At 40.1% G+C, this 144,179-nt stretch overlaps 4 protein-coding genes and 1 non-coding gene across 9 annotated transcripts; 2 read left to right on the forward strand and 3 right to left on the reverse strand.

Moving 5' to 3' along the window:
- Nucleotides 1-26,284: 26,284 nt before the first annotated feature.
- On the reverse strand, nt 26,285-72,012 carry LOC105259271 (homeobox protein SIX3). 4 transcript variants are annotated; one of them, XM_011271122.3, is made up of 3 exons: nt 70,675-72,012; nt 27,821-28,216; nt 26,285-27,553 (listed from the first exon to the last, which is right to left on the reverse strand). In XM_011271122.3, exons 1-3 carry the CDS (start codon nt 71,301-71,303, stop codon nt 27,172-27,174), a joined length of 1,407 nt encoding a protein of 468 aa, XP_011269424.1. In that variant the 5' UTR covers nt 71,304-72,012; the 3' UTR covers nt 26,285-27,171. The 4 variants fall into 4 exon arrangements, with proteins under 4 accessions (XP_011269424.1, XP_025270613.1, XP_011269423.1 ...); XM_025414828.1 differs by having other exon boundaries at nt 26,285-27,586; XM_011271121.3 differs by having other exon boundaries at nt 27,821-28,219.
- A 13,154-nt stretch (nt 72,013-85,166) lies between these two features.
- On the reverse strand, nt 85,167-89,105 carry LOC105259270 (toll-like receptor 3). 2 transcript variants are annotated; one of them, XM_020030007.2, is made up of 5 exons: nt 88,859-89,105; nt 88,173-88,382; nt 87,425-87,781; nt 86,707-87,308; nt 85,167-86,273 (listed from the first exon to the last, which is right to left on the reverse strand). In XM_020030007.2, the coding sequence occupies exons 2-5, from the start codon at nt 88,233-88,235 to the stop codon at nt 85,982-85,984; spliced, it is 1,314 nt and encodes a 437-aa protein (XP_019885566.1). In that variant the 5' UTR covers nt 88,236-88,382; nt 88,859-89,105; the 3' UTR covers nt 85,167-85,981. The 2 variants fall into 2 exon arrangements, with proteins under 2 accessions (XP_019885566.1, XP_011269421.1); XM_011271119.3 differs by having other exon boundaries at nt 88,173-88,385.
- A 481-nt stretch (nt 89,106-89,586) lies between these two features.
- LOC105259269 (protein C12orf4 homolog) lies at nt 89,587-93,225 on the reverse strand. Its single transcript, XM_025414821.1, has 10 exons — nt 92,964-93,225; nt 91,752-92,260; nt 91,335-91,556; nt 91,011-91,214; nt 90,769-90,884; nt 90,531-90,667; nt 90,341-90,461; nt 90,141-90,259; nt 89,927-90,052; nt 89,587-89,853 (listed from the first exon to the last, which is right to left on the reverse strand). The coding sequence occupies exons 1-10, from the start codon at nt 92,988-92,990 to the stop codon at nt 89,740-89,742; spliced, it is 1,695 nt and encodes a 564-aa protein (XP_025270606.1). The 5' UTR covers nt 92,991-93,225; the 3' UTR covers nt 89,587-89,739.
- Nucleotides 93,226-93,521: 296 nt separating this feature from the next.
- Nucleotides 93,522-93,641, forward strand: LOC112639785. The gene has a single exon (XR_003123679.1). It is a non-coding gene; the product is annotated as a 5S ribosomal RNA (ribosomal RNA).
- A 208-nt stretch (nt 93,642-93,849) lies between these two features.
- Nucleotides 93,850-95,752, forward strand: LOC105259268 (SUMO-activating enzyme subunit 1). Its single transcript, XM_011271117.3, has 6 exons — nt 93,850-94,077; nt 94,340-94,511; nt 94,590-94,846; nt 94,983-95,164; nt 95,248-95,380; nt 95,474-95,752. Exons 1-6 carry the CDS (start codon nt 93,980-93,982, stop codon nt 95,634-95,636), a joined length of 1,005 nt encoding a protein of 334 aa, XP_011269419.1. The 5' UTR covers nt 93,850-93,979; the 3' UTR covers nt 95,637-95,752.
- Nucleotides 95,753-144,179: the final 48,427 nt, after the last annotated feature.

Consider the following 144,179-nt stretch of genomic DNA (forward strand, 5'->3'; position numbering starts at 1 on the left):
AATATAATTGATTAAAATACTATATTTATAAAATAATGCGTAGATGTTTTATTCTCTTAGTTGCACTTAAAAGGTGAATACATACTTAAAAATTTTTTCTCATCTCTTATTAACCGCTAAACTGTTTCGACTAGAAACTGCACTATTGTGTAGCCGCTAAGCACTCGGTAACATTTATAACGGGTTACTGAAAGCTGTAATAACAGCATGAATATTTCATCTCGTCACGAAACACTCGATGCTCTAGAACCCTTTTCAGTCGGCCCCCGGTGTGACCTTCTTGGGTCATCGGCGCCCGTTAATTGTCTTCAGAATCGTCTCGAATCGTCACGTCCTTGAAGCTGGTCCGTGCCACTTGAATTTCACTATTTCCGCAGCTTGCCGCAGCATCCGGTAATGAGACGTCCTTGAATCAGGTTCGGTGGACCAGTTTTGGTTTCGTGGGGAGCGAGATGTTTTCCTTTCTTTTTTTTTTCGATGGCACCACACTTTAGCGAACAGTAGACGGTCAGTGGATGTGGCGGTTAAGTAACTGGTTCGTTAGAATGTTTATTTGCTTATGGCTCTTTTGCTGGGTCCGCGACTAGTGTTATGACGACCTGTTATACCGTCTCCAGTTTCTCTGTATCGCATATGTTCCATGGACACGGGTGACGTCTTTCAACAGCTTTTGTATTCTTCTTTTTGACAATTTTATTTATTTCCTCAAAAGCGAGCCAAAGATTTACACAAGGGTTTATGGCAAACTAATTCGCGATGAATTGGCATTTATTGCTCGATATTATTTGATAAGCACTGTGAGAATTTGATCTCATGATTTTAATCAATTGCATTTATTTATATTTTTTATTTTCAAATTAATATGTCAAATTAATATATATATATATATATATATATATATATATTAATATATATTAAAATACATGTTGATTTGCGATTGCATCTAGGAAAAAAAAATTGTATCCCACGTTTTATATATAAATCAATTATTTATATTAATAAAGATCTTTTCATTGATTTAATCTCTATACATCTCTCATAATTATCGATACATACGTCAAGTCAAATTACACATTTCCTCCGGTTTTATCTTACCGATGATTCATCTTGAATTACTTCGACGCGCCGTAAGTGATTGCTCGATAGAATTTCACAGCTTTGATAAATCATAAAAATGCGCATATTCGCTCGCTCGCTCATACGTGACCATCAATGCCATTGGATTGTCGCGGGTTTTATTCAAAAAGTATCTTGTGATATCAGCCTTATGCGATTCAATAAGCGCGAGAATCATTAGTCAATTCGTGTCTAACGGGCGTATCGGGGAACGCGCTCGCATTAGAGGCAAGGATGAAGACGTTTTGGATGGTGCGATGGAAACTCCTTTCATCAATTATATCGTCGACGTGCGGGACAGTAGCCGTTCATTAAAAGCGTATATACGCGGCTGCTCGTGGTTGCACGAAGAAAAATACGCTAACGATACCGCTCGTGAACGTGTTCTGAATGACGCTCGCGTTCGCCGCGCTTCACCTTGTGTATTCGTAATCCCTCCCGACACTACGTCTGATTCCCGGGCGCTACGAATGCGTCCGTCCCAAGAATAATGCAAAGTGTAAAGTCACCCTGCGGATGGTAGTCACACACAGGTATCGTTTCTGCTTCTTATTTATATAAATGACCAGCGCATAACTCGGAGCACCCGGCGAAGAGGACTAACGCGCGCGCGCGCCTGTTCCACGACGAGTACGTATACACGTACATTCCGACACCGCGTGTTGACTCGATGATAAATTAATTGCGACGCAAGACCAATGTCACGGTTAACGGCCAGATTTCACTTCGCCGCCTTTCGCAACCGATTTCCACAGTCTCGCGGGGGATAAATTATCTCCGCGCTTCCCCTCGCGAGGAAGCCTTTTCTTTATTAGAAACATACCATATCGAGAGAGAGCGCGTCTTGCATCTCTATATTTTATCGAAGAAAGGTCTCTCATATAAATATATTATATTTTATCGAAGAAAGGTCTCTCACTAATACGACGTGGCTGTTATGATTTTGGGAGCAATGATTTTAAATCTGTCGTCTGTTTGGAATGTCGATGCACGGCACCGACGACCGTAAGTTTAAACGACGTAGCGGATGGATCGGTTATGGTGTTCATTGTTGACTCGTCACGGCTTTCAAGGGGTGCCTTCCTGCTTGAAAGGACCATAACTTGTCACGTTGAGCCCTTGGACTACCGTGATTCGAGGACTGCACCCATCTCTCCTGCTCGGCTAATTGAAGACTGCGAGTCTCCGATGCATGTTTTGTTATTAAATTAAAAAAGAAATAAATAAATTTCTTGCAATGGAAGAAAAATATTATTATATTTCGTGGTTTATACAATAGACTCTGTTCTGCGGAAGAAAATAATCTGCACAATTCGTCGAAAAATATTGAAAAATATTTTTTAATGATTTAACTTTGTATAGATTTTTAATTACATGTCTTTGATATCTTTGATATTCTAATATTGCTTTGTTATGAGATAAAGGACACATCTGCGATGTCTTTATTCTCCAGAATCTCCCTTTTCGTGGAGATGCTTGGAAGATTCGTTTCTTTATCGTACGTATCCACCCTCGAAATAATAGGCCGTTGAACCATCGAGCTTGGTTAACTCCATTTACTTTTCATTCACGAAGAAAACCCCGTGTTTCTTTTGTCGAAAACAATCGCGCCGTCCTAGCACATAAATGTATACCGTGGTTTGACAGGGATGGCAAATCAAGACAATCAGTGTTTCTCATTCATTTCGTGAAAAAAGAATATTCACATTAGTCTCATATATCATTTCATATTTGATTTCTAATATATTTTTTTAAATAAAAATAATAAAATGTCACGTATAATGGATTATAAATGCATTAGAGAAGCAGAAGAGATGTAGGATATTAAATTGGCATCGAAAAAGAGAGACAACAGTTACATGAAAAATCTCTTTCGAGAGAAGAATATTCAAAACTAGAATATAAATATTTTCTCTTGACCTTTCTATTCAAATTTCTTGACTTGGATGATAATTCTTCAGTATGTTCGCGATCTATTATCTTCGAAAAAGCTGGTACACCGTTTGCAGCCGCAATATCTGCCTTTTTTTCTACTTTATATCCAGACTCCGAGCGACTCATGATCGAGTCGATTGTAATCAGAGCCCATCGAAAATCATCCAGGATCTGGCTGGGTGTATGGCGGTAACCGATGAATATTAACCAGCAAACACAGTGGTGCGCGCCGACTGCCGCTCGAACGAAGCGCGGTCGTGTCAGGGGAGACAAGCGTGGGGGGATGGGACCGAGGGGGCGAGAGTGGACCGCGCTAGAGTAGCGAGTACCGGGAGTAGGAGGGTACATATTCATGACGTTAACGAGCCTCCGTCGAACGTTTAATTCCGCCAACCGCCTGAGTTGGGTTAGGGTAACTCGCTCGGCAAACACGAGCCCTAACTAACCGTGCATCTCTCGGTCCTGTGCTCCTGCCTTCTCTCTTCCTCTCTCCTCTCTATCTCTCTCTCTCTCTCTTTCTATCTGTCCGCGGCTGCGTTTCTTCGCGCGCTTCTGGCCTCTGTCCTCTGTTTGTCTTTCCACACCACGAAAGAATGACTCGCGCGACGATCGCGCGCGCTTGCTTGTCACGCTGATGAATGCAGGTATTCCGGAAGTTTGTGCGAACAGCATCGCTAGTCATCGTCTCTAATTATCAGCGAATTTGGATAATTAATTTTTGAAAGCATGTGTGTACGTTGTGGATACTTTGTTATCTAATTATACAAATTTGCGAATTAATCTTTATGTAGAATTAAAGATGAAATAACATAAACGATTTGTAATTTATTCCTATCGATCGGAACTTTATATTTTCGTGTAATTATTTTTTGCGAAACGAATATCGTAAAATTTGAATTATGAAATTTTCTTTTTAAACGTAATATAATCATTGATAAGCACGATACGGCTCATATAATATATCGTTATATATCAATTATTCTGTCATGTGTGTGTGTGTGTGTATGCATGTGTTAATGGTAACTAGAATCAGGTACGACGATCCGTGTACATTTAGCTCGAATCATAATCCGGTCTGATAAACCAGAACGAACGAAAGAGTCGAGGGAGTTAATACGTTTTGCATCGATCAGCCACGTCCTGCACTCGATACGGTGGAACACTAACACAAGTCGGCGCCGGGGATGGACCCGATGCAATAAGCGCGGGCGCACAGAAAGGGCGCCATCCTGCGTTACATTCCAGCGATCGGATATCTGGAGCCCACCTTCTCCCGAGACGTCTTACTTATAATACCGTGGGTCCAGCCTCGGGTTAACGTGTTACTGGAGTGACTTGCGACTTGGTAATTTCATCCCCGGTGTGGTGCTTCGCTTTCCGTTCATTTCTTTTTTTATTTCACGGTCCGCTACCTCTATCGCCATCATCATCATCATCATCATCATCATCATCATCATCATCATCATCATCATCATCATCATCATCATCATCGTCATCATCAATTATCATTATCATTATCGTCGTTGTCGTCGTCACCGTCATCGTCATCGTTGTTGTTGCTGTCGCCGTCATCGTCATCATCGTCGTATTCATTGTATTCGTTTCCCTAGTCGTTCTTCTCGTAGACAAGACGATGGAACATCTTCACGGACACGATCTCGACGATCACTGCCGTCTATCTGTAGAGAACCGGTGGTGGTGCCGTTGTTTGCCTACAAACAATTCTCTTCAACGTAACCTCGGTCTCTCATATGCATTTCCTCTTGCCATCTGCGTCTCTCGTGACGCAATCTATCCTTGTTCTCGAGATAGAGAACGACGTTAATCCAGCATAGTTGACGTCTAGGAACGCGTTTTCCCACGTAAGCGCATCCTCTCGCTGGCTCATTGTTCCGGCGATTGCCGAACGACCGGATTACGCCCGGTGCAATTGGACGAGGTGCTCGAGGCCTTCGTATTCTCACGAGATAACGAGGCTTTCCTCGGCTGTACGATCGCGAGACGAGAGGCTTTCTCGTCTATCAAGTTCTTCTCTCGGATTATGCGCGTTTCATTCTGGTAAGCGTAGGCGTAACAGCGACCTGACCCAGCTGTTTTAATACGGATCAAACGTTGAATTCGTGTGTCGATGGAGATGCGGTAGATATCTAGGATGCATTTTGACAGGTCGATCTTTTGTTTTACTCGGCGGGACGATGATAATGATGACCGTGAAGATTTCTTCAGGGTACACAGTTTCACCTCGCCGTCCATAATGCGGCATCCCTCGTTGGAATATAATATGAGGCGATCTAGTATACATCTCCCGTAGGTGGTGTTAGTGGCGCCAGAGATAATCCCAACGATAGCTTCCCCTCTTTCTTCTCTCACGTCAATCAGGATTGGATTCGGTTTAGAGCTCTCTATAGCTAAACCAGTCAGATCAGAGGTGCTCAAACGGAATCGAATAGCCGTGACACGGGGATAGCTTAGGATCCTACTTTCATTGTTTTAAAAATTTATCATGACATACATCAGATAAACGTTTCCATCTCTCCCTTGCTTGCGTCATGTATTTCTCGCCATCAGCAATCTGGCTGTTACCAATCGGAATACATGACGTTATATAGATATTATAAACCGTTATGTTTACGTTTCATTTCGAAGAAAAAAAATTTTTTTTATTCCATGATCATTTGAGCGCAATTTTCTCAATTTATTTTTTGACATTCGGTACAGGTAAATCGGAACACGGCATGATGTAGCACCTCTCTCTCTAACAGCTTCTCTTTTATACGTGGCTTTTATATATAGCAACGGGGGGACATCAATATTACATTTATAACGTACCGGTAATATAAATTATACATCTTTCTCGTTCTATATATTCGATATAATATAGACTTATAGACCAGATGTGTGCAATATATATATTTTGCAGCGCGTAGGATTAAATGGCGAACACAATCTAAATGCCATAATCCGAACGTCCTTCAGGCACATGGCATCCGGGCGCACCTCCGATTCGTTACGCTCGCGTCCTCCGTTCTTCTTGCGCGGAAAAGTCGCGAGCGCGAGCGCGCGCGCAGAGTACTTGAGAGGCAGAGCGTGTACTCGGTTCGGCCAGGGTTAGGTCTGGTGTGTGTGGCGGAGGGTACTTAATGGCTATTTAATTCCTAATCCAGCCGCGCGCCGCCGGCGCTACTTTCACGGTAATCTGTAGCCCGTTGCCATCTTCCTCGAAAACAGAAATACGGCAAAGACGGTCTAATCCACCGCATCTGGGATTCATGAATCCCTCTGGCTCCTCCGCCGCCGTCGCCGTCGCCACCGCCGCCGCCGCCTCGTTCTCCTTCTCCTCCTCTTTCTCCTACTTCCTCATCCGCGAGAGCGACAGCGAGAGAATTCCCTACCCGCCTATCCTGGTCTACCCAATCGGCCGGCGGCTCCCACTCTTCCACTTTGTAGAGAGCTACTTCCATATTTACATGGGAGGTAGTCGCAAAAGCGAAGTTAGCGCGGCTAAGCTGATTTAAGCATTCGTTATTATAATTCTTAGGGAAGCGCCGCGGAGCTAACCCCGGTGAGGAAAAGAAAGAGAGAGGAAGACAGAGAGAAGCGTACTCTCAACTTCTCTACCGCAGCGTTGTGCAACTCCCGGAGGATCTCGATTTGCAAAAGGTCACCCACAGTCGGTCCACAGCACGGTCCTTCGGCTCTGTTAATTCGCTATGCGAATTAGCTTGGACTTTTACTTCGTGACTCTTTATTTATGCCGTAGTTTATTTCTATTGTAATCGCGTATTATGCACGTTATCTTCGCGCTATGGATGATTTCATTAAATTTAATTCCGAGCCAACGATATAAAAATAATTCTATAATTTAAATTGTTTTATTATTTGTATAGAAAATAATTGAAATTCTCTGAAGATTTCTCGAGAGACTCTTTCACAAAATTGTTAATAGAATATCAATTTTTCTTTCATTTTCAACACGTGATTAGAAAATAGCGTTTCAATTGTCTCTAAATTCGAGCAAAATTCATATCTCGAGAGAAAAAGTATTTAGCAAATATTTTTCAATTAAAATAGCTGCGCAATCCCACATCTTTCGTTGCCGTTTGACAGCATTAGAATCGACGCTGGTGATGATTTTTTGATGAATCTCGTCATTAGATGCTTTCATAGTAATCAGCAGTCGGGCAATAGCCCCGCTGCCTTCTTTCCCATTTAAGTTCTGCACCTTGCGCGGCTCGAGAGTGCGATAATTAAGTTCGGTCCTCTTAGCACGCGCTCGCGCTTCTAGCCTAAAGGTATCCATGTCCCGGCGCGGTCGGTCATCGCAACCTCGAAATCCATCGTGCGCGATTAATTTCCCGTGGTCCCCTGGGCGAATTTCAGGCTCCACGATCGCCTTCGCCGCCTTGTCCGTCCGCACTCTTAATTAATAACCGAGGCAGCTGCCCTCGGACGCTGACGTCATTACTGATCTCTTTGCTCCCTTTCTCTTTCTCTCTTTCTTTCTCCGCGCATCTTTTTTCTTCGCCTACCATCCCTTCCCCCGTCTTTCCTGAGATATCGTCGTTATATATTATCAGCACCACCAACTTGGAAACTCTTAATGAAGCTGTGCACCAGCCGCGGTCATGTCAAGTCCACCTTCCAAGCCTGAGACGCGATGACGGGATGATCGTTGTCGTCGAGACGAATGCAGCTCGCACCGTGAAATTCGCAAAACAAATGCCGCTCGTTGATGCTTCTGCCGTATTCTCCGCTATCAGCTGCGGTAACCACATTTCTCTTTAGGGTAAAGGAACTCGCAAGGAGCCATGGCTCTCTCGAATGCGAGTCAGTGGATGCGCAGTAATGGCGATAATGATGATGGTGATAGAGGCTTTATGGGTCTTCAGAAAAACTGACGGCAGAGTGCGCGTGGAAAACGTATGAAGCGTGGTTAAGTTAAGCGAACCGATGTTGGATGCCCGGCTTGTTGCTAGGTTAAAACGATTGCTCGGTATCTAGCCGTGCGCGGCCGTAAATTGCCAAGTATCATTAAAAATTGGAAGGAAACATTTGTATCTTTCCCGGTAAAATCCACTCGCGCATTCGTAAGAAGTACACTAACTCATATTTTATGATAATTAAATTAGAGCAAACGATAAAATCATAGAGTGTAATGACAGAAGGGAGGAGGGGGGGGGGCAGAGATGCATGCGCGTTAATATAAAAATTGAAAGAGCAGATGCGTGCGCGCACGCATATGTAATCAAAGACCAAATCTCATCAGAACGCACCGTAAAAGGCATCCGCGAACTGAAGCGGATCGTGGCAGGGATATCCTGCCATCTTCGGTCGTGCGTTTTGTCGGTATCGCCGAGCCTCTCGACGTATAAGCTTAGGCACGCCGGGGCTCGATAACGGATGGCCGGTCGTTACGGTAAATGTCTCACTCGGGGCCCCGAACGGCCGATGGAGACCACTGGGATAATGATATTATTACGGCCATCTTGATTCTCTCTTGGGCCACACTATCATCATACGTCACCCGTTGCGCGCGCGGTCGCGCCGTGAATCCACGCTGTATTACAGGCATATATTTCCTGGCGTGTCCCGGCGCGGGGCAGTTGCTTTTTGCTGCGCGGTTACAAAGTATGATGATCCCGGCGCGGACGTGCCTGTTGATGAAATCGTCAGGACGCCGCACCTGATCGCGGCCCGACTTAATATCGACGAGAGAACCCGGTGCCAGAGAGCCAAATGCTCGACTTCTTCGCGCGAGATGAAGCAATTTGCGCGGCGCGGCACCGGCCGTTGCAACGGTCTTCTTTTCGTCGTCGGAAAGCGCTGCCGCGACCGTGTCCGATCGCTCGGAGGACGAGCGTAATTGATTAGCTACTTAATTCGGAGATGAATTTCTACGGTACTCGACTGCTCTACGTTTCATTATCCCAAGTAATAGTAAATAACATGCGTTTCATCAACCGAATGGACGTCGAGAAAAATGACAATTCAAAAATATGTATATTCGTGAAAAGCTTGCCATTTGATCAAAAATTGCAAGGATAATATTGAATAGAAATTATAATAAAGTTACGTTCTCCAATATATTAGCCACTCATTAATTAGTACTGGACATTGCAATTTAATATATATATATAGAACAATTGACATCGAGAGTGCAAGTATGAGAAGGATGCAATTTTTGATTGCTGATGGACACGAGAGACATACGTGTCTAAGGAAATAACCGCGTAAGAGCCTGTTTTAATCTTATTACGTATGTAGACGTGCTCTCGTTCACGCGATCGGGCAATTTAACACCCCGAAAAAACACGAGGGACTATTCTGTAGGTGTGCGTATATGTGGGTACGTGTAGTACGCGCGTGTAGTCTCAAATCCAGGATCAAAAGGCACGTGTCTTTCGCGCGCGTAATTATCCGCATGAAGTGCATGCGTCAAGGACTCGCCTATAACGCTCTTCACGTTTATACGCAAATGTAGGTCAGCCTGTTTATCAATCATTTCTTAATATAGCTTCATTTCTTTCCCCCTTCGTCCCCCCTTCCTCCCCTCCAATGATCCGCCTTCTATGCTCTACGCATCGAACCTTTATGCGAAGAGTCGCATTGATGAGCGCTTATTGTCGGTATTATTAAATTTATATATGAGTACCTCACGGTCATGCTAATAATACTACATTCAATACTTACATATCTATCTTGCACTATCACGATTGTAAAAGATGTTGTAGACGTTGTACGATTATCGAGTAACATAAATTAGACAGATAAAAATATTTGTCCTCCTATCACACTTTAAAACGTAATGAAAAGGAAATATTTTATTTTATTATAATTTATCCTATTATTTATTATTCAATTTATTATCCATGACTAAAGTGGGCGATATTAATGCAATTATAAAAATTATAAATTGCATTTTTGTAAAATACATTTTTTATTATATCTCGTTTTATTAATCTAAATAATAAAGATAAAGAAATAATAATAGCTTTCTCTATTGCATTGAAAAAGATAATATTTTTTTTATTTTATCACTTATATTTGATTCATATCTATATCTCTATATCTATAAATATATTTTTAACGTTTGTAACATTTCTTCGTAAGAAATATATATTTTTGTAACTATAGAAAATATACATTATATTTTATTATTTTGCATTTATTATGATTGATCTAAATAATAATAATAATAGTAATGAGCTAAAATTTGAAAGGTTATAATTTAATGAGTGATTAGCTATAATTATGCAATGCCGAAAAGGAGCGATTAAGAATCGATCTAATAATACTTTATTGAAATATATTTAACCAATTGACGTGTTAACGATGCGATTAATGTTGATCGATGTGATGAATTTTCATTGCGCGGTAATCGATACTGGTGTTTATTATTAACAATAATACATATTGACGCAAGTCTTTTTTTATCGTGTTGCGCATTTAACCGGCAGATGCTTTTAGCGCGTCTGGACAAAAGCCGAAGAAGCGACGAATTAACAAGCGGAGACTGCGGTTTGACCCCGTTGCCCGTCATAGAATCGAAATTCAAGAAGAACGTAACGCGCCGGACAGAGACGGGATAAGAGAAACGGATAGAGAGTTTCGAAGAAGAGAGAAGAGAGGCGGACGCGTAGCCGGCCGTCAGCCTCAGCATCCTCTCTGATGAATTATTCTCCCCTGATCAGTAGTTCTCATTCGTTCGTTCCTTCCAGACGATACACTTTTTTATATATCGGTCGAATGGTACTTCATCTCTATTGAGAATCTCTGTCTACCGTTGATGAGGATTACCGGAGCTTTCTAAGTATTGTATTCCTCGTAGCGATTTCTCTCTCAGATTGTAGTTGCTACATCTCGCGTATATATACCTTGTCTTTTTTACGGTGCAAAAATCTCTTAGACGTATCGATAATCAATACAGCGTGATACAAGAATTGATACAAGTAGAAAGATTAAACTTGATAAGTATAAAAAAGACAGTTTAATTCTTTATACATATAGTATTTAGAATCTCGTAAAATTTATACGTAAAATTTATAATAATATTTTTATCGATTATATAAAATATTATTATATTTTTTTTATTATCTAACGTTATTTAACGCAATTTGAGAGATGCATGCTCGAATGATCACTCGCGACTTCGCCTTCGCATGTCGCGGACGTTTCGATGGGTCGAAATGTACAACAGTCCGTTGAGAGAGCCACTGCAAATGCCCGATCAGGATCACCGGAGATGTCAGTCATCCTTTTGTTCTCCGATACGGTGTCTTTCCTATATCCTGTTTCAGGGTTCGCCGTGTAAACTCCCCGGTTCGCCATCGTCACCGTCGTCGACGAATGATGGCGTATAATAGGTCGCATAGCGACTATCCCGACTCGGTGTGCGCACATCGGGGAGGAACTTGCCGATTAACTCATCTACTATGGGCATTGTTGTCCTCAATGAGAGAGGACACCGGTCGCGCGTTTATTATGGGTGTCGTGTTATTATACTAACCTGGTCGCCTTTGTGTACGCGCGGCGATATAAGTTTTCCGGTAGCACAGACGGTATGGACATTTAGAGGTGATTTATACTAACGATCCGATTTGATTCGCGAGAATATTGGTCGCGAGAGATCAAATTCATCTATTAGCAAAATTGTTTAAATTAATATTTTAGAAATATTTTAGAAGTTATATTAATTTTTTCTACGTACTATTGTAGGCAAAGCTGATTTATATTACACCATAAGAATTTAATATACCGAGTAGTAAGATGACAGTGTGAGCTAAATTTCTTGGTATATTGTATCGCTTTTGCTGAAAATTATTTGACGGCTATATCGTTATTCAGCAACTGCTGTTATTCAGCATACGTAGCGATAACGAGTAATAAAATACGCAAAATTTAATGACGCACGTAAATGTTACATTATGTCGAAATTTGGATATATGTTTTGAATAGTGTAAATTAGAGAGATTAATCCGTGCTTTCTGGTGCAAATTGCAGATAATCGGCGCGATCAATCTACGATGGATATCGCGGAAGTCGAGGTGTCGTTAAGAAGATTTTAATCGTGCGCTATTAATGTCGCGTTAGGGATAAGGAATAAGGGAGTCAAGATGGATCAACGCGTAGAGCTCCTGAAGGAACACGGACGTTTCTTTGCGGTAAGTACTTTGCCAAAATGACTTTATTTGCACGACGTAACGCGCTCATAATTAATATACTGATGGCACGCGATGCAATTACTATACTGATGGCGAGAGTTTAACGCTTTGACCAAAGATCTATGAATAACAAAGAGCACTCGGGCGCTATTAACGGCGTGTCAGCGTAACACCATCGTTGAAATTTATGAATATTTGACATGGTGGTACACAAACCAACCATAAAATGACTCAGGACATAAATAATCTTAAAGTATCCGTTTACAATAATGTGTGGGTGGAATAAACATGCACGTTGCAGCAAGTTCTCTGAGCGGCTAAATTATAGATAAAATTTCACAACTTATTCATTGACGAACACTTTTTTTAATTACTCTTGCGCTGCTTGTCATTTTAATGTCACGTGGAGAATGTTTACCATGCAACTTCCCTGCCGAACCTCTCTCACAGCGATGATTCTACTTGAAGAATCTTGGCGCATTCGATCCGTGCAAACATCCTCCTCCGCCGACGCTGTACGAGAGCGAGATAGAGTTTGAGGTATATATACTCCTGCCGGATAAGTATCAAGTATACAGGTCGGGCAGAGATATAGTCGGCCAGTATCGACCGGGTAGCCAAGTTCAACAGCCAATCCCCGGCTGCGCATTAAAACCACGCCCTTTATTTCGCGGTTGCATTAGCCTCATCTCGCGAGCTGTATTTAAGTCAAGATGGAATACTTAGTTTCTTCCACTTTCATTCGCGAGGTTGGAGGGAGGGGGCGAATCGTGAGACGATGTTCCCCGGCCGTAGCGAGTTGAAAGCAGAGTGACGGCTTTTATATTATTTGCCACCGCAGTGTTCCATTGAATTAACGCGTTTCTTAAATTATTTCTACGGGCGCAACAACGCCGGTGATGATTGGCACATTCGAGAATCCGCAATATAAAAAAATGAATCGTTATTAATATTTGTATCGCTGCCTTTTGCGCTCTTACGAATTTAATATACGATAAAATAATCGTGATAAAATTAACACGTGCCCGAAATATTTGTTTTGTCCTTCTTTTTTAATTTATTACGTTTTGAAAATTTTGACGATTTTACATCACAAATCTCTTTGCGAAACAATCTGCGATTCGAAATTCCGTTGTTACACGAAATTTGGATAATCGCGGCGAGAGAAATTAGCGGTGTTGATTATTGTATAGACTACGAGCTGGTTATTCATGGGAATTTGATGAGAACGAGCCTCGCAGCGTAATATACAAACACCAGAGCGGCTCGCTGACGATTAATTGAATTCACTTGATCGTAACGAGGAGGAATAATTACCTCTGACGCACCCGTATACTAGTATTACAAATCACTTGAGAAAGTATCATTAAAAACAGCCGCAATCGTAGTAGCTTACCAATGTCTGCGACTTGATAGATGCTTTTATTAAAATTGATATTCAAGTAATATAATACAAAATTATCTTCAATTAGGTAAGAAATGGATCATATTTTCTTCTCAAGATATTTCATTGTGTGTACACATTCATCGTGTTAATTTTTATTTTACGTAATAAAATTTCGAATAATCAAATGCGACAAATCTTAATTGCGACAGTACGGAAAAATTAGCTATTTATATTGTGTAATCGATTTACAGCGTCTCGATTTTTTTTACATTATATATTTATAAATAAATGTGCTGCAACAATTCTTATTTTGAGATACATTTCAAGAATTTACCAAAAAGATGGTTTACAGCCATCAACAAATTCGTATTTGCATAAGTAAGGAATTTGGTTTGCTGTCGGTAGAAGCAGGGCAGGGGTAGTTCGAGTTTCAGAACCTCGTAAAGGATATCGGGTAGTGGATGGAAGGTGTACGTCGGATCGAAACGAAGGAACAGAAAGCTCTCGTTAATGAGCTTCCTCACCCTCAAAGCTTTGAGAAAGCCGGTTACACTCGTCTCACTCACCCCGGCGGAGCGAGAGAGCCGTTCAATTCAAAGCTTCCAGGAAATTATACGTCTGTTACCGTTCTATCGCGAGGAAAGGCTCAAACCCGGGGCCTAATAACGGCAATATCGTATTTTAATCTCGGCTCAAGGAAGTGCATTTGTCATTCCCTCGTCGCACAAAGGAACTCCTCGTTTTAGAAACTGCAATTATCCGACAAAATTATTCGCTGAATTCAGTCGCGCGCGATCACCTCTCGTATAGATTGAAATTTGCTGAATCAAAAACAGGTATAATTTCATGGATATTTATAAAAATCGTTTGACTTTATCTAGATTATTTTTACCTTTAAGCTAAGACTCTCTCTCTCTGTAATTTCTTTGCAGAACATTTCCGCATATGCTTAATCTGATCATGTGCAATATTATCGTAATCAATAATTATTGTAATCAATAATTTTTTCTCTTAGAATGATGAAATATTTGTTTACATGCGATATGATTCTTAAAAAAAATTAGATTAACGCATTAATTTTGCTACAATATTTTTTACAATTATTTTCGTGTATTTAATTGAATAATATATAAATATAAATTTATATTACTTAATTATATTTTATTACATGATAAATTTTTATTTTTGAACTTTGTTCCAAATTTATTCTATACAATTTAGTTTTGTATCAATTCTTGTCGACCTTCCGTTATATTAATACTAGTCACTTGAATAACGTGCCCGTTATAAACCACTTTCGACGAGTCCGCGAAGTTTCGCGACACTTTGGTGCCATCGCTCGTATCATGAAGCTTCGATTTTCTATCGCGGCCGCGTTGAAAACTCGTGGGCATTAGACGAGAGCCCATCTGGTTGAGGTGGCACTCGCGCAAAGTATTTTCCATTGGCGCGACGCGGAGTTTGTACTTTGTCGCAATGCCTGTGACGGCAATTTCTCCGGGGATGGTTACTTACAGTGTTGGCTTAAACAACATACTTAACCGGGCTACTTAGTACTCACGGGGGCGCAGACGTACCCCTTGCAATAATAACATTTCGCCCCCTTTAATCCGCGGCCTGCTGTTAGTCCTCGGCTAAGTATCTGTCCTCCTCGTTCCCGGCGTTCCCGCTCCATCGGGTAACTTTCCCTCCCTCCTCTCTTCTCTTCCCCTCATTCCCCTCTCGTCGCCTCTACGAAATCAAAACACGGAAAAGCCGATACAGTTTTGCGTAATACCCTCTTCGTCAGAAAGTTCCTCGCGATGTTTTCTAGCCACGTCGCTAAGAGCGGCCTTTTCTGGATGGCAAGAGGAACTGTTTTGTGTACAAATTGCACTAACAATGGCTTAAACGATTTTTATTCATTGCCGTTTGCGTATCGGCCAAAATTTGCTTGAGAGAAATAAAACGTCGATTAATTGAAAAAATAGCATGGCGCAGTTTGTAATAAATAATTTTTTAATTTCTCCTTCTTTTTAAAAATATAACATAAAATTTTTCATCATTTTTTTTTCTATGTACAGATTGTTAAATTAAAATTAAATTTTGCGCAATGATATTTATATTTCCTTAATATTTAATTAAACAAACTGAGATTGAAAACTTGAGATCATTGTATAATGATTCACTAGCATGCTTTCGAAAAATTTGAAAGCGATTCAGCGTTACACTTTATATCGATTCTATATGTTTTGCGATATATTATGATGTCAATTTAATTTCTTTCGCGATAATTGATCATTAGCTTTACTCGTTGACCAAAGCGTAAAACAGTCAATATTCTGCATGATACGTAAATGCAATTTCGTCGCAATCTAGAATATCAAGACTGTCGGAGATTCTGACATTTCGCCGGATTCTGGTGAATGTCGTGATGGAAGCATGGGTATGGATGGGGGATAAGATAATGCGCGGTAGGCGGGATGTGGACCCCTATATATATAAGTTCTATGGAGTTAGTAGATACCCCGTCGGGCACAACATAAACCCCATAGTGCTAAGCGGCTTAGTACCTCGTAAGGGCACTGACGCCTGACATATCCATGTATACCCTGCTCCGGATGTCTCGCGATTCAAACGTAGGTTTCCTTCATGGAGATACTCGTATGAGTCTTTGAGAACCTTCGCAAATTCAGCTGAGAATATTTGGCAACGATGAAATTTCAAGAATTTTTTAAATGCCAAAATATTTCGATTTATTTACATTTTGCAAAAAAACTATATGTACCATTTTTGGCGAAAATTAATTATAGCATTGGCGAATTTATAAAATTTGATTTTCTCTATTTATATATGTGTTTTTACATATAAAGTTATACAAATGACAATCAATTAATTAATTAATTAACGTGTATTTGTTTACAATTGTCAAATTTGATTACAAAATTCTTGACATTATTATTACCATTGAATCAATATGTATAAGTATCATATTGCGGATCGCATTGCTTTGCAAGCAACAATATATGACTCTCAGCTACTATAATATTTTGTTTTTCCCATGACGTTACTGCCTTCCCGTTATGGGGGCCGAAGGGCGACGTATGACACACCCCCATTGAAATCCTATGCACGGGATATACTTAAATTAAACGGACGCCGGTGTCGTATTATGGCACAGAATAGCAAGTTATATCTAACCTCTCATTAACCCCGTGTGAACCTGAATCGGAACCCTACATGAAAAGCGAGACGTCGATTTTCAAACTAAAAATCTACAGTGTTTTATTACTTTGTTAAGAACATTCACGGAATAAAAATTTATTATTCGTTAATATTAAACAAGCTTACATAATTGACCATAAATAGTTACGTATGTGTATCTGTAATTATATATAGAATTTATAATACTCACGATTTAGGCGGAATTGTAAAATGTTAATTTATAAAATATAAATATATTCAAATTATTTAAGCAATATCCGGAAAATAGAACAATTAATATTTTAATTTATAATTATTGTGCGCAATCTTTTACATACTCTTTAAACAGATTCTTGATAAAAAAAATAATTTTTTTTATTAGATATAAACTTTTATCAAATGATGAAAAAATAAAAATCTAATTTTTAAAAATAATCTAAATAGTTATAAATAAATAAGTTTTGTACTTACCTCACGATTGCTCCGCTGTCGTATGATAACTCTCTGGGCCTGTTTTTCTCCTTTTGTTCATCCTTTACTGCTCATTCATGGCACTCACTCGCGAAAACACGGTTAATTACGCACACACACTAATCACTATAATACGACGATCGCGTGATACTTTGCACGGCACTCCCGATGTTAATCACACGCGATGTATACTTTATTATATTGAAAATAATGCAAAAATTAGGATCTAAGTTCGGCATTCCAAAATCATACAATTTTATTCACGTGTCATTCTCTGTAAAGTGCTATCTTTGTCGTTAACAAATAGTAGCTCTCAGATTTTACCATCTCGCATTATATCATAAATGTATAAATGTGTACGAAAAGTTAAAATTAAAGATAAACATTCGCAGAATGCGATATTTGAAAATATGTCGCTTTATTAATTACTCGCGCGATAAATCTCAATCAAACAAATTATGTATATAAAATGCTTTAAAAAAATCACGCCAATAAGTCACCGCGATGTATAAATGCTAAATTTTTTATTATGCGATCGGTAAATATTTTTCAGTATGTTACCAGATACGACTATATTTAATTAAATGCGTTATAATGCTGCGCAATCTGTTCATTTTACGTTCACAATTTTTGTTAATAATCGTAAAACTCGGAAAATAAAAGCAGCAATTTTATTCAGATATCATACGAGATGCATTAATTTTATTAAGAGAATAATAATTAAATATGATACGTTACATTTTAAAAATTGTATGAAATATTCTCGTTTGGCATTGCTTAGTACTTGTCGCGACGGTAGTTCGAGAGATAATACGACACACGACCGCCAAACTTTGATGACGCGCTAGTGTTTACATACGTTGTTATTCGCGCAGCGAGACTCGAGCGGCAAGGTAATGGGAGGAGACGCTCCGATTACATATTTCTCGAACGACATCGCGTGGTACTTCGCATAGCACTTCTAATGTTAACCACACGTACTTTATTACATTGAGAATATAAAATGAAGTATTTGCATGCGATATCTTAAAATATGTTGTCGCTTTGCTGATTATTTATGTATATCGAACGAAAGAAATCACGTAAAATATACGTTTTAACAAATTATCGAGATATAAACCTCGAGTATTTACTGCAGTGTTAACAAGTATTAAAATATGAGATTGAAGCAGATTATTTAAATGAGTTACAATTTCGCGTAACTCGATTTCAATCTGTTCTAAACTCGCGATTTTTATCAATGATTGAAAAGTATGAAAATTAAATACATGTTTTATTCTGATGCCGCGATATCACACGAGTCGAGCTAATTATTAGTTAAGGTACGATAAAACCGCGGGAATTAATTAATCATATAGTAATTGCTAATTCTAATAATTTCATATCTTTTAGTACTTGTCACGATCGTCGTTCGAAAAATAATATGACGTCACTCGGAATGTCTCCCACCATTACCTTGACGCTCGAGTCTCGCTACGCGAATAACAAAGTATGTAAATACTAGCGCGTCATCAAAGTTTGGCGGTCGGGCGTCGTATTATCTCTCGAACTACGGTCGCGACAAGTACTAAGCAATGCCAAACGAGAATATTTCATACAATTTTTAAAATATAATCTGTTATATTTGATTATTATCTCTTAATAAAATTAATGCATCTCGTATGATATTCGAATAAAATTGCTGATTTTATTTTCCGAGTTTTACGATTAACAAAAATGATATTTCGTACGATTGATAGTGTGTATCATCATGATTAATTGATTACTATCTCTTAACAAAATGATATATATATATATAATATTTAACAATAAAAATTGAATGCTTATATATTGTGTATATATATATATATATATATATATATATATATATATATATTATAACTTATTAAACTATTTTACGTGGTCTTTTAAAATATGTATTTTTTTACATGAATTTCTTTTTACATTTTTTACTGTCCGATCAAGATCTATTGTACGAGTAATCAACAAAACAATTATAAATGTATTTTCGAAAATTGCATTCTGCGAATAATTAATCTTTAATTTTAATTAAAACATTTATTCTTTTATAATATAATGCGAGATAGTAAAATCTGAAAACACACTATTAACACCGAAATAAAAGATTTATTCATTAACAATAAAGCACTTGCGTGGCGAGTGAATAGAGTCGTGGACAATTTTGGAATGTCAAACGCATCATAATTTTTACATTGTTTTCAATATAATAAAGTATACGTCGCATGCGATTAGTATCGGGAGTGCCGTGCAAAGTATCACGCGATCGCTGTATTATAATGATAAGTGTGCGCGATCGTGATTACCTGTGTTTTCGCGAGTGAGTGCCATGAATGAGCAGTAAGGGACGAACAAGAAAAGAGGAATAAGCCCGGAGAAGTATCAGGCAAGCAATCATCATGAGGTGAGCAAAATTAATTTGTTATCTTTGTTAGTTGTAAAATTAAGTGCTTGTTTATTTGTTACTGATAATAATTTATTTTACATTAAAATAAATTATATCTGCGGAGAATTTTAGATTTTATTTCGAATTTTTAGAAATATTTATAATAAAATATTTCTAATAATAATTATATTATAATATTATATATTATAATAATAATTTTAATATTTTTATATAGATAGATATATGAATAAAACATTTCAAAATTTTTCAGAAATTGTATAATTTTTTAATTAAAGATTTGTTTAAAAAACGAATAGAAAACTCCATTACGCGCAATGATTTTTTTTTAAATATTAATTATTTTCAACATTTCTGTTATACATATGTACATATATAATTTATATATATTTTACGGATCGACACTGTGTTCTATATATTAAAACTCTAATGTTGCAACGTATCGATAAGTAATGAAATTTATATAAATGATTTCAAATAGTAATGTATATATGTATAATGTATATATGTATAATCATTTTTACAAGAGAAAGAGAAAGATAGTCTATTTAGTACTATAGTAATTTTAAGTTTTTGATCCAAAAACGCTTCAAAAATAAACTGTTTCATTACGGGTTATTGCAAAATGTAAACATTTTAAACGGATTCGTATTCATGGACATTTTGGAAACATATGCGTTTTTTAAGTTATTTATCAGTACTATTCTGAATTTTTATTATACGCAAAAATCAATCAAAATTATATATGGATTATAGAGAATAGTAATGATTAAATAGTAAATTGTAAAAGATCCGCGCTAAAACATTTTTTGTGGGAAAATAAAATATTAATCGGGAAATCACATGCAATATCATAGATGAAAATACTAACTATTATCGAGCCAAACCGCTCGTAAAAATGTTGAAAACAGATCCGCTTAATCAAATAAAGCCCACATCGGCTAACAATCGATTTTACAAATATTTGTTGACTTTTTTGTCACTAGTCGAGCGCGAGTAAACAAAATCAGAGGCCGATTTATCGGCGCGCGAGCAAACTCCATTCCGTGTTATTGTTGCGCCATTATTCCGCGACACGATAATTCTCACAATGTCCACCTTTTCGGGCCCATCGTTTCATGCTTTTCCGAGTCCTCTTCGGACCCTTAAGCAGCTAAGAGAGCCTATGATCCGTGATCGTTGTGACCGGAAGAGGAGATCGCGAGAGAGCGCACGGGCGTAGCGAAAGCCTGAAAAACTTCTTTACCGCAACAATGGCGTATGCCGGTTTTAAAAAGATCCAGCCAAGATTTATCCTCACTTTCACACCTCCCTGCGACGTCGGGCTGCCGCGGGTCGACCTTAAGACCTATAACAAATACCTGACGAGCGTAATCTGCAGGGGCTCTGCTCTACCGTAGCGGGAGGGCCCCTGCGCCAGCCCCATTATGATATTCGCGGTATTGTCGGGGTGTCGAATCTGTCTACAAATAACCACTAGAGAAATGGTTACTCAGTCGTTACTCTCTTTCGCTTCCTGGTCCTTCTTCGCGTTCCGTTCCCTTCGTCGCACGTTCCTTCATCTCGTTTGCTCGTTCGTTCATCGCCCTCCATCTCTCTCTCTCGCCATCGCTCTCATTCCGCGTCTGTACCATTCAGAGTGGACTACATTATTTCGTTGTAAGACCCCGACCACACCGCATTATCCTAAACATCTAAATCCGGACAGCTGGAGCCCAGTCAGCGGCTCCCAACTTAATCCTGAAAGCATTCCGTTTGCACGCCGATTATTTTTTTTATATATTTTTCGGGAAAAACGATTGTGAGATTAAGAGATTATGAGATTAAATATCATCGTATCATTGATTATTTTATATAAAAATACAGAATAAATAAAAATAAAATTGTCGTATGATCTTTTAGATAATTTAATAATATTACAATGAGAGACGATTTTTTGTGCTCTTGTAATAATATATTTTTATGACGACGTATGATTTTTGAGATTGTTTATTGTGTGTTCTCTTATAAATATCTAAAGAGTAACTCAAGAGATTGAATTTACTATATATTTGAACGTGTATTATTTAATATATCTCGGCAAGTTTTTAATGCAGTGTATTGTTATGCAAAGTTTTCATGTTAAAAAATAGAGACGAAATAGAGTGGAAAGTATATTTCGCGATTGTTTGCTTGAGAAATTTCTTTTCCATTTCGAAAGTTTTATATTGTAACTTTAACATATTGACGATGAGAACCACTTCCTAATGAATGCGCCAGAGGTGTCAGAGCAGCAACTGTCAAAACACGACCGGCAAGACGGCGACCGTGCCATCGAGTGCACGACAGAGATAAACGATAGCAGGGCGAGGGTAGACAAAGACAGAACGGACCTTTTCACGCCATATTGGATGTACCTCGGAAACGATGCACGCCACCGAAGCCTATCGATAATCGCAATATCCATCCCATTATTCCATCACGAGATTCCTACATTTGTTCGTTGCGCCCGTACACAACGAACTGTTCCGGGGTTCTTATGTAACGCTTTTCGATCTCCCTCCACCATCGTTTTTTTGTCGAATTATTGTCGATATGATCGACTATAATCAAATAAATCAACATTTTTTTGACAATTGAATCAGAATTTCACAACTGTAATTGGTCAGAGTTTCATAACTTTATTAACAGTTGTTTATAATCTCACATCTGCTTTTTTATTTTTTTTTTTCTAATTTGGTGTAGGTATACAATGATTATTGTGCAGCAAAATCATTTTTGTTTAAAATTTAATATGTAAACTCGATTATAGGTTGACAATGCCTCACGTATACAGATTCTTTGATCAATTTGAAATTTTGACCTTTTCATAGCCAACGGTCTTTTATGCACGATGTAATCTTAAATCTTATTAAATGAATGGCGCTCTTTGCATAAAAAAAAGCTCGCTTACGTAAACCTGTATTTTAAGAATTTTCTTTGAATTTTGCTCTCCAGTTGCTTTTAATGCATCTTATGACTGTTTCATTAAAAATCTCAGTCATTTTAAAATCTTCTCGCAATAATTACAAAAGAGGGGAAAGAATTGATTTAACATGTCGTAGAAATATACAGCGCCGTGATAGACACGAGTCTCATAATATCTCTTAAAAGTCACCGAGTTGAAAGCCACCGCGACGGAGTCGAGAGCATAACGTAAAAGTCCGCGTGTATCCATTCCCCGCATCCCTACGGCTCCATCTTCGTGTCTGGAAATCTACCCAGCTGCCAAGCACCTTCGACGTAGGGGAAAAACGTAGTCGACGTGTGACAGAAGAGGAGGAAAATGAGAGAGAAAGATGGAGATGGGAGAAAGAGAGAGAGGAAGTGGTTGCATGTGGAGCAGGGTGGAGTCGACATCGAGAGTGAGCTTAGGCGTGCGCCCTGGGCATATCGGCTTTTCGGGAGAGTCTTGGTCGATGCTCCCTGGTTCCTGGTTAACCCACGGGATCGGTTACAAGCCAACCCGGCCAGCCGATTGGTTCATTTTGTCAGCGACACCCGCCTACGCCTGTTATCGCGCAACTACTTTATCTGTCTGCCTCTCTCCCGTTATATCATTCTCTCTCTCTTTCCTATCTATCTGCCTCCTCTCCTCCTCCTCTCCTCCTCTGATTCCTCTCTCTTCTACCCATCGACCGTTTTATTCTGCGTGTTCTGTTCCTATTTCTCTCGTCGATAATCTATCCTTCCTTCGTCGCGCTCTTTCTAACTCGCGTTTGTTTCGTGCCTGAAACTCGGCTCTCCTCGCTTTTGACCTTCGACGAAAAAAGATCGTCTGGACACGACTCTAAGATCGTTAACGGCCGATGACTCCGCAATTTTTTGACGTTCCGGCGTGGAAGCGTGTGACGTGCGAACCTGTGGGAAGGACGGATGATTTCAGCAACGACGCGGTCTCGTGCTCTTTCTCGCGCGATATCGTTTTAATCGTAAAGCAACACGCGAACGTAATGGGAAATTGCTAATGAGAGATTTTAAATAATAATAATTAGCATTCGGCGATATACAGTTCGCGTACACAGCTTTCATTGTTAGAAATATATCACGCTTCGTACAACAACGTGGATTGTACTTGCGGTTTGTCGTTATCATTATCACGTGTCCAGCGTTGTAGAATCGCGCGGCGTAAATGTTAAGCTATTTTAATGCATCGATGCGTTTAACGCGTTCCATGGATTAAGCACGAAATTTGCCACTTCGTTTAACAGTCAGGACGGGACAGGACGTATAATAGATGCGAGGATGCGAACAAAATACTCATATGATGGTCCGTTGTAATGTCATAATAATCTGTTAATATATTTTCGCGCGAACGTATGTACAAGCGCAAATAATAATAATATTAATAATAATAATAATAATAATAATAATAATATTAATAATAATGTTTCATTTGCATTCTTCGTATATTTATATATATATAATTTCGTATCGATAGTCATCTTTAGGTAAATTACGTAAGTCTTTACCTATAGTACATGTATATATACTATATATATATATATATATATATATATATATATATGTATATTTTTTGTATGTATAGTTTACGTACTGTATAATATGTTCATATTTATAAGACGGATTATACAAGAATTTCGCTAGAGTCTATCTACAAAGACAAGGACGAAAGCGTGAGGGTCCTATTGTCTCGCGCTTAATAAGATCGATTGTGGCCATACCCGGCCTCGAAATTCTCTTTTTAATATTCTTCTTATTCCCGGAGTGACGCAAGTCTTTCCCAAAGAGCCAGGCGATTAATGAAATATACAAAGTCGCTAGTTACTATTTGATCTAACGGAGAGAGAATTGACGGAAAGAGGGGAGCGTAAAGTGGCTCGTTGGTTCTGCAGTGGTCGTTTCGCGCTTAGCATTTTTCTACGGAATAAATCGTGCTTTTTTTCTCGTTTATTGTTAGACCAGAGCTGTTCTTGTAGCTATATTTATATAAAGTACTAAATTTTCTCCACTTTTCATAATGAGAGATTATAATGTTATAATACAATAGAATACATGTACAGTTATATTAATAACGTAAATAACTGTGATATATAAACAATTACGCTACAAACATAACTGTGGTCCGAAAACGATATATATCAAGATATTGTAAATTCATATTTAAAACAATGGATCGTAAAAATTTAAAGTTTGAATGAGTGAATAATAATAATTTTGATACAAAATGTCAAAAGAAGCAGGAATGGAATGTATTGTTTCTATAAATGGAATTTAATTGACATTAAATTGTAAAGAAAGCTGCAATTTTTTTATAAAGAAGAAAGAAAATGCACATAATTATACTTAATCATATTTTGTGTAAAAACTCTAGTAATCTTTTTGCTAAAATATCTGATACTAAATGTTTTTTAATATAGAAAAAAATTTAGTTTAGAGGAAACAATTACTGAGGAGGAGATATAATTAAACGAATTATATTTATTGTGGGATTTTGTAGGTAATCCAGATAGCATCTCATAAGATTTTGTGCGTTTTTGTTTATTTTAAAATTAAAGAAAAGGAACAATGAACAAAGAAAGAGCGGCTTTCTAATATTAATTGAATATTTCGTCGCGACTATGATATTTTCCAAATTCTCGATATTAATATCACGTATCTGGCTAGATCTATCTCTTATATCTGCCGTGCAGTCTAAAAGTCTGATTGTGAGACCATTACCGTAGCGATTTCAGCAATTTCGCCTTTTTTTCTTGCGTTAATCTTGACGCCTTGTAGGTTTGCCACTATGGCGTTTCGATGTCGGCAAAATATAGGATTTCCACACAAGAAGTAAATACTTTCGGGGAATGATGAAAACAATTTAGAAGAAAGATCATATCTAATTCCATTGAATAAAAATTTTAATGTTAAGAATCTTATTATTTTTAAAGAAATTTTTTAACTGTAAGATTTATTTGTTTGAAACAATTTTTTAGACATGCTTTTTCATTGTTAAAAATGACAGAGACATTTTTTCAAAACCATATCATATATTTATATCTAGATATGTGATTTTTTTATTGTCTCTAGGAATAATGTTATCTTTTTAAAAGAGGATTGTTGTATTCTCACAAAATGTCTATGCATGCTTACAAAAAAATATATATTATTATATTATATAATAATATATATTATATATACATTATATAATTATATAATATATATATATATTATATATATATATATATATATAATATAATTATGTAATAATATATATAATTGATATATTATTATTTAATATAATTTTATATAGCATATCATAATATATATATTATATATACATATATATATATATTATATATATAATATATATTAATATATATAATATATATTATGTATATTATATATATACATATATATATAATATAATTTTATAATAATATATATAATTGATATATTATTATTTAATATAATTTTATATAGCATATCATATATTATATTATATATATATATATATATATATATATATATATAATATAAAATATAATACAAAATTATAAATAATATTCTATACGTTACATAATAAATAAATTTAAATATATAATAAATATAATAATAATATAATATATTTCCAAAAGCTTTTGCTTCTTTTGTGAATATCCTTGATGAATCGATTTCGAAAATTATTCACGATAGAGAGAGTATCAACTATAAAGCGGCACTATTTAAAAACTATGAGACTCACTGCATCTGGTTCTTGGGCTTCGACGAACGAACATGTCGGGAACATCTAACGGAAGTTATGTACACACCCTGACCGATTGACTTTTTTTTTTAATCCGAGAGATTGCACTTATTTAATGGATTCGCACTCACTTCTCGAAGCGTCTATTCTGTCCTCGCGTTTTATAAGAACGTTATGGGAAGTTATTTCCTCGAATGAATTGTATTGCCACGCATCATCAAATGGATTTCTCCCTAAAAGATTTACAACGTAATAGCTTTTCGACATTTTCAAGCAAAACTTTCGACAATGTATGTATCTACGTATTGATATCATTGATTCATCCTCGCATATACATGTCGATCGTTTCTAAGCTCCTTGGATCTGCTTTCCGGTGACGATGCTAATGGATGTTATCGCGAATGAAAGCCATCTTGCGTATCGATTCACATCTTACAGCTATCTTTGAATAATCTCGTGTGCGATAACTTTAGATATATTTATCAATTTTACTCCGTTTATCATGTTTAACTCTCGCAAAACTAATAACCTTCCTCCAGGAAATGGTGTCGCAATCGCATTCACATTTAATAATTTTTCTAGATGCAACGAAATCTTTTTCATATCTCGCGATTTGTTGCGATTCGTGAAGAACTTTTTCATAGTCATTATCATTCACAATCGATTAGCTTTCCCATGTTCACAACACCTCGAAGCGCTCGCTCGCGACGTTATCGCACCGATAGCTCTTTCTCGGTGTCAGACGGTCGTCCGTGCCGATGGCGTCTTCCAATTCGTCGTCCTTATCGTATCACGCGGGCGAGAACGGTCTGTGGATTTGCGGTCGCGGATTCGGCAGCGGCGGCGTGGCAACCCTTATCAGCCCCTGACCTTGGGACTGACCCTGAGGCGTCGGCTGACGAGGGGGTGGGCTACCTCGAGAAGAGGGGGTGTGCGGACTGGGTACAGCCACCCTCAACGGACCGGTGACCGATAGATTCGCCGCCATCAATGGAGGGCTGTGGGCCTCCGATAAACTGTCCGATAGACGAGACAACCCGCCGTCGGATAGTCGCGACGTTTCGGATATCCTGGATATCCCTTCGGATAGCTGGTGCTGGGAATGCGGGTGGTGTAACAATCCTTCATGCGGATGGAGTCTTGGTGGTGGTAGCCCTAGTGAATCTGGCAATCTGTAATAGAACAGAGAAAGAACTGCATTTTCTCTGGAGAAAATACAGTTGAGCAAAATCGCAATCTATTATATGCGACAACTTATTGCAATAATATGTGTATATATGTATATATATACACGTTCAATATCTCGATATATATTTATAAATAAATAATTTAGATCGATTAAGAAATTTTATTATATGGTAAAAAAAGAAAAGATAAACAACAGAATATTTCGAGAAAGAAAAATCTTGTAACGAAAAGAGTCAGCTATTCAAACTTACCTCGATGTTGGATCACCTCTAGGTCCTACCGCTTGAAAAGGGCTGGATTCCGCGAACCTAAAAATCCCTCCACCCGGCATATTTGGATGATTAGGCTGCGGGCTGTGCGGTCCAAATCGGAAGTTCGTTGGTGGGAATTTAAAAGCCGTCGTATGGCTAAATCGAAAATGCGGCTGCGTAGGATCAAAACGGAAATTCAAGGAAGGAGGTGGTAGAGGTCCGAGAGATCCGAGGGGGACCGGGGATGGTTGATGATTCGGTGGCGGCGAGGAACTCGGCGACGGCGGTGAAGTTCCTCCGAGGGAAATGTCGGAATCCTCGCTGCTGCTACCACCGGGCCCTGGACTCAAAGTACGTCGCGCATTTCCGTTTCCTTGGCCTGATTGTTGCTGCATTCTGCTGCAAATAATCCGTAATTATTGCAATTATCAACTGATATTATCGGTGTATTGAACAAGAATTAAAAAATCGTAAAACACGCTTGTCATGAATAAGATTACATCTGATACCTCGTAACGAATGAAAAAAAGTAATAGAGGAAAATATAGTTAGTAACGTGAGAACCAGCTATAAAAGAAAAGTAGTAGTAATAATTCAGTAGCGATAATTTATTTGTGATAACGTAGGAGAGGTCTGAGGCCGTACATAGAAAATTTAGTAGTAGATTCAAGTCAAATAAAAAGATAATAAGAAAAATGAGCGTTGAGATACTAGAAAAAAATAAAATTAATATATTTAAAAAATTAAAAAAATTAAAAATTAAAATTAAAGAGATGAAGATAAAAATAATAAAGAAAAATACCGAAAAATAAACTTGAGAATTGAATAATATCATTTTTAAATTTCTCGTCTCTTTTGATTATATTTTATAGAAAAATTATAATAAACTAGTGATAATCTAATTTTTAAAATATCAAAAGCCGCGATATACAAATATAATCACGATTGCTGCTCATATAAAAATGTAAATTACAAAAAAATTTTCGCATTAATTCCGTCATCTTGTTACGAAAGAAGTTCTTGAAAAAAAAAACAGGAAAAAGAGGAATTTGCTATTCGAACTTTAAACTGGTTAGCTTCTCGATGCGAAAAGACGCACATAAATGTGCGCGTGTGATCGCGGTGGGAATTTGAATTCATTCTCGCTTGGAGGTAGCTCATTGTAGGGGTGGATGGATGTACATACGTAATGTACACGTGGATGTGTGCACGGGGCGCGCTGAAAACACTTTGTTTCTCCAGTCATCGCCGCGGAGAGCGCGGCCGTAATTAATGAGCGCGTTCATCCTTCCCAGGTGAAGAGGCCGAGGATTCACGGGAGAGTAACGACGATTCCCGACGACGGTTCTCGCATAAAGGAGGGATCCACCTCATTACTCGGCAGATCACGATAGATACGGAAAAACACGGTAAACTTCACACGCGCGCCGCGTATACGCGCAGAAATGACGAATGATCGTGTGTAACGTAACCGTTCGTTCGTCGACGGGAAGATACATATTATACCGATGTTACACACTACATGGTGTTAAAAAGCATCCTCTCAGAGGGGCAATTAAAGAATTCAGATTGCCCTACGATATCGAATCAGAATTATCTCGTTGTAGAAAAAAAAACTCACGATCTGGGGAATCAAGCTTATAGAACCGTTATCAATCAGCTGATCGAGTTCCGTAGTAAGGCGGATGTTAAGATTATCGCGCGGAAAATATCGTCGAGGACGTCCGTTATTTTGGCAGCGAATGCGATTGTGTTTATTGTCTATCGATTCGGAGGGAATAAAGAATCGTTGGGGGGGTTCACGGGGATGAAGAGCGCGCTTGAGAATCATTCGCCATTTTGCTAAAGACAATGAGACGTCGCGGTCGTCTTAAAAGCCTCTCGGCCGCAGATCGATCCTAGTAACGGGGCTTCCGAGATCCTCTCGTATTTTCTTTGCTAATCGAGTCTCGAGTCGGGCCCGTACTGTTACCACGGTAACGCCTCCTCGAGAGGCGGAAACGTCGAATTGTTCGTTCTCTCTCGTGATCGGGGAAAAAACCCGATTGCGACGAATGGTAAGTTCGAGGCGAATCACTCGCCTTCCTCCCCGAGAACGCGCCGAGATGCAGATCGATCTTGTCCGCGGTATATGTATCGGTAGTCTTTAAGATAACGTTATTCAATAATATTCCTATTATCGTAATAAATTTTTTTTGCGCTACGTTTGGCTTGTGTACTTATTGTGTGCATAAAATAAAACAAATTTAAAGTGGATGACGTCTTTCACGAGCCTTGCCGCTCTTGAAATGCGCCTTTGCTCAAGATTATTTAATTAACACCATGAGAATGTATTTTGCATTTTATGATTCTACGTGAATATTCATCTAAGCTTCCTTTTCATTGCGTCTGATGGCACACCCGGATAGATTAATACGACACGTCGGCGCGCGGAAGCCGGTGAACCGGGTTCTTCCGACGGTGACGTTGAAATAATCTCCGATCGTACGTAACACAGAACACAGGCATACGTAGTACGCACGCTGAAGAGCTAAAAAGGTACGCGATGTGTGTTAATCAGATGAAATAGCGTCAAGCTCTTGTCAACGCAATCGGGACTTGATCGTCGTGGCTGAATTATACTCGTGAATAATGAAATAATCGACCGTGAATACGCATCGATTTTGATTTTGCACCGAGTGTAATTATGATACAAAAGATGAGAGCAGTTGTTACACGTAATTCAAGAACTCCGCTTTCATATGGAAATTCAATTATTTAATTTTCGTTTTATTACTTATAGTTAATCTTCAACTCATTTATCTTTCGCTTATTATCTAATAACTGTTCTGTATTATACATGTGTTTGCGCATGAATTTTTTTCCACTTGTCTTTTTTTATTTTTTTTATTTTTTTTTTGACTAGAGCTAAGCTTGTAGTTATATAATACGTCGTATTTTTCTAAACGCACTTTTAAATTTCTTCGATCGTTTGCTACTTGATTGACGTGGTGGTACGAGTTTTGCATTTTTTTGCTTTCTTTTCGCTTCCCTTTTTTTATTCTTTCACCCACACGTCTTCGCCTTTCTCTTATGTTTTCACCTCCATATGCGAGACATTCGACGCGTTTTAATTATGCCCCGGGACCATTGGCCTTTATATTCGTCCTTTCACAAGATACCTGCACGAGGCTACGATACGACTTATTATGTGCCAGAGGCCTCATCCCACTCGGTATTCCACTGCGATCGTCTCCATTGAGATCGTCTTAATGTCGTGGCATTAAAACGCGGAGACTCGGGTGTCAATTTTTCGGCATGCATAAAAGGAGCATTAATACTCTACGGTGAAAATTGTTATTAATCGTGATCTGCGCTAATTGCATTCTGACGAGTGATAAATTGAAAGATTTTCGATACTTGTAGCAACATTGTCCTGCGTGTGTTGCTGCGTTTTCTTTATTTTAATGATTTTTTTATATCAAATCAATGTCAATTCAGCTACTCAAAATGATATCTTGAGTTATAATAAAAATAAATATGAAATAAAATATTAAATATTTTTTGGAGTTACTTGAAATGCGATTAAAGGATAATACTTTTGCAAATCTGAAATTCGAAATATTTATCATGGAAACTCAGAATATCATGTTTGAAGAAGGTGCTTGATTCCTACTTTCCATTGTATTATAGTTGCAGGTAGCAATTAATCATTTCTTAGTCTGACCACCTACATCAACTCATTAAATTAATATTTGTGATTCTTATTTGACAGAGATTAAAAATTTATACATGTATATACATTTTGAGTTTGTAATATATTTTAAATATTTCTCCTACGCTAATATACAGAATATATAAAAGCGGATTAAGAACGAATGTTTGGAAGGAAGGCAGTTATAGAATAATTTACGATCGAATTATGTGCGCTGGTTTCCTATCCTCGGCATTAAATTTTCCGCCCATCAATGTTCGGAAAAAGATTAATGAAGCGTGTGCCGTTATAATTAATACTCCAACCACAATACACTTTTTGTAAACTGTCTTAGCGTTGATAATCTCGTTCACGAGACAATATAGGAGCTAATACAGCTTTGATAGACCAGAAAATGTGTCTGTTTATCGTTGTATAGACGTAAGTTCGAGGTGAGATGATTTTACGACCACGTTTCATTCCTTCACATTTATTGTACATTTATTCTTGCATCTACTAAATCATGGAAATAAAAAAAGATGGTTACAATCTGGCAGAAATTTTTGCTAAAAAAACATTTGTACGAATTGACGGATAAAGACGCGAGGCAAACTCGATTCTTCGTCTCAATTCGCGTTCGCTCTTCCGCTTGCACTAAAAACGATTTCGCACGCACTTCGTTATGCATTTACACGTCGCTCTCGCGCGCGCGGATTCGCGTGGCGAATCGCATCGTGCCGAAAAGAACCGGCGCGATAGCAAAGGCCAACAGGTGACGTTGTACTTTCGGCGCGAGACGCGGCGGTGATTAAAAAAGAAATTCATCAGCGCGGCCGGGGGAAAGTATCAGGTGCAGCGAGATAGAGAAGGAGGAGGAGGAGGAGGAGGAGGAGGAGGAGGAGGAGAAGGAGGTGAAGGAGGAGAAGGAGGACGGTGCGCTGCCGCCGTTAAAGTATTTATGCCGCATGACGAGTCACTTTTGAAATCCCGCCGTATATTATAAAGTATTATGCACGGGGACGATGACCAGGGCTCAAACCGTGACGGAAGCTACTGTAATTACGCGCAAGATGGTGTTGTGCCCGACGTTGGTAGCTCTCCATTGATCCCCGATCGAGGAACACGCGGTGAAAGGTGCGCGGCTTTTGTCCCCGGGGAAGACAAGTGTCCCGGCTTTATTCGAATTACTCGGAATTACGCTGAGAAATTGCGTCGCCGTCGTACCGTCCTCTGATTCTCGCGACAAATTACGTGCCCGCATGTGGTGTACTGATGAGTGTTCTTGCGAGATTGACGTTGAAGAATTAGCATGCAAAATAGTACGACACATGACATTACGAATGTACCGTTTCTTATCATCTAATATTAATTATCGATCGCGCGAATCAACACGCACGTGGTATTACTTGTTGACCTTTGATTTATTTAAAAAAACAGAACAGCCAGCACGATTAAAACTCGCTGAATCAGGAGGATATTATTCGCTCCGCTCGACCTTTTTCGAGCTGAAATCGTGATACTGCAGAGTAGCAAATATCCGACCCAATCCTTCATCTCACGAATGAATTTCTATGATTTCTATTTTTTATTTTTTATTTTTTTTTTTCATTTTTTACAACATAAAACGAGCGATCGATTTCAGTCCGATATCGTGAGCGGATCTATCTTAAGAGTCGCGAGAGACTGACGAGGGATATCATTTTAACAGAATCTACCCCCCGTGTCAGGGGATACCGTGGATTTCGTGCGCGGTACGAAACCACCTCCCCGCCTTCGCCCCCCCTCTTTCGATCCCTCATTCGGACCAACCCTGTACCAATGCTAAATATCCGTTGCACACAATGGAGTACATATCGTTCGAGAATCTGAGCCATGCGAAGTCCTCCACAAAAGGTAACTGGATACCGGTACGAGGAAGAGACGGCATGTGAACAGAGGTCTCGCGATTCCAAGGGAGGTTACTACGCGGACCCCTCGTGTCTCCTTCTCTCTCTTTCTCTTCCGTGCCTTCCCGCTCTCACCGTGTTTCGCCCTCGTTTCTCAACTTCTTTTTTTCGACGCTAGCTCATTTTTAATAGCCGCTAATAGAGACGTTAAAACGATACGGGGCCCTCTTGCTCGACTCGGAACTCGATGCTCAATTCTTTTCTCACTATCGCAACCCTTTCTTTGCTTTCTTTCTCTCTTTCTCTCTCTCTTAATCTTTCGTTCGCGTCATGCTTCCCTCGCCTATGTCTCTGAAGAAAAATGTGTTCCATTCATATGAATCCACCGAAATTATTTGAAAATTGTGAAATAAAATATTTAAAATAATTATAAAATAATTGAGTTTCGAGAATATGTGATATATGAAGAATACTCGGATGTTTGCTCTTTATTTACAAATTTTTTATCTTGACTTTTGCAAAAAAAAAAAAGGTTTTGTAATAATAAAAAAATAATATCTGACTTATGCGAAGTAATTATCTCCTATCGTTATCTCACGAAAGAAAGGTGCGTATAAAAACGTATTCGTGCATCTTATCGCGCCAGCTTTTTGCATCTCAAGGTTAACGTTAGGCGGATAACGCACGTTCGAGACAAAGGGGTCTGGTTCGCGCATTACGCCAGAGATGTTTCAAGTGGCAGCGCGACGAGCGAGGCGGCGCATCAGCGGGACAGGTAGCCCATGATTTGCAACATTTTTATCCGGGCCAACATCGGGAGACGCGTCTCTTTGCCGCGGACGACGACGGGCGCGTTGTACCGACGAGAGGAGTGAGTGCGGTTTGCATTTTCTTTGGCCGGGCCCCCGGGGTTGACAGGCCAGATTCTTTCCGGCTTTCTGTCGCCCTTTCAGTCTCGGGAGCTCTGAGAAACCGGGCAAATGTTTGCCCGCGAACAAAGAGTATCCACTGACGTGGCGACCTCACTTGTTCCACCGTCGCGTAGCCAGCCCCCGCGGGCTCGATATATGTTTGTGAAGATTTTTAAGTCGGCGCGATGCACACCGACTGAAAACCGATACCCATCGACAGTTGTCTCTCTCGGCTCCAAACGCGATCGGGGGAATAGGAACGGTGTTTTTTTCTTTTTTTTTTTTTTTTAAGCGAATTTCTCGTTTGTTTGGGACGGGAAACGTTTCACGATCCATTTTGTAGGAAATGAAAACTTATCTTGTAGATTTGTAGATCGATATTTGCTCGACTGTTATCCATGATTTTCCTTCATCTTTTTTATGCGTGCTGTATCTTTTTCGAGCCACTCATGTTATTTAGCTGTATGTTAACAAAACGTTCGTATATATTTGCATGAGAATTACACGCGTAGCTATGTTGATTGATGTTACCTTGACTTATTTATGTTGAACTTAATTATCTAGTAAATCGAGCAGTATAATTTGCGATACGTTATCGTTTGATATGTAATTAATAACCGAGACGCAGCTAGTAACAAGTTGCTCGAGTTACATCATTGATTCGTATATATAAATTTAATATTATTCAAATTATAGCTTAACGATGAGGCATGATAGCTATCGCATTAATTTTGCAATTCATTAATCTGTAAATTATAGTTAGTAATACTGAAGGCTTGGTTTCTCGATATAAATATTCCAGATGACATAAACAGTTCATTTCGTAGCGATCTGAGCAAAATATGAACATAATAAATATAAAACTTTAATTAAACAGATTTAGAATTAAAGCAAATATATTAAAAATATAAAAAATATATTTTGCAAATTCCATTTATATACGAAGCATTATACGTTTCAATGTGGATTTAAATTTTGTTGCGATTTTAAAATTCGCCATTACGATCTCACGACAATAGTCCTGTCGCATTAGCGAACCGCGCGACTCTGTCCCTCTCGAAAGATGCGCTCGTTGACTAGAGACGACGACAAACATTTTCCTACAGGAGCGTAGACATGTTGAGTGTTTGCCCAGGCTTTTGTACGAGGTACCCGGTTTCCTGGGCATTCTTCGTGGGAAAAATCTCCGAAAATTAAATCCCGACCCTAATATTTCACGAGAATACGTGGCCAGCACTAATCCCGTTGTCTCTCTCAGCCCGTGTGTATATGTCCATCTTTGGCGGAAATTACCCTCGGTCCCATTCTCCGAAAAATTATCTGTACAACGAGAAAATGTTGCCCGCACTGGAGCGAGAGAAACGATAATAAAACTTGAGAATGCGTTTTTCTTCGCGAATTTTAAATGCCCGCCTGCGTGTCTTGTCCGAGCGATCGTAAAATCGACAGGTTAATGATTCGAAGGTCCGTAATTGGCTACCTAGAGTGCTTTTAAAATTGGAAGGGCACGTTTTGCACGGCTTTACGCTGATTGCGGATCTTGTTTTTGTCCGCTTCCGTGAATCTTACACGACGCACCGATGCACACACTGTGGATAGTCATTTTTTCAAGTATTTCACAGTTGATTAAAAAGAGCGCGGATAAAGATACTTAATGAAGTGTAGTGATTGAGTAAACTAATTATAGAAGATGTTATATTAATATACAGCGCTTTTTATCATAAATAATTGAATTATTTTTCTTCCCAGAAGAAGATGGTAACTTGACACGTTGAAATTTAATAAAAATTAGTATAATTTTATTCGATTTTTATATTTTCAGAAAATCTCTATGATTGAATAATGATGTACATCTTTAACAATAAAATAAGGAAACACGTATATCGATTTAAAGGTACAGATTATTTTCTCGGCACATCTCGCATAGATTATATTTCGTTTTAGTTTGCCGTTAGAATTAGAGTATTTCGCGCGTGAATATTCACGGGGACACGTTGCGCCGCGGAATTTGGCGTTTCATTTAATTTAATGACCCGTTCCGGAGGAGACGGTCGGTGCGTACATCAGAAATCGCTCGGTAAATAATTAATATGTAATCAGACTCCGTTTGTGTGCGCGAGAGCGGTAGGGACACGAATGCCTCGTCTCATGAGGTAGCAGGGGCGCCATCGAGGCAACGCCAGAACGAAGGGTGTTTGCCGGCAAACACCGTGAAGGGCCTCTTAACGTATCCTAAACTTGTACGTAGGGTTCTTTTTGTCAGACGAGGTGACGCGGTAGATGGAATCAGAGAGAGAGAAAGAACGAGAGAGAGAGAGGGAAACGGGGGATGGGGAGACTTAGAAGAACTTACGATGTTCATCTACTCGCTTTTCACGTTGGATTGACATGGAAATGGAAAATACTTAAAGAAATTGCCGAGAGAAACAATGAAGACGAATATATTTTCCTAAAGTATTCTCTCCTTTTTACTCTTTCTCTTGACAAAGTGTCTTGTTCTGTACGTGATTTTTAAATCTATTAGAAAAAAGAATCCTCGATGTACATTTCGGATGCATGGGTAATTTACTATTCGATACGGTTATTCGCGCAATCTATATCCGTTTATAGTTTCCAAGCAAAGTCACAGTTACTATACCAGCCGGGAGTGTATTTCGGAGGAGCTACTTTGTAGGTGGTCGCTGGCGGAACGAATTCCAACTGTTCGCGAAACTCGGGGAAACAGGACGAGATCGAAAGAGCCGCTACACAATCGATGCCTCTCAATTATCGCATGACGAGAGGAGAGGAGAGAAACCTCAATGGCATCCGATTGAGGCACGCGCCGTCGCTTAGAGGCTCTCCGAGGTTCGAGGGCCCTCGAATCGATTCAAGTCCCGTGGCACACTTCGGGGCAAATTAAGTTTTGCTCCTGAAATATGCTCTTTCTCTCTCTCTCTTCTCTCTTTCTTTCTATAGATCTCGTCCGCCGCGTTCGCCCTGTACTCTGTCTCCGTCGACGATCTTGTTTGGCGGCGTTGCGAATTACTGCGAGACGTTTATTTCGTTCAGCGGAATGGAGACGCGATCAATGAAAATTCTCTATAGGCCGGATGAATAGTCTGTTTCCTCGCGCGATAAAAAGAGGATAAGAAACTGGTGGTTTAGGGCTCTCCGTTTGGGATTATAAGAATACTTACTTAGAAAAGAGAGGGAGAAAAGGAAAATATAAATATTTTTATTCATTCAAACAGCCGAGATCTTGCAATATTTCATCCTTGTATTCATTTAAAAAATATAATTAATAGCTATATAACGTTATAAATGTATTTAGTTATAAAAAATCACACAGAGATGTCTTAAAATGAAAATGTCTAAACACCAGTGTCTAAACAGTATATTTATTATCTCGAGAATAATAAGAAAAAAAAGAATAGAAATAAAAATAAGTAAGAAAGTTAGTAACCTAGTTAAAAAAAAAATATATAGATGCTTTCATGTATATCGCTGAATAGAGGAACGACGGGGAAGAAGATCCGCAGGTGCAAAAAGAGGAGACAACCTTCGGTAACTTTTCGCTCGCACCGCGACGCACGCTCAATTAACTATATTCAGGGAAAAAATTCGCCGTCCAAATTCTGCGCGACAGCCCGTGAAAACCGCGGCTCGTGTTCACCGCGATCGAGAGTCGGGAGGGCGAGTCGTGATCGCGACGTGAGAGAACGGACGAAGGGGAGGAGAGGAGAGGAAACACGGAGGATACACTATCGTTTTTTCAAAGAGCTTCTTCTCCCCTTCCCCGTTCCGTCCGTTCGTTTTCTTCCCTTCTAGTCGCATCGCGACTCATTTCTTCCCCTCGCGTCGTCTATCTCTTCCGCCCGTGTCTTTTTGTTTCCTTCGGTACGAAGAATATTGTATATACGCCGCGGTTGTGGTATAAGATTTCACGTGTATACGCAGGATGGATCAGATTGGCCTGGCCTTAAGCCGTCGCAAATTACCCCGTAAGCCTTTTAGTCGTCGTGTGTGTTTAGCTGGCTGCGCCCTAGACTCCGCCGCCCTCCCCCTCCACCTTTGGCCCTCCATCCGTCCCTTCTGTTGTCCGCCCTCCCCCTCCCCTCGTCTCTGCGCGCGTTATTATTTTGTTGCTCCGTAATATTCTCGAGACCCCCGTGGGGCTCTCTTGCCGAGCCACTCTAAAGGGAATCTAACCCGAGCTCGTGCCTCGGGGTACGTTCCAGAAATGATTATAAACGACGAATTGTCATACAGTTTAGATTTTCCCAAATTTAAATACGTGAAATGTTTTTCTTGATATTCTTCTCGGCACAAACGTATGATTGTATTTATACGATAATAAAAAATATCAAATTTTTGCAAAAGTATTTAACGATCTTTCTATTCTAAAATTTGATAAATTCCTACCGAATCATTATAAAATACATGTAATTACCAAATTTATTCGTATTCAAAATCTACGTAATTTATATTTACGTATCATGTGGAGTTGAAAAGTCTCTCTTCTTGATGTTTCTCTTGGATACATCTTCTTTAGCGAGTCGCCAAGGTTCAAAAGACCAAGATGCGAAGCCCTAGGGGGGCGCAGGAGTAAAAATTTAAATTTAACGCAATTCTGGGTGATTACCGCGGCCCGTTCTCTGATACACCCCTTATGTACCCACCCCTTGATTGGCTTACATTGTCGATGCTTAACTGTTTCATGCACCAGTGACCGAGTAGGGGGATATCATTGCGCGCGATAGGGGTAACGCTTTCATGGCCCGAGGCGGATATCGTCATTGTCAAAATTCAAATGTAAAAATTGTAACGCGAACACGCCGTATTTTGCGTATTTCGTGGACGAGTTGCGAACGAAATCATTTTTCGAATTTTATCCGCGCGAACGAACTCTTTCGCCAGACAGTCGGCAAAAAGTTGGAAGCTCATTTAATGTAAAAATTTATTATATATTACACAATGTTTTGGGGAGACGGGATTATCTGTATCGTACAACTTTAAAATGAGAGACTGATAACTCGCGCATTTTTAAACACTGGCTAAGAAAGAAGAGAGAAAGAGAGAAATAGGGAGAAAAAGAATAGATATTGTAAATAATTTATTTTTAAGAAATAGAATATTTAAAATGGAATATTTTTCGCTAACGCGAAATAAATGTGCTTATCAAAAAATTTTTTAATCCAAAGATTTAAAAAAATTGAAAATTTTGTACTTTTCTTGCTTGATCTTTTCACAGATAATCCATATTCAAGTTACGTATTTGGTTACATCTAAATCATGTACATGATCATTTTGCAAAAAAAGAGTATTAGAACGCGTCGAATACATCATCGCGCATTATTGCAAAAGTAAAGCATACCCGGGATATCATCCGATACTCGGTCCAACTATAATACGCGCATCATACATGCGTGCAATACACTGCGGGCAGGTATAAGCGCATCGAATGTACGCATCGTGTGCAGGACTACAGAGATATACCATCTCATTCAAGGATTGGGATCAGGAGGACCCGCGGTGTTGCATTACATCACCGGTTACGGTTATCCCTTAATATATACCGGGTGTTCCCTTAACGAGACCACAAACGAGCGTCGTGTTACTGGAAGAATCGATCTTAGCGTACGTCGAACAAAAGTAAAGCTAAAGTTGTCTCTCTTTCTCTCTTTCTCTCTTTGTATCGCGAGTAATCGCTGACTCGTATCATCCATGATTAGGTCGTTTTTCGATTGCACGTACGTATTGAGAGCATATGAAACATGACGTGAAAAGCGTAAAACGTGTAAACCATATCTGTCAAAATATCAATATCACATAATTGCTCAGCGCATTTATTACGCAAATATCAATGGATATTCGAGAATATATCATTTCATTTGGAATCGTGACAGATTATTTGCGACAGTACGTCATTTTTGGCGATTGGGATTAAAAAGAAGCCAGATGCCTGAACACAACTGTTTGGAAAATTATAAAAGTTTTGACATTTTTTAATAACACGATTGAGAAAAAAATACAGAAATAAAAGATACCGAAAGAAAAAAAAGAGCCTCCATGTATTGTATCGCGCGCCGTAAATGTCTGTGTGTCGCAAGATTTACTACGTCTGATTAAGCAATTAAGCCGCGCCGTAGCACTTCGCGGTGTTTTTGCCAAGAAGCGATTCGCTTCCTCGTTATACACTCTACCAGTTTTCGATACGGAGGCCTGTCAGGAGCCCCCCTACATTCATCCGGTTCTGCCGTCGTCTCTTTCCCTGCCTCCTTCCCTTTCGCCCCTTATCCCGCGATCGGACGCGAGGGGGGCACGACGAGGGGGAAGAATATGTCAGAAATCTCGTCACGGTGTACCCCGCGCTAATTGTCGCTATAATCTACGTGGCGAGACCGAAATTCCAGGTTGTTAGAGACTAACGATTGCGCAGACGACGTGAGGAGGTGAGGGGTGAGGGGAGGAAGACGGGAGAACGCGGGAGGTGGGACGTTAATTATCGCGGCTAATAACGCGACTACGCGCCGTATAGCTGCGAGTCGATCCCCGACTTCCCGACTTATCGTCTCTCTCGGCTATCCGTCTCTCGATTGCGATGTCTATCTTTCAAATATTACGCGAGAGATTTTACGGGAATTATATTTATATAGTCGCCAGAGATGTGTGAACTGAGAATTATGATTCGTGATTTTGAAAAATGTAAAGATAAAATTGACTCTGTAAGCCTGTAAATAAAAGAAGCCGAAGTGATTATTTTTTTATTCTACAATGTACATTTTTTTTTAAAGATATCTGCGGCGGAATATAAGAGAAATTTTTTTATCTAAGGAAATAATAATAAAGATACAAAATAAAAACGAAAACGACATTCGTTAAGCGAGAGAAATGTTTAAGGAGGAAAGGTATTTCCGCGCAACCGCGTAGATGCGAAAAGATTCGATAATCCTACCGGCACTTTTTGCGCGTGGAAATCTTGAATTATGAAGACTTAAGCGCTGTCTCAACGCGAAATTAGATTCATCAGGACGAGAGGCGTAGGATCGAGCCGTGGAAATCGAGCGGCCTCGCAAGGCAAGAATCCGTTTAGCTAATTCTTAGCCCGACGTCGCTATGCGCGCCCTACGGCGCCGGTTTGTTGATTCATTTTATTAATTTTTCTCATTCTTCGTGGGGATAACTCGATCGGAGCGAGCAGGAAGACGCGTTTTTTACGGCGAGTTAAAAACATTATCAGTAGCCACCCCAAAAATTCTGCCATTTCAGCGAGTTCCTTCATTTTCTTCCAAGCCGCGAGGAAGGAGAAGCAGACAATCGCTTTCTTTATAAAAATTAAAGATGTTTTTTTATTTATTATGTTTATGAATAATAATAGAAAATGGTAACACGACTAAAGAAAGAGCCAATGTATATAAATAAATCTTGTAACAAAAAATATAAATGCACATCTTTGTTAAAAAAAAAATTTATTCCAAATTAATCAAATTATCACGGATAAAAAGAAAGATGAATAAAGGAGAAAATAGTTTGCATTTGCATAAAGTAAATGATAAAAGAGAGATGATAGATAGATGATATGAGAGATAGAGATGTAGCGCACGGGAGAGACTAAATCGTGGAAAATTCTAAAAAAACGTATCGGCAAAGAATATTTTTCCCGTGACAGCGTACGAGTCGTTGACCGGCCCGTTGGGAATAAACGCAGCCGGGAAGAAAAATTAAACGCATTCGGAGCCTCGTAATGTGGACGAGACGGAGGGGAGGCGAATCAATTTCTGATGTGCCGCTCGTACGCGTGTAAACCAATTTCAGGCAATTTCGCATCAAGAATAGCCTCTTCAATCATGAATTGACCCACGCGAGGACCTTTCCAATTTTAACCGATCTCGAGAATGCTTCTTCGAGAGTGCCCTGGCCGCCGTCTTCGGTCCGGAAACTCCTTTTATATCCCACCGTTAAACGATCATGGAACCACGTCGAATTAGATTCGCCTGAATTTCCCTGACCGAGACGAGAGAATTCTCGCCTTCGATTTTATTTTCCGCAGAAATCTGCTCCCAGAAATCTGCCCCTTTCGTATCGTAATATTGCTATTTATATTTCGAGAAACATTATGGACATTTTTGCAAAAATTTGAAGAAAAAATCACGAGAGATGACAGAAAATATAATTTCGATAATGTTATATAATTTCTACATGCTGTAACAAGAACGTATTCTAGATTATTTTTAATTTTCAATTATAATGCGTCATGCAAATCATTTACTATTGCTGATATATCGTGTTTCGAGGAAATTAGAAGAGATTTGTCGATTGCATCTCTTGGGAATTAACGACGCTTCGGCAATTCTGTGGCGCGAACGTTCGCGCCGGCACTCGTATGCGTGTGTGTCCGGAGCGAAATTAACGAATCCCCATTCCCCGGAGGCTGAACGGAATATCCCGCATCCGCGAGAGTGGTTGCTTCGACGGCGTAATGCCGGATATATATTCCGCCTGATATTGCCAGTCCCTTTTCAATGTTCCGAGTTCTTGAAGTGTCAAATTTAATAAGCCACTACGCTCCCTTCCGTCCAAGATGTGTCTCGAAAAGGGGACTCGAAATTTTCTTTATCATAACGTTTGAATTTCGCGAACAATAACTTTTTTCTTTCTTGAAAACGACGAGATTCGAAACAAGGAAGCAGACGACAATCCTACATGATTAATGTATGTAATAAGAATTATAGAAAAAAAATGCGACATTCTTCAAGTTTATTGTGTTAATGTCGATCAACACAAAATTTGCTTAGACGCATATTATTAAGCCATCCCACGTCAGTTTTTCTCTTTTCTTTTTGAAGAAAATTCAACTATTATTTCGTCGACACCTGGATCCTTTATTGGCGATTTTTTTCTCTTTTTTTTTTAAATTATTTTTATATTTCACACAGTTCTAGATTCATAGCACCTGCAGTCCTTTGGCGTTGCGCTGTAATAGTGTCTACTAGAGCTGCGTACAAAACAGCGCGCAGCTCGTCTATCGATTCTCGGCATGTAGCGGTGTCTAGGCAAGAGCAGGGTGAAAGGAGGAGGCAAGAAGCTGCGATATTGCGTTTAAGGCGAACATGGCGCAAACGACGGGCAACTAATTACAGCTTTGATAATGACCAAGCCCTTGTTAAGGCAACGAGCCGACACTGTTACGCGCGCGCGATATCGTTAACTTCTCGGTGAGATCCGCTCAGGGGAGTAGCAACGACGTTAACATCGTCGTCAAGTATCTTCATATCGTTCGCGGAATAAAGCATGTAAAAATGCTTATCGTTAAAGCAGCAACTTAAACAACTTATAATTATATAATTAAGAATACCCATCCGCATATAATTACGATATAATTTAATTACGAACGAATTTGATTCGTCCGCGATTATTTATATATTCTTATATACGTATATCTGTTCGCGTACATCTGCCATTTTGCGAGCAGGTGAAGGTATTTTTGTCTTCTTTATGTTCGTGAATTCTCTGAAAAACTGTAAAATTTGGAGACTCGTATCCCGGAAACCGCTCTTAATGACTGCGAACAAAAAAATCCGCGTCCGAGAGAATCAAATGATATCGCGAACAGATGAATAGGAGGTTTCGAAATTAATCTTCACGTCCCATCGATCCCCGGATACCTGCCTGCGAAACGCGGTAGCGGCGGGATTACATGCAGATTTCACGTGCCGCGACGACATAGCCAGTCGTTCGAGTTTTTGCGCGCGTTTTCGGTAGGTGGACGAACGCACACGGATGTGCACGCATGTCCGACAAACGGGGCAACGCTCGTGCTCGCGCAGATGATATCTCGAACGTGACGCGTACATGAAAGAGAGGAGCCAGGAGTCGCAAAGAGAGACGGGTTTTACGTACGTCGGTACGTAATTAACCCGTTATCTCCGGCATCCGGTCGCGATTAATTTCACGTCTCATCGTGCAGCGCGCGATATTCTTCACGCGCGTCCGCGACATCGAGCGACATCGATTAATCGACTGGCGTCGACTTTCCGCGAGCTTAACACGCGTGTCCGTATTTTTATATCGACATAATGAAGGCGGATTGTAGGTTTTAATGAGGCAACGGAGAGATTTTCTCACCGTTAGAGTTTGACTTTTTTTTCCTTCTTGTACACCAAGATGCGTTGGATTATTATTGTTCCATGGAGGAATCGATCGCGCGTTTTCTCCAAGTATTTATTATCGCCATTCTTAACGATCGGTTAGCGTTTTATAAGTCCGTAATGTAGCCGGTAATATAACCGGTTTTCTTGCTTAGAAAGCGATCTCTTTTTTTCATCGTGTTGCCCTATCGCATATCGATTCGTTGGACGATAAATGCCGGCAGTGTTGTAAACGGCAAAATAATCGTCCGGGAAACGGTGACCGCTAATGCGTTTAATACTCGCCTCGACGATAAAAAAAGGGGGAGACTCTATCAAGAGCATCGGCTTTCAAGAATCGATGACATCTTGACCGTGGAAACCGTACAAGTGCACGTGGGATCGATGCTCCGAATATGCGAATCGAGAATGAGATTTCATTTCAAGGTGACACGCGTTCCGATTCCGCAGCTATCTCTGTCGTCGATGATGCGAAATGACGATCGCGTGAGATCAGACGTAAGCTTGATACAAGAAGACGTAGAAATTTCGAAATTTCCTGTCTCGGACAGATTATTTTTTACTCTCTGCAAGATCCTAACGATACGTACAGAATCGTGGCAACATTGTTGCATTCTCACAATTATATTCACGTAACGTTTCAATGCATCGAGCGTAATAATTCGCGGAGCGCTAATTAACGGTGGTTGCGACAGCAAACGTCGGCTCGAATTTTTGTGCAGCCACGTGAGAAAGGATTCGAAGGCGATTAATTTCAAGGGTAGAGAGCCGCGTAATGGCGGGATGATGACATCATCGCAGGATTCCTGTGCATTCCTACGCAACAAATATCGCTCGCTCTCTCGGTCATTTGCGTCGATCATTACGTAATCGATCGTGCGCGCGATTCTTTGTACAACGACGAGACAGGACGGTTCGATATCGTTGGAACATTTGTTATTTTTCCATTTCCGGTGTAATTAGAACAGTCGCCATGCGTGTGCGGCGGACACGCGTGTCTAACGCACCTACGCGTCCCCCCTCCAAATGCACGCAAAATTAACCGCGCGACTTTCGCGTAAGGCCAGAATAAAATTATGAAATATGTTGTCTGAGCGCTGTCTTTATTCCTTTCCCTTCCGCCGACGATGAGATAAATTTCTTCCAGTAGAGCGCAAGCGCCGAGGTCCATATAAAGCAATTATACTTGATTTTTATCGAGTCGAGATTAAGAGAGTCATTTTTCTATTTATGTGTAAAGAATTTTTTTTATTTTCAATTGAATATTAAAAGTGCACACATAATTAATAATTTAAAAATTCCGCTAGAGATATATTAACCGCATTTTTGAGTTTTACAACTTAAAATTTGGCTTGGAATTTTTATTTCAACGATAAAGTAGATGTTTTGAAAAATTCTCCTTCTCTATCTTTAAAATCAAAATAAAATAATCGATTTATTTTCCCCATATATGCCATTCACTGTCGTTCAAGTCTTACAACTTGGAGCCGAACACACTTGGTCGTGCCGAATCTGTTGATCTACAAAGTCTGACGGCGACGATGACGGTCAGGTGTGGCGAGCATTTCTATTTAGGCGCTCTCGGCTTTGTAGGAAAATGTCGATTCGACAAAACTACGGGGAACCGGTTTCGAACGATCCTGTTGATCGATTAATGGAGACTTTTTCTTCCCGCCAGACACGGCCGGCATCGAGCGATTTATTACGCGCGCTCGTGTTGCTGGTAGTCTTGAAGCCGTCGCGTTACCGGACACCTTTGCTAAAGCGCCGATATTCTTTTGCACGTTAGGTTGAGCGCGGCGAATCGCGACGCACAATTCGCGATTAAGGTGCGCAAGGGATTACGCCACGCGAAATTTGATAACGACGAGTTTTTGCAATAGCGTACTTCGAGAACGAAAGATAAGCGCTAAAGCTGTCAAAAACTTTCATCAATAATTTTTATTCCGCTCTCATATATATATTTATATTTACAAACACGTGAATACTCATATGCATATTATATCCGATATATAATAATATATAGATGTGCACTTTGTGTAATCGTGTTTATCGCATTTTATTACGCTTTATTATACAGAGTCTCTCTATTGATGTTACGTCGCGAAATGCGAACACGTCAACGTAACGACGCGGAAAGACGGAAACTTCCACGGTGAGCGCGGATCGTGCAAGCGAGGCTTACCGTGACACGGTGAGGTAAATCCTGTGAAAAGTATACCGTATGTAATGAGGTTTCCAACGGTAATACGTGCACTCGTGCGATTCTCTAATTTGTCATACGGAGACTTGGAGAATTAAACGATAATATATGACGGTATGTTTAAGTATATTATCGACAGAGAACAGTTAGCTTCTGATTGAATGAATATCGATATTTAATGAAACACAACTTATAATGGAATTAACGTAATTGCGATGTCATTATGGAACGTAAAAGGTTGAAAAGTTTGTGGCATTTTTGAATCATGTAATAAAAAATTGATTGCTATTAAGTGCAAAATTGGAATTTTTCTTTCACATTTTAAGGTACAAATTAAAGGTACAAGTAACATTAAATTCTTAAAAATGGAGTGTTTTCTCTCTTTTTTTTTTCTCTTTATAATTTATAAAAAATATTCAACGAGTGATCGAATAATTATTTAGAACATCAAGAGACAAGTTTGAATAGCGGAGAAAAATATCAAATCTTATTATAATCTTTTTCAATTGTCTGTCACTTGGTTTAATATATTATTGTTCCGGGTCTTCCAATTACGTCGAATAACGACCTGCGAGAGGGAGTAAAGACAAAGTACAAACGCGAGCACGATGCAATTTTCGATGGTGTAGCACGAGCTACTGTATTTTTGTTCCGCGACCAAGCGCGAGAGGTACACAAGGGGGCTTATATCGCGATCTCGGATCTTTGCCGGTAAAAAGCTCGCTTTTCTCCGCAAATTAAAGGCTCGCGGCTATTTTCGGTGGCGGATGTGACGTTGCAGCCTTCGGAAGTGGCCCTTTTTGTCGAAGCCGCAGTCCGGACTCGCCGGTCGGCCACTTAATGGCCAGTATGCTGTCCCTTGTCCTCGTGTGCTTAAAGGGATGGACGCTATTCAAGAATATGTGAAACGTGCATCGAAGAATGTACGAAACTACTTTGGCGCGCCGTTTTTTCTAGAGCATTGTTCAAGATGACAAATATATCATAAATATTGTTTTATAAAGAGAGAAAATATTTTATATTATATATTATTTTATTAATAAAATATATATACATATGAATTAATTTACATAAATTTACATATTAATTGTTTTTTTGAATTGCCAGTTATAACATTTATTGAATATTTATTGAATATTTATTAAATATGACAGATGAATTCCTTTCTTTGATTAAAAACGTTAAAGTTCCAGTTAAATGGAGGTTTGCGCATTTGGAGAGATTAATTCTACATTCATCGGAAGGGTCAGTGATAAAAAAGTTATCCGTATAATGACCTTCTCTTTGCACGATAATGATCCCTCAATAATTCGGGGCACATGTGAGAAGAAGCGCCCCGTTTGGAAGAGTTATAATGATCGTGTAACGAAACGTGGGTCCCAAGAGAAGCGTGTTTCTCGCCCGTTCTCCTTTCCATCGTTCGTTCCATGCGCACCTTGAAAGAGAATGAATGAGATGGCGGTTTCTTCGGTGGTTTCGAATCTTAACAGGCGTGCAGCCCCATTCGCGAAAACGACAGGGCGACGGTAACGGTGATTGTTGGGTCCTCGTTAAATGTCAAACGTATGATGTAAAAAAATCATCGCGGCGCAAAAGTTGGATAGTTAAAAATTTGCATATAATCGCAAATTATAAATATTTTACATGGATTCGGCATGTGAGCCATTTTTTACACACGTGAGATACATCGAGTCTTTTATTCGATTTAAATGCGAGTTTTGAGCCGAAGATGATTTTTAACAGTCTCTCGTAAAAGAATACGCTCTCTTCTCACGGAACTTGCATACACGGAACGGAGTATTTCCTTGTGAAACTGATTTTAGCTCGATCCTTGGAGGGCTGTCATCGTTCGGCGGATTTCACCGCCAAGAAAACACGTCGTTGTCCGGCGATCTCTCGCGATGAGAAGCAGGAAATACTCAGCTGAAGTCAACTGTCATTTGCCGCTGGTTACATCGCGTAACTTTTCGCTTTGATGTCGCGTATCATTCGCAATTCCGCGCGGAATTCCGCGTATATTCTGGCCTCGCGTAATCGAAAAGAAGTATCGAGACGTTTAATACGTGGAACGATGAGGAAATGTCTGCAACCGTGTAATTTATCACGTTGCCTGGTAGTGTCGATTATGTACGATCGTTCGAGCTGGACGCGCGGCGTATGTAATATTTGTATTTAGAGAACAAGCTCCGTGCCAGAATTGATGAAATATAAAAATGAGATAAATGAGTGCGATAAGAAAGATAGACATATACATATAATATTATCGATCAATCTCGTCGCGCTCTCCAGTTCCCGTTATGATATTGTCCGCTGACACATCCGGTAACAGATACGCCTAACAGCGTGGCATTATGCTCCCACAGTCGGCCAGTTCGTTCTTCCTTTAGAGGTCCTTCCGACGCGTTGCGTTCCCGGATATACCATTACAGCCAATCGCAATCTCACGCTGCCATCGAGCAGTACCTTGTCTTCCTCGGTATTCGATACAGTGCTTTATTAAATTTGATTACAGTCATCATCGCCGTCTTATAGCTGGGCCATTAGCGGTCGAGGCATGTCGCCTAATATGCCACCTCCGGATAGCGCGAAGATTTATATGCGTCATCCGCGGTGCGACGTATATAATAATTAGGATTCGCGAAGGATTGTGTGCGAGAGCAATTGGCCGTTCTCTTACGCGCGTTTTCCTGTCCGCGATGGAAAGGTGGCAACGTGGGTCGACTCTCTCGCGGCCATGCGGTTAATTATGCTTTACTAACCAGCCGGAGGTCAGGTTCCCCCCCCGTCCTCTGCTTCCTCCGCATTTCACCTGGGTCCTGGGGGCAGAGGCCCCAAAGGCAACTACGAGCACGATGGCACGACGATAATCGCAAATTGGATTATAATTTGCTGGAGATAAGTCACGCTCGTCACCTCGGCTGCGAAATGGCCGAGGGTGGCGAAGGAGGAGGGAGGTCCGTAGAAAGAAACCGCCGGTCTCTTCTCCGAGAATCGCAGCGGCCCCTTCCCCCTCTCGCCCCTCGCCTCCCCGATGTTTGCCACCCTCTTCGTCAATTATTTAGTAATTGAATGCGAAGAAGCCGAGAGTCATCGTTTAAATTATCATTCCTGGCGAGCCACCGGCGGGCTTATTGTTTATCGCCGTAGCGGGGACGTTGGAATGAGGAAAGAAGGGGACCGAGAGAGATCATCCTCCGCCCTTCCCCTCCCTGTCTCCCTGTCTCGTTTGTCAACTGTCCACCGGGACAGTGTGTTCCAATTGTTTTTTTTTTTTTTTTTTTTTTTTCACGAGGGTTGGTGTTTTGCGGAAGACCCCGGACGCTCTGCGATATCCCGACCGGAAATTCTGACGAAGTAGATGGAATTATGATTTCATCAGCATCGCATTACGTGAAATGCGTCACTGTACCGTTGATAATGTAAGTTATCGAAAGCGATGAAAATATATATATCGAGATAAAAACGATGAATTCGCATTAAAGCGATTTGCCGATTATAAAGTTTTAACACGTGTATAGTTACTTTCGACGACGGTTAAGGCAGGTCGGGAGTGAATTCTATTTCGACGCCGCGCAGGCTAATTTATACGCGTTCTCGATCGCGTATCGTTATTGAAGGTATCGGGATATATTGCTCGAGAACCAGGGGTGGTAAACCTCCGCCGTCTCACCTTGACGGCGGAAGAATCACGTCGTCACTACGAATCGAAATCGAAGAGCACGATTCGCCGCGCGGCCGATTCTTATCCGGTTAATAAATAGCTCGGGACGTGACTACAATGTTTCGTGACAACTTAATCACGTGGCGTAGGACCAATCCTCCCCCTCCCCCCAGCCCTTCCTTCGCGATGGATGAATCTACAGAAACCGCACATATTTATGTAAATGCGCGCGAGTCGCACGGTGTCTGCATCTAACACTCTTTGTTTTACAAATATGGCACTCGACGCCACGTCGTCGGCCATCTTTGTTTGATGAGTTGGCACTAATGCACCGGCAACCGCGTCGATCATCGGCCCCCTGATTGGCATACGATTAACATTAATCATGTGGGCCGAGCCCCGATTCGATACGGAATAACTTTCAGCCGGTGTTACCGTTAATATATTTAAAGTGCACTGGATTACAATATCTCTCGGCAATTAGCACTCACGTAAGTTAATCTGCATCTCACCGGCAAGCGAGGGGTTGCTGAGAATGCATGCGCATTATTATAAGATATATACCATCGATGCAGAGAAAACAAGTTTTCAGATCACGTATTTAAGATTGCGATATTTTCATGATGATTGTGTAAAATATTCAGTTGGGATTAGTTTCTAATTTCTAGCGGCAGAGAGGGAGGGGAAGATGACATTTCCTCGAGCGGTCTTTCGAAAATCATGTACGTTAAATCCAAACATATTTCGTCTACATATTTACACTCTATTCGCCAACATCTCTGTTTATATACTTGTCTCCGCGTGTGTTTAGCAATTAACGTTGCCCTCGCCAACAAACGTTTTTTACTAGTCCGAGTCGCGCGAACGCGACGAGTTCTCCCCTTCGGGGCGCTTAAAGCTTACAACTATCCTCTTACTCGATCGCATGGGTCTTACCCCCGCCCTCTAGATTTTCAGTTATATTTGTATTCGTTGATGCTTCAGCCGCGGCGCGAGGCTGGATTAGTGCAAATGGTAATCCCGTAGGCAAAGCGCGCGGCATTACACGCGGTAGCGACGTTGTTTTTACAACGGGGACACGCCCCGCGACACTTGCTTCGTGTTTGCTCGCTCGTTTGATCTTTAAACGCGCTTCATTTGACGCTTATTTGCCTTGCGAGCGCGCGGCGCGTGTGCCCCATCTCGTCGCGTCTACGTCCAAGAGAGTCGCGACACCCCGGGCCTGAGATTTCTCGGCTCGTCTGTGATTCGGTTTGTTTGCGAAGGAGAGCGCGTCTCTCGCGAACGAGGATGAAAAGTCCGGAGAAATCAATTTCGATTATTACCCGATCGTCGAGCCTTTCGTTTGATAAATAAATAAATACGCGGCAGAGTGACTCGCGCGACTTAACGTTTTTATCCGTACTATACATAATTGAAAATTGATATTAAACGAAAGTGTGGAGAGTTTGAGAAAGTGTCCGTAGAGTTACAACTCCTCTTGGGAGACTCGCGAACAACGTATTCGTCATGGCACATTTGCGACGTTTCATGCGTCCCGACCTCGCGTCAACATATGGCCCCGCTGAATAAGCTCTCTTTAATTTGATGAAGTGCTAAGATGTTCAACACGCATTTCTCATGCGCGTCTCTCGTCGATCTAGCTATCGAGAGATTACCGTATTTCCGGTTTCGCGCCACGTAATGCGCCTCGAGTGCGCCATCCAATTTTTAGCGAGACACCTGGTGTCGCGAAGGAAACCTGACGCCACCGTGCACACGCGCGCGTATGTGTGCGTGCGCGTGCGCGCGCGTGTGCGTGTGCGTATGAAAGAGAATGCGCGAGTAACGATTAATTCTTCCGTAACTCGCCGCCGTCAGGACGGCGCGGATGTGAAAAATTTCGGACGGCCAGTAATGAGGCACGTTCACAAAAGGACCGCGCGTTCACGTCGGACGGCCACTGTCATTTGTTCTTGGATCCACGGTCATTTATTTGAACGCGGGCCCTGGGCTCTCGGCTTTTGTTGCGCACCGTCAAAACAGCATCGCGCGGCATTAACGACGCGCGCCACCCTCTATATGGACAGGGTAACTCGGCATCATCGCGCGTCGACCTTTAATGACGTGTTCTTTTGACAAATTTCGAGTCGATAGACAGTAGCCCGTTGCGTGATTCTCTCCCGGTTGATCGATCTCCCTCCCTCTCGTTTATCGAAATTACCTCAGAAATTACGCGCGATGGATTATCGGTGTATCGATTTTATCCTTCGACTGCTTATACGTGGAAAATATAATACATGTTTGCTATAATCGTCGGTCGACTAGCATTTCGATACGAATGTGATCAGTGCGCGCGTTAAATCGCAAGATATCAGAAAAAGATTAGTTCGTAAGGCTATTAATAAGTTAATACGTGATATTACATAATCTGTCAAGTATATATATTGCACATTTAGCGACACGTTATCGATGACATTGCTGTATGTCGTTAAAAATTTATAACCGACTATTATTAAAAATTTATAACCGACTATTATTAAAAATTTAGAACCGACACGTAAATTATACACGTTTGGAGTGTCGCTGCGGGTCTGGAATTAACAGTTTGTGAAAACGGAAATATATTAATCGCGCTTATTTATTCACGAAATCTGGTATTACGCGAAATTATGTCGACTATCATCATAATTCATTCCGCGAAAAATTCGGAATAATTCGTGTGATATCTAATATATGATAATTATCAAGTGCGGTTCTTTTGCGCAATAAAAAGCGCACGCACGCTTCCACAGTTAATAATCTAGAATCGTTAGAAATTCAGATTAAGTATCGCAATTTCTGATTGCCGTTTAAAGGTATCCATGACAGTCAGAGAACATTAATCAAACTATTTTTCTAATAAAAGAGAGCAGGATATGCCACTACTCAGCTCGATGTTATACTTCCCGATCTTTCGAACAGGTTACAGCTTATTACTATCGCGTGTGTGCGTAACTAGATTTTAAACCAGTTTGCCATTAGTAACGATTATCCGTCTCGTAATAGCCTTGAATATACATATTTCTGAGTATTTATAAGGCGCTGAAGCAACGATAAATTCTCAATTATAAAGTGCTCTAAGTGATCCAAATATTTTATTTTATTGCACGGCAATATTCAATTGAATACTACATTTATATATTTAATATTTTCATAATTTTATCCATACATATAAAACAGAACAAACATTTTTTCCGAAAATTATTTAATTATTTTATTAAACATCTTTTTGAAAGACACAAGCAGTAATGTTCAATAAATGTAATAATTATAAACTTGAATTATTTCGTGTATTGCCATCTGTGAAAATGTGTTCAAATATAGAATATTAGAAAAGAAGTAAAAAATTATAACAACATTTCAGAGAGATTAAAATAAATCAAGACGGATTAGCGCTAAAATTTTATGTTGAAATATATATCTTTCTATTTTTGCCAAAATACAACGCGAGATTTGGCATTATTGAACAATACGTTAGTTGAAATTAAAAAGAAACTTACGAATCAACAATAAATAAATATATATTTTCACGAAATAGAAATTGTATTTTCTAGTAAGACGTTTAAAAATATTAAACAAAAGTATAAATTTTCAAGCGATACCGCTGGATCAATTCGTAAATAAGCAAAGAATTCTGCCCCTCCTAACATAAGGCGCGGAGATATCCGATGCTATCGGTTGACAATCAGTGGCACCACCCACCGAGATGCCGCAGGTATTATTAGCATCTCGAGACAATTGACCGCCGCGGGTCACGACAGTACGAGAAACCCGCTGAATTTATCGTAATTTTATGTATGGCACAATCAGTGGGCTCGGTGGCGGATAAAAAGGAAGGCGAAAGCGGATGATTTACTGCCTTTTAAGAACGCTACCATAGAGGCGATGCCGGGACCACAGCGGTAGAAGTTACGCGTTTCCGACGCGATGCATTGAAAGCGATACCCCTCGGGATGCGATGTGTTCTTAAAACAGACATCATTTAGAGCGACAGAACGCCTTACACAGAACCGGTTTCGTACTTAGTCTCGCGATGTATTTTTGATGGATTCGTATTAATTCGTAATTTATAACAGATTGACTTTATTGTGGACTGGAGATGCATTCATGAATTTATCGCGCGGATAGAATTTAAACTCTCTCTCTAGAAAAAATACGAAACGCATTCTTCAATTTCCAATTGACGATGCGATTGTGATTGCAACCTGTTCTAATCGCAAGCCAAACTTACGAGTGGTGACATTGTGAATGACGCACGAGAATGATTAACCGTTGTTGTCCGCGTGAGATGTGTACTTTGGAGAGAATGAAAACTCGACGGGTGTTATTAAGACATTGATCGTCCGGATGATTATAGCTACCTAACTTTCACACGTTACTCTCGACAGCCCGCGGCGAACGAGCGAGCGCGACGTCGCGATGAGCGAATTAGGTGTCTTAAAGAGCAGCTGATTGCTTCACTTCAGATCGATGCTGGATTTTCCAAGACCATTACTGCAGCCACGGTGTACATCACGGCGCGGCGTCGGCCGCTTTGTTTTTGTAGAGGCAAGCAAGATGAATGACGAGAGGATTAATCGCCTCGACGGCGAGGTGGGACGGGACGGGACGGGACGGGACGCTGCCGCGGCTCTAAAACTGTATAAAGCGTTGCCTCCTCGCGAGCATGTAACCGGTAATCGGGTACGCACGTAGTTAAGTAATTTATGCGTCATGCAATCACTGCTACGGATTGAGGTAGCCGGTGGTGGAAAAAAGAGGAGCTTGATCTACGAGATTTACTGCCTCCTGTGCTCGGGCCGGTGAGAGCTCCGAGGAGATGAAAGCTCTCTCTAGCGAACAGAGGTGGAATGTTCGCGCCACGAGCGCTTTGCTCTCGCGTCAAAAATTCCTTTCCTATTATTATACATGTAGAGTTAACGTAAATATCGCGTCGCCCATTTCGATCGCATTAAGACAGATTGAATAAAGACTTTCGACTTATTTGAAGGGGTCGGGTGAAAAAATGTTTCTAAATTAATTTTTTTCAATATTTTGGAGCATCTCGAGAATTATAAATTGTCGAGAGTAAGGATTCAAAGACGTAGACGCGAGTCGAAAAGACTTTTAAATATATATCCGTCCCTGTACGGGGATCAGCTGGTGGCTTTGCCTAACGATCGGAAACGATCTCTTATGGCTCGGCTCGAGGCTGGCCGGTGTGCATGGTGCAAAGACCCGGCATACTTTGTAACCTCATATACCGTGGCTAATTGACACGCGAGGCGTAGGGTATCGCAGACGACGATAATCTGGGAAACACCACCACTCACAGACCCCGCATTATACTTTATAATAGTACCGGTGGTCGAGCGAAAAAGGAAGGGAAAAAAAATCGAATGAGGAATCGACGCCGACATTCAATTTTCTTGCTGGATTGATAGCGCGGTCGACGAGGGGGTGGGATAGCGCGGCAGGAGGCGGGGGAGGGGGGGGGGGAAAGACGCCGTCGACCGACGGAAAAAGTCGTCCTGGTTGTAACCACCTCCTCTCGGAACTCTTTTATGCACGCGAGCTGAACGATCGGCTCTTAATGAAGACGTATTATGTTGTTGTCGAGGACGTATCATTTAATGCACGAGCTGTTAATTCACTATTTCGTAACTCGTGCTCGTTTCGCTATACGCCCGATATATTTATTCTCGGATAACACGCATGCTGGGGTAAATTAATTTCCATTCGCAGAAATGTAGTTACAACAATGCCAATGTTAATATGCGTATAATTGTATGCTTGAGAGAGAGAAGAAAAGAATCGCATTATGCGAAACAACACGCTGTGTCATTACTACCGCATTACCGGAGTATTACCAGAGTAATTTCTTTCTCGCCGTGATAGAGAAAACGCAGTCCCGAATTTATCTTTGGAAGTTTCTTCGAGCGTTATCCGTCTCGCGGAGATGCACGTTCTCGCGGAAATTCTTAAATCGCGTTCGGGGAACAAGTGCAACGAGTTACGTCACGTCGAGTGCCGGCAGGTTCGGAGTTGATACGTCATTTTTGGCGCACATCCGACCGGGAGGGACACCCAAGGCGGAACGAGGGCGAGATACGTAGTAGACGGGAAAAAACAAAGCGCTCTCTCTTCGAGGACCACCGTGGAATCGAGTGTTACTCTCGTCTTGGCCCCCGCATCGAGCATCCCCGCGGGCGCACTTACAGTTTGCCGGCCGAGGGGGTCGGTGAAACGGTCAAATCGATATAGTGTTTTGTTTTAAGTGACGCTAAAAGGGTCTGACGAGACAAAACATCGGGGACACCCTTCGGTCGCGTTGCCGGTGAAATTTTCGCCATCTTCGTTTGCTATCTTTACGGAATGCTTACGCTTGTTTGACAAATTGCTCCGAATTCTCGTTTCAGATGACGAAAGCAAATACATATCTCTAGATGTTATGACGTAAATTTAAAAACTATTTATTATCTTTAGATTTTCAAGAGAGATCTGTTGCATCAAATTATTCCAAGTTATTTAGAGATTTTACGTGCGGGAGTCGTAACAGGCGATATATATAGGAGCAACAATTAAAATCAACAATTGCCACGAAGGAGAAAAAAAGTAGTAACTACGCTTCAGTGTCGTACAATATTTTCCAAACGAGCGGTCGTCATTTGGAAAACACAAAGTACCAACAGCGGAGGGGAGTCTCTCTCACGCTCTCTCTCTCTCTCTCTCTCTCTCTGTTAATAAATATGCGCGGTTTTGTACGAAGCGTTCGCCACGAACCGTTACGGCGCGCTGCGTTTCCTCCCCGGGCAGCCGAGCGGACGCATTACATCGTTGATAAGTTTTTTCAATTCGCGAACGTTAAAAAACAAACGCGTTGCCTTCGGTGCCGCGCGCGCGTTCGATCAAAGCGCCGGCATTGTGACGAGAAACACGAATTCCTGGTCTGGAAACGAGTGTTTTAACAACGCCAGCTCCCCCTCCGTCTCCCCCCATCCCTCTTCCGCGACGCTTCCCCTCGTCCTTCCGCCCCCCTCGCTCCCGGAGCCCGGGCACGGCTCTCAAAATCTATTTTCATCGGCGGACAGATGTAACTTCGCTCTCTCGTGGCAGCGACGCGTGCATCGATCGTCAGATGTCTCTCGCCCACCTCTTCTCCCGCCCCTCCCCCCCCTGCCGAGGGCGTACGCTCTCTCTTCAATCTGCAGTCAATTGTTTCCAGCTAAACTGTTTGCCTTTCAGTCGGCACCCTTTTGCCGCGCAGCGCCGTCTATTTGCCCCGTTAAATGCGGCGCGCGCTTTCGAGACACGCCGAATTTTCGACGCATGTCGTCGGCCGAGGGAGAGGGGGGGGGGGATCCTGCAAAGGAGCCTTCTCCCCATTTTTGTGACGACTCGCGATTAGATATCGATGACGCCCACTCCTAATTCGCGCGTATCTATTTTTTTGTATGTAAATATTATCTTTTTCCGCAGCTAATATTATAAGCAGATTATACATGTATATAATGTAGAAGTGAACAAAGCGACGCGTTGGCTCCAGTATTAAGAAACCGGTCATTTTTTTGGTCGTCGCTAAGAGATGATTAGGCTGTCATACGGGATTCGATTACGACCGGATCGTTCTGGCGAGTTTTAATTTATTTTTAAACCGAGTTCAGGTCTCTCTCTCTCTCTCTCTCTCTTTCTCTCTCGTCAGAATCACGAGCACGACTTTGCACGGATACGATGAAATTAAGACGCCACCGCGTCTTATAGGTTTTCAATTCGAAAACAATTAATCACCACTGTCTCCCGCGCGCCTTGCCTGGTATAACGGCTTAATTATAAAACAATCATACTGGTCGGGGTACCGGTACATGTAAAAGACGATCGAGCGCTCTCCGTGGAATATGTGCTAAATCATCTGGTGGTCGTTTGTTAGCAGGTATATATCGGAGCCTTTTTCCTGGTATAACTACCCGCCGTGAGCGCACGAAACGAGAGACGATATCTTCGATACACCGTCGTTCGGGGTAAGTATACTCTCGTTTCTCCTCCGATCCACTTGGATGAATCTATAAAGTCATCGGACGTGTCTTCTAAGTGAATAGATCGCGACTCACCGACAGTTTTATCGATCTCTCGTAGTACTCGTCGAATGTTCTGTAATTGCGAGACGTTTTATTTTTCGCATCAAGTGGCTAAAGTTGCGAGAAAACTTGCGACATAGTAAAAAAAAAAGACTCTGACTCTGGGTAATATATTGTAATTTAAATTTACAGTAATTAATTACGATTGATTGTACATTATAATTAAATTAATCGCAATTAGAAATCGTTCGTATAACGTTGAAATATTTCTATTGAAATTCATCAGCCGGAGTTTATCGGTCGAAAATTTGAAGCATGCCTCATGTTGATGGACGCCAAATTATCTCGTGCCTTTGCCCTCCTCTCTAAAAGTACTTTCGTGAAAGCGATCCATTTGATGTGGCTCATACAATGACTCTTTCAATCGGCTTAAAAAGTGGCGATCCTATACGAAGACGGACGCACGTCCCGGTTCCCAATCCACAGTTTGTCGGAGAACATCGAAAAATATCGGTCGTCGATCCGATGATGCGTTCTTCCCAAAGGTGGCCCGACGATCAGGACGATCGATATCTCCTGTCAATCTCCTTTTTTCTTTCGTTTCTTCTACCCCAAAAACCGCCTCCCTCCCGCCCCCCCTCCCCCCCGCACTGTTCGTCGCGCTCGTCTTGTCGTGGCTTCATTCATGCTCGAGGAATTCCTTCTGTTTACGAGTTCTCGAAGATCGCGGGGCCTCCCTGGCCGCTAACCGTCTCGTGGTCAGATTGTCAGTCGCTTAATTAACCGTGAAACGAGCGTAGGGTAGCCGGACACCGTAGACGGGACCGCAGGATGGTAGGACATTCGATACACCCTCCGAACTCTCGCGCAAGAGCAACCTCGTTGGAAGAACCGGCAGTTCGGTGGAGAGAAAGCGAGATAAAGATAGAGCTCTTTCCACCGCGTGGAAAGAGTGAGAAGCGAGGTTCTCCGCGAGTACGAGATAGTCCTTGGAAGGCATCGTAGGTAGATACGTACCTGGTTCTAACTAGGTAATCGGACACCCTGATCACGGGTCGGTGGAATTCTATATCGCACAGGTGGTAGTAGTCACGCATGAGAGTGCCTCCAGTGACAGAACGAATGTTCCTTATCTTATAGAACGCTAGAACGCAGATGAACATGGGAACGTGTGACACACTTGCTCCGAAACGATTGCTCAACGATTTATTAATATTTCTCAAACCATAGGAAATTCACATCTTCCTGCTCCGAGAATGAAAAGATTCGATTTATGTTTGCAATTTAAGAAATTCTATTCACTCGCATTAATAATATATCAGTATTTTATTCAGTTAAAATATCATTACGCTCGGCGTAGTGAATAAAGCGATCAATCAGTGTCAATTATCGGTCACGTTTAATCCGTGCAATTATTTTCTTCGACCTCACGAGAGATATCTCTTAAAATTACGACCGGCATATTCACGAGCGAGCGTTGAAAGTCCGCACAGTGCGAGATTACACCGGTTACATCAACGACGCTAATTGATCTGTAATTCCATCCGGCGCGTATCGATTCGCGCATTCGATTTGCACGTTTTATACGCGCACTCGTCGTAACGTTATCGTGCTCTCGCGTGCATTTATTAGATTATTAAGGCTCTAACAGGTGACGCCGGAAGAGGAGACGAGCGCGAATCAACCTCGCGGAGATCAATCTTCGACATGGACTAAAAGTCCGCGCGGGTGATAAATTTCGATGCGATAAAGGTCGATACGCGCGCGCGTATCTCGATATCGTTAATTATCCGTCAGGTTTGCGTTGTTACGGAACGAGTGTAATGAGCGGTGTCAGATGATCGAGGCTCGTTTGAGCGTATCGGTTGGCGCCGAGGTCACGTCAACTCTTCGCGCACCTTCCTGGGAACGCGCATCGCGTTGTAATCACTGCGATATGATGTATCACGCTACATTATAGACGTCCGTCGACGTGAGACTGGGACTCTTATTCTCGGTTTCGCGCCGCGATCGCTTGAAATATCCTAGATCGACAGTAAAATATGCGACGACTGACATTTTTTCACCGGTGACAGACTCAATTTCATCTTTTGCGTAGATTGCGCTCTCTTGCGAATCGCGTCATTTATATATTCTCGACATATTTTCAACGTTTCGAGATGTAAACGTTTAACGCAAGCTTGATCCTGGCGCGACAATTATAATAGGAGCGTGTAAATTTCAACAACGCGAGCAGAGCTCGTAATGTTTAACATCTGCGTGAGCGTAACTTCACACGTCGGGAGAGACACGCAATCGCGCATTAACCGCGAGAGGGAAAGGATCGCGCTCACGATGGCATCTCGTCGCTATATTTCATTGCCCGGGCCCGGGAACAAAGCGTTGCGAGAGGGATATCGGTTACCTCATGAGCCCCTTCACATACGATCGTCGAGTACTCCTTTCAACGCCTTCAATGGTCCCTCCCTCCTGACGGAAACCGCGCTTTCTCTCTTTTTTCTCTCTCTCTCTCTCTCTCTTTCCTTTTCGCGCTTCTTCGACTACGCCACTTTCATCTTCTCGCCTCTCCCCCTTTCCTCGCGAGTTCTTCGCCTCGGCGCGATCCTTCTTTTCAGCGCGCATAATACGCTCCTTTAGCCCCCTAATGAGCGGCAATTACTGTGTCTCTACGGCTAACGATCAGTGACGATCGATGATCGCCTCTCTCTCGCGCGCGGAGGGCCCCCGCGTGCACGCCCTCCGTGAACCGGCAACCATTTGTTCGAGAGCGAAACAAAGCTGGACCGGCGGCCGGAGCGCGCGATAACACTTGGCCGGTGGGGATCGATGAAGTTGCAGCGCGGCATCTCTTTCTATCCTTCTCTCTCTCTCTCTCTCTCTCTCTCTCTCTCTCTCTCTCTCTCTCTCTCTCTCTCTCTCTGTCCATGCGCGCGTTCCATACGTGGAAAACTCGTTCCCGAAGGAGCGAGCGTTGAAGAGGCGCTCCGAGTCAGCGGAATATTAATGAAATGACGATTGGTGCCAGCTAACCTCCGCGTGTCTGCAATTACTCGTTAAATAGAAGGATGATTATTAGTAGGTGAGTCTCGAGGTGTCGGACACTTAACGGCTGTTTTCATCGGTACTTGGGACGTATGGACAATATACTGGCTTTGATTAAACGTTGTATGAGTGTACTATCAAGTTTTATAAATACGGTAATATTCATCTGCCTATATTATTTAAACAGTTTCATGCATGCGTATGAAGCGACTCGTCGACTTTCACATTTTTTATTCGTGCGTTTGTCGCATGATGTAAGATGTATTTCGCGGTGTTTATTCAATTTTCTTAAGCGATGATATTTCACGCTTTCTCGTATTATTACAGGGCATATTGCCCGATCGTAATTATGGCGAATTTATTTCACCAGCCAAAATATGAATGAGCACTCTCGATGAATGATGTCGCGAGTTACACGTTCAAGGCTGATCGAATTGTACTAACGAGAGACAATGGCCGGTTCCGATTCACCTGAATGCAAATAACAATGTTTCGTTTGAATTCGAAATTCGCTTTCGTTCGTACTATTTGCTATATAGCTGCGCGATCATCCATGGGAGCGTGTGAAATTTCGATCAGTCGTCAAGAATTACAGCGCCCGCGTATTCGATCGATCGCCCGTTCGCGTTCGGGTTAACGGCGTACAGAATGGAGCAACAAATATTTCATGGGAAACAAAATTTTTCATCGGAGACCTCCGGGCCATCGCGAATCCGACGATTCTATTCGCGTAATGTTATTTTCGTGTTTCTGTCGAATTATCGTATTCCTCAAATATAGATCCACGTCACGTGAGTGGGCGTGATGAGATCTCGCTCGTAAATGTCACGTGCGTGTGTGTGTGTGTGTGTGTGTGTGTGTGTGTCGCTGGTGCCAATCTCCCTCTTCGAGAGAAGGACAAAGGATCGAGCGCCGAGACGCGGGGTCTGATCGTACAGACGCACGAAATTGTCGATATAGGTGCGACGTAGGACGACGCGTAGGACGGGAGAGAGATTGCCGGATGCACGTCACCGGACGATTCCGTGGACGAATCGATATCATCGTACGAATTAGTAGCTTGCGGTCCAATATCTCGCCCTAATATTTCGCCGCTGACTCCCCGTCGGGCCGCACACACGTTTCCGTGGCACGTAGGTGCTCCTCTCTCCCAACGCGCGTTTGGGGGAACCCCCACGGTGATGGCGTGAAAACAGGCACCCGCGCGCTTGCTTGCCAGGTCCGCACCACACTCGTGAAACAAAAAGTGATCCCGGCGGAAACAAGTGACAGCTGGCCCGCGCACGTCAATTACCTATTTGTACCTTTTGCCCCATTGCCATTTCATCTTCTTTCTAGGAGACGCGTCTCGCGAACGCGTCTAATTATTTGTCGATGGACCGCTTCCTTTGAGAATTCATCAGACTCGGACGGAAACGTCCGTCGCAGACGGACTTTATTAGCGAAATACGGGCGTCGTCGCGGCTGTTGCGGCAAATTGCTAGCAACTTAATTAATTGGATCAGTAGTCGTTTTAAACTAGAACACGTGTTTCATGAAAAATAACGTTAAAAGTTCGCAAATCTTTGCATATAGATATCTTGTTCTTTGAATTAATTACATCGTCGCGAGTCTTGCACTTACTTCGCTTCATGCACGACGGGGTATACCCCGCGATTTTCCCCCGAGCACTTAATTACACACCGACACATTCCGTGTTCTTATTAAATCCCGTTTTTCGCGCGCTCTCGTTTTCTGCATCGCGATATATACTCTACATCACCGCGCGCGCTGCCTGCCAGCCGCTATCAATCACGTTACCTCTTGACAACCCTTGACAAAAAGCTGCCACGCGAATTGCGCGGCCACCCCAAGCGAGTGGCAGTAATACCCGAGTTCTTTTTCATTGCTTCCTGAATATCGCTCAGAATGTCGAAATACGGAATCATTAGTAACCGCCGCGCGCGATCCCGGCCGCGACTCGCTCGCTCGCTCGCTCGCTCCTCGCCTCGGCCGCTGCCCTGGCAATCTATCACGAAGGGCTCGTGCGAGCAGGTGTCATGGCAGTCTGGCCGTTAATGATCCTGGACATCCAACGTGGAATTAATCATTGCCTTTGTCTCTACTGCTTTTTGCCTGCTATGCGGCTTTTTGGCGGGGTTTTCTCTCTCTTTCTTCCCCGGCGAATCGCATATACACTGTTCTTTGGTCATTATCGTCGTTAACTCGCCGACCAATGCTCTCATCCGGTCTCGATGGTGAACGCTTTTGGCCGGGGATCGTCATCGATCCGATCGTAACGTAACCATGACGCCGATTTCATTGTATACGAGATAATTTTTTTCATATTAGCAACTTCGTAATACAATTTGCGCAGTGACGCGAGTTAATTCTTTAATACATTTCGCATCAAATCACGATGCTATTCAATTTGAGCCGACAACAATCTAATAGACAGACTTGGCGATCTTAATGCTCCCCGTTGGAAATCCAAAGGTTAAATCGATTTGTAAAAGCAATCTCTAATGCAGAGGCGACGTCGTATTCGGCTACGATAAATTGAACAGTCTCGAAACGGCTGTGCTCGATGTTACCTTTCGCCAATGTGTGAGAGGATTATGATTTTTCTTTCCCGTAAAAAAAAAAAATTCTCTCTGTGTTGCAATTTTCTCACGCTGGCGCTTCCCGAAACGGGAATTCCGTCGGACATCTGTCGTCCATCTGCGGGTGGACATTCCCGAAGACTCGCGGCCGCAGGACATTTTTCGCGGTGGCAGATTGCGCAACGCGATGACATATCCGCGTCTCTTCTTCCATATTCCTTTCTCGTTTAAGGTCATCAAGATAACGGCGATGCTGCACTTGAGTGACACTTGACCGTGACTTGAAGAAGAGAAGGTACCGGAAGGCATGTAATAATGATTCGAAAGGACGCGCATCTCGCATACGGGGAGACTTCACGTGACCATAAATCCTGTCGTCGTCTTTTCATTGTGATTTAGGTTTTATGCAAAAATATATCCGCGCTTCCTCCAGGTGCTTACATAATTTCTCGAGGCGACGTGTTTAACTAAACGCATACTCTTGGCGAATGAATGAATGATTTTTATATTTTCTCAGAATGAACGAATAAATCTTATCTCTTCTCTTTCGAGAAAAAATTTATAAACTTGATACACTTACACATACGATTTTCTATAACGTTCTTAATAAAAAATATTTTCAACAAGATATTTTTAGAAAGAGCGAATAGTGCAAATTGACAGTATAACAATAAATAAAAACGTGCGATTCGCGACATTGCTATAAAACAATATACATATCATCAAAACAAAAGAGCGAATATGGCGCGAGTAAGCATTCTTTTCACCGCTTATAGTCACTCGAGTGAAAAAAAGGAAAAGAGCGCAATCGGGGTCTCGAGTCGTTCACAAAGGAAGGAAGTAACCGGCATCGCGCGAATCCTGATGGAAGAGAACAAGTCCGGACGGGGAGGAGGAAGGGGTGTAGCGACGAGAGGAGGCAACGCAGACGAGATCTGCGTGGAAACGCAAACAGCGCGGGGCCTGTAATACACCGGAGACTTTATCAAAATCTGATAACTTCAGAGGCGAAGGCACGAACGCCGAAAGAGGAAAGAGGGAGAGAAGAAGAGAAAGAGAGAGAGAGAGAGAGAGAGAGAGAGTCGGAACACGCTCGAGCTAAGCCACCCCCGAAAAGCCGGCAACGCAGAGGGTTGGATGTGGTTATATATCCCCCTCGATCACCCGTGCCTGGCCGTAGACGACCCCCCCTTTAGGAAGCCTCGATTCTCACACAGGCTACGGCTCCGAGTTCCCTTGGACGTTTATATTTGCGCAAGGATTTCTGCGCGTATATATATCTGGTTGTACGCGTTTACGCGTTAAACTCTCGCGCGTTTTGTATAATTAATAGCAACGCACGCTCCTATGAACGTGTAACGAGATTTGCCACGTGAAATTAATAAGCGATAACAATTGGAAAGAATTGAAATAATATTTGGTGAGATAACACTCTTGAGAGAATACGTCATTTAAATAGAGTTTATCTTTTCGATTCATTTCCTCGACGTATCAATTTTATAATTGATTATATGTCCTCTGCGACTTCCACCTCCGTTATCCGTGTTCTGCCGCAAAACGTGACAGAATGCACCCATCGCCGGGCGGAGCACCGGCGGGAAAACCTACCCGTTCCACTCTCGTCTTCGTAATATGTAACTCTTACGTACATCGACACACGCACACCTGGATACTTTCGCACACGTAATGGCGACCGGGGATCCACACAGACGCGCGAGTAGCTACGTGCGAGCGCGGAGATTGCTCCGGGGCTTTCGGGGTTGAGCATATTGAATAACTCGCTCGCTGGACCGCGAAAATATACCGCGAGGCTGGCAGAGAGTATGCGGATCGACGTTTCTGAAAGGACTCGGGGATCCAGGATTCTCGGGGCGGGCACCGTATCCTGTCTACGTGTCTATCTAACTCAACCTCGGGTCAGGACGACGACGACGACGACGACGACGACAACTACGCGGCGAAGTAGACTCGCTTTGGCTTTACTACCTCTCTCCCCCCCCCCCCCCCGTCCCCGTCTGTCAGAACTGAAAATGCACCGCGAAGGGAATTTTGTTATGACGGGAGCTGCGACGTTCTTCGCGGGCGCCGACACGTGACGAAAATGAAACATTTGGGACGCGCATCTCGAGGATGCCTTTGCATCTCGATCATTCTCCACGAGACGCGGCACAAACGATGGCTTAGATGATAATAATCTCAGACGCGTGCCTAAATTACCGATTATATTGACGTAAATCGGTTCAGAGATAACGTTGGAATGATTGGGAATATTATTTATCAATTTTTCAATGATAATAACATATGAGTAATAAAAGAGAATATGGAAATCACGTGAAATTTTTAGTATGGAATGTACTTATTTGCCAGAATTTTACAGTCTGATCGTTGGCGGATTTTATCAATTGGGAATTAAGCTCTTTACAATGCGCGGTGGGTGCCTTTCTCGTCGATGTTGTTCAGAATTCATAATTCGCGAATAAAAAGGGAATTGCCTAAAAGAGTGGAAAGTACGGCTGATAGATGGAAAAATGATGGAAAAAAGCCGCTATTTTTTTGTGGATTACATTATTCAGCGTTTCGGAACTAACAACGATTGTAACAAACTGCGTTATCCAGTGATGCAAAATATCTCTTATGAATTTTTTAATGGTGTGCTTTTTTCCACGTCGTGGCTAATGAACGCTACCTGTATACTCGGTGACCGAGTTATTAAATATTGGAAGCACGTAACAAAAAGCGCAAAAAGCCATTTCGATATAAATAGGAATTGCAGAGAAAAATTACAGAGAAAAGTCCATATAATACCGAATATAATTGAGAGAATAAAGTGTATAAAAATTTATCCAAAAATTACCTAAAATAAGAATTATATCATAGTGTATTTAGTTTTCATAATATTATAATTTCACATAATAGAAATCTTGTAAATAAATAATTGTGCTCTATTTGTATAATTATTTATTTATATTTCTATATGATATGATAGTGTTAGTAATTAGAAATTGGGCAAATACAATGTGGTCAATAATATCATACAAACAAAGAATATCATGCGAGGAGTTTGGAATAAAGTGATATGTTAACGTATAATTGGAATAATTTCAAATAACTATAAAACAACGACATATTCCTATCAAGTTTCATACGTTAGTTGATTTTTCTGAAAGGATCTGCAAGATCCTCGGGAGGCTTTTTATCTCTATCTAAATGTAGGATGTACAAGCAAGGATTTCGTCCTGGGATTCGGAGGATTACGTGGAGGAAAATGTGGCTCGGGGCCAGACACGAAATGTCATTACGTCGGGTAACGATAGGTACATCGCAGCCATTGATGGATAGCTTTACATGAATATACAGAACCGTAGGGAGGAGGGAATTGTGACTAAAACCTAAGCGATCCTTTTTTCATTATTTTACATTTTTTTAAATAATGACGATAAAATAGTGCAACATAATTTTATGCTGTTCAAATTTTGGCTTTACAGAATAAAATATTTTTTGCTTTTAACAACTCTTTATACGTAGTTATAATAATTTTCTAATTATTAAATTATTTTTTTTTTTTTATTCAAATGATATTTTCAAAAAAAAATCGCCATTTCATTTATTTCGTATATATTTAATGTACACATTTGAATGCATTGGTAAAATAATATTTCATAAAATTCCAATAATAATATTTTTCTCTACTTACAATACATGTACGAAATGTACCTATTTAATACAATTCATCATTACACGAAAGAAATTGTAACGTAATTTTCGTTTGATCTTATCGCATTGCATAATTCTTTCGAATTATACAATATTATGTTGCGTTTAATAAATCTTGTGTTACGCATATTTCATCGCGACGGAAAGACACGACAACCAAACATACGACAAACGATCCATTTTATCGTCAATGACGCAACGAGCAGTTTTATATTTACGACCACTATGTGGCAACTTATATAAACATTTTCCTGCATTTTTAACGAATGCGTGGTTTAGAGACAGTGCTTGAACATGTAATCTTTATTCGCTGCACGAAGCTCATCAAGATCAATTAGAGCAGTATGGTCGAGCCATAGTCGACCGTTAACGATATATCAATTACAGTATTAGACGTAGGTAATGACTATTAATGACTTCATTCAGAGCGCAATAATTACACGATACGTCTACGAGCATTGGGGACAGATCTAGGTCGGCGCGACTTTCCACGGCAGTTTATCGTGTGCAGGTTATCGAAGCATTCATCTTGATTTACGATTGAAATAACGCACCAATACGGAATGAATTAACATTTTAATCTGCCAGAATGTTGCGTGTCGTTCCCCGACATGAGAGACTCGATGTACATTTGACAAGTTTCAAACACTGTGAGACAAATTGATTTTTGCAACGCGAAAAAATAAATGTTATCTTTAATTATTTTTAATTGTGAACATAAATTAATATGAATATATTTGATTGTGTGTTATAAATCATTTAATTCATTGAGTATCAGACGTTTCTTAAATATTTTTTAGATACTTGGCTTTGAATTTTATATAACTGTTAGATACATACATGCGCTTTATATCTTTGACTTAAAAGTCATCCAATTAATTTTCGCAATCATTTAGACGGGCATTAAATAAATATTTTTCCCCAAACTCAATCAAAGTAATATCACGCATGCAAGATCGCGTGTTCGCAGTGTGAACTTTCGGAATTCTCGGAGAAGCAATAGCGAAAATGTTCGGGTAGGTCTTTCGAGAACTCATAAATCACACCGGGAAGAACATCCGGTTCTCGCAGACTGCTCGAGTTTTCCCAACGAGAAAAAAAGGAAGCATTTTCTGCCATGAACCAAACCCTCAAGTTTTCCCTTTATACGCAAATAATGGCGGTTTCGTCTGGCGATAAATAGCCGAACAATGCGATCAGCAGATTGTTACCTGGTTACGAGGCTTCGTCGAGTTGCCTGGAGATGATAGATACAAATTCCTAACAAAGATACTTCCGTTTTTTTTACTATTTGCATCTCGTTGATGATCCCCTAAATGTCAAGTTGTAATTAATCAGCAGACTTTTTCTTTTTTTCCACTCGTGTCTTATTTCTTTATTCTTTCTAAGGTCGACAATCTCCTCAGGTCTTACATCTGTATTTCTACACCAATAAGTGTCTAAATAATCTTGAGGAGCATATTTTGAAAAAGTTTATTTCGCCCAAGCTCTCTTGTACTAGGAATATAATTAACGAAGAAATGCAAAATTCGAGGCACGAAAAAGGCGAAAAATATTTCGGCATGAGATTTCTTTCATCTTTCTGCATAAAGACGGAGAAAGCAGAGATTTGAGACTGATTGAAATGCTATTTTAAAGCTATCCTGGAACTTTGGCGCTCGGGTGTATCGCCAGATAGAGAGCAAAAGAGAGAAAGAGAGAAGGCGACGTCAAAACACAATTTGAAAGACGTAATTCGAAAATCGTCGTTCGCCCGACGGCAGCGACCCTCCGTCGGATGTCAAAATGAAATTACGCGACCCTCCACGCGGGGACCTTGGGGCAAGCACAAAGGCTCGTTTGCCGAGGACACAGTACAACAATCTGTCTAAAGGGACCTAAACCACTAATCGTTTCGCGATTAACTTCCATTAAACGCTACTTAATGAACAAAACTTTCCTTCTACCTTATAGCCGACGATTTCTAAGACGTATGTGAATCGGCCTCTTCGATTTATCATGGTAGATTCTTCGCGTGACATTTCATATAAAACGATGTTGATTATCTTGATGAGTGGAATTACGATAATCGATCAATTTTCTTACAGTTTTTGTCGTAACTTTTGTAATTAATCTATTGGTATTGGGAATTTTAACGCGGCGACTAGCACTTGCGAAACAAGTAGTACTGTGCAGAATGCAAAAGATTTTCCATCGTAAATTTTACATCGTAGAAATATGTCTTCCATATGGGTTCATTGTTTAGCCATGTGCTACCGGTGAAATATGGAGAAGATGTATTTCTTTTGTGTAAAAGATAAGAAAGAAAAGGCTCAAGCTTTAACGGTACTGGCTACTTTCGTTTAAGATATGCATTCTACTTAGATGTAAGATATACGCGCATATTTTTACAACAGAATTATTTAGCACTTTCTATATATTGCAGATTTAATAATTTAATTATTACTTAGTAATAATTTTTATTATTATTATTATTATTATATATATGTATGTATTTGATGCGACATATATTATTTTAATTTACGCAAACTTTTAATTTAGCGACTGCTTATAAACGTGCATATGTTTATAAATTTATGCTCGTTAACTTATTTATGGTGTGTGTGTGTTTCATGACATTGAAGATTTAAATGCATGAATACCAAAAGAGAGCAACGTATAAAAAATATTTTGCTCTTTCTTATTCCCCAAAAATATATATATATATTTTTATATTAGTATACTTTATAGAGATAAATTCTATCAACTCCATTTTTTATGGAGATTTAATTACATTTATATGAAATTTGGATTGTGTTATAAAGTTAGATTATAAGAATGATAAGAATTTTGCAAAAAAAAGGATATCGCAATTTAAATGAGTTTAAAAATTCGAAATTGTTTGACAGGATCACGGAAACGTGATTTTCATCGTTTCGGTGATTAGTCTTCTTAGAATAATCTTTCCGGGAAGAATAGGATTAGATTTATGACACACCTGTTTTTCGCCGCAGCAGCGCGATCCCTCTGCCTCCTATTTTTGAACCAATTTCCAACCTGCGTCGGCGTGAGTCCCGTCGCAGCGGCTAGCTCTCGTTTCTTTCCCGGATTCGGATAAGGATCCTGAAGATACCATTCTCTGAGCAGCGACCTGGTTCTCTCTTTGAAGCAGTGCGTCTTCTGCTCGCCGTCCCAGATCGTTCTCGGCAACGGAAATTTCTTCCGAACGCGATACTTGTCAACGGGACCCAGCGGTCGGCCGCGAAGTTTCTCGGCTTCCTGGTAGTGCGCTTCCAGCCACATGGCCTGCAGCTTACCGTGGGAGTCCTTGGTAAATTTGTGCCTCTCTAGGATGGCGTAGAGCTCGCGATAATGTCCCGAGTGGAACGCGACGATGGCCCGCGCTCTGAGGACGGCCTCGCTCTGATTCAGTTCCTGAATGTTGGGATGAGCGACCGGAAGACTCCATAGAAACCTAGCCAGCCTTTCGATGTCGCCGCTTTCCTCCAAGGTCTCGCAGACCGTGGCCACTTGGCTGACGGAAAAGGATAACGTTGGCAAAGCGAATATCGGAGCAGGTACGAGCGGACCGTTCGCGTTCGACGGCGTGGTCCCAGCGGCGGACATCTTCCTGGAACGGCGATCTTCTCACGATCCACCAATTCTGCCAGGTCCAGTCTGCTTCGGAGTCGATGTCACCCGGTCGCGGTTCAAGAAACACGCGGCTCCGATTTATGTTTGCTCTTGGATTTTTTCATGATTCGTCGAAATCACCCGCGATACGTTCTCTCATATTACAAACAGACGTAACGTCACTGGAGGATTATCCACTTCACCATTGACACTGTACAATTTTTAAGTACGGGAGTACAAAAGGCAGGTGTTACGACATTTAGAGAGAGAGAGAGATGCAACGAGTTTTTTAAATCTCTTATAATAGAAGAAAGAGACTAAACTATTGTTAAAATTAACTGTTTCCGCAAGTACTAAATTCTGGCAACTTGGTAATTTCCTCTTCCTCGCGTCGCACGACACGTCACCGATTAAATTTGAAACATTTCTTGAAATGACACGTGGCAATGTCGTGAATTGATACAGCAGGAGCCCGTCGTAGGATCTCCGATGCCCATCGTAAGTCCCTGTCAGATCGGTTCGCGCGAGGTTCGTTCTCCAGGTCGCTCAGGGTAACACCCACTAGGCCCAGGCACGCTGACGTTCTTCCACGTCGTGGGGATATCACGCGAGGCCGCTGTTGCCTGGATCGTATCGGATAGCAAACTGGTTTCGTTTACAAGCCGGCATCTCGGCACCGGCCCTACCCAGCATGATACGTTTGTACGCGCCCGTTGCAACCAGGCTGTCTCGCTGGCGCTCTAGACGTACCTCTACCTCTGTCTCGCTACCTCCACCACCTTTCGACTTTGCGGAGGGGTACGGGTGAGAAAAAGAGATAGAGATAGAAGGTATCGGGGTGCCAATGTACAGACCACGCCTACGAGGCACACCGGGATTGGCCGGATCCTATCCACGTAGCCATGGTAACCTTTCTTCGTCCTTCCGTTAGGCAGTGTAGGGAGCTACGCTTGTGTCGGTTTAATTATCCCTACCATGCGCGCTAACCGGAGCCGGTATGCGAACCCCACCGTGAATGCTCTTCCACCACCATTGATGCTGGCGGCACCTCTCACGCACCCTCTCTCTGACAGGCGGAAAGGAAGCGAGACGAGGAGAGAGAGAGCGATCGATGCACTCGGCAGAATGTGGAACGGAGAAGTTGGTAGCTTGTACGCGATCGTAGAGGGGAGGCGAGACATGATCTCGCGAGCTGCTGCTGTTCCTGCTGCCGTGACGCCACTGCTGCTGTTGCTTCTGTTGCCGTGATCTCGCGACGAACTGTTCTCGACGTTAGTACCCGGTGATAGCTAGATAAGATTGATAGGCTGCCAACCAGCGCTCTCAGACGTATTTTGCTAGTTTTACTTCATTTTTTTCAATCTTTGGCCAAATTTTTACCTTTTTTCCATTCGAATTTATCCCACTTGGTCTATTATTTATCACCGAATTGATGTAAAAATATTTTTTCCAACATTATTATTATTTGATAATATAATATTTTACGTGAAAAATATTTTATTATCAGGAAACTAATGAAATTTGTAAAGAGTATACTATTTATAAGAAACAATTTATTCATTTTTTTTATTAGATATCTGTATTTCTTCATGAGAAAATATTTTCTCTCGTGATAAAGAAAAAATGCTCAAATTCTCCGTCAAAAAGCTCGGTTTGTCAAAATAGCGCTGACATTATTGCTGAGATATAGTTTTGAATTTTTATATAAAGAAAACCCCTATATTAAATCTCATGTATCTTAGATAGAAGCGAGCATATTGAAGAACCATGGACGCGCGACGGCGCCGAAGGCGTCTCCGTTTTATCGAACGCGCAGCCACCGCGAAAGCTCCAGTTCCGCGATGGATATTCTGATTTTATTCCACTTTGGTGGCGCGTCTCGACGTAGTCCAGCAAATCTCATTTTAACCTTGGAATACCCGTAGACGATTTCAACGAAATTTGTTACATATACGGACTTGCGCATAAAAAGAGAGATCCAACTGTCGAAAATGAGATTGTCATAACGTAGTTTAAAAGTCTACCTGGAGAAGCATTTCTAGGGAGATTAAATTTTAGAAATATAATCAATAATTCTGTCTACACACACACATCACAAATATACAAAATTTATTCGTGCTCGATGCAGATGTAAGATATATTATTTTCGTGTCGCTTGTATTTTTAAAATTCATCGGCGTATAAATTTTCTTTAATTTACGGCATTTAAATTTTGTCGATTAAATCGTCAACATTTAATACCCATTGATAACTTATGTTTCGGCGCGAATAATAATCGCTCAGACTTTAACGTATTAAACGAGGGCGACCGTTAAATCTCTCTCGATCGATTCGGGTAATGAAAAAGTAAACGTGGTTTCACCGTGGCGGATGATTCCTTCCGATTGCTCTCGTTTACGTTCGTTCGACGGTCGTTCCGTTACACGACCGGCAACCGGCAGCGGCCGCGATTGGCCAGGGTTAAATCGGATTACGGGGCGAGCGGGATTACCTCGAGTTTTTCGAAAGACACCATCATCCCCGTAGTATGGTCCCGTAACTCTCGGAGCTTCATGTTTTCTGCCGTCACAATCCGCTATCCATCCGTTTACATCACGTCTATGTCATGGTATATACCGCCTATACCTGATAGTGCACCTACAAAAGGGGTTGCAATATCTTCACATTGTGTTAACATTCGACCGTTGTAATCTATCTCTCCTATACAGTAAAATTTTATTAGGTTCGTACAATACCGATTTTATGTACCTATCATCGATGCTTTTTCATCGATGGTCGATGGATCGATCATCGATGGTTTTATGCTTCCAAAGGCTTAGTGATTTATGACCATTTTGTGCGTAATGATTTCTGGTACATAGTTCGTTTATCGACTAATCACAATGTCTTTTCAATAATATTTCTCCTGAAATTTATGAATATTATTTATTATCACGAAATTAATTAGTTACAATTTAAATTTATATATATATATATATATATATATATATATTTTTTTTACTTTATATAGCAGGTTTATACATTTTTAAAATATTATATTGAATTAATTTTTTTTCTCCCTAAATGAAGTGTCTTAGTCTTTGAATATGATGTGAAACTTTTATTATTATAAAAAGTGTATATTGACGGAATATAAAACTTTTATTATTTTAAAAGGTATATATTGACAAAATTACAATTTTAGTTTTTCTATTTTAAAATATGCATTACATATTTTAATTATTTACATTTTACAATTTATTTCTCGTTAGTTTTATATTTCTTTTATCTTATTTTTGCCAGTTGCACATCCATTTTGCAAAAAAATATTTCTTGTCTATCGCGTAAATTAAAATTTTGTCAAATAGATGAACCGCGTTATTTTCTCTACTTCAACATTCGTCCATTGTAAATAAATGTGACTAGATATGAATGTGAATATTGCATATATATGCGTAAACGCGTGTGAATATTATGCAATTTTTTTCTAAAACAACGTGCTGCTTATTTTATATTTGGAGTGTATAGTTTATTGAATCGTAACTGCATATTGGTGGATCTGTATCGGATCAAGTCATCGCGTTTTAGTAGAGATTTATGGACGATATATATTCTGAGTGTCAAAAATTGAAACGCTGTGGAAGATTAAAAATGACATTTTGTCAGCTTAACCCAAAACGGATATATCGGTCGTTTCGGCCATGTAGGTGGCCTTGTGGGTCTAAAAAGTAAAAAAATATTTGGTCAGATTATTACCTAGGAATAGGTACAAAAATATAAAAGATGCACGTCAACAATGTTTATGACGACAAATGACCATCCTGCTCAAATAGGACGCGATGGATAGTTGTAGAATGTGCAATTATTCGCAGTGGTTTCATTCTACCTGCGGATTGACGCTTGAATTTTTCTCCATTTACCTCTCGCAATCCTTTATACATCTTTATACATCTTCACTTTACGATATATTATTTTATATCTATAATTTATTTGTGTAATATAAATAACGCGTCGGAGAAAAACGAGATTTGAAAAAAAAATCCTTGTAAAAATCCGAGTAATCGCCAGATGTCAAGGACCATGGGATACAACCATGAAAGTGCTGCAGCAGGAACAGCGGCAACAGAGACGACTTCGAACGTTTTAATGATGTCACAGCGTCGAGTCTTTAACGATATCTCGAGCGCGTTCGCCCGGCGCGATTAATAAACGCGTAGACAATGGACAAATATCGAAGGTCGCATACACACACATCGGCGAACGCGCCGATAATGGATTACGGTCGTGCAGGATATATAATAGAATATCGGACGCGGAATAGCTCACAGATAAATGTCGCGATAACGACAGGTAGGCCGCGGGTATTATACCGCTCCATCATCTCACCCTCGATTACGCGGATCGATCTATCGCGTGCGGCGTCGTTTGTTTGCCGACCCGGAGGCTTCCCAGAACAAATGATTCCGTCGCATGGCAGCCATTTTACTTTCTCTCGCCGCGCTATTCTTTCCTCCTCCGTCGCATCCGCCGTTTTTCTCTTAGCCGCGTCGATTTTCAAGGGTTCGCCACTCTAAGCGAAAACATTTGTCGACACGAGGAGAGCGTATCTCGTGGGTGGGTATTGTGGTGCGAGACCAGGCGAGGCTGCCTCGCCATTGAATTCCTCATCTCGCGGCGGCTATTACTTTCCGCGATGAGAACTGTCAAGAAGGAATCGTTACACGGGGTAGATTAATCGCCGCCAGGAAACCGAGGAGAGGCGTAAACCGCATCCGTGTTTTGTATGCATGTGTGTGTGTGTGCATGTTCAAATAAGTATATGTTCTACGTACTTCATCTACTATCGTCGCTACACGACGCACCTAGTCGATTACGCCGCATGATAGAATGTAACCGCGCGTTCTCGTGGCTCTCTCGGCGGATTAGAACTATGCGCGATTCACCACGTAGAAGCAATTAAATGTTTCTAAATATGCAACCAATTCGCGAGTCGCGATTGCGACCTTATATAACACGTTGCGCGGTAATTACGCGCCAAACTCGTCAACTGAGTTTGAAAAAAGGAAGCGTACAATTGTCTGTCGTGAAACACGTGTTTTACGAATAAACAGGATAAAGAGAAAAAGAGTAGAGACTTTATAATTCATGAATTTATTAAGCTCGAAACGAAAAAAATGCATACGTCCAATTGTCGAAATTTTTCATATGAGAAGAACAAAGATAAAAATATAACAAATTTGTCATATTTATATATCGATCTTGTTTGTGAAGCAAATTAATTTGTATATTGCCAGTTTTTGTCACACGTTAAATAATTTAGACAGTTGCCCTTCTCTTAACACACTCCGACAGATTTATGTATTATACCATCGTTTTTGTCATAAGCTCGTAGACTTAGGGGCATATTATTCTCGAGCACTTGACATACAATCGGACATACGATCTCAACCTATCTGTGACGTTCCGATTTCATGTACGTCGTCGATTATCATCGATATTGCGATCGCGCGACAAACACGTAGGTCGCGACGGAATTATTTGTCAATTTCCGCGGATAAAACGGCTTACGATTCTAAAAATTGCCGGCCCGCAAATCGGTATAAGCAGACCGATTTTATTGGACGTAAGCTCGCACTATTGTACGTACGTAGCAACCTTTTATTCGTGCTACCCGAGTTTGCAGCGTTCGTTGCAGCGGGAGACGCTACTGACAGGAAGGGGAAGAACGAGACGTATCGTTGTGGGATAATCCTTCTCTGCTCGATGCGTACTATGGGGTATCCTCGCCTAATATGGCGGCTTTATTATTTAACGTCCGTCTAATGGGGAGTTCCTGGTACCGCATTAGTCTCGTTGCGACGTATCGCGTTGTATTGTACGGGCTCGTGTAGCCGCAGTTGGACGAGACCGAGCCGGCTCTTTATATTCCGTCGCGTTTTTTTTCTCACCTTATTCGAGTCGACAGGTTCTCTTTTGCAGCACAAAGTCGTACATACCTACATCTATGATACATTTCCGCGTTAAATTTTGATTATTGAAAAAAAAATTCTCACGATACGTTTGTAAATAAAATTGCTCCAAAAGTCTATCCCATATGTTTTAATAACTTTGTATCTCGCGTCAATATTACGCGGTTATAAAAATGTTGTAGATTGAGAAGAAACTATCGGAAATTTATTAAAAGAATTTTGAAATAAATTCTAATTCTAAAAGTTAATGAATTTGTAATTTATATATTCGTGATATATTTTTATCGTTACAAATTTCTATATCGTAGAAATGTACGTTAAAAGTCATCGAATCACTAATTGGAGTTAGAATTAATTTAAGTTTAACGCGTGCTTGAAGTTTAACACACATATATTGATGTCGCGCTTCGTTCTCTCGAAAAGCACACAAACACCACAATACGGAACAGCCGTCCCATTATTTTTCCGATGGTCCTCCGCACACATTGCTTCTTATCGTTGGCAGCGATCTGCCAACGGAAAGTACGGGAAGTCGCCGTAGATCCGGCAGTCGAAGTTCGCCAGTCGAAAAGTCAATTTCGAAAAACCGCAGATCTTCAACCTCACACACAGTGGCGCCGGCGGCGATTCGTCCCACTTCGGGATGTGTGTTTATAGAGGATCCACTCCGGAGGATGAAATTTAAGGTTCGAAAGGAGGAGGAAGGAAGATTGCAGGGGTCTTGAGGGGGGAGGGTGGGATTAAGAAAAACCTGACCGAAAGGTCGACGGGATGGCGGGGGTCCCGCTGGATGACGGGACTCATCTGCGCGATGGCGCCATGGCCATTTGTTTGTTTTACTTTTCTGGGCCAGACTCGGGGCTTCGCTAACCCGACCCTCCTCCTATGGACGTAATCACGGGTTAATGAGGTCGTTAACAAGGGTCCCACTAATTCCGCTATCCTTAGTCGGAGGCTGCGGGCCGCGTCTCTTTCCCTCCTGCGAGATAATATCTCATTGCGGCCGCTGGTGATTTCGGAGCACTTTATAGGCACCTCGTGAATATTGAGACAATAGTGAAAATTTTGCCGACTGTGATTATTTTGTATGTGTGTGTATACGTGTGTATATATTCAATTATTATTTATATCTCATAATTAGTGAGATATATATATATATATATATATATATATATATATGTATGTATATAAAATATATACTGACATTAGAGGTAATCTACGTTAGTAAAGTGAATTGTTCATAACATATTGCGCTTGTGCGAAATCGAGCGACTAATTTCGTCGGAACTGTTTTTACGTGTTGAGCTTTTTAATGAGATTAATTTCTTTCGATTCGCGGAGATAAAAGAGCGCCACAGAGATTACATCGTCAACCTTCATTGCGCCCTTAAAAAATTCGATTGCGCGTCGATCCGCTACGGAAAAATCTTTCATCGCGCGTGCTCGTCAGAACGTTAAACGAGCTGACAGAGAAAATATAGTTCCCATAAAGCGAATTTGTTAAAAAATTTCTCCGCCGCGCGAAGGCCTGTCCGTACATTCATCTACTACGCACTTTTTTCCCGCGGCGGGAAAAATCTCATCGCCCACTTTATATTCAAAATAGAAGAGATTCGCGTCGACAGGCTTTTCCAATGCCTCTTTTTCAGGTAGATATTTCTCGGGAGAGATTGTTCTACACGTCGATTAAACGTTTCGCAAATTTTCCATTCTTCTCTCCCTCTCTCCTTTGCTTTTTCCTTCTGCTCCTCCGTTTCTCATACCCTCGCTTCGTCTGTTTCTTTCTCTCTCTCTCTCTCTCTCTCTCTCTCTCTCTCTGTCTGTCTTTCTCTCTTTCTGCCACGTTGATCCGCCTGTATCTCATTTTGACGCGTACATTTTTTTCTCTCCGTTTCCTCTTCGTCGTTTCTGTCTACTGTGTACACTCTCGATCTCTGTTGCTTGTCGTTTTACTCTCCCTCTTTCAGCTTCCCGTCACTCTCCTTCCGTTCTACCGTTCGCCCTCCAGTCCTCTCCTCTCTTGTTCTCTCCGCGGACATCTCATTATTATTTTTCGCACGGTTTCCCACGCATGCCGTCGTTCGGCTGGCCGATAAAATTTTCCGGGATATTGTGTTTGGCATTATCGCAATCATAAACGCGCGAGCGCCGCCCTCTCGCACATCAGCCCCATGCGCTTCCGGGGGTGCGCGCACTATTCCGAATTTATATCGTGCTTTTAACAGAACCGACGGCTCCGTCGTAATTTTCGCGTGTTCGCGCGCAAAACCGGTCGACCAAAACACCGCAGCAACGAGTCGCTTTTGCCGGCCGCGACATTTGTAATGTTGAATTTCGTTCAAAATACGCGAGAAGAATGCACTCTGATGCGGCGATAATTCCGGGAATCGTTGGCGATTTTGTAAAACCCGCGGGAAATTTGCAGTCGGCAACTCGCTCGTGCGTAAGATACGTAATCACGAACCAAATAGCCGTGAGATGTATCGGCAATTTTAATAGAATTCAATGAATTTATTGTCACTAATCCTTTCGGACTTGTATGGAAAAAAATACCATAATCGACGAGAGAGAAAAATTGTTACATACCTTTAAATTCACATCAATAAGATGTTGGAAATTTAATTTTTTCACGTGTAAATTATATAATTTTTGAAAATGAGCAATTATTAATTTGACATTTACGAGACATGTAAACTGCATGTAATTATAAGAATCTTTACATTTACCATAAATGAAGTCTATTGTCGCGCGTGTATTTTCGTATGCTATCTGCGGGATGGCGTAAAAAAAAGTCACACTCGCGACTAAATGCACTCCATTCTATTCCTGCTGTCTTCGGGGGTGGCGCTCGTCAATCTGTAGGATGTCAAGTCGCCGACTGCATCGGCGCCACGAAGAAGAAAACGATGAAGAAGCGCAGGAAGTGCCCGGGAACTCGATATTGCCCCAAGCAAATACGTTTCCTCGGGCTGTTTGTTATGTTACATCTTAGCCCGGCGAATGGGTGGCCTTTTAAAACGCCTCGTTGTCACTTTGAGCACTGCAGAATGCTTTTTTTTTCTTTCGAAAGCGGGAAAGACCGATCTTAGGAAGATTTGCATACGCCTTTACGTGATGTTTTTTTTCGTTTCCAAACTGCAAATTGATTTTCTTCGGATCTACTCTGCATGTATGTATGTGCATGCGTGTAACGTATAATACACATAAAATATATAATAAATACATAATAAAATATGTAATATAATATATAATGTATAATACATGAAATTTATTTTTTATATTGTTCATAAATATATTTAAATTTTTAATGAAGTTTTCCTCTAAAAGAAAATAATTGAATAATTTTGAATACATAATTGCAAATTTAGCAATTTTGATTGATATTTCATCTTTTTATTTATAAGAAAAAAAGAAATGAATATCATTAAATTATTATATTTTATTTTCTATCGGACTTATGGATTTAATTTCCAAAGTTCAGTTATGCCTTCCAATGTATATATAATAGCTACCTGTCGTAGGTATACATACAAGAGGGCAGGTTGCAGTTGGATTAAATTTCAAGTCTTTGTGTATTTTATTTTATATTGAGAGTTATTAAGAAGGAATTGATATTTGTTAAAGGCAGGTTAGGTTTCTAAAGATGATCTAAAAATAATTATTCGGTATTGTTCAGATATTCCTTTAAGAAGGAAATAAAAACGTACGTGACTATCCTCGACATTTCAGTATTAGTCTCGGTTTTATAGAATATATATTCAAAAATAAAACTAAAAGTACAAGTGACCATGCCATTCTATTGTATTCCTCGTTTAAAAAGAGACAATTTTTGGCTTTTGTGTAATTAATCGCTCAAAATATAATGCAAAAGATTGTTCATTCAATTCACTTATTTACACATTCATTTTCTTATTGCTGCGTTGTTGTTAAAATTTCAATTGTTAAATAATAGTTTCCAATATTATTTTCCAGGTAGTTTCCATTGTTGAGAAGAAAATTCGAAAAATTTCTCATTTATAAGTAATATTTTTCTGTTTTTTTTGCAAAGATTTACTAGATTTATAGGATAAGAAATGAGCAGAATTTAAAATAACAAAGAGTAGGTGTTCTGGTCATATTCAATGGAAAGAAATAACATGTGTACAAATAATAACATATATAAATTATATAAATTATATAAATAATTATATAAATTATATAAATTATATAAAATATATAAAATCCTGTATATGAAGTTTTTCCCGAACTTTTATGGAGACTTACATGTAAGGCTTTGATCAACTCTAAGTCGACGAGTAGCCGATGAGTATTTAAAAAACACATTTTTCATCCATTCACCATTATACCTGGACACTCTCACGGCTGGACGCGACGAGATCGAAAGATCGAGGTATTGATCGTAAGCGGCTTGGGCCATGGGGCCTTTCCTTTGTCCTCACGATCACCTATTGGCCGTAAATTCACACCTCGACATAATCGACGTGTTCCAACGAACAGCCGATACATTTGGCAACTATTGCGGTTGGTGACACTTATACCCCATAAGCTTGCAGTCTTTCTTTTTTCCCAAAAGATGACTATTCAAAAGTACCTATACGTGCTAATCGCCACATAATCGTGAATGAACACCGAACTATGAATAGTATAAGGATTGTCATATTTCGTCTTATTTTGCATTGTTTGCTACCTATTTTCCTTCATATTGTTAATCTGTTGAAATAACGACCTAAAACAATAATGTTATTATTTTTAATATTAGTAATCGTCATAAATACTGAGACTTACACAGAATAAAACCACAGAATAAAAGGAAGCTCTATTGCATAGAATGTTTAAAAAAAATTGCATTCTGCAAATTTTACATTTGCACAAAACATGGTTGCAAATATCTCTTCTCGTAATAATAATTCACTACGTTATGCGTAAGGGTGTAAAGTATTTTCGAGTCTTCCCCGATTTCCCATTTAAATGCTTATCCCGATGCGAGAAACTTGGCGAACTCTTACGCGCGAAAAAGCCGCTCACTTTCCTTTTGCGGTCTCGCGCGCACACGCACTCACGCACGCACGCGCGCGCGCGCGCGCGTTACACGCATGTTGGCGCAACACATACATACACGGAGGGTTCCATAATATAAGTTCATCGCGGGCGCGCTGATGCGTACGTAATCCCGTGGTGCTTACCGATAGCATCACCAGGGTTTTATTTTCATTATTCATTTGTTCGGCCTCTCTCCCCATAGACGGGCTCGGAAAGCTTACACGTATAACCCCATGTTTCTACGTCGGTTTAATCAGATAAAACCCCGCCAGCGAAAATCGCTCCGCGGCATGCGGCTGTTTTCGGTCGATGCAAAACGCGCGTTTGGATGCACGTCTGTAAGTGCAGTACGGTTTAACGTGTAACGAGGACAGATGTCTGTCAGCGTATGTACAATGTAATATCGTAAGATCCTGTCGTGCAATATTTTAAGTCACTTATGCATGTTAAAGCCGCCGAAAAGGCTCGCAATTAGTTCGCGATAATGTCGTTGCGAATGATGCGTTTTATGAATGAAGCAATACTCTCATTAAAATATAATGTTATCAAAGTTATCTCGCGTGTGTTTGCCACACATCGTAATATCTGTTATTATTAAACGTGCGAAATATGCTTCTCTCTTTCTCTCTCCCTCTTCCTCGTGACTGAAAATTATTCGTTGATTACATTAATTGAATCGGTGTGATATTTGAGCGGTGACTTGAAAGCAACAATATTGTATATCATGCTGTATAACGCGTGCGAAAATTACCTATTTGCAGATGCGTGTTTTTCCGCGTGTATACGTCCGCGGGATTTCATCAAATTCTTTAATTACCAAGTGAAGGATGATGCAGGAAGCGTGAGAAGCGTCGCCGCTGGAAGAGCGGGAGAGGAGAAGCGAGAAGAAATAAGAGGAACGTAATTAAGGGATTAGCTTAGTTAATGCAGTCGCTGGCTTAACGAATCGTAATGTAGAGGGCTGTTATAAAAATATGTTTCGCCGAGCGCTAAGTCAGCTGTGCGCTTGATTAACAAAGTGCGTGCCTCGGGAAATTTTTCTATTATTCGTAAAAAAACGTATATACACGTTCACGCACGCCCCTATAAAAACGCCTTTGAAAAAATTTAACGCGTATACACAATCTAGTGTCTTTAATTAATTGTGATCAAGAACCAAGTACTGCAAGTTTTTAGAATATTTCATTAGCGTATTATACTTTTTGCCCGGTGTCTATTATAATTGAGTATCAAAAATTTATCGCGTTAATTCATCATCTACTCAAGATCCCTCGAGGATATTGACTGTCCTAGGGTATCGATATATATCGTCTTGTTAGGCTAAATACTTGGGGGCAAGTATCTCGACCGTCACCGGGTACGGGCAATATCGCCCACGCTGTTTTTCCAACAAAATGCCAGCGCGAGACATTTTGGGGTTCCTGTATAGGATCTTCTCTTCACGGTCCGAAACACGATATTCCACGACAGGGTCCGCCCACGTGTTTCGCCGTTTGACCGTTAAAATTCGCCTCCGCACGCTCTCGCGATATCTCGTGCTGGTAGGCGGTGTATTATTTTTCCACCGGCTCTCGTCAAATTGGCTCGCATGGAATCTCGAATTACGGATACTCGACACCACCGCGCGAGGAGGGTAGAACCTCTATCGCTCACCCCCTCCTCCTCTCTCTCTTTTCCTCTTGCCGCCAAAACCTCCCCTTCAACCCCTATGCTCGCTCACCGGCATGATGAAAAAATATTCCGCAATGTTCAGCCGCTTTATCTGTACTCGGGATGGGAAGCTTGCGGAGTTCTCGTTGATTCAAATTGATATTTCATGTAAGAGATATGCGATACGCGAATGCGTTTTCATTGTTAATTGGACTAAATTCGAATCAAGTACGATTTTCCAGATAAATTAAACTAAGAATAATGTGTAGGGTGTATAAAGGTGTATAAGGCACATGTATAAATAAAAATGAGATAAAAGTAAAAGATTTTCAGATGAAAATTTTGACATAACGTGAAGAAATTTTACATTGCATTCTTTACAAAATAATGAAAAGTTGCCTCTATTATAATATGATAAGTTGAATCTTCATGGAGTACTTTTATAAAAATACTTTAAAAAAATATGAATGTATTTAATCACAGATAAATTAACTAGAAGTGAAATGGTCTCGGAGGTGGATAAATTTATCGCATTCTAATGCTGTGCTTTTCTGACGGAAAAAAAGCATGTAAAGTTAAAGATGACAATTGCATATTTTGTCGGGCATATCCTCACAGGCAGGGAATTATTGTAATCACGAGCTTCCGTTCTCGACACCACGCAGCATATCTTTCTCCAAGATTTTTTGCGCTCCTCTCTTCTGCATGTTGTGACTCCCCGAGCATCCTTGCCCATGGGGGCCTCTCTTTCTGCTCGGGCGTAACCCAATATAGGCCTCCCATAGGAAGATCATACCTCGATACAATGGCTGATCGCTACATCGCACGCGATCACGGTGCACGTCACGTAAACTGACGATCTTCATAGCACCATTTGCTGGCTCATCGTATAACACGCCAATATATTGCGCCCCTTCCTAGAACGAAGCGCGTAACGTCCTGCACGTCCTTAACGTTTCATCAACGATCGAAGTGTCGTGCATACCAAGATCTGATTGGATCGTTCGCACAATCGTGTTTATTGAGATGTAAATCTCCAAAAATAAATGCAATATAAAAGTGTAGACGAAAAAGGAATTATAAATATAAAAATTTTTTTTAGTAATTTTCCAATAAATTATAACAAGTAACTCTAACGAGCTTACAAAGGATAATTTTCTTTTCATATTTCGCAGCAAGCCCTTAGAAAACTTTTGATCCGGTCATTAATAATTTCTTCTTCAAAGCAAAAGTATCTTTTATTCTATTCTAAAATATAGACAGTGTCTTAGAATAAAGCATAGGGGTTGATTTCGATTCTAAAGACTGCATCGAGAGCTCCTTTCGCTCCATCATTCGAAAGAGGTTCAACCGGAGACTAAACTCTTTGCGGCGGAATCTCGTAGAGCTTCAATTAGTTATGCGTTCTCAAGATGCCACGCACGATAATTCGTGCGTTGAGCTACGCGTTGCCGCGTCGTTACGCGGAAGAGGATCTTGCCGTCATTCAGGGCAAATGAGCCATTGCGTTCTTTGTATCCGCTTTTCTTTTGTGCCAGGCAACGGACGCGCCGCGTGGAACAAAGGTAAAGGGGTTTTTAAAACACGCCGATTCTTACCAACAGAAAAAAAATAATGCAGACGTTTTATTCGACCGCAAGAGTTTTATTATCGAACACTGGGAACGTCCTACTCGAATCTGCAACACTTGGTCTTTCGAATTTACAGAGCGTCGCATGAGTGACTTTCCTCGATGTTTACTACAGTATCTATTTGATTATGTAATAATTTGTTATCTAAAGACATAATTCTGGAAATAATCTTATCATTGGACGCAAAAAATTTAATATCTTACAAATAGTAATTTTTAGATTGTTTTATATACATCAATGTCATCTCCTGACATTTTGCGTTGTATATCATTATATTACATTATATTATTTAAATATTGCGACAAAATTTTTCCAAAAAATTCAGTTAAATATCTATGCTTAAGTCCAATGATTGTTCGTATACTCTTGTGTATTTTTTCTTTTTTCTTATCGTAATTTAGCTTTACTGTTCATTGTTTTCGTGCGTTTCAGATACCGCCAGTATTCGGATCAGATCATTGTTCGATTCGACGACGTTCTTGTACGAGACAGTATTCGCATTTCTTTTCTTAAAGACCCATTGATTTATCGGTCGTTTGAGGAAAAATAAAATCACGACGATGATTAGGGAAACAAGCAGCGAGAGGCATGTCCACAAGATTGGATAAAGAATTGAAGATTCGTACTCGCATTGCAGCTCGTAGTTTGGTATTTCAGCGAGCAGCTTGTCATGATGTTGATCCGGTGCATAGCATCTATTGAACAAATATAACGAATATCTATATTTTCATCGCCAATCATTCTTAATGATTTAATATACTAGAAAATAAAGTTAGACAGTGTTATAATGTCTATATCTAAATATAAAATTTTAATCAAGCTCATTATTTTAACAAAATATTCTTCATTTGATGAAAACAAATTTTAAATCGGAAATCTCGAGACATCTAAAGGCAAGGAGGTGAAGCTTGATGTGACAAACACGAATGCTGTTATCACCCTATTTCGCAACATATTATTCCAGATAGAGATTATTTGTGTGTAATAGATATGAAAAATATTTTAAATAATCCAGATGAAAGCGAGACATAAAGTGTGTGTGTGATAGCACAATAAAAACTTTATGTTTTATTCTACTTTTAATCAATATTATATCAACTGAGAGTAATATCATCTTCTATTTCTTACCTGATATCTCCACTGAGATTTTTGTTCAAATTTAACAAACTGATCCATTCCAATTTGCAGTCGCACCTCCAGGGATTGTTTTCCAGTTCAATGACTGGTGTTCGTTGCACCAATGCACGAAATTCAATATCCAGGCTTTCAAGGCCACAGTCTTTTATCGAGAATCGTTGCAATCGAGGTAGTACAACTCGGAGCTCCGGCAAAAGGCTAAGCTTAATCAATCGTCTGCAACCATTCATTGATAATATCTCCAGACTAGGGAGTTCTACGAAATCATTCAGAGCCAATGACGTCAAGTTCGGCATGTGGTTCAGCTTTAGCTCTCGTAGCTGTGGTAGATACAAATTTGGGAAACTTATTATTTCCGTGCCGGATAAGTCTAGTTCCTGCAAATTCATCGGCAATAGAGGTATCTCGCTAATTGGGTTCCAGGATAGATCGAGAGTTGATAGATGCGTCAAGTTCTTGAAGAAGTCGGACGAGAAGTATGGTGCGGATATATTCTTCAGATCGAGATGCTTTAATTCTCTTAAGGTCCCAAATGCGCTTTTATGTATCCCATCTCCTATAGGATTATGGGATAAAGATAGATATTCGAGGATCTAAAAGAAATTTGATTCATTGCGTTTTGTTAAAATTGTGAAAACGTGTTACAAAATTTCTATAAAAAGTATTCGTAAAAGTAAAATTGTCTTAAAATTAATAATTTTATTATTACCGTTAGATATTGCAGCATGGTTTCATTGACGACAGTGAGTTTGTTGAATGAAAGATCTAATATCTTTAACTTTGGTATCCGATCATTAAGAGCAGTGTCATCGATGTATTCTAATTTATTGTGGCTTACATTTAACATTTGCAAATTATATTCCTCTTTGCACAAGAAAAAGAATCGTTGGAGATGATTCTGAGACAAGTCCAATGTTATAATGTTTCCCAAATAAGTGGAGCAGTCCAGAAAACTGTCAAATTCATTTCCCCTCAAAATGAGATCTGTCATCTCTCGCAGGTTCAATTGCGATTGTATTTTCACAAAGAAATCTTCTTTTTTTAATTTACGGAATGACAGGTCAATCTGTAATCAACAATCTTTTAAGAAATTTTTACTCATTCGCAAAATGGTCTACAACTGTTACTGAAATACGTGTACGATGAAATTTAACGATAAACGGACGTTAATTTCACGTATCTTTGGAAAAAGAAACAGAAAACGTCTGGAATGGAAAAAGAAAAACGTCTATTACGCATAGATTATAAATTATTTAAAATATAAATTTATAGAAACAATTTGAATCACGAACTATCAATCTCTCGCAAGAAATGATAAACGCGACCGGAAGTTGATATTCGCGATATAAACCGGGAATATGTCACCGGGTATTTCGGAAAATTGTAAACTATTAGTCGTCGACAATTGACGACGATTCAATTAGAAAAAAGGAAAATCATCAGTCGGAAAAACCCACCGTTTTTGAAGCCGAGACAAATGAAACGACGATGGTCAAAAACATAAGCGATCCAAACCGCATGATGCCAGATGGTATCTGATTATGATTAGTCGATCTTTTTGGAGCGATCCAATTTCTTGATACGTCCAACTGCAACACCGGGACCACCTAGCTGGACTGTACTTCTCACACCACGATGCGATGGAATGGTAATGAATTCACGACACTCTGCTGAAGATTAATGATTGTCGAGTTAAGAGGGGGGAAAAAAGAGTTAATAATATATTATGATGTTCTCCACACTTCGACCATCGTATTCCTATTATCCGTTTTAGTGATTCGAAAAATCGTGATTTGTCGCTTTATTTTTTTAAAATCTTTCAATGAACCAGTACGATCGGACTGATAAGCAAAAATTGTTACGTCATATTAAAGCGATCACTCTGCTTTGTATCTGTGTATATTCGTATATAAATTAATAATTAATTCCTGCATGTTAATTTAAATAATTTAATTGATAAAAAAATAATTAAAATTATAAAATATTTTATTGCTCGCTACATTTTGCAATTTGATAAAGCTCGAATGCACGATCGTATTAGATACAAAGCCCGCTTCGAAGGCAAATCTTTTTTTACAGACCGATTTCGTGTGTTAAATTTAATTCGCTCTCGGTCAGAAGTTCAAAATCGAGGCTGACGTACCGCTTTCAGATAAATTGGCGATTACAAGGTGATGCCGCATACGTAAATCCACCGATTTGCGACTGGTTGGTGATTGTCTCTCTCTCTCTCTCTCTCTCTTTCTCTCCGCCACACTTAATCGCATATATTTTTTCAATTAAACATCATTGGAACAATATCTCCGAGTTTGCGAAATTTATGATTCGTTAGAATACACGGAGAGACGAGTTAATGTCGCCTCTCGCGATGAGACTTGCGTCCGAATGTCGTTAGCTATATCTGCTTTGAAGATAAAAATATGGGAAAAAGCGATAAACCTCGCTCTATGTCGCACGTCTAATGGTGATAATGTCGCTCATGTTTTGTTCATCTTATTCGATATTATTTATTGAAATTATTTAACAAATTCGGTGGTGCCTCTTGTTTTAAATACATATATTTTTAACATTTTTATAAATATATTGAATTTGTTACATTAAACCAATTTTGCAAATAGAGACAAATAATTATGTATTAAGCAATTTTAAATAATCATAGTTTTGTAAAATTAATACTAGATAAAGAAATAGAATACAAAAAATATGATGTTAATATTTTATCAGTTACGAAAACAATTGAGAATAATTAATATACATTACTTTTGTTTGATATGTCAAATATGAATTTCGAAATATTTTATGGAAAAAATTGGTATTGCGAATATCGACTTGATGAGCAATGAATTGTGTGAAAGTAATATAAACAAAAAGCTCGTTAAAAGTCAGACATTTATTCACAGGGTCATATCTTTTTCGCGCCTGCCACGGATAATTGCAGCTGCATGTACAGACGATATACACATAGTAATAAATATTGCAATATTTCTCGCGCGTATATACAATGATAACAGAGACAAGAGTCATTTACTTTTTCGGGGTTTGCGGAGTACTGGTAGCTTTGAAAACCAGCGGATTTGATACTCGAAAAATGCTGGGCAACATTGTGGCTAATGTTCCGAATACCTCCTCCGACATTCCCTGCAAGCAATAAATAACAACGATATCGCTTTTTTTTAATCTCGACAGATTACTCTTATCGAATCAAACTTACTTTCGGCACGAGAAACTGGAGATTCTTCAGCTCGGCTCCACCCCAAGACGCCATTTCGATCATGAAACCTTTCACGCACTTGAAGACTAATTCGGCTCGCTTCGTGCACCAAGCGACCGTCATATCCTATGTCCATCATATCGATATAGGTCAATTATATTTTTGTTTAATAATTTAAAAATTATTCGCTTGAGTTATCTGAATGATAAATTACCTCTGACATTTCGTGGACGAGTAACACGGGTATTGTCAATGTTGTCACATCGTTACAACACGCCGTCTTCAAAATATTTCTCAATCCCAGAATAGCAGGATGCCTTGAATTGATATCACCTGATAAAATTAAGATTGCGTATCAAATATATAAATCGGATGTAATATGAGAAATTCATGATTGCGAATACAATCATTTACCAGATCGTAAAGAGTCATTCACCACCATGTGAAATACTACGTGAACTTGTGCCAGATTGGAATGTCTCGTGATAAAAACATCTCCTGTTTGCAAACTCTTACTTGTCGTGGATTTTTTTGTCTGTTACGATATATAATTACATATATATGATTATTATATTTAAGTCAAATTTTTAACAATTTCACTTACATGAGGATCATTTCCTTCTCTGTAATGCATCTGTCTCCAGGCAACAGCATCTTTTACGTCTTCCCGAATCTTTTCCAATTGTTCATCGATCGGCGGAAAATGGAATTCTGTCGTTAATTGACATATCGAGCATAATTCTGTAACAACGTAATTTTAATATGGCAAAAATATATATTGCTGAGATCATGAACAATTTTTTAAATCGCTGATATATGATTTATTATATATTGAAAAATACCTTTCGTTATTCCGGAATAACTGCCTAAATGGTTATCACTTAGAAGAACTAATCCGCATAAATCGTTCGAGTATAGTCCTAAAGCTGTTTGCAGTCTTTGTGGTGTTGGATCCATCCTACATTTAACATATTTTCTATTATAATTATTTAAGAGGATGAGAGATAAAGATATAAAAAAAGAAGGAAGGCTCTAGTTTAATATATTCTATATTAAAAGTTTGAACAAAATTATTACAACTTACCCAGATTCACTATTTTTGGTACGACAAAAGTCCAGCACATCTCCGGTTAATATACGTATATTATGCATTTGTTTCATCTGCGATCCCAAATGTATCGTAAAACTTTCTTCTAATAGAGGATAATCGGTCATTTGTTTTTCTTCGCTATGAACGAATTTATCTAAAGCCGGACGTAATGGTGGCAATGGTATCATAGGCGAACCGCTGTTTAAAAAAATATGAAATATATATATATATATATATATTTTTTTTTTACTTTGGTTTGATGTTTTAAATTTTGTTATTGTATTTATTTCAAATTTAAATATGCAAAGAACAACGTACACCGGCGTGGGTATCATACTAGTTTGTTGTTCCTCGAGCATCCTCATGATCCAATTTCGATACTGTCGACGTTGATCTAATCTCAATGCATCGATCCTAGATCCCCAATAACCTTGTAATAAACTCTGTTCTTCGAAATGACGACCTGCCATATCGTTTATTGATTTTTCGGTAGATCCTGCTTCGAGAGCTTCGACGGCAACGCGCATTTCATCGGTTTGTCTGAAATTTATAAAAGATTATTTTCATGAGAAATTAATTTTATCCTTTTTTTCAGTTATCTCTTATTAAAATTGTAAGCTATAAATAATTATTTATTTCTTATTTTCACATTTTTTTTAAAGATATGGCAAATTTTATATAAGAATATACATATAAAAAGAATTGAGAAACATGAAAAGAATAATTTTTACTAACTTTTGTGTGAGATGGTCGTAATCAGTATCTCTCATTTGAATTACTTCAGTAACATCTCGTCCAAATTTATGCTCTGCTTGTAAAATTGGTTCTAAAGATGGAGAATGTACTAATCTATGATATGCCGCAGCAAATAATTCCTCATCTGTAGTTCCAATGGGATCAGAATATTCCACTGTCTTCTGTTTGTATATCTTCTCCCAATTTTTAATTATATCTTCTAAATCCAGAGTGCCTGTTTTGGCAGCTTCGATAAGTTTTTCTGATTTATCATCATAAAACTGCAGCGTAAACTCTTTGATACTATGTTGCAGAGTTTCTAACAAGTCTGATTCTATGTAACATGGTAGCTTGAACGATGACATTATACGATGCATCAATTCTTTTATGGAACCATGATATGGTATTTTTATTGGAATTTCCAATGTGTATTCTTGATTTGTAGTGCATGTCGGAAATTTGTAGATAAATGTCTTTTCAATGTGCTCCTCTTCCGCTTTGTTCATTGTCTTTAATGAGATTATTTACTTTACATATGAATTTTATACATATTTGTAAAAGGAAGATACATAAACGCGAATTGCACATTTTCTAAGTACAGTAAAATAATTATATTAACCAGTTAGTAGCTAATTAAAGTAATGCATGTAATTAACTTTTATCAACATGTAATCATCAGACATTACGAGATTAAAATGGTACATTTATGCCAGGTCAACTTTCACAACATTCGGGTTAAAGGCGAAGATAATTCTTAGTATAAACATAGTAAGTTTGATTATGTGTTTATTGTCTATATTTATCTTTTAACGATAACGACTGATATCTATACGGTTAGACGATAATTAATAAATTTTTAATTGGCTAAAAATTTAAATATAACATAAAAAATATATTTAAATTAAATATATATTATACAATAATATATACTGTGTGAAATAGATTGTAAAACATTAGCAAGAAAAAAATATTTAATATTTTTGCAATTCAAAAATAATGCAATGATTGTGATGATTCGGCTTTTATTTCAACTTTGAAATGCCAAATGTAAATTCTCAATTAATTTAGATAATAAATTTTCTTGAGAAAACATTTGATTAGTCCCTCTTATTGATTCACGAGGGCACTAAATGAGCTACGATAAATGTCACGATTCTAAAGGAATAGTAAATAAATTTGCTCAAGATTAGTGAATTCTATTGCAGTACTCACATTCATTGTTTCATTGATATGTGTCATCCGATCATCTGTATATATTTTGATTGATGTAGAACTTGTATTTATCGCATATAACCTCTATCTTCGCATAGAAAATTTTTCATACTATTGTATTAAAGGATAAGAAATTTGATATAAACACAAATGCGACGTTTACTTCTCATTACAGTCATCAAAAGTTGAGGATATACTCTGTAGAATTCTGCAAATTTGACATTATTGACAAATTATTTATATACGTTTACTCTCATTCATATGACATACTTGACAGCAAAGTAGAAACATACATATGATAATACTAGAGACATAATACGTGAATCACGTGACGTATGACGCCCCCTGTATCATCAATGAACAAATTTCGTTCAAAAAATACATATGTATGGTCGGGTTTAATATACCGTTGGAAAAGAGACGTGATTGGTAGATCTACAAGTATACCCCAATCACAGATAGTTGTTCGATGATACAAATTGTTGAGTTTTCCGAACACAGGCAGTTGTCTATCGCGCTGTTTCCGATTGATGTAGTAGGCAGAATGCCTTTTAATACGTCAACGGTCATACCACGTTGTAAAGCACCAGTTCTCGTCCGATCACTGAAGTTAAGCAGCGTTGGGCATGGTTAGTACTTAGATGGGTGACCGCTTGGGAACACCATGTACTGTTGACATAATCTTTTTTTTTGGCTCGCATATGAAGAGTCGCCGGTTCAAGTCCTGCTAAAGTCAGAATTTATTTCTGCGATAAATTCCTATTCCTTCCTTTTATCCTTTCCCCTTCATAGGGGATTAGCTAATTAATTTAAAAAAAAAGAAAAAATGTTTCCGATCTAGCGTTCATTTATTCCATGGCATAGTTACGCGCCCTTGCGGCAGCGTCGTGAACTAAATGTAAATGTGGAGTGAATTTCGGCGGGCGCCATATTGATTGATTACAGAAAAAAAAGTTCAGTAACACGTTTTTGGCGGTAAGAAGGCAGTTTCGTAGCGATAAATAGAAATTTTCACGATGGTGGACCAAAACAAGTTGGCGGAAGAATTGACGGATCATGAAGCCGAATTGTACGACAGGCAACTACGTCTGTGGGGTTTAGATTCACAGAAACGGTAAGTTCCATCATGTTCTGACTGATGCTTTTGTTGTGCCGGCGTTTTGAAATTGCGAGTTACAAATATAATACGTATCACACTGCCAAAGATCTTTAAAAGAGGCGAAATATATTTTTTTATTGTCGATTATACGTTTTTTAATAATAAGTAAAATATTTTCGAGCAAGATATGGAGTAAAATATTTTATAATTTGTCTTGAAATTTCAGTTGAAGTTACCATTATTTTATTAAATGATTTTTAATTATATTTTGTTAAAGATTGCGAGCTGCAAAAGTTCTTTTGATAGGACTGGATGGTTTTGGCGCAGAGATCGCTAAAAACATTATTCTGGCAGGAGTCAACACTGTTACATTTTTAGATCATAGGAATGTAACAGAATTAGATAGATGTTCGCAATTCTTTGTGCCGAAGGAAGATATTGGAAAGAATGTAAATATTGAGCAGCAACATATACATCACATTTTACTGTGCACATAATTGTGTATTCAAATAGTTGCGTACTTTTAGAGAGCTGAAGCTTCATTACCAAGAGCACAAAATTTAAATTCTATGGTTAATGTTAATGCGGATTCGGGCAAAGTTGATGATAAACCTGATGAATATTTCGGACAGTTTAATGTGGTATGTGCTACACATTGTACCATCACGCAGCTAAAGAGAATCAACCGAGCTTGCAGAAATCAGAAAGTCAAATTTTTTGCTGGAGATGTATGGGGAACACTTGGATATGTATTTATAGATTTACAGGAACACGAATATGCAGAGTATGTATATTTATATTTGTAAACTTGGTATTTGATATATTAGAGCTTAATCTAAATAATTTCTTAATCTCTTACTGTCTTAATTTAAATGAATCATAAATGAAACATTTTAATTTTTTTATCATTAATTTTTTAGAGATGTCTTAAAACAAAAGAAAATTAAAATACCAGAAGGTGGTGAACCTGAGGGAAAAGAAAAGATTGAAACTATAATAGTTAATGAAAAGCGTACCGAAACATTTGTACCTTTCGAATTTATCCTGAATGTTCCAAAATCATCCTTAGCTCGAGAGGAAGAAATTTATTACATGATGTTAAGTATGTGTTATATATAAAGTGAGAAAGTTTTTATTTAATAAATATTTTAAATAATAATTGGTTCTTTGTTTTTTCTTTTTTAGTATTATTGAATTACCGTGAGAAGTATGGTGAAGATCCACTGCCTAGCGAAAGAGGTTGTAAAAATCTGAAAAACGAAGCTTCTGCAATTATTAAAAAATATGAACTAGAGAATAAAATAGATCACTTAATAGAGTATGTATACAATATAGAATTTGGTGCACATATATTAGTCTCTTGAAAAAATTATATATATTTTTATAACGTATGACACATTTTTTCAAACAGGAGTGATCTATATGCACAACTTAGTCCAGTTTGTTCTATCGTCGGTGGTGTTATGGCTCAGGAAATAATCAAAGCAGCATCGCAGAAACATGCTCCACTTAACAATTTGTTTACATTTAATCCAATTACATCATGTGGAGTTATTTTGAACTTGGGCTATTAATCAAAGGTGGAGTGTATATTTTTTAATACTGTGATATATTGAATATTACATATTTTTTTTACCTTTCCTTCATCCTTTCTATACTTGAAGTAAATATGAGTTAAACAAGAACTTGTCAAAAAACAAAAATAAATTATATAATTATATAATTTTATTTGGAAAATAAAATTTTATATATATATATATATATATATATATATATATATGATGTACAGTTATAAATTTAATATATACATGATATTACATTTATACTGTATATTCATTTTATATGCAATATATCTTGTGTATGAGTATAGAAAAAATGTATTTTTCGCGTGTATGATTCACTATCGAAACTTCTGGTAAAGCAATTTCAAACTCGCTTTGTGGATCTTTTGTTGTGCGCTTTCGAGTGGAAAACGCGTCGTGAAACGTAAAATGGGGATTGAAAAATTGAAAGGGGAGCCGATTAGGATATGCCTCGTTGTACTTTATCGGTTTACCGATATTATTTTCAAGGGAACGCATTCCGTACGTTTAACATTCCATTTTGCAGAAAATTTATCGCAGTATAATTCGACATATAATTTTCGTAATTATATTTAGATATATATAATATGTGCGTGCGTGCGCGCGCGCGCGTGTGTGTGTGTGTGTGTGTGTGCATATATTAAAAATCTTATATGTAATAACAGCGATATAATAATATTGTTTATTTTTTAAAATTAATTTTACCAATATATTTCTCTAATGATTATTTCTTTAATATTCTTCTTTATTTCTCTATATCTGGCAGTGTGTGTAACCACGTGCGCTACTTTACATGCATACACACACGAGCGAATGATTGATTCGATTAACCCGGAATTATGATGTATCGTCTTTTCCCATGTATACGATGTCATTGCACATTGAGTTTTACCGCAGTATGTAAATGCATGGGGTAAATATGTAAACTTCTCTCGTCATAGGTATAAATGACGTGTTTCTTAACGATGCGGCCACGTGCTTTTACGGTTGTCGAATTATCTCGTAGGACGTTTTATTTTGTGCTCGTCGGAAAACCATTAGTCGGCGCGACGTAAACGTTTTTCTAAGTTGACATTTTGTTAGTATATCTCTCTATACGGTAGCCTATATGTATAGAAGGTAATGGTAGTTCGTGACGGATCTCACGTCACGTTTCGACGAGCGCGGCGAATCGCATCGACTGATCGATTCATATAAATTTAATAGCACGATGTCGTTTGAGTTTTCCGCGATCACCACGTCGAATTTATTTCGTTTCAGGTATTTTAGATTCTTTAATTTGTCATTAACGCTGCTCACGCGGATTACTTGAAATGAAATTAATACGGAATGATTAATCACATGTTAGCGATCTTTTAAGAAATATCTAATTCGCGTGATAAAAATATATTATATTTGCATTTATTCATGCAGATTTATTTATTACTTCAACAATAATGCGTGTCTCTCAATCGAAAACATTCATTCGACATCTGTCACACGCGCAAGTGCAAAAAGATATAGGCTTCTCCGTTGAAAAACATGCGATCAAACAGCGCCTTCGCGACTTTATACGATCGCGTGATTATTATCCGGCCCTAAGTGGAGTAAGAGACGTACTGGTACTTCCCGTGACTCATGCAAGGAATTCACTGAGGCTACCGTCGCTATTATATGTACATATTCCGCTGCAAAGAATCGATATGACACGTATACTCTTAGGAATGCTAGTTTCCCATAGCATAATTTACTTTATAGACTTTTAAGTTATCTTTTATACTGTTAATGTATATATCAGAGAGAAAAAGAGAGAAAACGATTATTATTTATATGATAAATTCTATATCATAAATTATATTATTAATTTCAAGGTATTTTTTCCGAATATACCTTTCTCACATTTTGCGCGATCCTGAAAATACCGGAAATATGATTTGATTATATTGATTTTAGTAAACACTCGAGACAAATGTCACATTCCTGAAATTTTTTCTCTGTTGTCAACTCTTTCGCGCACGTGAAAAACGCGCTATTCATTAAAAAAAAGTTTAGTATGACGAAAATTGTTATTGTTAAAATACTTCTCCAGGTGTTTTCATTGATATACACATACGTACGCTCTTCATGACCTCGTCAAAAACATCACGGGTCTTAAGACAAACAAGGCTACTTCAGTCATAGTTAAGTGTCGAAGTATCGCGGAAGTTAACGCGAATCTGTAATATTTAACATTATCGTATTGATCGAAGTTTACGTGCAGTATCATTTTGCGTCGAAAATACGATATTTAAGTCGTGTGTGTGACGCGATATCCGCAATAAAACTCGCAAAATCGCAGAGGAGCGTCGTCGCGGCAAGAATTGCGTACGTGCGCCAACTGCTTACGGCTTCTTTCGCCGATAGCGGTTAGTATTTATACTTTGCTGTAACATATTTTTCGCTTATCAGTGTCTTATTGTCGACGCCGTGTGCCACGGTTTCTTTATTAACCTTGCTTGTACGTGGCACGCCATCGCTTTAAAACAAAAAAAGAGGAAGACTATGCAATCTGATAGCGTTGAAAGGAAATATTTGGAGGCGAAGTCACGTTCGTAAAGAATTCAATTAAAGAATGATTTTTTTCTTGATAAAAAAAATTGCTGTAATATACATCAACTTTAATAATTAAATCTAGACTGTGTCATGAAATATATACATTCTTTTCTAATTACAAAATTCAATTAAATTCAAAATTGAATGTAACTGTCTCCCAGGTAGCAAGATGACGTCTTTAGACGGGCTATTGCATATAACTCGAAATTTTTTGAATTCTTTTCTGATGACTAATTTTTTTCGTAAGTTTTATTGTAAAAAATATAATTTAAAATTTTTTTTTCTTACATTAACGATTATATAATTGTATTATTTCAATAATATCGACAGTCACTTTAGATCTATATGCCATGGTGTGTTTTATGTTACGTGTCGTGTCGCTTAATATCGTTTAAAGCGACTCGATGCTAATATCGATAAAAAAGGTGCATAGGTGAAATTCTGCAGATTGATGGTGGCATTGCAGGACGCGGAGAGAAAGCATAAAAGGATTTCATGGCCCGTTTTCTGACCGAGGGACATAATATTTTTCGTGGCCGGACATTCGAGAGGCACGTGGGTCACTTCCTTCTTTCTCTCTCTCTCTCTTTCTCTCTCTCCTCGTTCGTTGCATTAACAAAATAACGTAATAAAATCTGAGTGCGCTCCACCGTCGTCTTTCTTGCCCTTCTCCCTGCACCCCATCTCACCGTAAACCTATTCCATCACCTCGTGTTTCTTCTTTTTCTAGGTGGATACTCGTAAAATCCGATACATTGTGCGCCGAGAGTTATATTCGTCACGGCTGTGTAATCGTTAACCGTCGACGGCGGTGGACAACACGCGATCGACGAAAGGATCGACATGGATGGATCCCGTTCCCGATGTCTGCGATCACCGACGGTGCGACACGTGACGGTGAGTCGCCTTTTTTTCTTGATTAATTCACGAATGGTCGTACAAAAAGGTACGCGCATTCGTCACTGCTCTATGATTTATGGAATCCATCCTGCGCGAGTTCGTCTTTAATATTTTACCATAGACATTTTCGATTACACGAGGAATTCTCCAATCTACTCAAAATTAAAAAAAAAGTTCTTTAAAACACATTTATGCTTTTGATCGTTTCATTAATTACACTAATTATGTCCGTATATATAAATAGTATAGTCTCACAGCATCGCGCTATGAAGTTCTTCCACGATAATTAGTGTCTTTTCCTTCGAGTTCCGCGTTTTATTCGGGACGAAGGCGAAGGATCGTGACATTAATTTCGCGCAAGCTTTTGCAGCGGCTTTCACGAGTTTCGGATTTCGAGCACGCCTGAGAAGCGCGATCCGCCGCGATATTGCCGAGAGGCTTTACGAGCAGCTATCGGTGCAATTCAGACAGTTTTTAAAGGTTAAACGAATAGCTAATGCAAATACGGCTTCTCGCGCCCGGCATTACATCACATCCCCCTTTCGCAGTCGCCGTTAGTCTGGGCTTCTCGGCGTCGAGGATCTTGCTCCTTCTCCTGCTTCGTCCGTTCGCTCTTTCCTTCGCTTTTACTGCAAGCGTCGCGCGAAATTTTAACGCTCTTAGTTATCAATTAAGACACGGTCGTTGCAATTAATTCCATGGCCGGTCGTCCCGGTGGAAACGGCAGACGGAAACGGCGTCGTCTTACGCGATGGAATCGTCTTTCCCAAAGGATGAATACGTCGCGACGTGTACGTGAATGAGATTGCGCGTGTGGCAGAGCATAACGATCTCCCGGTGACTCTGAATGCACGCTGATTTGTGGAGCTCGGAAATGGATCGTTCATGCAGCTGCAATTAAATGCACGATAAATCAAGTACGCTCAATTCGACAAACTTGCAATTTGACGCTCATTAATATCGATCGCGCGATTGTCCAGTTCCGTGTTTTGCAGGGTCAATATCTGGGGTTAATTAATGTGTAATAAAAAAATCAGATTACGCTTGATTATTGAGTTTGATCCGAAAGATTGTCGCCATTTTTGTTGTAACATGAAGAAAAAAAATGAGGACGCGCCAGATTAAAATCGAATTAATATGCATGCTCGCGCGCGAGTTCGCTTGGAAGAGACGGTGATGGAACGACGGAATCTATCTTCCGTTGACCGGAGAACAAACCTGTAATTTGTCAGAGTAGCGGTCTCTAAGCCCCGGCATTATAATTTGCGCCTATGCAGAGAGCAAACTGGAACCGGCCGAAAACCGACAGGGGGTGAAGAAGGAGAAGGAGGGCGAAGGGATTGAAAGGGAGAGGGGGTCAACAGCCTCGGACACTCTTGGCTCGTACGCGAATCGATCGAGACTGAAACATCAGAGAGCGGCTAAGTATTCATGGCCGACGAGGAGTTTCGGCGACGACCGGTCGGTTGTCGATTGATGAATTCCTCATGAGGGCCATGAATTTAATGGCGAATCAATCGCGAAATTACCGCCGGCGACGAAACTACCGAGTTGCCTTCTGCCGAATTTCTACGCGGACTTCTGCCAAGAAACTTTGAGTATTTGTCGTCGCATTTATTATTGAGTTAACGCGATGTTTCATTATGTCGTATTTATATACATGAAAGAAGATCTTTTTGTCTCGTAGACATTTAATTTCGCAATGATACGCATTAAGGCGCGCGTGATGTAACTTGAAAAAAATTTGTTGTTTCGATTAAGAAATCATTGCAGTCAATGATACGATTATGTGTGTTTTGTTGAATCGATAAAAGCCCCTTTACTTCGATTTTATACGACAGCGATAATAACGATAAACTGGCAAATGTTTTGCACCACTTTATCATCGGCTTTTCGCTTTTTCTCGTCGCGTAGTGTTGCTACTCCTCGCGAGCATCGTAAGCAAGACGGGTTTCTTCTTGGGCAAAAAAAGCTTAAGATGTCGCGACCGGGAGGAGAAAACGCGCGTCCCGTTAAATTACAAAAGGATCGTAGTCGTACGTGCGTTACAATGTTTTCCTTCACATATGCCGAAAGGAAGTGTATCATAAGTTACCGGAGTAGTCGAGATCTATGGCGGCGGTTCGGTCCATAATTCATGCTTTTGTTCGATTCTGTCGGGCATTATTTTAGGTTACGTCGAGAAATGCTTTCGGGATCGCGGTTTACCGTCCTTCTTTCTTTTTTTTTCCTCGATAACCGGGAGAAAAATATGCCGAGTTTCCTGCCGCCTGGCCGAGCTTATCGGGGGTCTAATGCGCGCCACCCTTGTTCGATTCGATGGTATACGCTATAGCGTTTGCATTATTCTTTGGTACTCGAGACGGGAAAGTAGCATTTATCTACACACATTATTATATAGAGAGTTGAATATGAAATTTATATAAAAAATTGGGAAACGTTCTTGTTTTTTTCTTTCAATTTTCTTGAAAGATTAACGAACAACGTACTTTCTATCAATGTATCAGTTTATATAGTTATATACTAAAAATGTACTTTAAAGAGCTATAATCGTCGCATAAATTATAAAAAGGAAATTTACGTGCTATAGAGAAGACGAAATATTACTTGACAGATTATTTTCTCCTTTATTTATTTTATAATTGATATCATGCCAAAGTTTGAGCGATTATTGTCATAATTGCCTAATATTCGCGTGCTCGTAAAGTACTCGGAAAAAAACGTCTGTTATAAATAACCGAAGGGAGCGCGTTACCCTTTTGACAGGCCCCGTGCGATTTTAACGATCCCGGGCTGCTCCTCGAAAATCGTCACCCAAAAGCGCATCCACCTCCGTTCGGGTCCGTATGTCATTCTTCTGTTGTCCGTTTAACAGCAGCGATAAAACATGTCTAGGCTTTCGTAAGAAGCTAAAGCGCTCGTTCTCGAGGTGCGCTTATACGAGTCTGCGAGGCGAGTGGCACTTTAAAGTATTTTCGGCAATATAAGGGCTGACTTATGGCTTTCGCAATTCCCTCGAAAAATAGAGCGAGAGAGATAGAAAGCGAGGAAAAAAAAGAGAAAGAGAGGCGCACACGCGAGATGCTGGCGTCTCGAGCAGGACGACCGGGATATTGCATTGTGCTTTCTTTCGGGACAAATGATTTACCGCGTTTCCCCTTGTATACCGCCGCGAGCTACAGCCCCGCAAAAACACGTAAGGGGTTGCAAGAGTCACCAAAAGCGACGACGATGACGACGACAAGGATGGGAAAGGGGAAGGGAAAACGACGAGAGAAAATGGGGAAAGGGGCAACCGAGCCGCGCGATATGGGAGGTATTACATATTTATGGGCTTCTGGTCCCGGCACGGAAGCAAATTTCAGGCAAATCTCGGTCGGAAATAACGTTAGAGCCATTGGGATGTAAGGCCGCGCCGTTTTCAAGCGGGCGAATATCCGCGTTCGCCACACCGGAATATTATTTCCCGGGGAAATGGCACGAGTTGCGCGTAGTTTTCGTACCACGTTCCGCAATCCGGCGGATTTTACGTCGAGCTTATTGCGAGTTAAACGTAAAATATTTTTCTTAGCGGTTGCTGCAATTGGACCATTTGTATTCGCGACGATCGCCGCATAAAACGGTATAAATATGAAAGTGATTCGAATAGCAACGATGATTGATCTATTTATTTGTAATGTTTTTAAGACGAATTTATAGATGACGCGTTATATTTTAACAATAGTCTTTGTAATATTATGGAAAATGTACAGCATACACTGTTATGATAGTAAGTGGTTACAGGCGATGCACGTCCGACTGGTGCCGCCAACTTGCAGCTCACACTTATACTATGCTGCTTGATATGAATATATGTGCGAAGAATCGCATGCTAAAATTGATTTTACCTTTATTGATTTTAAAATTAAGCTATGTCGCATATAGTTAATTTTATTTAAGACAGTAAAAAAATTTATTTACTTTTATAACTATACTTTTTGCAATTGTATACAATGTAACATGGACGATAGAATGCATATATATTTAAACATTAATAATATATATCATAGGATTGATTTAAATCGCATTCTTCCAAATGTAAACAGATATTTTGGTAACATTCGATATTGTATAGATTAATTGGCAAGCAAAATGATATGTTCTCACAAGTCAATGAGTCGCGCATTTATCTGGTTCATTGCTATTAAATATCATTCATTCCCCATTAATCAAAAATCACCACACTTTTGTTGAATGCACTTAGGAACAATCGACCATCGTTGGTGGGCATTAATGTTTATGGCGTCATTAATGTGAGATATCAACGAGCCTCTTCGAAAACCGGAAGAATTTAACCTCGATTTCGTGTCGCCCGCCGGGAAAATAATGCTCCGATTTGATTCGGTTATATTTTATGCGAGTCCATCGTGAGGGGTCAAGCAAACGGCGACGGGGTTGTTGAGATATCGTGCTCGATGGCCGAACGAATTATTGAATATTGAACAGGGGAAAAGGGAAGGGGGGGCCACTTCGTGATCGGAAGGGAAACGGGAAACAATGCTCCACTCAGACGCATTGTGATTTACGTACAAATATCGCTCGGACATAGCTCAGCGAAGAAATGACCTCTGACGCGATTATTCATGTATATTATCACACATGTACATTTATGGCATACAATCTCTTAATTTATCGTACAGAAAAGCAGTTGCGATTTCTTACGATATATTAAGATAAGAAGTTTTATTATTAATATTACATCTATTTTCTCTCTCTAAAATATATTTCATTGCTCCGAGCCTTATTTGGATCAGTAAATCTGAGTTTATTTGAAAAAATAAAAATTTTATATTATTATATTATTATTATATGTATATTTTAAATTGGCAGGTGTATTTAAATAGTAACAAAGTTTATTTTGCGTAACCATTAATCCCTCTTGGCGACAATTCTCCCGACAATAGACATTTACCGTCTGGATTCTTAATTCGCCACCCCGATCAAATTAAGCTTCGCGTGCTGCCGTCAGCCGTTTTCTAAGCATCGCGCACTCGTCGGAATTAGATTCGCGCTTCTAAAAGGCGCTCTTTAGAGCGTAGCTGCACCCTCCGTATCCGTTACGCGGTGGGCGCTGTCAAACCGAATAATTGTCGCCTGTGGAAACGAAAAGGCGAATGAATAAGTAAGAAGACATCACTTTACCAGACCACTTTGCCACTTACGCGCGTTCTTTAAGGATAAAATAATTATACATTAAAAAGTAAAAGATTTAAAGTAGAATTTAAGAAAGCCGAGATTGGTGCGTTAAAATTTTGCTTCTGTCGTATTGTATCATTGTAACATCTAAGAAAATTCGCTTTTTATCCCGGAAATATTAATTATGAATAAATCACGCGTTACTTTATTCGTCGGGTAAACAGCCCCGCCTTAAATAGCCATTAAGCATCCCCGGTTAAAAGTACCGCGTGCTGACTTTAATTAGATTCGCGTTTCTCCAAAGAAAGACCACGGAAATATAACCCCTTGGTCGACGATTCACCCTCCCCCCCGAAATCCGGCGCCCGAGTAATTTTCGATTGCCAAGGCGAAACGGTGGATGAATAAGTAAGAAGATATCGAGCCTCGAGCCGTTTGCGCTCACTTTGTACTTCGACCGCCGTCGATGTGGGATCGGGGAGGCGAATCAAGGTAGGGTGAGGAGGGGGGGGGGCTTTGCACGAGAGACGGAGGACACCCGCTTACACTGCCACGGGATTTCGCGAGCAATTACGTGATTAAGACGCCTCCGGCTGCGCTTGGGGTCTACTAAGTACGTACTTAGGTCTGATCCGTTACCGTACTAACTGGCTGCGGCTGTCTTGCTCTTCTCCTCCTCGCTCGCTACTTCATCTTCCGCAATTCCACCCCAAGTTTCCTCTTTCTCCTCTATCTCGTATCTCTTGTCTACCATTATCTATTTCTCCTACGGTACAGTTTTGCGCTCTATCGTGTTCCCCGTCACTTATCTAATCACCTTACTCAGTAGCTTTACATTGTTTATAATTTATTTTATTGCGATTGTAAGTTGGATTTTTCACGCGGTTTCTCTTTTGTGACTTTTTACTTGTTATTTTTGTCGAGACAGCTACGTATAATAACTTTCCTTTTCAAGATCTCACTATGCTTTATTCGTAATTATTTATAATATCAAAGTATTTTGAAAGTACAAGTTGTCTGGAACATTTAACGTATTATATTTTGCTTTATTCTCTCTCTCTCTCTCTCTCTCTCTCTCTCTCTTCTTCTACTCATCTTTGTCTCCATCTCTCGCCTTCGTCTCTTTATAGTTGTGCGTATAGTCATCTATAGACTCTCCGCAAGTTTCCTTTGCGCCTTGTGAAATGTTGGGAAGCGGTGGAGAGTTGCGCGGCATTCCAGGGAGAAACACCCGGCTGGCTTTGCCGACGACGTGAGTTTCAGTTTACCGGAAATTAACTAAATAATTCAAAAGGCGCGCACAACACACGAAGAGCCCGTCTTTATCTGTCTCCTCTCGCGTCTGACGACGAAACACCTCCGCGGAGAGCAATTCGCGCGTTGTTAAATTAAAAAAGGCTGCTACCCCACCTTTTATCATCCGGCCTGTCCTCCCAGCATAGACTGCTGGCTTTATGAGCTCGCGAGAGGAGTTTCGACCGCGTTAGGTATTCATTAGAGACGCTGGACAAGCGCGCGACTGTCCACGGAGAGATGGTGGTAAAATAAAAAGGGTAATAATTACTCTCGAGTAACGCGCGCGGATGTTATAAACATTTCACGATGCTTTTAATTAATCCAGGAATCATGACATTTTATATATATACCTGCGATTTTATTATATACTATAGATTAAAAAATAATTTGCACTATCTATACATATATACAGAGATAATCAAGAGAAGACTGGTCCCTTGGAGATTTTACGTATCTCTGAAAGAACTTATTTCGATATAAATTCTAAACTCCGAAACTCGAGATTACATCAGCCAAGTGTAATGTCAATCACGGATCAATTCGTCTCGATAATATCTAGCTTGATCATTTCGAGCGAGACGAAAATGCGAAATTAGAATAGGATCCGGGCGCGAGAGGAGGGGGGAGGAAACCGATAACGATAAAACGCTGAGTGTCAATGGACGAATCACTACGTCATCCCCCTCTCGCCGCCGATTCGTCTGACTCGTCGAACTGCCGCGAGTGCCTAAGGGGTATATGACGCGTGGCATGGTGTGAACGAGGCCTCATTTGAATCCGAATGGAGACGATTTTCGCAGAAGAGGCTGTCAGTGAAATGACAGTTCGCGAGAGGACGAGGGGGCGGCAGATGTAGAGAGATGTACGAAATGAGAGCGAGTTCCCCCGGGGGGTGACGGTGAACGGACGAGTGCTGAAGAGGGAAGAACGCGCGAGGAGATGCTCCGACATAACGACGATGCTGGCAATATGTCACCGACAGATACTCGTATTGGTATTCCAGAGAGCGCGAGCTATCGACCGGAAGCTCATGTATTTCCGTTTCCATGCCGCGTCTCGGATCGAGATTTCTTTTCTTCCCCGCGTTTCTGAGAATTGGATTCCTTCGCCGGATCCTGCTTGACGTATATGTATATGTCAAAGAACCTGATTTAATATCTGTAAAGAAATAAATGAAAATCATCGTCACAAAGTTACGGACTCTTCGCTTTAGTAGAGATTAGACATGGATAAATATACTAATTAAATAAGTTTTTAACTGATCGTTATTTTATTTCGCGATTATTTTTATATCCACTTCTCCATTTTCATTAAAATACCGCCGCTCGTTATTAACTTCTCCAAAGACACGGCTTAAGTCGTAAGAATTTTCGGTGAAGAAAAGGCGAAACAAGGCTCGCGATGCTGAATGCCGCTTCCACTATTAGCGTTTTCGTCGGATCCCCCAGTTCCATTCTCGAGATTATTATCCTACCGATCTCATAACATCCTTCGAGGCGACGCTACCTCCTTCGCCTTCCCTCTCTACGCTTCCGGCGTATCTTACCGCTCGCACTCCATTAAAGTAATGAAGACACCGACGACGGCTCTTATGCCGTGACGCTTCGGGGTCCAAAGGGTTTTCTTCCAAGGAATTTATTCCGCGTCGGGGGCCGTTAAACTCAAAACAAAACTCGAAAGCCCTCTCCTCCGACTCGCCGCGTTTCTCATTTTCCGTGCTTCGTGTCTCAACCTTATCCGCGATTGCTCGACGCTGGTGTTTCTCTTTTCACGACGCGAAGAACTTTATCGTTCCGCCTGTTTTGGATCCCAGACATTAACTCGCGACGAGGAGAAGCATATTATTTCTAAAGTGCGACACTCGCCGCATTCCTATAGCCTTCTTCATTGTCACTTAATTTGACACGTTCACCAAAGCTCGTGTTGGACAGTGGTATAACGTGACCTCATCGATCCCGTCCATCTTAATTTACTTTGCTTGCGCGATGTCGGAAATTTAAGCGAATTGTGTCGGCACTGTTAATTGCCTTACAAATGGAAACATGAGAGAGAGAGAGAGAGAGAGAGAGAGAAACCGTCCAGAAAGAAACGCTTATTTAATTTAATTATCATCGAATGAAAATTTAAATGCAAGCTTAATATATTGTATTTTAGGATTATGACGTTACCAAAGTTTTTTCATCATTTAAATAAATAATGTTTATAATATTTTATCGATTAATTAATGATGCTTAACGTCTCCAAATTAAAAAATCGTGATGAGGGGAAATAGAAAAAAATTTCAAGTAAAAGAAGCGTGTAATTTGTATTTTCAAATAAATGTTACAATAAAAGATAAATTTTTTTCATTCTTCGTGTTAAATCAATTTATAATATTTGACATTTATACAAGTGGCAATAGTCTTTCCTCTCGATGTCAATCATGTAACCAATGAGGAAGACCATCGAGTTTTAATTGCGTGTCAATTTCCGACTTGTCACACGAGTCAGGATCGAGACAGACCGAAATGATCCTCGCGCGTACACATATCGCTCGCCATATGTCGCGCTGGTCGCGTGCCTTCACGAGAGGTCTCTTTCGTGGTAGCGTAATTACGTGCTCAAGAAATAATGAACGACTATAATATTGTCGTCCTAGCTGCCACCCCCTCGCTTGCCTTCCACTCCCACAGAAAGCGCCCGGTCCGTCGCGACTTATCGACCTTTCGCTTTGTTGCTTTCTCGGTCGTCCTGTGAACTCTTTGATTGTCCGACCTTTTGTGCCGGCGTATTCACGTGCTTACTCTTTTATATTTTCCGCCCGTTTGTCTCGGCGAATATTCGGTCGTGTTTCGAGGACGGGGCGGTATCGATTTGTTTCGTATGCGACTTCGAGGGTACTTTAATCGCACAGTTGCGAGATACGGATCTGTCGGGCAGGTGAGGCGTGGGAAGTCGCTTTAACCGAGGTCAATCCAAGAATGAGTTGAATGTATTCGGAGCTAAAAGGTCCCCCGAATAATCTTTGATAAATGAGATCTTTATGATTTAGATTCATAAGTTAAGTATTTCTGTAATAAAGGCATATCTTTTTTTGCGAGAGATATATGCAAACTATGAGCTATGCAGACATTGTTTGCAAATGTTACACATGATGCTGCTGAATATTTACCTGCATTAACGAAAGACTTATTTGATTAGAAAACTTTATTACAAGAATATCTTTATAATATTATTCCACGTTGGCATAATGAATTTCTTACTACGTTACCTGGTAACTTTAATTATCAAAATATTTTGAATCGCCAGCTTCATCGCGAAGGAGTGATGTGTTCGCAGCAGACCCTGACTTGGAAAATTTATACTCTTCGCGAACGACACGCGAAGCGTCATAAATCAAACGTTCGCGGAAACGTTCCGAGGATAAATAGGAACGTCTCGGTGCTGCGAGAGTCGTTCGCGGCTCTGCCTACTTTGGAACGAGGTCGAGAGCGACGCCATTAATTAAACTCTTTGTCGCGCGATCAGCGAGCGAGAGAAGAGTTTAGCATCGCGTCACCCATGCAACCCTGATTCGTCGCGGAGGCGGCTCCCAGCTCGATAGATTTTGGCATGATACATCCGCGAGAGGACGAGGGAGGTCTACTGCTCTGTTCCTCGTTTCCTCCTCTCCGTTCTTTCTCCCGAGCAGAGCCGAAGGGAGGACGCGAGGCAGGAGAGGGTTCTAATTAATGGGTGGCACTGTGCTTGACATGTTTACTCTGGACGCAACCCCTTGAGCCTCGCGCTCCCGCCTCTTCTACCTTTCTATTCTTTTTCAGCGAGAGCGATACAGTCGTACACAACTCGGCCTCTTTCCCTGTCGCTTTCTTCCTCCTCCTTCGCGCGCGTTCTCTTCTCTCTTCTTTCTTTTTTTTTATTTCCGCGAGTTTAGTCAAAAGCGCCATGCAAATACTCGCTCTCGGCGAGCGACCAATTATGCCATGCCGGAGAGAAACTTTAGAGTTCTGATTAAACATGGTGCTCTTAATGGATGGTACTTCCGGCGGCGGGTGCTGGAAACACGTCATGCGCCTAAACGATCGGTGGTAACAAGAAGGAATCGAGCGAGAGAGAGAGAGAGAGAGAGAGAGAGAGAGAGAGAGAGAGAGAGAGAGAGAGAGAGAGAGAGAGAGAGAGAGGGTTAGCGTGCTGTGTGTTTGCACGAAGTAAAAGTCATTAAATATAGAACAATAGTCTGTATTCTAAATATGAATATTTCGAAATTATCATCTCTTTATCAAGGAAACGATAATTTATACGTCCACGTTAAATGCTTAACAACAACAACCGATTAGATTGAACGTTGTAAAGACGTGAGTCATTTCGTGAATGAGGAATAGCGGGGAATAAAACAAAATTAATGTAATGCAGATCGGTTTGCTCGCGTCGATTTTCAACGCATATGTAGCTCGTGAGGCGTTAAATAAGTATAATTATCGTCGATAATGCGATTGCAACTGATATCGTAAGTTTCTCGCTTACATTCTGATGTACGATCTGCATACATTGACAGAGATATGAACATGCGAGTCGCACAGCGTATCGCGAACGTAATTTTATCGCGTTTACCAGTTTATTTTAGAGCTACCAAGCGGCAAATAACGTAACGGCCGATGCATCCCGCTCGTATAACTGACAACTCGCGAGATGCGGGTATTACTCTCTCTTTAATTGCCGATAATAGAAAGAGATTAAAAGGAGCGACAGTTATAACTCCGAGACGAGTGTTTTGCAACGCAGCAATTTTGCACGCGATATTCTGCGTGCGTGTGTAACCGCAACTATATTTAGATTCTCAAGTGCACAAAAAATGCAATTTTACATTCGCTACAATTTTACCGCTGTTTAACTTCTGAAAAATAAAATTATCCGAAAAGAGAGATCATTATCTAGAATTGTATATAAATATTTAATATGATTATTATATAACTTGTTTTATAATTCAATGTTTTCGTTATGTTTCATGATAAATTGTACGTTATTTTATAGTTGTAAAAAATTTTATTAATATGTATTCAATATAAATAATTTTTCTCGAATACAGAAAAGAAAAAGTGATTTCTCTTTTTTTTTTGTTGAATCATATGATGTATACTTTTCGTTGATGTATACAACTCCGGAAATTTCTATTACTAGACTTTCATTGTTGAGTGCATTCCACCGCCTCATCGTCTTTAATCTCGATATGTCTCGCGTTGCCTATATTACACATCGGACTGTAGAATCACCGCCATATCGACATTGCATCCAACTGACGTTCTGACATGGCGTAAAGATGGACGTTTTCCCATTTCCAACATTACGAGATTTCATTAAGTACGCTGGACGTTCAAAACGTTCCTTGGAATTATAAACGATGAAGGGACATTCTTCTGAACCGTTTATGTCGAGATTGCAATCGTGAACTCTCGAATGCGGCTGAATAAACCGATGGCCTGTCCAATACGTCGCGAGGGTATCAAGATCAATTTATCGCGTCTATGCAGTGTAGCATTGTCGTCTACGCAGATGATAATCGCGCCTGCAGTTAATGCAACATAGTGTTATGTGCGCTTCGATCCGCCTAAACCTGAATACACAGCAGGTTGTATATTACAGAGCAAATGCTACGGTCTGTGCTGTGATAACAATACTGTGCTTACGATAAACTCCCAGTCATGCAAACTCGTGTTTCTTGCGCCGGTTACGCTATTTATATGCAATATAATGTACAATAAAGTTTGTATCTTATGTTCCACCGGAATGAAGAAGATGATATGAATCTAGATAGGATTCATTTCTCTTTCTTTTCTTTTCGCAAACCTAACGATATCGCCTTCAATTTTCGACAATAGAAACGAGCACAATTTTATTGATGAGTTTGCCAGGGCTCAAATTTGATTTAAGCTTGTACACACGATTACACCCGAGATACAATAGCGTGAGACATCAGTATTAATCAATTCCATGCAATTTCCAAATACGCCTGATCGATTCCGGCTACTCAAGATAATTATAGCCTCGGAAGCTGCTACAGGTGCTTGTCTCTGCATCCTCTCTCTCTCTCTCTCGCACGCTCTCTAATGCATCTCTACAAATCAATGCGCTACGCGACGTGTAGCATGACATAGCTGCAACACGCACGGTATCTACCTGTCAAAACACAAGAACTCGTGTAAGTTGCGCGAGATTAGAAAAGCCGAGCGAAGGACGCGGAAGTTGGTGCGTTCATTTAAAATATATATATATATATATATATACCGGGTGTTTCAGACCACCCGTACACCCCATTTTAAAGCAAAGGAAGTGGTTATTTTGAAAAATGTTTCAGACAAAAGTTGTTGAAGATAAAGTAATGCATTACATGGGTAAATTTGATTGACCTTGGGTGGCGTCGTGAAGGTCATGTCAAGGTCGACTTGAATTTTTTAAATGGGAACCCCTATTTTTCATTGCATATTCTTGTAGCTTATCTCGAGAGCTTTCCAAAACACTATAATTAAGTACCTTTTTATTAAGTACTTTTTGAGTTATAAGGCTTGAAATAATTTCTTAATTTTACATAAACCATAAAATATCTAGTAAACCATTCATTTTTCGATTATCTTACCTTCATACTTTTATGTACAAAATAATGAGAGGAATCAATTGGTGTAAAGAAAACACATAGTTGTTTCTAAGAAAAAATATGTAATTTGCAATTAACAATTCCATATTTTTTCTTAGAAACAACTATGTGTTTTCTTTACACCAATTGATTCCTCTCATTATTTTGTACATAAAAGTATGAAGGTAAGATAATCGAAAAATGAATGGTTTACTAGATATTTTATGGTTTATATAAAATTAAGAAATTATTTCAAGCCTTATAACTCAAAAAGTACTTAATAAAAAGGTACTTAATTATAGTGTTTTGGAAAGCTCTCGAGATAAGCTACAAGAATATGCAATGAAAAATAGGGGTTCCCAATTTAAAAAATTCAAGTCGACCTTGACATGACCTTCACGACGCCACCCAAGGTCAATCAAATTTACCCATGTAATGCATTACTTTATCTTCAACAACTTTTGTCTGAAACATTTTTCAAAATAACCACTTCCTTTGCTTTAAAATGGGGTGTACGGGTGGTCTGAAACACCCGGTATATATATATATATATATATATATATATATATATATATATATATATATATCGTTAATGGATCTTAGAACACGGCCACCGTATTTTCTCCGGTTATGATACATCGTGTTGTCGAGGCTATTACGATGGAGATTACTATGATTGGTGTTGTTGCTAGAAGACCTCTGCTCTTCGCCGCGATGCAATCGCGTATCGATACGTCCCTGCGTACTTCATGACGAATGACAGCGCTCGTGCAATGATCATTAAACTTTAATCTCTCTTGAGGTAAAACCGGTATGTTGCTATTTGGGACGAATTACGACTTCGACGTGAAAAGATGAAAATGTCATGTTTGAATCGATCCGAGGTGACAGGTGAGCGAAAATAAAGGCGAGACGAGACGTAGCTGCAGAGAAAGGAAGATGGAAAGAGAAAGAGAATCTTGCAGGTTTACATGCAATTTCCAAGATAGAGTTTGATCGATCGCGTATCCATTCGAGATGATTATCATCAGCCGAGCTCCTGCGATTGCTGTCATCTGCTGCGTTCTGCCATTCCCTAATGCGAATCTACGGTTCGGCGGAAGGTGCAACGTGTTGCACGACACGGTTGCGATATTGGAGATGCAACTTGTGGTAATGAATGACGTTCGCGTTGCGTTCAAAGGGTTAATGCAACACGAATATATACCGTAGTGTAGGAGAGAGCATTTATAGGTTCGAAAATTACTTGAATAACACATTCCCACAAAGATTTTCTTCATACGTGTATAAATAATTAACTAAAAATTTCTCTCATAATGTATTATAAAATATATTGTACATAAAGAAATTTTCTCCGTTACCACTACTAGTTTGAGTCCGCTAACTTGCAATTTCAATTTGACGATGGATACAGCACTTCGCGTGATTACCGCTTTTGATGTTCAGAAACGTGTCTACTAATTACAATTACGCAGGCTTATGTAGCTTCGACATGCATTCGTGTAAATTGGAAGAAATTCGCGTCTTAAATACCATCTTCACGGAGATCTTTGTAATTTCGAAAATAGTACCTTGTTGATTTGTATTTTTATGCCGCAAGTAATTTAAACGTTCTTGCTGCAGACATATCGTTTGTGAAATTATTCGGTAAAAATGTTTTATCCGATCTTAAAGTTAGTATTTTCTAAAAATTTTAATACAATTAATGAAGTCTTGAAATTTTATCTTAAAAAGTTGTAGAATTTTTGATATATTTTTTATAAAGCTTAATGCGCACATCGATTCGCGATCGCGTTATGTAAATGCTCATCTTCACCGTTTTACTGTTCAACATTTGCACGTAAACTTGCAGCCAGGAACTTGTCGCAAAGTTCGTAAAAGCAAATAGCCTCTGGCGTGAAGCTAATAATTGATTTTGACGTCAAACTCGATTGTAAATGTGTAGACTAAGTGTAACCTCAGGCACATAGTTCGGATATTTGATTATCAGAAATAAAATAGGATATCTTTAAATTATATAACGCATTCGCTACGTACATATTTTCATTACATTAATATTTTATATCGCTTTATTTCGAAAAGAAAATTTTTAAGCGATTAACGATCTAAAAATAAACATGATGAAAAACCTCTCCAATTTGTAAATCAATTTTAGATGGCCCGTATGAGATTATTGTGGTCTATTTTATGATATTAAACGCTTCGTGGACGATATCGATCATCGATCCTTTGCGTCGTATTTATCGCGACCCTTTGTGGCTCCTGCGACGGTCTCGGGGCAATAAATAAGTTTTGCCACGCGACGCTCACAATTCTTCGCTGGGTTACAGAAATCGCGCCACCCATTTCGTGGATCGGCACCGACTGACCCGGGCCGCCCACTCACACATGTACATCCGTACAACACACGGGCATTTTTACCCGCGTAATGTCCGGTTGTAAATCAATTCGGCGCATCGGAGGTATTTCAGTTAAATGACACATGAGTGTCTCCTATAGACGCATTCCTTCTCCGTTCCTGCCTTTCCCGCTAGGGACTCTGTCACTTTCTCCTTCTTGTTCTCTTTTCGACCATACAACACCGGCGAGGATTCTATACAGTCCCGGGCGTAGAATTGAATGCGCCGCATTCATTGTAGGACGTAGTCTGACCATACGATATTACGATGGAGTCGAATGGCGAGAGGGAGCGAGGAGGGAATGGAGAAAGATGGGCACGAGGGTCGAATAGGGTGAAGAGGAATAAGTGAGAAGGGCGCCAAGTCTCCCGAATGGAACCAGACTCGTGGAGAGCGAAGAGCTCGAGTTATGTACCGTCCACCCTTGGCCAATGGGCGCGTTAAATTATGCCTTGTCTCGATCGGAGCGATGCATCTAGACCCTTGAATGTGCACGAAACGACAAATATACAGTTGGATATATTATTGCGTATTTTTGCTCTTTATATACGTATAAATAATTACACATGATTGCATATTTAATTGAGCTAATTAATATTAAAATTACAATTAAATTACAAAGAAATAAGTTTGTATTGTATCTCTTTTCTTTTCTGTTCTTTTTTGTTTGAAACAGCTGGAAATTCGACAATTTTCCGCACATGTATGTGTGTGTTTTAAAATTACATTTCATTTTTAACACTCTCTAGAGACCCGTGTGGCTTTGAAGTCACAATATATCGATATTTTGTTGATCCAATTCAATTTTGCTACAATGTAGCGTACGTAATTCTATTTTATAACGTCTCCTTGGTAACCAATAAGATTTTTTATACCGATTATCAACTCTAACCAGAGATGTCAAAATAAATCTTCAAAAATTGGAAATTGTAAATTTATTGTTAATTTGTATAGAGGTTGCGATTTGTTAATTTCACGTTACATAAATTTTTTTATAGCCACGAAAAAAATTCAGACTATAGAGGTTAAGATAATTAGTAAAAAAATTGTTATTATGAAGAATATATTCATGAAGTTATCTAGAACGTATCAATTGTCGCCAGCCATCTAAATTTCGGCAGCCGTGGAAATCGTTTCCTTTTCCGAAAAGTGTAAACGACAGCGGGAGACGATTCGTCGCGATAAGAAATCTCGGACGTGAGTTCGAGGCCATTCGGGGGCGCGCTCCGATTTTCCTTACCCTCTCTGGAATCTGATTCGTCTTATCCCTTTCTTCTCCAGAATTCGTGTTTCGCGTCTGGTAACGAGGGACCAGCGCGGAGACAGGAAAAGACCGAGTTTTATGGGCGGATCGCCGCCGCCATGTCAGGAGGAAATAGAACGGGATGCGCGGATGAGGGTAAGAGGGTAAGAGGAAAAGCGGGAAGTAAGGGAAGAGCGCGATCTCTGGGAATCGCGTAATGAGACTCTCAAAATATAGCTAAGGACGATTGTCGAGGGTCAGTCTACCGTGCCTTAACTGCAACTGTCCATTTTTATTATTTCCCTTCCGCCTCGTCTTCCTCCTTACGTGGTGTTCTTCCTGTCTCGCTTTCCCTCCGTTTCGGAGGGTCTCTCCCGCTCCCTGCATCGTGGCGTCGATACGGTCGATACGAACGATAAATTTAAGACGCTTACTGCCTGCTCGATGGTGCAACGTGAGCAAGGAAATTAAATGACTGCTGCGACGATGAGCTTCCCAAAAATATTGAGAGTAAATAAGAGAGACGAAACGATAACCATGACAGCCATTGAAATTATGGCGACGTTATCTGGGAGAGCGCGATGGCTGTAATTCACAGATTTATCTCCGTAGTTGTCTTTAATTTATAGTGTAGCCAAGGTGTGTGCTTTATTTCCGTAACCTTGAGAAATCTGGTTTATGTCACTTTCCTTTCACAATCTTCTCCCTATCTTATTCAGAAGATGAGAATGCAAAAATTATTTAATTTACAAAGTCTCTGTTACTTTATGCAATCTCCTTTTCGAATATCTCTATCATAATGTATATAAATTATAAATATATGCGGTTTTAATAAAACAATTGACGCGAACGAGGGTGGAATATATGTAACTCTCTGTCGCGATTTGTCGCGAAGCTCACATGTACAACGGTAATTCGGATGTCCAATTCGAGAGCGGCGTAGCTTATCGTAATAGTTGGTCGCGGTAAACGTGGGCCGCAAAAATACGGGCTGCACCGCGTAGACACTATTTCCTACGTACTCGCGGACGCAGACAAAACAGTTGCACGCCAAATTGGCAATATTCCATCCGCGTGTGTACTCGGCCGTCGCTGAAATTGGAAATGTAGCTCGCGCATCTAGATTGGCCGGCCTCGGTCGAGCGAGGGCATTTTTTTCTCTCTTTCTCTTTATTCTCGCTGTTGTCTGTTATTGCCACGTCACCGGGGAGAGAATATCGGTACCGCGACGGGGTTTTATTAGACGGAATTCCTAACTGTAACGATTTATCTGCGCTGCCGCAGATATTGCCCGGTTGCGCCGTCACCTCTTATTATCTCTCCATCTTTTTTCGCTCGCCTCGCGGCCACATGACTAGTACGGAGTACAGAGCGGAGCCAGCAAAAAGGTGAGGTCGCACTTTTATTACCGTCATTATTATCGTTATCGTAATGCATGGCCGCGGCGAGAAAGAGAAAGGTACCGTCGTAAAATTCGGAGTATTTCTCGTAATTGCGAATCGTCACGGACGGCCCGTTTCGCTTGTTGTTTCGCAAAGAGTCGCGGCGAAATCGTCTTGATGTCAGATCGTCGCGTTTTCGTCGTAAAATACGAGTATATGGCTCGTGTAGGTGTGCATTACTAAAACTATCGGAGAAATCGCAAGTTCTATCGCGTTTTCTTGGGTAAAATTTTTATCATTGTGCATCTTTTTAAATAAGTGAAAAATGATTGCGGTTAATAATAGCTAATTATAATTTCCAATTATGTTGATAAAAGGTAGATTAAATATATATGATGACGAGAAGCACACATTTGCTCACATATCGAGCGAAATGATATTCTTATATTACATTTTGACAATCTTATTATATTACGCTTTAATAATTTATAATTTGATAATCAATGAGAGAAAGAGAGACAGAGAGTGCAATAATGCGAAAAACAAACAAGCAGAGAGGTAACATTTTTATCTATGCGTGTCAATCGAATATCTTATTCCTTTTCGTATTATCAGATTTTGGCGTAATCGAATATTCTCCGTTAGTGGAACGAAATCCACGTTTTCCCTATCGTCACCACTGTCACTTTCATTCCAAGAATTCGGGGTAAAGTGGCGCAAAATCCCAAAAGTACCGGATCGGGTCCATGCCTCATCTCTCGCTCGTCTCGACCGACCGACCAGCGCTTTCCGACATAAAACGAGCGAAATGGTTTTGACATGGAGTGCGGGAGCGGCGAGGGTACATACGGACTAGGAGGGAGAGAGAGGATGCGGCGTTCCATAATCCATTGTGTCCAGTGCCAATTAAACGGTGCTGCCATGCGTATGGTCAGGAACTAACCGGCCGTTCTCAACACGGTCACGGATCTGCACGCACACACGTTTGCACGTCCAGCGCGGATTTCTCTCTCTCTCTCTCTCTCTCTCTCTCTCTCTCTCTCTCTCTCTCTCTCCCTCTCCCTCTCCCCCCCTTTTCGAGAGAAGCTTGCTGGCGCAGGAGGAGGCGGAAGAGAAGGTAACTGGGGAGGAAGAGGAGGACCACGGTTTGATTGGGGAGCATCTGGACCTCTGGATGTACCGGCAATTATCGGACCGGGTTACCTATAACCGTACACCGCACGCTCACATACGCGTGAATACGTGAAGCGTGAGCATATTCCGGAGGGTGAGGACCACAGAGAACGAGAACAGAGCAAGAGACAAAGAGAAAGAGAGAGAGATAGAGAGAGAGAGAGAGAAGTGAGGAGATTGTGCAAATGCGCGAGGATCCTTGCATCATGCGTTATAATCGTCAGTCGTGCGCGACAGATCGGTAGAAGTCCGTTGATTGGTCTCTGCTACTTGATCCAGGCGAGATAGATCCTTCGAGCTACCTACAGACCTAGGTTGAGGATGCGGTCTGATCTGGTACGACTTGATTCGGCGGCGATGCCTCCGCTCCGCTTGCATGTCTCCTTGACTACTGCGGTTGTCCGCCCCCGGGAATTAGGAGCGTTTGAACGTGTCGGTTTCGCAATCGGAAATACGAGACGTTCCGATTACGCGAGGAGAGCAGGTGATTGTTTCTGACTCGCTTGTCCAGGTGTAAGTGCGGTTAACCGGACTCTGATTGGATTGGACGTGGGCGCTGACGAAAGTGTCGCGGCGAGAATCTCTTAATGAAAGACTAGTACTAGATACAGCGCGAGTGTTTTAGATGAATGTTTGGTCATGCTAACGAAGCTTAACGAAGCGTTACAATGGCTAGAAATTCTCGTGTCGTTTATTGATCATTATATACGACATTTGCATACAAACATTAAAAACATTAATTATATAAAAATTATTTAAACTTAAAAACATTCCTTAAAATTATTTCAAATAATAAACATTCCTAAAAATTATTTCAAATAATATTTCATAGCACTTCTAATAATTTTTCAATGATAATAAAAAAATTATCAATAATAATATTTTAAATTTTATTTAAATATTTTAAATTATTATTGATTAAATAATTATATTTTAAATTTATTTCTATTCGCGAATTACGCATCGCGAATGTGATAAATGATTAAAATACATTTTCCGTGCAGTGCGGGAGGACATGGTAACTTGCTTTGGAGAGAGAGAGAGAGAGAGAATGAGAAAGTATAAACGAGGATGCTATTCTTAGAGACTACCGTTTCTTCTCTCATAGGATTATTTCGTTCATTATAGCATTATGTTACGGTGAGCCACGCATCACAGCGGGTCGCATGATGAAGATGTAATCGTGATATCTGTGTTTGCTAATGTAAATCCGTCGCGCTACCGGTATTTATAATGCGAGCGAGCATATTCTCGCGTGTCCGACGCACCTTATGCTACACGCGCATTTACTGCTCTCACCCCTTAGTCTCGCTATCGTTTTTATTATTGATGATCATCCGCATTTCCTGGCCGATCCGCTGCGCGAGTTCTAATGGATATATACCCGCCTAATGAATCATATTAAGCAAAATTGCCATAATAATTATGCCCGCTGTCAATCTGAGATATAGTTATTGGCCGCGGGATATATGGTCGTTAAGTAACGGAATTATGTGTGGTAGGCTCTTAAATTTTATTTACGAAATTAATTTCGAGTTTGTCTCAGGAGGGCGTCTTCGTATCTTGCGCGCAAGCACGATTTTATCACGAGATGTTGCGTCCATCTTTTATAACGATTGCAGTTTCTAAACCTTGATAGTTTCCACGTTGTAATCTTTCCTGCTTCACGTCGTAATCCTTTCTCGCTCTCAGTACTCTCAGTATCGAGGAGTAGTTATCCGTCTTCTCTTCTTTTACTTTATATTAAGAAAAAATTTGTTTTTTCTAATAATTAATTGCAATCGTAATTGAGCGTGTCTAACGACTTAGGCTCAGTATCCAATAGCGTTGGCAGGGTTTATATTCAATCGTAAATTCAAGCGCGTAATGCGCAAAAAGATGCGCGAGATCTCGGAGGTATCTCGGAGATCGTACAATTATTCGAGGTATCTCCGAGATCGGAGTCGACGATGACGAAGATGTACCGGGACTAATCGAACGCGCGAGAATCAACGGAGAAGATAGGAACAAACTGACCGTGCGCTCTTTCCGCGTGGACACGTGTTCAACCACGTGTGTTCCGACCCCTCGGCCGTTACTTTTGCCTTTTTATTTTTTTTTGCTTGCTCTGCGCTCCTGACTCACCATAAAGTTTCTCTCTTTTTTTCTTTCTGCTTCTCGCGTCCAGCTATACTTGTCTTTTTTTTTCACCGATTGCAAGATGCACGCAGTGTATATCTTATACATATACAGGGTGAGTTTTGAAAGGCACTTATACATGTGCAACATGAAAGGAGAAGAAATATATACAACTGTCATTTAGAAAAAAAGATTAGGATATATGAAGATTAAGATATATTGAAGTATTTTCAACTTTTATATATATCGTTTGGATCCAATATGTTTTGTCAAATTATTAAACTTAGCTTTAAAGAGAAATTTTATACACGATAAAATGTTACAAATTAAATAACAAAGTTTATCGTTATAAATTAAGCAATATAATTTTGCGATAAATTAAAAAAGTTTAATTTTTCATATTGTAACAATTTTTATTTCCTGTAACAAACTGTACATAAATAGAAAAAAATTAGTATCGAGTAATGTATATTTTAGAGATGATAGTTCTTCGAGGCACACCCTGTATACGCGCTTATATACTACATATATGTCTGTACGCGCGCACACGTATCGCATGCTCATCGTCCTTTTGCTTCCTGCAAGAAAGGTCTTTTATTATTTTATTATGGAACGGGTTTGTGTCAGTATATTGCGATCGCGAATGAGGGAGAAGTGGAGTATAGCTGCGTCAATGGTGCCATGGACCTCGGATCGTCCTGTGGCAAAATATTGCGCATGAAATTGATACACGGTATAGGAAGGTTTATTGTACGTACGATCGAGTGTAATTGAACCGCGTATAAACTTTATAGTGTGTGAAAAAAAAATGAAAATGATATCTCTCTTTTCTCTCCGCTTTTTTTTCTTCTCAAATATTATTTCGAGCTTTTCAACGCTTTTTCCCCAAACGTATTATAACAAAAATATTATTTATCGGGAATAAAAATTTATAGAGACATGTATAGATCAATAGAAAATAATGAGATATTACTTTTCGTCGGATTTATAAGCCATGAAGTATATAATTCATTGTTTCTTTCCTACATTTATTCTTATGTTGTAATGATAAACAGCGATAATAGTGGCTACCATTCGCGTATATGCGTTTCGTATAAATTCATTTAACGTGGGGTTATCGATATCGGCCGATTTTATCGAAAGATTTATGACGATGAAACTCTGTCTTTTATGATCCTCTTGGCTACCCTCTAATTTTTGCCATCCTATCCTTCTTCTTTCTACGATTGCTATTTTATCTGTTATTACAAGACGTTATATATTTCTTGACAATACAATAATCGAAGTATATTTAACATTATATAAATGAAATATATATGGATGTTTTAGAATCCTATATGGAATAATCTCGATAATTTCAATTAATATTTACTATATATTTATTATAAAATAACGTTACATTTTAATTACAGTGTCAACATGCGCTCATGAAATAAAAGAAAAATAATTAAAGGGCGCGTAAGCGCTTGATGTCCGATCGAATTTCGCTTCATAGTCGTTAGAAGCGAAATTACATCGTCTTCCACGAATCCGACACTGAATGCAATTTAATGAGCCTAATGACACTTTAATCCGTTCGCATAAAGGATACCTTTGAGACGTTGGGTCGAGAACAAGCCGGTTAAGGTGAGGTCCTTTCTCTGTGAAAGTTTCCGGAATAATTAATTAATTTGTCCAATCGATACGCTTCAAATTGATTAAGTTTAAGCAGCCTACAGTGTACAGGACACGCCAGTTTAGCTAGTTAATTGCTCACAAACATGTTTGGTCCTCAATCTGTCGAGGTAATTTCACGATCCTCTAAACACAATTTAATGAATTAATTACCTCAATGTTTCAATTACCCCTTAAAAATCTAACATTGATTTAATTACGTTTGTAAAATTGGAAAACTCGGATAAAAATGGAAAAGTGTCATCAATCTTCCAGCTATCTGTACTAAATTCGTTGAATATTGACAAATTTTAAGAATGATCGAATAATATCGTTAGAAATCCAAACATGAAAATTTCGATTAAAATAACAAATGAGTAAATATATACTTGATTTACGCGTTCTTCCGATTCTTTTACATTTCAATTTTTTGATTCCAATCTAATCGTCCGAAAGATTGCGTAAATCGTACGTCTGGGGATCGCGGTAAGGCTAATTATTTCTGACGTTTAATCGGTAGCGCTCAACGGTATCTTCGTTTACCGTTGTCGAGAAAACCAAAAGCGAGCGTTTAAGTTGGAAAAGGTTTTAAAAGTGATCCCGTCGGCGCGGGCTAAGGTCAGTGCCGCGAGCATAATATGGTTAGTGACCGCGTGACGTCATAACCTAGAGTAGGGGAAGGCTGCTCACGTGACGACGATAAAACAGGCCGCATGGGTGGGGATCACGTGTGGCGCGACGAGCGAGCGGGACAGGCAGGGCAGGAGGGCAAAGGGAAGGGGAAACTGGCTGATCCGCTGCCGTCGCCCAGCTTCAGCGGGCGAAAGGGTCGTTGGACGCAGCGGGGGTAGGGCGGTGGCGTAGTACTACGCCTCGTACTACACGCACGTGCGTGTGTAAGACGTTAACGAGAGTGCACGTATTGGCCCGCGGACGTGCGCTCGCGCACACAAGTGCATCGGCTCGTTTGATAAAGCGCAGCGAGAGCTCGATCAGGGTCGGACGTTCTCCGTGGGATCTATGAATCGCGAGAGATGCGCTCGCGTTCGATCAAATGGAACGTGTCGGATGCGAATCAGGTAAAATAAGCGAGGAATATGTTTCTTTATTCTCCGATTCTAACATATTTTTAAAAGCTTGCTGAGTCCGTAGAATGAATATTTATATCAGGTTTGACATAAAATATATATATAATATTTATAATGCATATAATATTTATAATGCATATAAAATTTATAATGCATATAAAATATAATATCTATATAATATTTATAATGCATATAAAATTTCATCGAAATTGTCGCGATATTTTTTCCTCAAGCGATCGCTGGAGAAGCAAAATTCTATTTGAAAATTTGCGAAAACGGAAAATCCAGAATTGCCGAATGATCAATTCAGAAGAGAGGTATCCGTCGTACGCTGTTAATTCGAAGCGATCGATCCCCGATTGATTATGCACGTCTATTTCAAATTCACGCGCGGATGCTTACTGCATTACACGCGATTTACATATGTCAGTTCGACGACCGGTCCGACCCTGAGAGTAATAATGGCTCGTATCTGCGTAACACGTAATACGATGGCGGGAGGAAGACAGATCGAGAAGGGATAGGGACGAGGTTGCCGGAGGGCGAGTGTAAAAAAAAGGAAAAGAAAAAAAAGAACCGGGAGCCCGCGAGTTTTGCGGCGCACGGTGCAACGATAACGCGTTCTGCAGGATGACTGATAGCTTTCGTATCGCGGGAGGATGCATGAGTGGACGCGTGGATCAGGCCACGGACCTGAGTTCCCCTTATTATATGCATTACAAATTTAAAGAAATTGTACACATGACGAATATTCGATTATAAACGAGTATTTTTATCTCTTAAATTAAAGGAAATAAACTATTGATAAATATATCAATAAATATTTCAAATTAAACTCTATTATGAGCATAGCTGTCATTCGTAAAAACTGTCTATGTTAGAAAAGGATATGGATTAAAGGAGACGTATTTATGATAGGACAACTTGTATATTGTCGAAATATGCGCAAAAGAGACGTAAATAATTATATACGAAAGAAAATGATTCTTCTGTTAAGATGGATGGTAAAATTAATCGAGAGCAGCTTTTCATCATATTTTAATGTCGAGTAAATGCTTTTCGTCATCTCGCATATTTCTTCTATATTTTTCCACCAACATTTATTTTTTATAGACTTATATGTTAAATAACGAAAAAGTAGTAAAGATTGTTGGATAATATATTTATTTATAAAATATGTTCACACATATTATATTAATGGATATATACTTATATGAATACAAAGTAAAGTTTACGAAATACATTCTTATATATTGCATAGCTTTAAAGGATTCGTGCGTTATTGCGGTGAACTGACTCCGTTCACGCAGTTTCGCTCCATTTTACGATAACAATTTCGATTTACATAAAAGGACGCGAGTACTCGAGGACTTAGCAAAGTGATACGTGGTCGTGCATCGCGACGTGAGCTTAGCAGTAGTCGTGTAAAAAAAACGACACCGGGAAGTAACGAAATGGGACAACAATAAACGGTGGGTAAGTGAAAGGGAACTGAACGATGGAAACGTCAAAATGTAACGGCGCTACGAGGCACGTACAAGCGGTCGGTTGTTCTGCAATAATGCCAGTATTGTTGAGCTTATCAAGTGAGGCTAATTGGATGCCAACAGCTGGACCGAGGCTTCGCTGTAGCCGGGACTGCGCGCCGCCTCTACTTTACACTGATAATGTAATGGGACCTATGTAGAACACAAAAGACCGCAATAGATTAATGGATTTATCTGAAATTGTCACCGAATGTCAAAACAAATCGATGGCGAAAGCGAGGAGGAGATGGAGAAGGATAATATTTGGAAAGCTGCGCGTTCGTGTCGAATGCGTTAAACTCCTTCATCGTCCTTTCAATGGAATTGCATGCAAAAATAGAGAGATGCTGTTGGACTGGATAAGCTTTCTAACAAAAAAGAAAAAAAAAAGAAAAATTTGAATCTTATTCATTTGAATATTTTTTGTTGCTTTTTTATAATTATAAACTTCTCAATTTCGCCATAATTTTTTTATCATTTGATTACTACTGGCTACATCTTGATTCTCATATTTTCAATGTGTGCAATATATATTGCAAGCTCTTATGCGCGTTTCGTATAAGATGATAAAATGATAGAGCTTTGAATATTAAATGAACAAACACGTCCTGCATAATTTCTCGCTATTTGAGTTTACGATGCAGTTGAAGACAATACGCGATGGAGCTGAAACCGGTGAATGTTTCGACTTTCACAATAATAACACGAAGAGAGCGTTTACGTTGCAAGAACTAACTTTGCGTGTGCATGTGTATATTGTGCGTATACGGTGCACATGCAAAAGGTTACGTACATTACATGTGTACATATATAATAATAGTAATAATACGGAACGCAATTAGAGTCTGCTTATACGTCAATACGTAATAAGGAGGAGCGCGCAAGAAGAGTAGTGAGAAATGCAACGAGTTATGCTTCTATTTTGTCATTACGTGCGACGAAAAGGAGACATGAAGTAAAATACGAGAATTTTCTATCAACATGACATTTCGATGTAATGAAAGATGTAAATTTATTACTCGCGAAAAATGTTCGCATGTGTCTCGTAATTGACGTTTATTGTACTTGATGTATTCTTATTTATCGTACCGATATTTCAATTGCCATTAGTAATTATGCGCTGACGCGTGATAATTTTACCGATTTAATTTCGCACCGATGGGCTATTATCAGCTTTCGATAACGCATCGGCGAGACTCGGTTTTCGCGTAGCTCGTTAATATTTCAACGATTGCACGAATTACTTTAGAATGCATTTTAGGTGGATAGCATACACGGAATTGGCGTCGACTATAACTGCGTACAATAAATGCGATGCCTTCATGCCGGAAATGAAACGTAGACTACTTTAATCGGATTAAAGTTGAGTGGGATTTCGTGTTGATTTTAACGAAATCTTTTCGTTCTCTCTCTCTCTCTCTCTTTATCTATCTATCTATCTATTTCCATCTTTTTCTCTGATTGGCGGTGCATCGTAGCCACGTTTGGAATCGAAACTTTGTCGCGATTCTCTCGCCTTCGGGTTTATCGAGTTCGAAACTAGTCGACCGTCCAATCGGACGGAGCGTCGCACAAAGTCTGTCTCTCGAGACCCGGACTGTCCTTGGATTTTGAGCGAAAATTAGTCGATAAACTTCGGTTTAAAGTTCCTGAACTTTATACACAAAGTTCCCTCCCGCGAGACAGTAGAAATTTATTTCCTCACCGCGGATCAGAGAAAATAAAGGGAGAGATAAACCGAGGGAAGGATCGGAGAAACAATAAAGATGGATAATTTTTTTGACGATCAATTACAAGCTTGGAGAAAGAATATATCGCTTTAATAGTGTATTAATAGTGAATATGACATTTTATCGTCTTATGATTTATTTCTCTAAATCATCAGATTTTCAAAATTTTGAAAAGAGCGAAAGTTCTCAGATTTCTCTTTTTGCATCTCTTTCATGTTGAAGAAGCTTATCGGAACATTATCTTCAACTGTACTAATTAACGAAGTGTCACCGAAAACGCATTAAAAAGTACATCATTTGGTCGGTGCACCGTTCTCGAGATGTACGCTAATACATTTATTTCCATCCGAGACGAATCCTTGATAACGACGTTATAGGATCGGCGCGATTGCATTGTTGGTGAATGCCATTGTGATTATTTCAGAGAAACGACTACGATTGATTGAGGCATCGAATTTCATTAATCGCTCGTTAGTCAACGCGCGACATGTAAATCTCAGTCGCGGTGGCGAATACGTACAATGACTGCGGTTATATATTACAGATAGCGGTTATCGGCCATTCTTGCCAAGCGAATCGTTCCTTCCTCTCTCGCTGGACGAGGATCGTGACTCATTTGGTTGAAAATAATAACGCGTCGTTCTATCTTCCCGCCATTCCGAGCGCTTCTCCACTTTTGATTTTTCTCTTGTCGTCAGACATACATATCTTTCACTACTCGTTCTGTTCTGCCGCCACTTTTTCTCGCGTACACGTCATCTCCTTTTTATTTCTATAGTTGAAGAGTTACGACAGTCATATGTTACTGACAATCTATTACGTGTCAAATTTGCATTTTAATTTTTTTCTTTTCGAGAGCACTAAATTTTTATACTATATACTTAATTAATCGTGTAGTAATTATTAATCATGGGCATTCACGACATGCGGTATCTAATTAATAAATATTTGAAAAAGAATAGTTTCAATCGAATAGTTGGGATCGAGAAATTGTACGATATAATCCTTTATGCGACAAAGTTTCCGTCTCCCCTTTTCATTTCTCTTCGGTCGTCCTCATTTATTCGCCCACTTCGTTCGCTAATGGCAGACCTTTTGCGTTGCAGCAATCCGAGTGGGTCAGCTGGATAAAGAAAGCTCCTCCGATGTTCGCGTCGTCGGGCGATGATGTCGACGAAGATGACGACGGACGGCCGCGCGATGGGCTTCCACAGTTGGTAAGTGGTCATTGAGTCAATTACGCGGATAAAGTGCGCCATTGTGCGGCGCGGCAGCGATTTTTCTAACCCCGTTCTCCTGTCGCAGACATTCGCGGGGTTAGACGGATGATAACGACTCGTGCCTAATGACGTGCGTTTATTTGATACGACAGTTAGCGCACTTCCGGCTCGTTGCACGATTCTTTTTGGACCTCACGGTCGAAATTAATAAGAAATGCTATTGATTTCTTCACCATAGATTTTTAATTTTCCATGTAAGTTCGTAAAAAAATCGCGAAGAAAAATTTTCGTGAATTAAATTCAATAATTAACAATTTGGCAGCAGTTAATATTCGGTGAATTAATTACTTTATGCGTGCATATTTGTTCCTTGGCGATTTTAGTACTTATTTACGAAACTGTTCGGAATGTCCAAATACATAATACAATACTCGTGATCAATGAGTGATATTGGCAGGTGATAACATGCAAGTGATGACACAGGTTACTGCATAATAGCAGCGTGCAATTGCTTTTTGATAAAGCAATTACGATAATGATACATTATTATTTTTTGATGATATAGCGTAGCTATGTTCCACAAAACCTGAATTGTCTTTTTATTACTATTGTTATTTTGCTTCGTATTTCCGGTCTACGTATCGTCGAATCTATGGGAGCTTTGAACGGATAAACATTTCATGGAGTAATAGTCCAGTGTTTTTCATTTATATTTTATGAGCAGGTTTTTTTTCTGGATTCTATCGGAGAGAAAAATATGCAAAATATATATATATATATATATATATATATATATATTACAAAAGTTCTATTATTCATACATTATTCCATCTATTCTATTATTCTTTATATATTGGAATATATTTTATAAATTATTATTTCATACGATACGTCGAGATATGACGTAATATCGTGCTTCGAGAAACAACATTCGCGTTTTCTGTTAAAAAATACATTTTCCCACAAGAGTGTCACGTGTGGCATATCGCGTTAACGAATGATATATTGCACATTTGATACCGGAAATCTACTTAGAACGTGTAATTATCCTGTACTGTTTTTTCCGTACGTTAAATCAAAATCCCACGATCGGAGCTGCCTGTCGCGGCAAATTATAACGTACTTGTTACGCGGTGTGTCATCGGTGGGGGGAGGAACAGTGGCAGTTATTATTCGCGAGAAAAAGCGTACCCTCTATCACGTATCGAGTATTTCTCTCGACGCGTGTGCGCTCGATAATATTCGGTTATTCTCGAACGGCGCACGTGATCAGCGGAAAGTTAACGATAGGTTCGAGCACCAGCACGTTTAACTCCTTCCTTCAACCGCATTGCGAATATATTCCGGATATGCGTGAGCGCTACCTTGTTCTGCCTTGTACATAATAATATTACCCCTTTTCTATTTTTATCGATTTTTCTTTGCCGAGGTTGTTCGCGATCGAACACGTGGGAATTTAAAATTATACATTTATTAATTTAATTGAATCTATTAATTATTAATTTAAGATTAAACAGATTGAAATTATTATAAATATATCGGAAGATATAAAAACTTTTTTAACATCAGCAAAGAATGTTTAATTTCGACCATATTACGAAAGAATCTTTAGACATTTTATTTTATATAGTCAATCAGAGAGAAAGAGAAAGGATAATCTCGTTACGTTTCTTTCTGAGCGGATAAAAGGACCGTTTGTTTTCCAAGCTTATCGCTCTTTAATTACATAATTCAGATGCATACATTTGTGTACGATTTACCTTCCACAGGGACGACGGGTGTGGGATTACACGTGTTTTTTTAAAAGAACGGTCAGCTGACACGCACGGCGACGAAAGATCGGATTGTAAATATGCGGGGGCAGGGGCCCCCCCCTCCTTTCTCTCCCCTCGCGCCCCGACAAACGGGCTTATTCAAATTCAATTCGACACGCGGAAAACAAGCGTGCGCATCGCGCGCGCGACAGACACGCGAGACTTGCGTGCACGAAGTGCACAGTGCAATACGTGCGCGTTCATCAGCTAAGTGCTCCGGCCGCACTGTCTCCCGACGATTTGTTTTAGCAAATGAAGAGGAAATGGGATCTGTCAAATTCGCTTAATTTCGGCAGCGTATTTTCGAGCGCGCACTTAACGCTATTATTGTTGCATTTCATTCGCGTATCGTTCATCTCTGTACATTTATCATCGGTTTAACCGCTTGCGGTGACTATTGAGTCCTTTACTACAGTGCCTTATCAGATAACAATTGATACTCTTTATAAATTATGATATAATTCCTGTACACAAAATATATAGGTGTTTAATTTTCTTTTAAAGTAAAATCGTAGCAAAATTAAAAGGCCCGAATTTAGAATTATTCAAAGAAAAATAAAATAATTTCCAAATATTCAAATAATAATTAGCATATTATTTCTGAGGTACAGGAATGTTATATTTCAGGTTCTAATACTTTTCGCGAATAACACATAAAATGGCTTTTAGTTTACGCGGCCATTCCTTTTAGGCAGATGTTACTATCGCGATAGCGTTATCAGGGTATCGATCTTCGCATAAGTCCTGAGACGTGATATATCGATCTCCACGGACAGCGCAAATAACGTTGTCGCGCGTACCACCAGCGGTTCACGAGGATGAGCAAGCTAATGAATTCTTAGCGTCCGCGCGCTCGGCTTTCGAGCATTCCCGGACACGCGAGCTCCTCGTGGGGGTTAATTTAATACAGGTGCACGGATCGCCTGCAGGGTATCCGCCCTGGTCTTCTCGTCTACGATTCCGCGCAGACCGCGAGACCGACGGCGCATAATACTCTGTTTATGTCTCTTCCAGCCCCTCTGTCAGTCCGCTCTCTCTCTCTTTCTTCCCCTAGTGAGCAGAAGGATAAGAGAGAGGGTTGCGGAAAGAGTTATGTCCACGATCTTCCATCAGCGCCGTCGCGGTAATGAGAACACGACGATCATTGAAATAATACGCCACCGTACAGTGAAACAGGATACTCGCTTACTTACCCCCTATTATATATCGAGCAAGCGCGAGACGCATTTTTTTTCACCGAGAAATGCGGGGGTGGTTATTGCTCGCGATTACATTTAATCAGTTATAACTGGGAATTAATTGAAGTGGGTTTTTTTAAAGGAGGATTTAAATTGAAAAATTATTTAATATTATTAAAGACGCGCGTGTGGATAATAAAATCTCTTATTTTTTAATAAATTATAATTGATGTTTGGAAACCTTTGCGAGCTACCGAGCGTATTATCTCTTTCCGGATTTCCATTCTCGCGACAGAAAATTCCGTACAGCGAAATCTGATAACGGCTGTCTCTGGGGGCTTAAGCGTGTCTAAGATGTTCCCGCTATCGAGTTTATACGATCGTCGGACTGTGTCGTCCCTTTAGATCGTGCGGGGGCGTTGAGAACCTCGTTAGATCGATCGGCGGGGTAGCCCGCGCGACGTCCAATTATCGTAATTCTCTTATCGAGTACCTCTTCCTTCGGCGGCTCACCGCCAAGTGGAGGAACTCGGAAGATGGCCTCTGAATAAATCAGCCGAACTTCCCGATCCGGTTTCGTGATCGCGTGTAGAATTGACGCTTCCAGAAGAGAGGGAACGGGGATTGGCATAAACTTTGGGGGGAGGAGGAGGGGCTGATTGTCCGTGACGAACTCATCCGACCGATTTTACGGCCCCTGTAACGTGCATCTCTCGCTTTACTGCCGCGACGTTCTCGGCGTTTATCGTGAATTTCACTTGCGCATCGCGGAACTCGTTACGAAATGTTCCGGGAACATGTTATTATTGCCGGAATGGAACATTGGGCTATGCATTTCCGTAGAATTTTCTCAAATTAACGATTTCATTCGTCGTGCGCGTTGTATTCCGCGTTTTGCTGCGTCTGCCGAGACAATCGAGACAATTATCGGGGAATCACGATATACTACCGTCTTTCGTCGAATTCGTTTATTCCCAATTTTCTAGCTATTTGGAATAAAAACGTCGATTTACGTAGATGTAATCGTTTCTCATACATACCTCCTATGCGATAAATGTTTTTCAAGTATATACTTGAATGTAAAACAACGCGTTTTAAAGTGAGCGTCATTGGAAATCATTAAATTTATGGAAGATGGTAGAGTAAAAGTTGAAAAGCGAAAATATCGGTTCTATTCGCGTTCGAGATTAAAACATATTTCATTTTACACGCGTGTAATATAGGGGCGACCGCATTAAACAACCACCGGGGTGTATGTATATCGGGAAATATCGACCTGCGTGCGGTAACATTTTATCTTCGAGCGCCGATTCCAGCGAAATCATCGAGCTCCAAATTTTCCGAGGATTTTAAACGCTCGCGCGACCGGCCGCTATTCGAATCGGAAGCGAACACACCGCAGAGAGTTTGGGCGAACGCGCGATAGGGTCGCGGTGACCGTCGAGGGTGATTGGGACGCGCGAAGAGGGGGAGGGATGCACAGTTCGGTAACCTAACCCATATCGTGGATCGCGGGTGGAACGGGGAGGGTGGCGCGATCCACCCTCGCATTCGTCCATCGCGTCCGTACTAATCTGTGGTCCAGTCGTAAACCGTTTAATTCCGCACCGTGATAAACCGCGTCCGCCGTTTATTGCCCGTGCTAGCCCGGGCCACCGGTATCTCCTCCCCCTCCGCCCGTTGAAAAACCCACCCTCCGCCATCCTCGAAGGATCGTACGAGTCTCCACGTCCACGAGTTCATCCGGGTGGACGTAATTAATAGATATTATTTATTCGCGCGGTTTACGGCTGTCTCGCCGATAATACTCGGTATGACGAATCGATAAAGGACGACCGTGCTTATACGATTTCTACGAACGTCGGCTTTGAATAGATAACGATCGTTTTGCGGCGCACTTGTCAGATACGGTTCGAGTAGATCTCGCGTTTGACCCTTCCATTTTTACGCGAGAAATACCCGGAATAGAAAGAGGTCACGGTGAATGGCGAAATGTCCGAGGGGATATTCTCATGCCGCCTTTTAATCCTCTTTGCGTTTCGCGGTGATCAAAGAAATTTTTTTTTTTTTTAAATTAAAACGAGAGAGGATCAAAAATCGGTGCGGTGTGTATTTAATTGCGCTTTATCAACGCTAGATATTGCGATGTATTTTCCGATTAGCCGGATATATATTATCGTGTTTCTCGAAACGACGTAATATCTTTCACAACATTTATCTTATAGAGATTTATAGTAAGCTTTACGATTTTCGAGATAAAATTCGACTAGTTACTCGCGTATGGAGTTTCAACGTTACGCTCGATTCGCAATTTACGCCTCTTTCTACTCAGGTATTGCTTATTTAATGCCGTCGGAGACATCTATCAATTTAATTGGGCAATGTTCATTCCACCGACGATGGCCTATAAACCACGGGTGTATTGCTAACGAGACGCAACGCGAGGTAGTTTGGTTTCCCTGGGTCCAACCATGATTGCATATGTATTGCATACTCTGACTGAAGTGAGAGAACGAACAAAGAGAGAGAGAGAGAGGAAGAAGAAGAGAAAGAGAAAGGGAGAGAAAGAGAGAGAGAACCAGGGTTACCGGCTACTGTTAATCAGTTTAGACTTTATGTCCCTCCATAAACTCGGACGGTCCCCCCCGTCTAACTGTCATTAATAAAACTCCTGTTGATAACTCGAAAAGACGCGAGATACACTGGACGTGTAACATCGTCGTCGTCGTCTTCGTTGTCGTTGCTGTACAATCCTCATGATCACGACCCGTACATGTACATCTTTCTGATATACTTGAAACTTGTTATTCGCGCCGATGGGAGAAGGAAATTTATTGCCAAGATCTGCATTTTGCTCTCCTCAGAGATAAATCCTTTAATAAATAACAGCTTTTACCTGCTCTCTCTTTCTCCTTTTCTTTTTTCCTTAATCCGGATAAAATATCCGATAATAATCTTGGATAAATATCGCACATATCGATAACTTTGCGCACGAGATTTTTAGTAAATCCCTCTTCCCTTTTCTTTAAACAAAATTCCGTAACCATGAAGTAAATTGCAGCCTTTCGATTGCGATATTGATAGCTTCTTATAGTATTTATAATCGCGTTTTATATTGTCAAATCAGATAGAGAAAGAATACACGTATATATTTATAAATTTTAATTTTACGAATATTTTACATGCCTGATTTTTTTGTTGCTTTGTCGTGTACGATGAAAATTGCAGTTTTTTTCCTACAATTTCGTTACGAGTTATCGCGAATTAACGCGGTATGGAGTAGAGATAGTACCTTTAAATATCACGTATGATAGCCGGCCACGGTATCGCGGACTCTCACACATTTTACAGGATTAAAGCTCAGGCATATCGGCATTTGCGCGCGTGCGGCTGACTGATACATTTCGAGTTTTAACGATGATCCGGGCAATAACTTCGGGCTTAACCGTGGCATGAGTTGTGGCTTCCGCTCGATCACCAATCATTGTTTATGTCTCTGGTAATTAACTAATGTTCTTCCCTATGCAAATTACGCGCCGTTTCGTGTTTCCGCGTTTCGATACGCTGCATTCGGAATGAATTGTGTGCAAAGGCCGAAAGAGCACGTTTCCGTAAACACATTTGGAAAAGATGTAATTTCTCTGTGCTTATCCGATGATGTACGAAGTGCATTCGCATTTTGCAATGTTACTTTAATAAATTTTTTTCCTTCGTGCGTGAAAAATTTTTGAATTGAAATCAATATTGAATCAAAACAAATTACAATTAAATAAACGCGAAATCTATGTCTCTCACTTTGAAAGTTCCCTCGCACATAACTGAATTATAATCTTTACATTGTTTCGAGATAGCTGTAGTCACGGTCGCAGTTTCCATTATAGCGTAAGCACTCCTAACGTCTTCGCGTCCTCCTCCTGCCCCTTTTGCTAGTGTACTTCTCCCGACAAGCAAAGCGCATTTGCATCGTCGGGAGGTGTAACGGCGACAATGATGCACCGTATAATAATTATTACGATCGGGAGGCCGTGGTGGGGCATGCATCGGACGTATTGTTAGCTGCGTAGCTTGTGCGTAAAGGCGGGAACGCGATAAGATCAAATGCGTGTCTCCGCGAGCACCCTCCTGTCGCCATCGACGCGTGAGACACGCACGCCTTACAGTGCGTGCTGCGTTCACGTTTTAGCGATCCTCTTTCCTTCGGACGTGCGAGGACGTTGCGTGCACGCAGACTGACCTTCGCAACAGCGCGTATTCAGGGTACAGTGTTTCTCAAGTCTTTCTAATCGTCCGCTGCAAATCGGAAGACGTTTAATTCTCCAGCGTGTGTTTGAAAATGTCCCCAGAATTTTTCTCTGAAAATATTTGCGAGTAAAATGTTTGGCAAATATTTGATCGGCGCGTTATGTAGGATTTGAATCGTGCTTTTTAAAATGTATATCTAAATTTGAGAAACGCTGCGCAAGGGCATCAAAAAGCCCCGAGGCTACTCGTTCAAATTGCGCCACTTTCAATTAGGTTCGAGGGCGAATCATCGTGATAACGAGTGTCATTCGTGCCGGTTTACTTCGCTATTAATTCTACAATCATTATTTCGGTCTGTACAAAAGTTTTTCATGCTTTCCATACGCATCTGTTATTATCGGAATGATTTATATTCTCTCATAATGATTATCAATGTCTATCTTATTTATTTTTTAAGAATTCTTTCGCTTTTCAATTACATTATTATTTTATAACATTTATTATTTTCTTTCAATTACGTTATTATTTTATAACATTTATTATTTTCTTTCAATTATTATTTTCGTCTGAGAATTTATATTGATTTTTGATTTTACATCTGAAAATTCGGACAGGGCGCATACCATGACAAAGTTTGTCGTAATATGTCGACATTAAGGCGCTCGTAGATGTATACGACGGCAGCATGATCCATTATAGCCGTAGGAGAAGGTAATGTAGCATTAGCACGCGTAAAAGGGCGCGCTGACCTATCCCACTAACGGAGGTCGTACGAAGTTCGAACGAAAGGGGAAAAGGTAATGGGCGGAGGCGCCGACCCTTTCTCGTCTGTCATCGTTGGCACAGTTAATTACCGTGGAATATGATTTCACGCAACGAAGATGCCCGAATCACGGGAGCGCGCATTCGCGCACTTATCGCGAACCGTGTAATCGGCGCAGTTACATATATGTAACCGGCCGAAATGGGTTACACTTTAGTGGCTCCCCGTGATGATTATCTCGCACCGGTACATTTATCGCAGAAATTGAAATCTTATCGTTGATTCTCCATTTTGAGAGAGAGAGAGAGAGAAAGAGACTATCGTTAACGTTACACCCTTCAAGAAGGAAGACATAAATTTTATCGTAAATTAAACATTTGAGAAAACGATGGCGCATTTTATTCCATAAAATGTCAGAACATTTAGGACATTATTTTTTGTAACATTATTAATTATGCAAGGGTGAAAGAGAATATCTCGCGCCATAAACTCGCGTTTTCCTCGCTCTCTATATAAGTAAAAGTAGACGGACTGGCTGGCACCATCGGGGTGCAGTTTTCGTTGCATGAACAGCGAGAAATATGAAATTCGTTTCCTCGCGGACTTTGAATTGAAATATTATTCAAAGTGTTTCGCGCGGTTTGGGCTCAATCTTTCTCGACTCTTTTTCTTTACGTTCTTTCTTTCCCTAGGTTTTTCCTCCTTTTCATTTCGTTGAACCCGTAGCTTAAACATCCAAAAATTTTGGCACAATTACAATGCTTTTTTTTTATTCTCTGTTATTTTTATTTAATTTTTTTATACATTAATTTTTAGTAACAAATTAAAAGTGTAATCAAAAAACATGCGTAGACATATTTACTCATAATTACCGAGAAATTTTATTACATTTGCATTTCACTGACTTATAACTGTAAATTAAAAATATTCATTTTACTTAGCATGTACATATGTGATCGCGTTTTATTCATATGATTTATTTATACGCATTGATATGTAAATTGTGCCGTTTGTTCCTTCCCCGATTATATCATATTTCTCTTATATACTAGGCGCTATCTTCGTTATTTGCGTCGAAGTAATGTCGGGACGACTGTTAAATTTCCGAGGATATGCGAGAGCATTCTGGCGACTCTGGAGAATGTCGGTTGATACCCCACGATCATTTGTTAGTGACGTATATATTTTCGCGTGCATGTACGTATGAAGGCAAGCGGGACGAAAACTTTTATGACTTTTAATCAGACGAACGGCCGGGCCGAGTGCCGTGATGCGAGTTCATTTGCGCTAATGAAATCAGTGTTATCTCCTCTTGTGGCTCGTACTGCGCCAACTGCTATTCCGCGCAGAACTGTATTATAAACCGTAATGGCTGTTGTCCAAGTGCCTCGTAAGTCTACAGGATAGAGAGAGGAGAAATGGCTGAGCATGGAGTATGCCCTATGTCTACTAATAATAATAATGTTACGCGACAACAACACTATTTCACTGGAAGTGCGCTGTTATTAAAATTGTTATATAATATTCCGACTAGGCGACTTCTCGTGGATTCTATTGCGATAAAGAGTAAATGGAAGATGTGCGTACGCAATCATCTTCAATTATTACTAGTTCTCATTGTTCCATCGTGAGTTTGTTTATCTCATATTTTACTTTTTTGCAATTATCAGCTTTGTCAAATTAATATATTTTTACATGCAGTAAATGTGTAAAAACTGATCGTGGGAAACAATTTCGCGCGAGAAATAAAGAATGACTGTTATTGCTAAAATAATTGCGGAAATAATTTGAAATCTTTCTTCGCATTTTAACGTAGATTATTCGCATAAGAATAATTTACTTGATGCTTGATTAGAGCGATAGTTTACGAGATGTAAGAGAGATTTGTATTCTTTGGCAACTTTGTCGCTATTAAATGTAATTTAAAGACTTTGATGGATGAATAACCAATCGTTTCATCCATCTCACTTCGAGATATCATCAACTTCTTGCATATTGTGATGTAATACTTCTTTTTTGTATATTGTTCCCCGATAATTGTGTACGTGATTAGGATTCAAAGATTTATGACGTCATCGGCAAAGCATAATTTATTCTCAACATTTTGATGTATCTACCATCGGTATTCTCTTACGGAAATCCGTGACGGTATCGCAGCAGGGATAAGTCATGCGCTTACGTGACCACGGACAGTGAATTAACGGCAAAGCAATTTTGCGGCATTATATCGTCGGCTACTTGGCAAATGGAGACGGCATTATCTCGCGGCAGGCTGGATAATCAAACGGAGTACCTGCGCGGCGAATATTTCAAGGTTCCAGGCTCGAGCCACTATTTTCCGCGACATCGTCTATCCTCGTATGACGTGCCGCGAAGTATGTACTATTATCACGCTCGTTTTCATCGTCGTCGCAGACGATTTCGCTTTAATAATTCCGCTCGTTTTCTACCTTTCGTATGACGAGTGTTTCAACTTTCGGCCAGTGATTAGTATTGTGTGTGTTCCGCGTGGAAACGTTTCAAATTAAACGTCGGCGCACCTGAGTTTTGAAAGCTCTATGACGCGTGACAGATCGCGAATTATGCAATCAGTCATATTTTACGATCGCTTTCAAGTGTGCGTTTAAGCCATTAGAGATTATAAAATGAAACATTTTATTGACGCGAACGCGATATTTCAAACATTTTTCGCAACAAATAAAAAAATTAATTTTTATAAAAATATGTAAGAATTACATAAATTTTATTTTTATTGAATCTATTTTTGAAACAAAATCTCTAAGTTGCAAGTTTTTATTTTTTTATTTCGAGAGAGATAACTTTTTAAAGAAGTTTCAAGATATTTTCTTTTCATAAATCTCTCAACTATTGACCGTCTTTAACTATTGGATTAGGATTATTTATAGAATATACAGGATCTGAAAAAAAAGTTGCACGAAACAAGCTATTTCTATTCCATTGATGAATTAAAAATCGTTCTTCGAGACTGTAGTTTTTCCCACACAACACACTCCGTATAAAAGAGATCGTGGTAATAATAGGTTACTGTCAGGCTCGCTTCTCTAGCCACGTCTATTCAACCTGTTGTTCGGCATTTTGCGGTTGCTATTGTGATTTGCAATGGTAACCCTTCGAACATCCTGTCTATTGTTGCAAAAAACGTTTGTTCGCATTCCTATACAACTTCCTCCTCTCCCTCCTATTTTGTCGTTTCTTCTCTAACACTTATTCTGTAATTCTTTATATCTATCTGTTCAATTCCGTCTCCAATCGAGATTATATCGTAAAATATTACGCACATCCAAATATTTATTATGTAAAAAATTATAATCATACATTTAATGTTATTATTATGTGCCATTATTTTTTTAGAAAATGGAAAAAAATGTCTTTTTTGTAACATAAAACTCTCTTTAATTATATGCAAATTTTCGTAAAATACATTTTTATCTGTTTGATGATCTTATCGAAAAAATTGATCACATGAAAATGTAAAACTTCTCGAAGAATGCAATAATCTTATTTAGTCGAGTCCCCCTAGAAAGTAACGTATCGTAGGCGTGTTATGAAGTAAATAGACTGTGTAAGTAATAGTTATCTCAGGTCAGTTTCGTGGTCGTCCAGCAATCAGAACGGAACAAATTGGAAGCCATTATCAAGTCTCGCGGGGCGGTTTTACTTTGTATAATAGACGACATATGGTTGACGGTTTGCCACTATTTTGTGCGCAACTTACTTAAATAGGGTGAAACTCTTTCATCGTTTGCACCGAGGCAGGCAAAGGTAGGAGGCAGGAAGGAAGCTACGAGAATACGATAAGTAATATGTAAACCGTCTCTATTCCTTTGCTGCTTCCTTCGTGCGGATATTTGATTATAGGTTCCGAAATAACAATCTATTTATGAAATTAAATTGTGCATCTTTTTTTATTAACTTTATATGATTTGTCTTTAATATAAGATCTTGAAATGGACCTAATATTTACATTTGAATAGAAGAAAATTAATTAATTAATCGCCCAATGATATAATAATCGTATTAATTACACGTGAAAGCATGCTTAGTATAGAGGAATGGTATCGACTGAATAATTCGCAATACGCGCTACGCCCACTCGTCAACCTGGACCATTTGGAAAGTGGTTAAACATTAAAGCCGAAATTCCTAGCTAACTACGTCGGCGGTAACGTCAACGACGCCTCGAGGCGGTGCAGTTGCAGACGGGCTGCAGCGAGATAGGCTAACGTCATAGACCGTCCCGGGGGTGCAACTATGCCTTTGGCTTTGATGTTACCCACGGTTACGTCACGTGATCGTCCGCTATATCGCAGTTAATGGCCGGGGCCGTATAGAAACGCGGCATTATCGGGGGGGGGGGGGGGAGTTTAAAGGGAGCCTGTAGGAGAGGATAGGCGAGCGGCCGCGGAGAGAGATACATCCGGCGAGACGGAAGTCCCGGACAGGTTCCCGGATGCTTCGTGGCGCCTACGGCTAGCGAGACACATTCGCGCTGAACCGACCGATGCATCGGCGAAATGCAATTATCCGCGACGAATTAACCGCTCGCGTTTGTGAACGATGCCGCCGCATATACGGATTACGTTCGGAATGCTGTGCCGAGGCGGTGATAGAGGGAAAATCATGTGTAAATTGCAAAATTATTTTTACATCAATTAGGCGACAAGCGTAGATAAGCAAGAGATCATTTATTCAATTAAATTTTTATAATATGCGATCATATGAGTGTGTGGAATAAAATAAATTGAAAGGAGAGAGAAAAAATCCTCTAATAATACTTGTGACAGATGTTATATTATACTTGTCATATTTATTAATCTACGGATATTTGTGCGTTGGTAAAAATAGCATGTCCTATATGAAATAATCGAATATCTTAGAAATTGCGGGGAAATTGTTTACTGCGACGTGCATATGTATTCTACATGTGTTGTCTTCTCAAACAGGTGATAGTATCTCACGTGTGCGCCTTAAGTGCTAATTTCGTGGGCGTTACATTTCCCACGTTTGACACGGCGAATCCTCGAGAGATTCCGCGCGTCCACGTCGACGTCTACGCGCAACGGCGTACATAATTCTGGATTTAGTGTCGCGTTAGGCCGTCTGAGTTTGAGGATCGTAGTCCCCCGAGTAGCGCGAGATACCGCATGGCCGGCCGTGTAGCGTGATTTGTGGACGTCAATACGGGGGTTATGCGTGACGTATCTCACCGATCATAATTACATCCTGTTACTGGAGATCCCGGCGTTAGTTCCTCTCCTTCCTTCCTTCCTTCCTTCCTTCCTCCTATATCTACTCGCTCTCCGCGATGACATCCTCCAGGAATTACTGATTTATCGACTTTCAGAGGAATGGCTCAATCTTCCGCCGTCTTGTTGACGAAGCCTAGTTTATTTTGTCGCAAAGTTATCCGAGAACATTACATCTTGCATCGTTCAATGGTTTCGATTATAATTTAATTTTTAATTAATTATATATAATTGATTTATCGAATTTCAGAGGAATGGCTTAATCTTCCGCCGTCTTGTTGGCGAAGCCTAGTTTATTTTGTCGCAAAGTTATCCGAGAACATTACATCTTGCATCGTTCAATGGTTTCGATTATAATTTAATTTTTAATTAATTATATATAAATGATTTATCGACTTGCAGAGGAATGGCTCAATTTTCCGCCGTCTTGTTGAAGAAGCCTAATTTATTTTGTCGCAAAGTTATCCAAGAACATTACATCTTGCATTATTCAATGGTTTTGATTATAATTTAAGTTTTAATTTTTAATTAATTATATATAATAGAGATATTTCTTGTGGCGATAAAATAAATAAGGGTTGATTTTATCAAATGTGTATCAAGATACATTTTGATGTAAATTTGTGCCTCGTATATATAGATATTCTCACTTATCATACGTTTTATTGCTCGTTAAAGCGAGTTTTTTTTTCATGAACAGTGACATATGATATTTAAGCGGACGCAGTTTAATTTCCATCGACAAAGACTGCTAGATACTTGTTTCGAACGTATTTCGATATTTCCCAAGGCTCTTCCTCCGGTGTTCTTTGAGACGGAAGTCATAATCTTACGCGGCTGACAGGTAATAGCCGAATGTCATTGCTACCCTTTGGTCCGCGTATGCGCGACTATTGTGTCGCTCTTTTTTATTTTTCTTACGTCACGTTAATAGCGACAACACTGTCAGTAAATCACATCTAGATCTGCGAACCTAGCGCGAGGCTATTAGTATAAATACGGTTATAATGCAGGCTCTAGGGTTGAAAAGGGTATAAACAGCTAGTAAATCACGGGACCTGCGACCCTCCGGCAACAAGGGTCTGCTACCGATTCGAAATCAGGGCGAACGTTTAGCGTTCGTACTAGCGACCGAGTCTCTTCTAATCGGCCGTTTTTGTTCGCCTGCTGCTCTCGCAGGTGATTGCGTCGCGTTAACATTTTTTTTGCTGCGTGCGTTAATATCGATACAAACATAATCGTTACCAACGCAAGAATACAAGATAAGACAAAATACGAAACGAATTAAAGTAATAACACTAATCTCTTTTTCTTTTCGTTAAATTAAATTTTCGTCATAATATTTGCTCTCCAATTTCGTTATATTTTTCTTGGCTTTATGAAATAAAATAGTCTCTATATGTATTGCGACTGTGAAAAATACTGGACCGGTAGTTGCTATTGAAGAAAAGATCGGGGCAGGTGACAGGAGACGCGAGCGCAACCCGTACGAGTCTCTCACGTTGCGCCGAGGACGGATCTCCGGCGAATTAATCCGCCATTAATATCGGCGCGCCGGGGCGGAAGAGCCGGTCGAGTGTGTAAAGCTTCTCTAAACAAGCGGTTCTAACAAATGGCATGCCCATCTCCGCGTCTTCCGTGCGCGCGCTCCTAATGCCGCGGCCATGTATGCATACGACCGGACGGTGATTAATGCCGGCGCGGAGGGTCAAGATCCTCGTCGATTAATCAAATTAAGGGTGGAAGCGCGAGATAAAACTCGCGCCGCTGGAAAAGTCCGGCCGATGAGAAATCGTCGTCCGTCCGATATCGTCTGTCGCTCCTGCGACCGTTGAAAGAGGGAAGACCTCTCCCATCCCGGGGGCCCGGAAGGGTAGAATCACGCGAGTGTTGAAAAATGACGGACATGACTTATCTATATCGAGGATTGTGTCCCGGCGGCCGTTTGAGAAGAGGCGTGACCACCGGCTCCACGCTTCGAGCTGGAAACTGGACACTCTGGTCTCGAGGAGGTGGAGGGGCGTAAGATCTTCTCGAATGTAAACGGAAATGTGAAATATAGTCTCGATATAATCTACCTGGGTAGTCTGTTCGTCGCTTTCCCCAAGCCGCTCATCGCATTACCTCGCAAACAGGTAAACGCCTTTGATGAGAATCAAATGCGGCATCTGAGTAACTAAATTTACGGGGGATGCTGCTTCGATACTATTCGACGAACAGCTATATAGATTATAGATGGACTTCTAGCGTCCGGCATCCCCGCGATTACTACCGCGGCGGTTCCCCCGGAACAATCAGTTAAGTTTCGCGCACGAATTCATATCTCGCGCATCGTTTGTCTCGAACAGAAGCTCGCAGGCATTCGTCGGGGACATTTGAAGCGATGAGCTACGGAGCGAGAGAAAGAGGGAGAGGGTTCGCCGAGTTCAGAGGGCGATTGCCGTGCGTGTGAAGGTGGGAGAGAAGCGCTCAGTCGCGCGAGAAAGATGGAGAGAGCAGCCCCGCGTATTCGCAAACACGCAAATTTCAAAAGGCACTCGACTATGTGATGTCGCGGCGGGCATGAGCGACGTGGGGCTCTCCGACGACGTATGCAAATACAGATCGAGCATGATAAATTGCTCTTGTCAAGCCACCCGGTATTTCGCACGAGCCTATAGAAACCCGTTTACCACCGAGAGATACGGATTCCGCATATAATCTCGCCGACGGTTGAAGCAGCGCCGCGACGTGTCGCGTCGGACGAAACTTTCGCGTGCGTTTTAGTCAGCGCCATCGCCGACGACGACGACGACGATGACGACGCACCCAGCTATACCTCCGGCGCCATTATCGTTCGCTACCGTCGCCGCCGTCGCTGCGAATTTTAATGGAATAGTCGCGTTGTCGCCGCGGAACGATACCGCGACTCGCGATTTGTCATGCCGCCAGAAATGCCGATGATCCTTTCGTCTCATTCGCGACGGCGAACTCTCGAGGAAAGCTCTCACGTGGCACGAATGGAATTAGGTTCGATGTAGCGCTCTCGGAAAATTGTCTCTTTCTTCATTTTGTCGCGTTCTCATATGAATCTTATTTGTCTTATTTTAATATAAACTCGATAAGATTTTTTAATCGCACCACTTATTTAAAAACGAAAAGAAAAAGAAGATCTTAAAATAATGTATTTTTCTTGTAATGTCTTAATCG

Source organism: Camponotus floridanus, unplaced genomic scaffold (genome assembly GCF_003227725.1).
Source record: "Camponotus floridanus strain SB8 unplaced genomic scaffold, Cflo_v7.5 scaffold9, whole genome shotgun sequence".
Classification (NCBI taxonomy): Eukaryota; Metazoa; Arthropoda; class Insecta; order Hymenoptera; family Formicidae; genus Camponotus; species Camponotus floridanus.

Coding starts and splice junctions, on each gene's coding strand:
- LOC105259270 (XM_020030007.2), bottom strand. CDS start 88,235: ATGCGGTTTGGATCGCTTATGTTTTTGACCATCGTCGTTTCATTTGTC. Junction 87,782..88,172: donor TTGTCTCGGCTTCAAAAACG/GTGGGTTTTTCC, acceptor TGTTGATTACAG/ATTGACCTGTCATTCCGTAA. Junction 87,309..87,424: donor CCATGCTGCAATATCTAACG/GTAATAATAAAA, acceptor AATTTCTTTTAG/ATCCTCGAATATCTATCTTT.
- LOC105259269 (XM_025414821.1), bottom strand. CDS start 92,990: ATGACACATATCAATGAAACAATGAAT. Junction 91,215..91,334: donor AGTATGATACCCACGCCGGT/GTACGTTGTTCT, acceptor TTTTTTAAACAG/CGGTTCGCCTATGATACCAT. Junction 90,668..90,768: donor TTATTCCGGAATAACGAAAG/GTATTTTTCAAT, acceptor ACGTTGTTACAG/AATTATGCTCGATATGTCAA.
- LOC105259271 (XM_025414827.1), bottom strand. CDS start 71,303: ATGTCCGCCGCTGGGACCACGCCGTCGAACGCGAACGGTCCGCTCGTA. Junction 28,220..70,674: donor GCTGCTGCGGCGAAAAACAG/GTGTGTCATAAA, acceptor GATTATTTGCAG/CAGAATGCAGCAACAATCAG. Junction 27,587..27,820: donor AGAGGTGATCCAACATCGAG/GTAAGTTTGAAT, acceptor TATTTTCTCCAG/AGAAAATGCAGTTCTTTCTC.
- LOC105259268 (XM_011271117.3), top strand. CDS start 93,980: ATGGTGGACCAAAACAAGTTGGCGGAAGAATTGACGGATCATGAAGCC. Junction 95,165..95,247: donor AATTTATTACATGATGTTAA/GTATGTGTTATA, acceptor TTTCTTTTTTAG/TATTATTGAATTACCGTGAG. Junction 95,381..95,473: donor AAAATAGATCACTTAATAGA/GTATGTATACAA, acceptor TTTTTCAAACAG/GAGTGATCTATATGCACAAC.